This window comes from Watersipora subatra, chromosome 3, assembly GCF_963576615.1.
Source record: "Watersipora subatra chromosome 3, tzWatSuba1.1, whole genome shotgun sequence".
Lineage (NCBI taxonomy): Eukaryota > Metazoa > Bryozoa > Gymnolaemata > Cheilostomatida > Watersiporidae > Watersipora > Watersipora subatra.
Window position 1 is genome coordinate 67003142 of NC_088710.1, and position 107801 is coordinate 67110942.

Here is a 107801-nt window from a genome sequence, read left to right on the forward strand (position 1 = left end):
AACCAGAGACACGCGACAACAATTTTCATACTGACTCATTTTGTTTATGATAAGTTTATGAAAATATTTTTGTAAGGCCTATGTATATTTACTCACCGAAAAAAAACCATTTCAGTCTTCATTGCGCAATGTATAATAGAGTGCGTTAAATTGTCCTTGATTTCTTCTCTTCCAGGCTGAACGCACCCACCATCTTCTTTTATTCTTCTTTCAGGTGTAAAGCTCTGCTGCTTGCTGTTGTTGTCTAAGTCGGTTTCTTCGTTTGAGCAATGCTTGTACAAGTACATTTCTTAGTTTTAATTTTCTATCCATTTTCAACAAAAGCGATCACTCGATGCGCGTGGTACTAGCTTTTGCTACGAAACTGAAACGCGAATGTTTACGTGCGTCTCAATGGTCTATTATTAATTAGGCCACGCCTACCGCTGACGCTCCAGTGACCGCGTTATATATGAGAACGTAATGTCGACGACTGTTCCCTGATACAAACGCGGATGGCTTTGTGCTAGTGTGAACATTGTCATCATCGACAATCACCGAAGTATTGTTGCATCGACGCCGAGATACGGCGACATAGTGTGAACCAGCCTTAAGGAAGTGCAGCAATACATTCAGACAGCATGAAATGAAACAAAACTGATAAGAAGGGGGGACAAAGGAAATAGGAAAGTACCATTAAAAAATTTGCAATGAGACAAAGCTGAAAACACAGTTTTTTTAATATTTACTATCCACAAAGTTGGTACCATGATTCGCTCCAATACTGTTGACTCAGTAACGGTTATGACAGCTATATATTTCCAATGATTACCAGATAGCGCTTTGTGTACAGAATTACCAGATAGCCGGTTTTAATCGGAGCAGAGGATTTCTTTTCATCCATTGCAGCTCTCATGTTCTTTCCTTTTTTCTTAGCCATGTACATGATACGCTGCATGCTTGTGAAACCACAGATGGCTATGTGGATAGACATGGTGTCAAGGAACTTCATACTTGGCTCCTATAAACCAACTCAATTGAATGTAACTCAACTGCAACCTTAGTATTGCAATCCAAAGAAACCCCTGCTCAGTACGCTTATATACGTACATACGACTGTACAGAAGAGAAATCAGTTCATTTGTTTCCACACACTATCGAACAATACATGTTTTGTCTACTCAAAGGTGAAAGTACTAGACTTGCTACTAAAATGGACAGAGTTGGAAAACCTAGAACAATGAAACATGAAATACTACCGCCTGGAGTTTGAACACCACCATCTGATTTTTAGACACAACCATCTAGGGTTTACACAGTGCCAACAAACATTCGAATACCACCAATTAGGGTTTGAATACCACCAACTAGAGTTTGAAGAGCACTAACTGGGGTTTAAACACTACTGCCTGGGGTTTGAACTGGATATAAGAAAAACGCAATCATAAAACATTTTATAGTTTTTTAACAGACAGATTGAGAAAACGTCTTGCTCTGTGGTGGACTGCGCAGTTCAGAATCCTTAGCAACTATAGCAAAAGGTAGCGACCGGTGAGACTTCGTTAACATTAAACAAAGAAAGGACCTTCAACGATCATGACACAAATTTAACCCGTTCCATAAGGATTAGAGAAAGTTAACAATAGATGTTATCATCAACCAACCTTGATGAAGTACTGCTCCTTCATGTAAGACCTATCAAAGCTAACATTATGGCCAAGGACTAAGCGAGGCATCTCATCCAAGTCCCTCGGCTGGCTGTCACTTGTGGACATCATAGGAATGAGCTCAGTGTGGTTTGGCCCTCGCAGGGAGTAGATAAAAGCATCCTTGGATAGTCTTTTTGAACACCAGGCGTACCTGCAATGCAATAATGATACATAGGTTAGGCAACTCATCAGCTAGTTAACCATGTACTAGCTTCTCAAGTAGGCCTTACCAATAGTCATTTGAGACAGCTGCAGCCATAACAGGATAATTGCCATCAACCAAAGTTTCAGCATCAAAAACGTAAGCGGCTTCATCTGGATATGGCACTTGAACAACTTGTCCATCTCGAGAGTATCTACTCCATCCTGGTTCCTTCCTCCAAACCTGAGGTATCGGTGGGATATCCTGGCTAGCAACCTGGTCTGCGAGTTTAATGTATGGCTTAGCCATCTTCATCGTTATATTAAAAAAATGGTCAGCCAGATTTTCGCCTGCAATGCATAAAATACAAACACCTAAACGCTTGTTGCTGCTAAGCAGTTTTTATTGAGATTACAAATATGATAGCATCATCACTCCACTTAAATAGTACCTTGCATGGGAGGCAGTTGAAACTCCACACTAGGTAAGTGCTCTTGGTTCTTCTGCATATCTAGGAGACCATGGGCCTTCAAGTGGGCATGAACTTTCTCTAAGAGCTGTAGGCATACCTGACCATCTTTGGTCTCCCCAAATATTTGCTTATGTAATGCTTCTGATAGCATTTGTATTCCAACAGCATTTGTTCTGGTGACATTCTCGCTATGTTGGCGAGAAACAAGTTTTTGAAAAACCTTGGGCCGACAAAGATTCATCCTATTAGCTGCAATCAGAAGCCACTTTAAATCCTTTTGAGTATGCTTTGAGAACAAAGAAGCTGTGGCCTGGTGGTCTAAAACATGTTGAGAGAACAATTCCCAAAAAGGCCACTTGTGGTGACAGGAATGATATCTAACCATAAACTGCTCTCTGCAACTGGAAATGTCTCTAGTTATCGAGGTTCCCTCACCAATGAACTCAGACATGTCCAGCAAAGATCACAGAGCTATTTTTTGTACAACAAAAACATGCACAGCCTCCACTTGCAATAAGTTAAGCAGGCATCATACTATCTTTGAGAGATCGCTCACATATTCCAGTATAAATTTTAGCTTGCCTTGTTTAACTTAGGAACTAAATATCTTTCCCTCATGACAAAAAATCCATTTTATTTTCCACTGTTTTGCGTATCTTGGCAGTGGTAACTAATTTTCTTATTAGTTTAAGCAGACTGTGATTATTCGCCAAACAACTCAGCACTAGGTCGATCTTTTTTCAATAACAATCTTGCCATTATTGCTAACGGTTGATAGCATGCTTTAGTGCAGATTTCTGTTTACTAGTAATCAATTATACTGAGAGTCATTTACCTGACACCCTGATCAAATTGGAGCTAATACAAGAACTGCATTATTACAGATATGAAATGGGAAAGAGTTAATTGATTTTTGCTATCCAAAAAATTATTCATCGGTATCAGCCTAAGAAGCTGTAGCCAGTTGTGAGAACATTGCAGACTTTTACAAATTTTTTGTTATCAGTGATAAGTATAAAGAGATTAAGTACAAGCAGACGTGTGTGAGAAATGCAGCTTGAGTTTCTAATTGTTATTCTTTTATTCTAGTAACTTTCAAACAAATAAAGAAAACAGAGAGATAAATAAGATAAACAAATCAAACTAAATTTGAATTAATTTATGATTATTTTCTACCAGAAATAAACAAAGTCAAAAATTATAAACTAAAAACGCTCTAAGAGCCTAGTACCACTTTCTATAAGCAAATTCCATTAATTAGGAAATTGATACTAAATAGAAGTACATATTTTACATGGAATTGTTTACATTAGCTGGCCATTTTCTTTTATTAAATAAGAATATTCTTAACTTAATGGAAAATTTGCGTTATTTAGTCATATTTTAATATACTTATAACAAGAAGTGTGTGACTGGTGTATGACTCAACATTGCATGAAAATATGTGTGACCAATTGCTGTCAAATTGATTTCTTTTTCAGTGAATTAATGTATTATCATATTTTCCGTTAATTTTCAGCAGCTTGCACTATTATGAAATCATATTTAGTGTCATTTTTATTCACAAAATTGTCATTTTTGGGCTCTAATACCCCTTTGGAAGTAGTGACCCCGAATACCGTTAAACCTTTAATTGAACGTCACCTTTATTTGAACGATACCTAGGCTACCTGGTCAGACATAAAACAGTGAAGGACTGTTGGATAAAGCTGCCACTGAAACCTATCGAGATTGTCGTAGGTCCATGGCAGGTGTTTGTCAGCATCATTTTTGTTTAATAAAAAAAGGGAAAAACTATTTACTTGTAAGTCCCTAACAATTGAAAAGGTATCGCAGCACTTTAATCTACAAGGAATGTTATAGTATCCAAATTTTTTTCAAATCTGGAATTCTAGAGCTTTTTATACCTGACAATATTTGACATTCATCAGCAGGTTTCAAGGTTTTACTTAGAAACAACGATTTAATGCTGTAGCATCCTCCTCTATTTACCCTCGGGCCAATGAAGCAGTTGAGTGGATTGCTCACACCATCAAAACATCTGAGAGATACCCTCCAAACCCTGCCTTTGTTTTTTTGCTGACATCGTCATTCAGGTAACCATAGAATTCTCACCAGCCGATCATGAACTCACGTGCACTATAAATAACATATGTAAACTACCTCAACTCAAGTGCAAAGTGCATCATCATGAGAACGAGATTCACAAAATAGAATGAACGTCTTATACGTGCTCCAAAAGTAGAGATATCAGGTTTAGTGAATTGGTGTGAATTTGTGGCAACAAACATTTTCTCAGGTTAGGTGTACTTAGATAATCAGTAAGTGACTTTATTGTTTGATAGAAAAAAGCTAATCATTTTGAAAGCTAGTGTCAAAAAGGTAAAATGTGTTTGTAATAGCAAAACCTCTGCATAGCAATTTTATAAATAAAAGAATCTTAGATGTCAAGAGTGCATTATACTCTATTCCCAAATGGCAAGTGTTCTATTCTGTATATTCTGTGGCTATGTAATCCTTACATAAACAATTATAGCTTTAGTCAAGGTAATTTTGTCAATATTGTAAATAAGCATGGTATGACATTCGTTTATTTAACTCTCGATTTTACAAGAATATCTGATCTCTTTTATCGTTATAGTCGCATCTTATCTCTAAAGGCTTATCGGGCCACAAGAGATATTTTATCGAGATAGATAGATAGTGATAGATTTTCTGAGAATGAATTGGTGTTTATTATCAATTGTCTGATCAACAAATAAGCGAAAATTCCAAGCACTATTTTTATAGATATCATTTAGCGCACCTGCACAAGTCCTGTATACATTGCAGTAATAGCATGGGTGTGCGCCTAACAATTGTGGGCGTAATGAACCTCTAGGCTAGGGAAATTATGTCAATCTTTATTATTCATTCCGTTGCAAGTTTATCTTGATTTAATCTTATGTTTCTTTTTGAGCACATTTAACATCAAAACATAAACCATATTTTTACAAGTTTAACTATTAGTGCACGTACAATGATTTAATGAGTAAGTACAATTAGGTATACAATCAGATAGTGGCTGTCTATCGCAATGGTGAAGGCATGACATTTTCTCAAAAATGGAGCAAATAGGATCGTGTAACTCAGTCTAGGGTTACGAGAAAACTTATAGCCGTTCGTTCTATGGTTTTTAACAAACGACGGTTGTTTATCGTTCACGTATACGTAAAACCGTAATACGTACATTGAGCCTCGATTATTCAATTCAGCAAGCCAAATTTGACGGTCAAGTGAATGCTCATACAAATAAATGAGCACAGTATACATATTTGGTTGCGTATTGCTTTATACGAAACATTTGCTTTAAAAATTGTTGTAAAATTAAAAACTTTTTGCTGTAATAAAATATACCGTAGGCAAGGCAGAATAGAATTTAAATAAGTACATACATAATGGAGTTCAAAAAATTGCGTTTCGAAAACGGTTTCTATATACTTATCGCTTTACACCGTCTTCGCCGACTATTTGTCCTCAGATTATTACGCTGACCGGCTACAACGAGATGAAGATGTCTATGATATTTGTTAAGCAACTTGTTTGGGTACATTGGTAGTTTTCTCACACAGCCAGCGTCATACAAGCATTCGGAAGCAGATTCGACACTTGATGGAGGTATACATAGGTACATTGTTGAAGTAATCAAACACTAACTTGCCCAGGTGGTGTACCACATCTTTTACCTATCTTACTTTGGCGAGCTATGCGAAGAATATTGACATGAACTTGGTGCTACAAGATGTGGAGATCAAGTAACACCATAATACACAACACTCTCTCTTAATGTTTTCTCGAAAGCAAAGATAACAGTTATGCAGCGTGTGAGCTTCGTTCTAATGACTTTAGGTTTTTGCAGATTACAGTCATGTTCGTTTAGCTTTGTGTAAAGGCGTTTATTGTGAAGTACTTTTAACGCATTATCTTATTTCTTAAAATATTTTACAAAAATAACATTGTACAATTCAGCTCATGCGATAACTATTTTAAGTTCAACCAGTTGTAGTGGGTTCTGCAAGAGCACCAACATAAATATGTGTAAAGAATAGTTGGTGACAAGATAATTTTTCTGTATGACCTATCTACGAACTTATTCACAGGTTACTAACTTACTCATTACATTAACATATATCGTACTGATTCTTCAAACATGCACTAATACCCTTTAGTTGTAATGCGAGATAGGCCTACATGGGAAAAGCTGGCTAATGATTCGACTTTAAGAGGCACATAATTATTCCTGCTTTAGTTTGCCCCTAAAACAAATTCTGTGTTTATCTAAACGCGAGGTTTTACAATAAAATCTATAGGCCTATCTATTAGATTGGCCAGTCGGTTGTAAATCACTTGTGATGCTTTAAGTGCTGTCATCTTTACATGGAACCATTTACACTTAAGAACTTTCCATTTAAGATTCTAAATTGTAGTATGTTGTCAAGTGCAATCTTTCCATAAAAATAAATTACTATTACAAAACATTTACTAGTTATCTTTGCAACTTCGCTAATTTAAACACAACTGAATTAGTAATTCAGTAAGGGCGTATGTAAAAACTGCTAATATATCAAATTTCAATGTGGATTCCATGTGTAAGGTCTACCACTTTTTTAATAAGATACTACTGAAGAAATCACGATGTTGTGATTTAGAAGAGAGACAACCCTCATATTAAAGCGAGTTTCACATTTAGGTACAACTTTCTGTTATTCTGCACCTAATTAACAACATCTGCTTGTTCTTAAGATTACTCAAAGCAGACTGGGAGCAAAATAAATTGTACATAACAATGAAAACTGGTCCATTTCATGACCAGTTTCACTGGTCATGAAATTGAGGGAGATATAGTGTGGAATGACTAAAGCTTAACAAACCATGAAAATTCCAACATACAGTATGATGTTTAGAAGAAAATCCATACCACGCATAGCTTAGTAACAATAACGCAGACTAACAGACACACACACACACAATGAAAAGTGGGATATATTAATAGGCCTATAGATAATGATAAGTACCAAACTGGAATTGTCTTTCCTTCTGAAGTTGCCAAAAAACTTTTGTGGATAAAGAAAAGGTGTATACGCTTATCATTTTTTATTCCAACCATGTCGTCATCAGCCTCAAACTATTTTGGTATTTTACACAACATTCATTATGTAAAGTAAGAGATTATTAATCATGAATGGTGAAAGTTGAGAGTTAACTATTCGTGTAATCTATTCACAGCCTGTGGGTTGTGCATGATAACTAACATGACAGTTTTATTGTGAAGTGTAGGAGCCATCACAAGCATTAAAATAACATAGTGACACATTTCTGAAGCTGACTAAATATTTTGTGTGTGATTTATTTACAAATGAAAAGTAAATCATTATCCTCTAATTAAAAATATAAAACACATTGTTTTTCATTTGGGTTTACTGCATGAATGCATAAAATTCTCTGATTATAGTGGGTCTTGTGAAGACCTAAAAATGACATAGCTTTAGTTTATTTAGACGTGTTATTGAAGGGTGACTTGCAACAAAATTCACATTACAGTTCTTTGATATCAAAAGATTCACCATGTCTTACTCTGTTGTGTGGTAGGTACTAAATATGTGGAAATGTGATTACAAGCTCTTAAAAGCTCAAAAACAAACAGTTAATCGCAGCCATTACGAAAATGCCGTAGATTGGAATTCCTTTTCAAAACGGCTCAAATGGGACGTAGCTGAGCACGATGGCTTCTGTTTACACTTTCATGCAAGCTCATTTGTCGAAATATTTTCACAAATATACTTCACACATTCAATAAAACCATGTCTATGGTCCTTATGCGTCTATTTCGTCATCGTTGTAAGGTTGTCACTTTGAGCACTGATATCTCAAAACCTAGCTTAATATTTGTTTAATCTTTCAACCTTAGCTTGAAGGAGTGCATATCATCCTCTGATAAACATGTGGAGCCTGTTGGTCACCTGTGAGTCAAAAAATGCTGCAGAAATTGTTAGCGCTATTTGGCAGGAAGTATGGGTCACATGATCAGATTATGACTAGATGATTAGACCGAGCTGAAATGAAACTGTAAAGTAGCGAGCATCTATATTTGATACAGGCTTTCCGGTAGATCCCGAAGTGTTTGTTATAAACTAGCGCTACAAGACGTTTTATATTGAGCCTTTTATTGACCTTTAATTTCACATGATAACATCATGTGTCAAAACAATAGCGGCAATAGCTACAGTGTTTGAGAATGTCATCGAAATAAAGAGATTCTAAACTATGACGTTTTCGTGATGGCTGCGATTAACTGTTCGTTGTTGAGCTTTTAAGAGCTTGTAATCACATTTCCACATATTTTGCACCTACAACACAGCCGAGTAAAACATGGTGAATCTTTTGATACCAAATAATTGTATTGTGAATTTTGTTGCAAGTAAACTTATAACCCATTCAATCGTAAATATTTTACATCATTGTCAGAAACTATGTTTATTTGTATTAGAGTCGCTTTATATTGTTTCATGTTTATCACCTTTTGCATCGTAAGCACCTTGAATCATAAACTACCGTAGTATCTTGAATTTCATGTTGAGGCGCCTTATCTTGTCGCTATTTCTATGTGGTTTTTGAGATTGTTGACCGAGATAGGAATTCAATTATTAAATAACTGAGCTGTAGCTTTATCATATTATCATATTTTTTACTCGTTGGAAGCAATTAATGCCAAGTCATTTTTTTATCAATTTGTTCTGAAGTGACTAAAACAAATAAAGTGAACAACAAGTTGAAAGTAACTTAAACCCCATAATGTCTATTCCCACCGAGCACAGGTATGCATCGTAGCTAGTAGTAATGCTGCAGGTAGAAGATTACAGTGAAAAGAAAAACTGTCAACCAAAGTATTGCTGTAAATAATAATACAATGTAATCGTTATCATAGCTCAATGTCATCTAGATCTTTTTTAATAAAACAATAACTGCTATACATATTTATATAATGATAAGTAGAATTTTTATTACTGTTTTTTTCTGATATCTATATATGTATATATTTCTCAAAGTATGTGGATATGTGTGTCATTTCGGCTATAACGCACGTTGATTATTTTACCAATGCGGCCACACGTTACGATGCCCCTGTTAAGAAAGATTTTTCGTAAGGTTCAATTACTAGATCGAAGTCAAGGCCAATTCTTCTCACATGGACAATTATATTGTCTCCGTGGGAAGAGACACGACATTATCTTTCTGTTTGGTCAGACAAAGACAGCACAATATCTCATTTTTACATTTGTACTGGTATCGAGAGGTGCCAGTATCGTCGTATTCAAAGTTTTGATGGATAGCTTCTGGTGGAACAGTAACCTTTTTTATGCACACGTGCACACTTCTATGCAAAAATTGTTATTATTAAATCTACATATTCAGGATTTTATTTTGTTATCTCGGTTTGTATTATTTGTATCATTACCGAATCATATTTTATTGTAATCGTAGCAAAACCGACTTAATTTAGTTATTACTTGCTAATTATTTTACATTTACATCTAAACCTTTTTATAGTTGTTTCATTTTTTTATTTATTTGACCTGCTCGAAACATTTTTCTCATGATACAGAGATTAACTGTTGTTTGACAAAATTTGAAAACATTTACAGTTGTTTTTATTTTTCTCAATTTATTTCAATTACACAAAACACTTTTTTCATGATATGTAGTTTGAAAGTTAGAATGGCAAATGTTGTTATATGTTAAATGAAAAGCAATTTTCAGTCCAGACATTTTATTATCCCGGCAACACCGGGTTGTACAGCTAGTAGCATTATAATTTATAATTATGACCACAGCTCACTCAGTTTCATCAAGAATTTGCATCTTCTTAGGCAAAATTTGAAGTTTTGTTGAGTATCTCATGAACTTCACTTGTTGCCAGGCCACTTCAGTACCTAATTCATCATTTGAAATGACTTTTTTTAGTTTGAATTTCAAAAACAATAAAACTTGCAAGTATTTATTATTAAATGATTAGCTTTTTTCAATCATAGATTTGGTGACAGGATAAGATAAAGTTTAGTCATTTTTGTATGAGCTAGATAAGTCATTACAATTATTTGTGAAATTTTATAGTAATAGACGATAAATATATATTTTATCATATATTTGATACATGCTTAACCATTTTGTTTTGATGTCAGATTTGTCTTTGAATACAAACCTGATTGAATTTTTGCATTGAATAGAAACAGCTGTCTTAGTATTTTGCTATGGTAATTGTATTTCAATTGTTTATCATAGAAAGCCTGTATAACTTATTGTATTTATTAGGAGAGACATGCAAGATCCAGAAAAGAGACCGCACAATGATGTCAAATTTCTTCCGCTGCCATTGGCTTTCACAAAGGCCCATTGCATTCACTGATTGGGCGAGATGGTTTTACGCAGCTAGGAGACATTTTCAAGCTCGAAGTCACACCTACTACTATGACATTTTGAAAATAAGCTCTAGTGCAACGCAGGCTGAAATTAAATCTGCTTTCTATGAGTTATCAAAGAAACACCACCCGGACACAAATCCACATTCTGAAAGTGAAAAGTTTCACGAATTGGTTGAGGCTTACGAGGTGTTGGGGAGCGAGCCGACACGCAAGAAGTACGACAAAGGGCTGCTTAAACCCGCTGATATAGAAGATATAACGACCAAGGATGTATTTGGATTAAGGAATTATAAAAAGAAATCGAATGTGATGACAGGAAAGACAGAATACTATGACTTCGATGAGTATTACAGACAGCATTATGGAGATCAAGTATTGAAACGTTTTAAGCGTAAGCAAAGGATGAGTCAAGGAGGAATGAGTAGCTCTATTGCGTCCGCTCAGCCTTTGAAACAGATATCTGGCACCTCTCAGAGGCTAGATTTGTCTGACCGCAGAGCAATTCGGCTTGACAACCTGCCAAGCTATCTTTTATTGTTTTTAGTCTTTTGTGCACTTGTAATGATAGTAGATTTGGTTGAACGGATTGACAAAAAGAACAGCGAGAGGTAGCAGTTGATATTTTTAAGGAAACCCTTTTCTTCAATATAAGAGCGGGTGTGTTGTCAGTTACTGTATTTTTATTGATACATTATATAACTTGAGTTAAAAGAATACTGTTATAGCCATATATTTTCAGAACTGTATGTAATTAAAATGTGTAAATGTGACAACAATTAATAAAGACAAAAGGTTTGTATAGCGCGCTCCACCTTTAAGCTTGCTTTATCAAAATACTCTGTATATATTAATTCATTTTTGCCAGTCTTGTATACACAAGAGGAATCATCTAGACAACATTTAAATAGCCTGAAACCTGTTGATTAAAGCTACAGCGAGTTTTCATGATTATTAACTTATCAATATTACTGATCCCAATGAGTTTTGTTGGACAATCTATCTTGGAAGCAGTGGCAGCAACAACAGATTCAGCGTATATCATCTAGCTTGACACAGGGGGCATGTGCGGCATCATACTGTTATATATTGGGTAAGGAGCTGTATTAGGCTGTCTCTGTGGATATCCCGTATGAGTATTGCTGACAGGTGTCTCTGGGCCACCCCAAGTAGCCTGGTTCACATTTTGTTTTATCATCTCTCCCAATTTTTCCGATTTTATTTTCAACAAATGTGTTTTGGCACGCTCTTCCATATATTTCTCCAGAAATGCATCGCATTCCATCTGCTTGGTTAGAAAAAGCTCACTCAAGTTCTACAATAGTAATAAACAATTGGATTTTTTCTTAGAAGCAATGTACTATCTCCTCTCCATATCATTAATATGTTAGTTTAACATATTAATATTAAGTTAATATTAAGTTTATTCAAGTTGTTCAAGTTTATTTATGTTCATATTAAGTTTATGTTAGTTATGCAGACAGAACGAACTTGGCATGCTCAGTCGTAAGTAAACAGTTGCTGTATACCATTAAACTTGCTCTGCTCCTGTCTTGGCAACAAAGCCCCTTCAGTGGCCTACAGTCACTCATCACAATGATAAAAACAAGTCAGTGATCGTCTTGTGAGTTAGCAGAGTTTCTATGCTTCACTCAACTTGAAAACCTTGTAAGAAAATGCTATACTTCCCAACTTTAAAAAAGAAGCCATAATGTCTGTCCGAGCTTTGTGCTGTACAATATTGTCAAACTGAATACAATTTTCTACTGTGTTCAATTTTTTTAAATCTATTGTATAAGCTTTGACACAATTGCATATCTATTAATTTTCTTTTTGGAATGCGTCAGCATGGAACAGTTATCTTACTTTTTTCTATTAGTATTGACGTGCTTTCATTCTAAAATCATAATAAATTGCTTTGTTTTTGCTTTTGTACTGTTGTAGCTTCGCTTACATTTTGCTAACCAATTACTAGGCATTTCCTGATAAATATAATCTGGTACAATACTATAGTAAGGGCAGTGTCCATCCGTCTGTCCAAGGCCACACAAAAAGCGTCAGAAAAAACATTGCCCCCCACAGGAATCAAACGCTGATATTCAGCACTACCAGCCAAGTGTGCCATCTGCGCCACTCAACTACCTTTGCACATCTTCAAACAATTTTGGACATATTTAATATACATGACGTTACTTATAATATCTACATAGAGTAGATATTACTGCCTCAGTAACCAGATATCAGTTATTGATGAATTCATATACATGAAAAAAGAATTTGACTACGTATGTTAAGGTAATGTCAGACATGATGAATTTGGCAACATTTATTACAAGCTCCAAACATAAAAACCAAAAACAACTATAGAACGCTCGATGCAGGGCTACATGTTACTCCACGTCGTACGTGTTATTAGTTATACAGAGTACTGATAAGCAGACATGTGTTTCTAAAAACTTGAAGGCAAGTAAAAGGACTGAATTTTTACTAAAGATACTGTAAGCCTTATTGTTAGTACATATATATATACATGTGTCACTGTGTGTACTAACAATATATATATTGTTAGAATATATATATATATATAGTATAGTGATATATATATCTCTGTGTATATATATAAGTCCCAAAGTTTGTCGCTGTCTGTTCAGATGCCTGTCTGTTCAGTTATAGCTATTAAAATCTTGGAATGAAAAGCTCGCTGCGTGTTAGATTTGAATCCACGGAGATTGCAACTGCAAGTTTCAAAACCACGTGTTTAATCACTGAGCTATTAATATAGTTCATATCATTCTATTACTCTTATTATATACTGTATGCAGTTAGTTAGTAATAGTTTATTTTGTTGATAAAAAATACCAAAAACGCCTTTATCTGCAGGCATACTATCAAATAAAATGGGAATTGTAAAAGTATCCTGAATACCTACAAAATAGCAGTGAACAATTCACTTTTGCACCGTACACAGACGCAAAATGTGCACTTCAGACTATTAACTAATATTATCTTTTGCATTTATTATTTTTGAAATTGTTCAAAAACTAATTGTTTGGCTACTATTACCTATATTTTTAATTTGTAGTTTTTAAATGTGCGTTACACTTATATTTCCTGTTTTTCGTAAGGTTTAATTACTATATCAGGGGTCAAAGTCAATTCTTCTCATGCGGACAATTATATTATCTCCGTAGAAAAAGCCTCTACATTCTCTCTCCATTCGGTGAGACAAAGTACCAGACAAAGACAGTATGATATCTCATTTTCACATTTGTACCAGTACCGAAAGGTACCACTATTGTCGCATTCAATGTTTTGATGAATAGCTTTTGCTGGAACAGTAACTTTTTTATACACACACTTCTATGCACGAATTTTTATTATTAATTCTACATACTATATTCAGAAATTTTATTGTGTTTTCTCAGTTCGAATTAATTGTATCATTACCACATAAACTTTTATTGTAATCATAGCAAAACAGACTTAGATATAGCTATTACTTGCTAATTATTTCGCATTTACATTTAAACACTTATAGTTGCTTTATTTTGTTTCTTAATTCATTTGACCTGCACAAAACTAAAAGTTACAGTTGTTTGACAAAGTGTGAAAACCTTAACAGTTATTTTAGTTTTTCTCTTAATTTAAACTGCACAAAACAGTTTTCTGATGATATGAAGTTTGAAAGTTCGAATGGTAACTGTTGTTATATGTTGAGTAAAAATACATTTTCTGTTCAAAAACTTATATTACGCGGGCAACACCGGCCATTCACCTAGTAACCATCTATAGGGAGTCCTGATGTTGTCACGCACGGCATTTCTCAAGTAATGATGAAATACAAACATTATTAGAAGCCTAGCCGAATGCCCAACGTTGCTCGGGTATGAAAAACAGCTTATAAACAGTGTCAGATAGTGTAGTTGCCTGCCACTTGCCATTAGCTTGGCACATTACCAATGACTAATTTCAGTAAGCTACTATCCATATTGCTAAACTTACTAATATGAACCGTGGGAGCAAGCTTTAGTGACGTTGTTCTATGCGCGGAGTTCTATGCGTATTTTAACCGACATAACGACACATATCGCCTAATGAATTACATCTCGCGTAGCATAATTGGTTAGGTTATCGCCAGGTGAATGGGATGTTCTGAGATCAAATCCAGCATGAAGCGAATCTTTCATCCCTAGATTTTAATAGCTATAGCTGGACACACTGAATGATGGACTTGAGATTTATATAGATTTAAAAATAAGAATGCATAGTGAGCAGAGCTCAATGGGTGATAGAACTCTTAGCAATAACAAAAATGTACATACGTCGGATGTTTCCTCACTCTGGGCTGCTCTTGTTTGCAATAATGCATGCGTCGTGTCTAGGGACTGCCCACTTGATTTGGATTCTAAAAAACATTGGAATACATGTAAAGAGGACATAACCACTGAAGGGATCGCACATTAAACAGTGTCTACCATTAATATTTAGTCAGTTTTGTAGCATAAAATGGAAAACTGGACCATACTGTGTCATCAAAGAAGTCCACTTTTTCAGCACGGCTTTGTCGAAGGTAATGGCTGGCTCCATTTCTGGTCACAGGTAGCCTGTCTTGACAAACTGTTGTTTTTGCGGAGTTGTCCCCCGGTAAGCGCGCGAGCAAAGCAACAGCTTGTCACTAAAAGCACTGCACCTGATGCATCAGCTGCACTGAAAGGGAGGTGTTCTCTTCTGTCTATGCGGCTTGGTTGCGATGTTATGTCGGTCGCTCCATTGGTAATCATAACGGATTTAGCGCAAAAATTTATGTCGAAAAAAATAACATAATAACGTTTAACCAGAGACCAGTGTCTGCGGTAAACTTTAGTAGAGCTTAAGAACTTAGGCAACAACAGCAACTAAACACGTTGTTATTTGTGCGCTCATTCAGTTTTATTTCTATTTTTGTATCAGTCAGTTTAATTTGTTCTTTTTGATTCTATTTTTAATTTATTTTATTCTTAAGTTCTACTTAACTTTACCGCAGAGACTGGTCTCTGGTTAAACGTTTTTATCTTCTTCTTTTCCTACATAAATTTTTGCGCGAAATCCGTTATGATTACCAATGGAGTGACCGACATAACATCGCAGCCAAGCGGCATAAACGGAAAAGAACAACTCCCTTTCAGTGGAGCTAATGCATCAGGTGCAGTGCGTCTTGTGACAAGCTGTTGTTTTGCTCGCCCCGCTCAACGGGGGAACAACTTCGCAAAAACAACAGTTTGTCAAGACAGGCTAGGTTTCAGTTTATATCATACATGTACCAGGTTGTCAAAACGTTCTGGCACATAATAAGCCAATTTAGCTTACCTATTTGCTAGTTGAATCTTACCGAGGAGAGAATACGATGTGTCATATTCTTCTTTAAGCTGCCCAGCTTTCTCATACTGGAGAGCAAGCATCTCTTTGCCTTGCCTCAGCACTGGCTCCATCTTCAGATTGTATTCAGCAAGACTTTTATTGCTGGCAACTAACATCTCTTTATCCTTACTAAGGTTTCTCACCTTTTAAACCATTGTATAGTATCACAAACGGACATTAGTCACAGCAAATGTGATAAATGTGTCTATACTGTCATTTCGAAAGATTACATTAGGGACACCACAGCCAGACCAAACAATTAAATTTCACATTCAATGGTCCGACAAACTAGAGGATTAAAACTTATACTATTAATACAATCTATTTAGGTGGATATTGACAATGAAGTATTAAAACAGAATAGCACTATGCATTTGAAATAGCAATATGCAACTGAAATAGCTATATGCGATTGAATAAGGAATATGTAGCTGACATAGCAATAGGCAATTGAAATAGCAATATGCAATTGAAATAGCGATATGCAATTAAAATAGCGATATGCAATTGAAATAGCGATATGCAATTGAAACAGCGATATGCGATTGAAATAGCAATATGTAGCTGACATAGCAATATGCAATTGAAATACCAATATGCAATTGAAATAGCGATATGCAATTAAAATAGCGACACGCTGAAATAGAAACTTCACTTCACATTTTGTTTGAAAATAGAAACGACACAACACATTTCATTTTAATAGTGAGTACCTGATCTTGGTCATTAATTAATTCTTCTAGTTTCTCTTCATTATCTTGCAACTCCTGTAGATCATCTTTATCCATGTAGTTGAGCACACCAAGCACAGCCTCTTCATTGAATGTAACTGCATTGCCTCTATCTCTGCCACTCAGTCTGTGTAAAGTGTTTTCTCGTTGCATGGCTAACTGAAGCTGGGTTTGGCAGAGCAAGCGCCTAGAAAACCTGCAAAAATCAAATATTGCATTTATAGCCCTATTTTTTAAAGATTTATAAAAATGTTTTCAGCAGAATTGTCTATTAAAGAAAGTTAGAAAGACAGCATTACTCTTCTACCACAACTACGTCATAGCTAAAAGCTGACACACATAGCCAATTTGCTAAGCTAATAACTGTTTTCTATTATCTTTGCCCAGTGCATTTTATTTTGGAATCAGATTGAAAAACTATCATTTTATATTCAAAGGCTACGTTGAAAATAATCACTAGTAAGAAATGCGAGTAAGCGTACTCAGCAAGGTTTTGAACCATTTTCACTGTAGTTGATGTCACTAAGGTCATCAATTTGCCCAAAAGATTTTATTTCATTCCTATCCTGTTGATTTAATTTGAAACAATTTCTCATCTAAAACTAATAAATCTTCAGATATTATCACTCAGGCTTGCTTTTGTCTTTTGAAATATGTGAAAATCTTACCAACGATTGTGGAAACTAAGCCTACTTAATAGCTGGTGACTTTAAAAACCCATTGGAGTGATACTAGAAATAAAAGCTACATAAAGTTTGTAACCGTTACATTCATAAACTAACTAGCATAAGTACTCGTTTAACTTGACAGAAAGAAATTTTATGACACAAGAAAATAAAGAAGTTTTGCTTAAAAAACAGTATCAACGATGTCTTGACTAGTAAGCACCTGGCTGAAAAAACTTTTCGAAACCCTGACAGAGAAACACCATAAAACTGTTATAGCATTAACATTGCCCAGTAGTAACCAACTATGAAGTGAGGTTTTTCAGAATTCACTAAGATCATCAGTTGCAACATCAAAGTTTTCACCAATAATAAAACGTTTTAAGAGTAACTTTAAGCAATGATATACAGCCCCATTTGGGCTGTATATCATTGCTTTAAGCAGATAGCCAATAAATGGTATTGCCGAAATGACAATGGTAACTAGCTGTATTAAAAGCTTAGGTAGAGCAAAAGCTACGAACAAAAAAAACTGTAGCTGGGTCACACTAACCCGCTAAGTGAGGCGTTTACATATACGCACAATGAAACTGCAAGAGAAAATAATATAGACAAAATATACATTAAATCTAACTCTGCACTCCCTTCCCTTACTTTGAAGCACTTGAAGTCACGAAAAATTTTTTAGTAAAAAGGAGAGCGGTCAGAAAGAGAAAAGGAAAGCTATATTTTGTATTTGATTCTTTTATTTTAGCAAATATCCGTGTAATGCCAACTGGCATAATGGATCACCCTGTATATTTATATATATACGGGTTGTCCTTGTTTTTGTATAAAAAACTGTATTAGTAGCTCTACATACATAATCAAATTACCAATCTCAGCAACAGAACACTGACGCAAAATTAATAAGGAGCTAATAATCAAATGACTACTATCACGAGTGCTCATGCGACATAACAAAAATATTTGCCAAATCGTTTAATGTGATCTATAATGTCTACAAAAGCAAGTAAGGTGTTCGTAATTCAAACAGCTACATTTAGCAAGCTTTTGCTCCACCAAATCTCCTACTAAAATACCCAAATATTATACACGTATGGTGAAGATTTCTCAAGGAAACTTCGTTATTTAGTAGAAGTTGAATCGTTACATTTTCTAGAAAAGATAACTCCGTATAAAAACTGTTTGGATACTGCCGCGAATAATTTGCAGCTTCGTAATCAAAATTATGATCAAAAAATTGTTGCAATAATATAAATTATTACAAATTTGTTTAATATTTTAATTTATATTTTTAAATTTATTAATATCAAACTAATCACTTTCATAAGTTTAAGCAAAATACATACGCGCAGGGATATTATAATTTTCCGCCATATTGTCATAGATAAATGGCTAACCGATATTCTATTATCGTAATTGCGCCAGTTACAGGTTCATGTGCTGAATCATATATATATAATTGATGATAACCAATTGCTTTCACATGAATCATACAAGTCGAAATATGATATTCCTTTATTAAATAGTTTAGTTGGTTGAATATTTACACAATGGGCAAGGAACATGATACTGGATTATAATTATTACCTTAGTGGAGGAGAGGTAACAGTATAAGAACCTTGTCTTACTTAATACCTTTGCCATCTATGGAGCTTGTCGTACGAGATTGTAACTGTCCAATTTGAATTTGTTTGATGTTAGGTTTACTGAAAAATTCTGGATATGTAGAATCTAAACGTGCAACTATTTAACCGGGTAGTTTACTTACAGATATGCGTTCAGTTGTAATAATATGCACTTCATACCTAGCGACCATTTAACTATGTGATAGCCACAAACCATACAATAGATTTTGCATTTGAACTGAGATCAGCCGCTCTATTTTTTACACCGTTGCTCCCAATAGGCATTCTCTTGTGCGCGCTAGATGTGCGTTTGTTGGCTTGTGAGACACCTGCTTAGCAGCTTTGTTTACTCGACTTTGAGATATTTTGTTCGATTTAAATTTAGCAAGTATCTCAATATTTTTACCAGCATATCACAATATGTTAGTTGATGCAGTTTTTAGTAATAGGCTAGTTTTTACACTGCTCGACATATGCAACTGTGTGTATTGCTGATTGTTTTCTTATAGGTGAATGGCATTAGGGCCTACTGCCTTTTCCAAATGGCCAACCGTATCACCAGATTTAACATTGTAGTTTACCATAGTAGTATCATCTATACTTATTTTATACGTGTATTCAATCGTTGAATTCATTGTATATATGCTTCAGGGTCAATATTCTCTGTAACATGTGTGCTCAACGCCAACATCTCATTCACAAATAACAGCAATTCTACTGTACTGCTATGATATATTGAATCAATCAAATGTCATTTGTAGGATCATAGTGAGAATGTGCTAAAACGACACCATGGGAGATAAAAAACGGCAACAGACTTTAACCAGCATGTGGTCAAAAAAAGGCACCAAAACCCCTACCAACAGTGAGCTAATGTTTATGTCATAACATGTGTCATAATTGTTCAACTTTTTATAGTTTATACATTATGTATTTTTTTGGTTTTGTTTGAAAAACATTTTATGAATTCAAGGCTGATAACTGGTTTGACTCTGGAAAAATTATAAAGATTTGTTCTCCATTTCATTGCATCATGGGCACCCGCATGTTTTGGCTACCTTTTCTATTTGTCGTAATCTTTCTCAGTTTTTGAATCCGTTAGGTTTTTGTTTATTTACATTATTGTACTTTGTTGTTGTTTAAATTTATCAAAGAATGTTACGTACACAACTGTCATCATATTGTTCAGGCATGACATGTTAACAATTTGTCAATTATTTGTTAAAGTTACGGCACATTTGTGTTCCTTTTCTTAGAAATTTTGGTGAATTTATGCTTCTTACCTATTACAGGGATTAGTTTATTATATATGTTGTTGTATTAAACTATTTATTTTTAAAAATTTTGACAGCTTTGTACTTTAGAGCTTGTTTTTAACTGTTTTGTATCTCATCCTGCAGGCTCCACCAAATCCAACCCAAAGCTATCAGTGACCAAGATTCAAACTGGCTGGTTATTAGATGCTGTTCGGCACATAAAAGCACAAAAGCAGCGACCTGACAAAGACAGGATTGGAAACTATATTCGGCAACACCATGACCTAACTGCACAGACTGTCTCACTTCTCCTTGACACTGCCGTCAAAGAACAGATATTAACTACTACCATAACCAGGGGCAACACAGACAAACTAACTTATGTTATCACTGGTGCAGGAGGAACCACTCCTAAATCTGTACCAGCTAGTCACTCGGCCAGTAAAAAGACAGCAGTAAGCACGAGTAAGGCAGCACCTCGTGTCAACTCAAGTGCTGATGATAAGAAGACTATTCTGCACAATAAAAGTGACATTAGTTTATTCATGGTGCAAGCTGTAAAAGGTACGTGTATTTCTGTTATACTTTCAGACGGTCTTGTTGTACAGGAAAATGTTTCACTCTGGTTCATTGTAAGACGATCCTCTCATTGCGCAACTCCTGTCGAGTACCGGTGGCATTGATATATCTTTATAAGTGGCATTTGTTGTTCCACAAATGGTTAGCATTTGTAAAAAAGCCAAAATCTAATTGGTCATGAGTGCGGTGTCATTCTACCCACTTAGTTGGGTATGCGTTGATGAGAAATTTGAGTTCACTCAGTGTGGCTGTGTATCGATAGAAGCCATACTATAGTTTTATTACCAATTTTTGTCTGAATCTACATAAATGGTGTATTGAGTAATCAAAAATGGACACGCAGAGTCGTTAGTGGACCAAGGGGTGCACATCTATAATTGGTGAGGGCATGCATAAATTGTTACTGTGCCAAGTCGTTATAAGTTATTGTGTCACACCTTCAAGATTCTCCTTCACAAGTACTTCATGGGAAGGTGTAGATTATTAGCTCACTTTCTGATACATCTATGTTAATGCACAAAAACAAATGGAAGGCAGCGTAATTCTAGTCCAAGCTTATTTTTACCAAGTATGTTCTAATCATATTCAGTCACTTGATATCGCTTCTACTGAACGAGGTGAGGCAATGTTCTCACTACTCCGAACTTGTTCTTCTGCTAACTGTTTGTCTAAGATGCTAGCAGGACTATTATAGGTAGTTTCCTAGAGAAAACTTATGACGTAACTATTAATTGCACTGCAGCGTCCAATGACATCAGTGGGAATCGATAGCACAACTGTAAGTAGTCCATAAATGTGAGAGTAATAAACTGTGTAGTAGGGAAGGCTTACTAGTGGAGAAGGTATTATAGTCGGGATATGTGCAGCCATTTGAAACTCCCTACTATTGGTAGTTCCATTGCTTATTATTATTATTATACCGTGCACGCTGGTGATTCTCTTGATATCAGATTGAAAATATTTTGTTAACCGGGTTTTAAATGATAATTCATTTTTAACTTCAGTTGAATCAGCATGTATGTAAGCATGTCAACTAGTGTGTACAAAGTATTCGTGTTCGCTTTGACACACAGTAGATGAGTTTGTTAGTAGACAGCAATCAACAGTTTTATATACTCCCATGCAGTTGTTAGTTATAGGCCTATAATGTAACCAAGATTTGGCATACTCGAGACGCAATCATATTTTCTGCACCTTCTAAAACTAGCTTCGCAAAATTTGCAATAATTTTCATGAAACTAGTATTCGGGAAAAAGTCACAAATTTCTTTCTCTCAATTTATTGCCCTTTTTATGGCACTAAGTTAAGTTGATGCTTCCAAGTTCTCCAAGTACTCGGATTGATATGGTATTGATTTGAAAATTTGATGTATCACCTAGCCGTGCTTGCCGATGTGGCTGCTAAAGATGGCTGGCACTGTGATTGATTAGGTAGATCTTGGTGGCTGGTGCTGTCGCTCAAGAGATGTAAACCTGATGCAGTCAAACATTCACTCACTATTGCCTTGATAAACACATTTTTCAACATGTAAATAAAGTTCTTCCAAATATTTGACTCTACGACCAAGCCGATTTCCATTCTACGACTTGCTGAGGGCTGTTGAAGCATTGTAGGTGAATGGGAAGAGGCTGTTGAAAATTTAAAAGAAATTGTAAAGAAATTATAATAAATATCAGCTCAGTTAGTTTTAATTTAATCTAGGTTCAAATAAGTTTGTCTGCATACGCCCGTCACCACCTCTGCTCCTGAGCTTTCTTATTGGCGAGCTTACACTTGAGTATGCGTCGCTCTAAGTCTCTGGTACAATAACATTAACAATATCTATATATTGCTACTCTATGTCTTTACTTTTTTTATATGTAATTCAGTTTTCTGCATTTAATTTTGTATATAATTTTAATGCTATGTACCGAGTATTTATTAAAAAGCTATTATATTTTTGGGCCATAACATTCTTATAGGAATTTAACATACAAAGCAGATGTTGAAATAAATTTACTTCCAATGCAGAACTGTGACTGAATATATATTTGACACTTGCTCCTTACGAAAGTGGTTTTTAGCAAATACTTGTTAATTAATTCAAGGGATATAATCAGTTTGCATTCTAGGTTAGTGCTGCTTCAGGTAACTCGATGTTGAATCGTGTTGCTCACTTTTGGTTTGAATTCTAAATTGTAACCCTTTGCATTCTTGCAGCGCTTCGTGACTCCGCGGGCTCCAGTCTGAACGATATTGCTGAATACATACTCACTTCTTGTAAAGTTGAACTCATGAATGGTGTCGATCTAATAAGGCTGGTCAAGTTGAGTGCTCGGCAGGCAGTAAGAAATTCGATGCTCATCAAGAGTAAAGATAATCTGTATAAAATCCCCCGAAGCGCTAAGAAATCTGCAATGAAACCGGGAGATCAGAATTCAAAAAGCGGACAGGTGAGCAATGTACAAATACGGCATAAATGCCATCGTCATCACAATAGATAATAACAGATTCGTCATAAAAAAGTTTGTCTCATCTTAGTCTAGGGTTGACTCGAATAAACCAATGGTTTAAACCAGCCAAAAAACCGGTTTTTTTCATTATTTTTTTGTGAAAAACAATATTTTAAGCTCAAGTGGTTCATGTGCGGTAGAAATGCAATTCTATGTAATTATCAGCTGTGAAAGTTTATTTAGGACACAGTAGTAAATTGATGGCAGAGCTCAAGTTGAGACTACATGAAATCCTAGCACAACAATGACTTGGTGAATTTCATTTTCAATTGGCTTTATCAAGTGATATGATGATCCCTTTACTGAAGAAATATATAAACCATGTGAAATATACTAATCCAATCATCGTCTCTAATAATGAATGAATACTTTCTCAAGTCTGGCCAGTGAGAAAGGATTACTTACAATTAGAAATTAAAACAATAAAATCCTTTTGGGCAAAAGCTTTAAGTTTGCAAACTAATATTTCATTTATTGGGCACAAGCCAAAGTAGTTGGATTGTTAGAATTCAGTTTATCAAGTTTTTTGTTTTTTGAAAAGTTAAAGTTGTGCCTCAAACTTCCAACATTCCTCGCAAACAGGATCTCGTTTGGCAGTTTTTCACTTGAACTGCAAAAGGCAAAGGTTTTAAGGCAAAATGTAATAGATGTGCTGTCGTAACGCGAGGTCACGCAGATAGGCTTAAAGCTCACGTAGCAAAATGTCAAGCTGAAAACACCAATTTAGACAGTGATGCTAATATTCAGGTGATAGAAGTTGAGTCATCTGCCACTGCTCCAAACACTAGCAATGCATCTGCATTATGCTCTGCTCTACACTACCACAAGACTAATCACTTGGATTAAAATTCCTACTTATACATAGAGCTGTATGTAAAATATTCACTTTATGTGATAAGATTTCTGCTCTGTATTTCATCGATCATGTTTGATTAAAGACTCATTCTGAAATTTCCATGTTTTCCCTCTTTTTTCCCATAACAACTCCCACAGTACCATCTTTAACAGATGATTGATTCCACATATGTATGTTCAATACTCAATCATGCAGCTATAGTAAGTGATGTTAATTAAACTTAAAATTGCAAAAACCTTGGTAAAATTTTATAAACCATAAAAACCGGTTTAAACAAAAAAACCGTGGTTTTTTCCAACCCTGCCGCTTACCCATTGGACGCCACACATTTCGGGTGCCAAATGCTTTGAACTATTACTAAGAAACCTTCAGGATGTCAAACCATATGGCAAGAACAACTATTTTTTGGTTTCATTCACTTCTTTATAAATTTTTGTGTGATTCATTTTCACAATCCAATATTGTAAAATATCATTACGATAATTCTAACACTAACTGCTAATTTAGTTTAACGTGTGTGTGTCGATTTGTACTCAAGTCTTTGGCTCTGGCGCGATAGCTCTTGTTTCGACTATCCTTAAAATCTATTAGCCTTTTAATCTAGACAATATGTATAGCCCCTGTTACAAACAAGTTATAATTGTACAAAACAAAGTAATAAATCTATTATATACACTCCTTTTTCTTTTTATTGCTCACGCGCATAGACTTTGTGCAGTTGTATTGGGGTTTATTCGCTTCAATGCATTTGTAATTTTACAACAAGAAATTGGCAGTTAACTGTGATATGCAATGATCTGGTGTAAATATGGCAAGTTTTATATTTTGCTTACGTATTGCTGGTTAGTAGAACGGATCGACAAAGTGCAAAGCTGGCTTTGTGTTGACATCTGCTGTGACTATTCATACCATTCGGCTTCTGGCATTGACAAATAGATTCACGAATAAAAATTGTACTAGGTCAAGTAAAAGTCATGACATTCTTGAAAGATTTTCATTGTCGTTACTGAAGCATCATCCACATTTTTATTTTTTATTACGGATAATCGACAATTTGTGAGATCAATAGCATTTATGAGCAATTTCTTCCACAAAAAGAGGACTACAAGTTCGTGAAATAGTTTGAACAGAAAAATCAGTTCTGAATAGATTTTGTCAGCTAAAAAATTATACTGAAATGTTTCGGGGCAGTTCCATTTAACATCGGCCGCCTTTGCATGTCAAAACATATCAGCGCCTCAAATACCAGATATTGGCGATTCACAAAATTAGTAAAATCTTGCATGGGTGCTCCGTATGACTGACAGGAGTTGTCCATACAATCAGTAATCAAACCATCCACATCGTAAACATCGTACAGTGTATGTTGGGGTCGGTGAGCTTCAGACTGATTTCTATGCACAACTAAAATGTCATGGTTTTTGTCACAATTCTCATTGTTCCTGGCACACTGTTCAACCATAAACATTCTCAAGTTGATTAAAATACTGTTGTTTTGCACTGAGTCTACCCGAGAATTTTATGTCCGACGGTTGCTCAAGTATTCAACAATAAAAAAATATTTTTAGGTGCATGAGCAGGTTTGCACCAGGTTATTAATTTTTTTATTCCAACTTTAGGATTTCAACCTGCATAAAATTTCTAAAGTTTAGTGCCTAATTTAACAATGAAACTTGTGTTGTTTGTCGATCAAGTAGGCCTATACTAAAGAGCTACAGTGAACCCTTGCCATACGATATTAATTTGTTCCAATGTTGGCATCAAAAGGCGGAAATTTCGTATAAAAGGATATAGAAACGCATAGTAGATATAATATAATGCAAACACATCTTGGTATAAATCATCAAAATTTTATAAAGGTTCTTTACCTATTAAAAATTAGTAACAAATTAATATGTTAACCTTAGTAACAATAATAATAGTTACCTGCCGCAACTTTGGTGTGTTTAGTGGTTATGATCTGTAAGAAAATGTACCATTACAAGGTACTTTGTGCAGTAAGTACTGTAGGGAGCTCTTACATACGAGACAGACGTATAAAATAAACACTAAATTCATTTAATCTAGATCAATTTAGTTTACTAAACACATACTTATAGCTAAGTTTTAATATGTATTCTTGACTATTTTACTGAACTTCACCTTTTTCATCGGCTAAAATTTTATTGCGTATCTAGTTTCGTTTTCACAATAGCAAATAACACCAAACTGAGAGAGAGAGAATTTGAATTTCGAGAGAAATTTTTTTGATATCGTTTGACGAAAAATGTTTCATATGGCGAAGGCAAAGAATCATCATGTTCTACATTGTGGGTGAAAAATTGTATAACATGGTCATCGTAACCCAAGGGCACGCTTTGTTATTAGACTACTGTTACACTAGAGCAGCACTATCTGACAAAGATTAGTATGTTGATACTTGCACAAGTTTAGATTTTTAACCCAAGTGCGCACTGTAGTATGAAGTTTGTAATTTGGTGAGTGAGTTATTTAAATTTGTTTATTGCTACTTCTAAATTTCTTTATTTGGCCACAAACTGATTGTAATGATTGTGTAAGTTTATCAGTAAAATTTATGCTGAGCGCTGCTCGAGTGACCATTATAAGAAATGCGATTTAAAAAAAATTATAATAATAGGTTTGTGCAGAGTTACTTGATCTTTCATCACAAAGTTTTGTCAATAAAATCAATAGCCATTGATAAATACGGCGTCACCAAAGTCAGATGTATGACATTGCCAATAACTTGCATTTGTTGCTGGATAAAACGAGCCATCGAAAAAAAGAAAATAGTCAGCTGTGTTGATAGCAAAAACTGTCTTGTAAACAAAAGACCACCCCAGCGCTCTACCTTTCTTCTGTCACTGGGAACCTCCACCCCTCTCGGCGCTCCATTTAACATAAGTCTATGCTGCTTAGTGAAGTAATCTTTCTTTAATTAGGTCATGCTTGTATTATGCAATTTGGTGAATGATTTCATAATCTCAAATAGCCTGTTTGTATCTAAACAGCAAGTAGCGGTGCTGTTTTTGATAACCTCGAGTAGTGCTGGATTCAAAGTGTTTGTCGCAGTCAATGGAACATTTCAGCAAATATTGGTCACTGTTCGGCTACTACACATTTTCCCATCACTTAAATGGCATTCTTCTCGCTTTAATGCTATTAATATGGTTAAAATTTGTTACTCGAGGTATAAGAGGTTTTACAAACTTTATACAGCAACTTTTTCTTTTTTGTCAAAACCGGTGTTAGACTCGCTCCTTCGGTTTGCCCTTTACCCAATGACGTGATGAGTGCTGCTGCCTAAATGTTTTCACTGCTGACTACACGATACACCAAGCATTTTTAACTATTGAAAAAACTAAAAAACCATGGTTTTCATAGAATTAGAGTGGCTAAATTAGGAGATAATCACAAAGTAATTCATTATGCTGAGTAGATATTGGGGCATGTTATTTTAGCAGCTGTCACATCATATTCGTGATTGATCCGCTCTACTGATTATGCACAAGTATGACAAGTGGTTATAAATAGTTTCATTCCTGGTTAAAAAAGTGGTCTGCTCTGTATTCAAATTCCCAGAATGTATAAAACATTAATTGCTTTCACACCTTTTTTAAGAATAAGCTTGCCTAGCCTTTTGTTCTTCCTACAGGTGCACTCACACGATTAACTGTCATTAGATAGAGCCCTCACATTTTCTCTGTAACAAAAATAAGTCCCATATAAAACTCACTCTAAGTAGCCTTGTAACTAGTTACTGAAAGGTTACCTTTTCTATGCAGCCCATGACCAACACTGCAAAATTACTATTCGAGGCAAACCAATTTTGGGCTAGCAACTGAGCATGCCTTGTGCGAATTTTATCTAGACTTCTGGAGTAAGCTGCCATTTCGGCTCTCCCCAAACAGACGCATACTAGTTGGTCAGTTGGTGCGAAAAAGTTGGTGCTGTCCATTGTTTCTCAGTTTATGAGCCAGTCTGGCTGATGGCCATGTGTCATATTCATTTGTAGTCACACAATTGAAAGCAATGATAAAAATATTTACGCTATTTTATAATGATGAAAAACGGGCTAAGATGTATCGACCTTCAGCGCTTAATATTTACAATCAGAATATCTTTGTCCTCCATATGATTCATTGGAAATTTTATTCGTGGCTCACACCTTGTAAGGTTTTCCTCATTCCTAGTCTGGCAGGAATATAGCAGTTAGCACAGCCTCAAGTAAGCTTTGTAAAATGGTGAATGACTTGTGAGGTATGGAGTGTGTCCAAGAACCTTCATAGTAAGTCTCAAGCGAAAAAAGTTCTCTTTAGTAAAATGTTGTGAGTTTAATTGTTCCTTGCCATGTTGATCTACTCATACAGCTACTGATTGTTGTTAGCTACAAGCCAATCATCTTCGTTGGCTTATAACTCTTCTTTTACTCATCCAAGCTAGCTTATACTACAAATCGGCCACATAACCCTGTCAGCCATTAGTCGTGAAAGTAGGTGAAGAAGAGTCTAGCTAGCTACATGTAGCTCATGTTGATTGTAAGGAAAGGTGTGTCGCAATCCACAGGTGCTAAGCTATTCACCACTGACACTATTTAGAAATAGTCTTGTCTTACAGTTTGTTGACAGGATGTTAATACCTGTGTTGCACCAACAAGGAACTGAATAGCTACACAAAACAAAATGATTCACTAGTGAAACACTACTGCAGTACTGCTGCCAGCTAGGCTATTATATACGGTGTTGTATGTTCATAGTAAGATTTGAAGTGAACATTTAATTTGCTGCAATGCTGGTGGTAAAGTTGTATCTTGTAACGTGTATCTTTATAGCTTAGAATAAATGCTGCAGAAAAAGAAACTAAGATCAAAAGATCATCTTTAATAGGTATTTCGTAAGGTACAGCCACTCGTAACGATTTTAACGTTGGTTTTGACCGAAATCACGAAATAAACGAAAAACACAGAATTATTCGACCGAGATTCATAGAATTGTGAGAAATGAGCATGCACACCGAAATCGTCAGCGAAACGCTTTTAATTGGCTAAACAAATTATTAGCGAACGCGATTCTAGCAGCTTTTGCAATTTATATAGTCCAAGACACATAAGACGACACGCAAGAAAAATACTAACGCAATATGTCATAGTAAACACGATGCAACTGACTTGATTGCGCTAAAGATGGCAACTCTTTTTACAACGGAACTTTTGCTGTTTAAAAGAAATAAATATCATTAAAAATATTGAGCGTACCTTGAGGCTTGTTGCTCCTAGTAAATAATCTTGTATAAATCAAGTTTGGCTTATAGACACCCACTCTGGTATTAACAGCATGCTTGTAATAGTTATGATGGCTTGTGTGGCAGAATAGGTAAACCAGCAGATTTTACTAACTTAATCTACTGTTAACACAGCACTATCATGCTGCACCAAAAGCCTGATTGTGTGCCATATCTTTACAACGTAAATGATTTTATTTAAGTTTCAGCGAACTATTGTGGAATATGCATACTCTTTACTCACCATATAAAAATAGTGAACTGTTTCATATTTGTCTTGAGTCATTGGCTTGTTGCTGCAGATCAGTTATTGTCACAAAACTGGATATTTAATTTTTTTTGCCGTTTCGATTGAAAGAAAAACTTGTGTCGCCGCTCAGAATTTTGTTTATAGCAATCTTGTTTACCAAGCTTGTTTTCCTCGCCCTCTTCAGTAATGCTCAACATCTGCTAGTAATCCTCCTTGACAGATAAGTTATGAAAACGTATATTCAAATTGCACCTAGCCATTATGATAATTCAAGGTGGTAATTAGTTTATTGTATGCGATAAGAGCTAGCTGTTCCCAACCAGCGGCGGCGCTCATGTTATGGGCAAGTGTGAATGATTCGCCTTAAATTAGAAAACAATTATGATACAAGACGACATGACACATATGTGGTACTGAGATAACATCAGCTCCCCGGAAGATTAATTTGCAGCAAATGCTTTCTTTTCACCAGTCTGTTCTGAGAGCTAGTAGTGTTTGGTAGTTTAAGGTGATGACACGGGTAAGCAATTGTACTGTTACATCCTGATTTACCTCATCATCGCTTGGTAGTTCTTTGCCAGTAATTGATACATTTAGCTGCCGTTGTTTTATTTTGCAAGGAGATAATGGGTCTAGCTATTCGGTCTTACAACTGCGCGTATGTTTGCTTGACAGGTTTGTTTTTGCTAACATTCAGCATCCGAAGTGGCAACTCATTCATTTGGAAGCAACTCGGGGTGGCTTGTATGCATGCATTTTTTGTAGTTATATTTTTATTAAAAGATCACATAGTGTAGAGGTACGGCCACACGTAACGATTTTTTCATTGGTTCTAGCTGAAATCACGAAATGAATGAAAAACACAGAATTATTCAGTTGAAATTTACAGAATTGTCAGAGCTATGCATGCACACCGAAATTGTCGATGAAATGCTTTTAATTGGCTAAACAAATTATTACCGAGCACGATTCTAACAACATTTGCAATTTATATAGTCCGAGGCACATAACGCGACGCGCAAGAAAACTACTAACGCAATTTGTCATAGTAAATATGATGCAATTGATTTGATTGTGCTAAATACTCTTTCTACAACGGAAATTTTGCTGCTAAATAAAAATTGTTATTATTAAAAAAAACGATTCGCAGCCGTAGTGTTCGAACGATAAAAACCCAACAATAGCGCAATCTACGCAGTGGCATCGTATGTACTACACTGTATGTTGAATTGAATTGGAACTTTTATTGTGTGTCGTAATACGTTTCTCAGACTATACCAATTGCGAAAGCTGTTAGAATTGTGCTCACTAATAATATTTTTAGCCAAGTAAAAGCATTTCATCGACGATTTCGGTGTGTATGCACAGCTCTGACAAATCTGTTAATTTCGGCTAAATAATTCTGTGTTTTTCGTTCACTGCTTGATTTCGGTTGGAACCAATGAAAAAATCGTTACCTATCGTCACTTAACCTTAAGTTAAGTGATAAACACATGAAAATGTTACATATCACCAAGAATGTAGCGCTAATTTCTTGAAGTGGTCCAGTCACTTGTGACAACCGATCAACACCAATCAACACCCAAGCAGTAGCCTATCTATTTGTTCTTATGCAACGGGATTGCTAAAAAAGTACAGTTCTATTAATCAACATTTCATGAAATTTCCAAAATGCTGTAGTTGTTGTTTCAGTACCTATGATCACTTCAACACTTAATCATTTAGTATATGATGAAATATTGGAGCAGGTATTCGCCCACATACCAAAGTATGTAACATGCGGCATTCAAACTTATAGCATTATAGTTTTAGCACAAGTTGAAAATAAAATGTACAAAAATTAGAACTAGCTTAACAATATGGAATCTCATTATGTTTCAACTTCACCGAATTGCGATGTATAGTTCTAGCGTAAGACTTGTCATTGGAATGCTTCAACTAGTGGTAAGTTACACCTTTTTAACTCGCTATGTTAACATTTTACCCAAAGGCCATCCTGAGATTCTGAAGCTTTATTTTCACTGAAGTTTCAGGGACACTGTCTAACTGGCATGTGTGTGCAATTAGAGACAGTCATGTGATTGATGAAGAGGCATCATATTGACAGGCTCAAATTTACACTGTTACACAATCAACAACTGCTGTTTTCTAGGCGAGACCAAAGATAATACCAATATGCAGCTTCTGCCTCGGTGATGAAAAGAAGAACACAGATAAGTTGCCTGAGGAGATGGTTTCTTGTTGCCGGTGTGGCCAAAGTGGTACGCAAGTTTACTAATTATCGTTCCCTTGTCTTTTATAAGTGTGACTTCTGGCGTTGTATCACCCAGAGTAACTGCCTACTAAGTATTTATTACAAAAACTCACTCGCTACCATCAAACAAATAGATTCTCATGTGACGGAATGGTCTGTTTACAGTTCGTAATCTTTTCAATTGATTCAATGCGTGGTAGTTGGGTTTTGTATAGCAATTTGTATATTAATCGTTCTGTCATTGTTATTAATTTTATTGGTTGATAGTTAAACTTATCACACCTGGGTCAGTCAAATAATAATATATATAGTTATATATACATATATATGTATATACATGTCAAAAGCTGTCGTCGCTAAAACTGTTGCTGCAATATATTTTGATATAATTTGTGAAAAGCTTGGTTTTGAATATAAATGCGTATGTGTGAGTTGATTACTAGTTCTGTGTGTGTTGCAGCTATTTTAGAATACTGATGAGAGCAATAAGCCATCCATTTATCTTCATAGAAGGTCCCTTCTTACGACTTGTTATTACTCCTAAGAAATGTTTCCCTGCGCACTTCGGTACAGTCAGAAAAAATTGCATATATATTCGAACTGCACCTGTAAATGCTCAACGCATCAGTATAATGAATACAGCCATTTTAATCAATACACACAAGAAGTTCAGTATGGTTGTTACTACTATCGTATACAATTTAATTTACTCAATGCATCTCACAAAATAGAATTGCAAAGATTGTCTGACTAGAATGCACCTTGTAAGTTTAGCTTCCTACGATAAAAAATTGTATACCCGCATACAAGTGCATTTGTATGCATTGCTGTATCAAATCTAGAACAACATGAAGATCAGCAAGTCCATTGATTTTGTTTTAGGTCATCCCTCCTGTTTGAAGTTTTCGAAAAATCAGACAGAAGTGGTGAAGAGTCTGCAAGACTGGGAATGTTATGACTGCAAAAAGTGCTTTATGTGCAAAATTTCTAAAGGCGATGACAACGATATGCTTATTTGTGACCGGTGTGATCGATCATTTCATCCCCACTGTTGCAGACCACCGGTCAAGAAACCACCTGATGGTACGTGGTCTAATGTACTTTTAATATTTGGCCATCGCCACTTATTGTGAATGTGTTTGTTTATTCAACGGGGATGGAGGCTTATTTCAAGGCAGTGGTTCATGTTTAGTCAGGTCAGGTTGAATCGCACTGGGTCCTTCTTTTTTGTTTGTAGGCACATGGATATGTCATCTTTGTCTGATCAGTACAGGTAAGTTGAGTCCTGGTCAGGCGGGAAAAAACAAAGTTTCACAGCCACAAATGCTTAATGGCAGAGCCAAGTGGGGACTGCTGAGAAAGAAATATGAATACAAGCGTTCTTGTAAGACACCTGGCTGTGATGGCTCAGGCAATACCAACAGTACCATGAGTAACCACAGGAGGTGAGTGTAAAGAGTTGCAAATGTCACCTCTGTTGAGTAACCATGCGATTGTGCTGAGTGACCACCGTAAAACTTCTATTTGACCACCATGGCGCTATATTTTTCAATTTTTTCCCTATCTGGGTGTTTTATTAGAGGTAACGTTCAAATAAAGGGTGGCGCTGTATTTTTAGACTAGCTCGTAAAAATTTTGGGAAGATCCCTTTAACCCATTCACAGGCGGAGTGATGCTGATGTCGCCTATATTTTGCACTCTCCTTCGGGCGGAATGACATTACTACCACCGACCCAAGTATTTTTGCTATACTGTTTTCATAGACGTCGAAGTATCAGACCGAGTTATACAAGGTTCTACCGTGAGTGAAAAATATCAGGGATACAGTTATTAATTATTTCGATGGTGTCGCTTTCCAAATTTTAAAGAAATACTCTTATAGCTTTTGAGTTAGAAAACATGCTCCGATTTAATGTCTTCATGTCAGTTTGTAAACCAGATTATGGATGAATCTGAAGACAATGAATAGGATTTAGACCTTATTGACTTTCAATCAGAGTGGTTATGATGATTGTAATGATCGATCTTCTCAGGAACATCGTCACTAAAACCATGGCAACCACTATAGCAACAACAAACGAATTAATTGTTATTGATACATATCATTAGTATTATTTTGACTAGTACGCTCGATGATAGATTGTCATGGGTAATCAGTATGTACATAATTAATCCTTTCGTTACCAAATTTCTTTACACAGACATAATTATGTAATCGATAAACCTAATATTTGTCAGGGGCAGGTATAAATTGTCATAACTTTTGAACCACACGGTTAATAAAAAGTATTTTGATATCAAATTAATCATCGTAAAATTTTACATTAGCTGATGTCATGAAAAAATATCACAAATGCTATAAACAATAAATTGCTATAAAAAGATTTTGCAAAGCAAAACTACCCTCAGGTTGGGTTATTAGCATATTTTTGTTGGCTCAAAACATGCAGATAATTGTTTCCTTTGCCCGATGATAATATTCTATCCCTTGTAGCTTAATGGTTAAGTTCTCCGCCTTTAAATCTGTAGGTTCCGAGATCAAATCTAGTGCTGTACAAATTTTTCACTGCTAGGTTTTAATTGCTATAATTGAACACAGGGTTTAACAAAAATACCAACACTGAGATTTATAAATATATACAGGTTATTATTGAAAGTATTATTATGACATTATTAGTCATAATAATACTTTCAATAGAGACTTCAGATCAGAATGTAGTTCTGATGATTGTGACGATCGACCTTCTTATGTACACCGTCACTAAAATCATGACAACCACTACAGCAACAACGAGAGAGTTAATTGTTATTGTTGTAACCCCGTGCCATTATTAGTACCATTTTTTAGACACTTTTTTACTGATCACTTTCTATTATGGGCTCATAAAGATCTAAGAATGTCAAAGTGGCAATCAAATAGAAGTGACGTTCAATTAAAGAGTGGCACTGCATTTTCCAATCCCTCTTTTATAGTGGCATTCAAATAAAGGTGTCGTTCAAATAAAGGTGTCGTTCAAATAAAGGTGACATTCAAATAAAGGTGACATTCAAATAAAGGTGGCATTCAAATAATGGTGGCATTCAAATTAAGGTTTTATTTTACTGTTCACTATTTCAGGCAGGCATCTTGTCCACTTCTTTCCAAGGAAGAAAGGAAGCGTCTGAGGCAACAAAAGGATGTCGAGTCTGATTCAGATACAGAAAGTAGGCAAAGCAATCTCAGCGCAAATGATAGTGGTCTTCCTCCGGAGGAGTCGTCTGCTCTCAAGGGTAATATGGATGAGATGTTGCAGAAACTTCAACATAGGATGTTCTAGTTGGTCTACTGTATCATTTTTTTCATAAAATCTAATTGAGGAAGTTTTGCTTGTTTGATATAGGGTTGACTGATGGTTTGTCTCAGTTCTTCACTCCAACCGACAAGCGAACGTCTCGAGTATCCATGAGTTCAATGCTGACCGCTGCTTCTCAGCAGCCAGTTAAACAGCCAAAGAGCGCGACAACAACTTCACAGGCTGCTGCCAACAAACTTTTGAAGAAATCTAAACTTGTGCAGGTACCAACATACTAATCTTTGTCAGATAGCGCTGCTCTACAGTAGTCGGGGTATAAAGCTATTTGTCAAATATGGAGCTGTTTGATTATGTATAAGCTTGGTGAATGCTATATCCTTCCAGTTATGCAGTTAGAAGTCATATTTTGCTGGCTACTTTATGCTTTTAGTGCAATACAGCAAAGTAATTGCCAATCATCCTTGCTACCGACAACTTTTTTTGCAAATTAGCCCTGTTTATTGCAATTCCAAAGCTTCTACTATAAAAGCAGATTAACCGTTGATCACGTATTGGCTATCAAGCTACATCTGAAGATTCCCTTCCAGTAAGAAATTCTATAAAGCAAGATTTGCTTCATGTTTGAACTTCTGATAATGGCATACAGTCAACTTTGTTCAAATCTCCTCTTGAACTGTTATTGCAGTTGAAATATTTAACTGATGTAAAATTGGAATACAACACTGAGTAACTCGATACAAACCTACTTGTTTCATAGAAAGTGTTGCAAATCGTTCTTGGTATATCTCGACAACACTCGGCGTAATTTTAATTGTCAACCTTAATGCGAAGTGCTAAAAATTCTGATCAGTTTAAGAAGCATATATAGAAATTCCTGTAAACCAATAATATTAAATATTTTACCCGAGTCTCACTTATTCAACTATAAATCTAAAGTTACCTCTTAAGAGTACCTATTTAACTCATTCGCAGTCGTACGCGAGTTAACTCGCGTGTTTATAACGTTGCTATTCGCGAGTTCTCTCGCCTCTAATTTTTACCTACTCACTGTATCGCAAATTTTAAATTATAAAAGAAAATCTTTCATCAATTAGAAAGAAAAATTTCTGGCCAATCAGACAAACGTACAAATATGTCTCAATGTCTCTGGCAAAAAAGTTATGACCAAAATAGTACACTCATAACGACATCTACCTAAACCGGAAATAGTAATGTTCAGTGACTTTAAATTTTAATAATAATTTTTTAAATAATTTGTTTTCAACTCCAGACGTAAATATGCAGATTCGGAAGTGGTAAGACAATGAAAGACTTCATAAATCATAGCAAAACATTATTTTTAATGTTTCAAAGTAGTAATTAACTTTTAACTTGAAGCATTATGCTCGAATAAAATTGCATATTTTAGGCTGTCAGCCGTAGTCAGCCTAAAGTTATCATTCGCTTTCGATAGCATCATATTGATTCTTAGAGCCGTATATGAAGGCTGAAAAGTCAAGAACAGTGTTATTGAACATATTTTTATTACTTGAAACATGTTTATGATAGTTTATTTGAATCATATTGGCATGTAGGTTAGCTATTTTTTGGTTTGAAGGATGATACTCGCGAGGAAAAGTTCGAAATTAGAGTTTCATAATTTTCATATTCAAGACTAACTGTATATGTACAGTCAAACACGGATAACTCGAACTTCACGGGACCGAGTGAAAGTGTTCGAATTATCAGAACGTTCAAGTTATCAGATCACTGTCACAAGTCCATGTATTTACTTATTTATTAGTAGATACATGTACATATACAAACTATAATATAAATCAAAAGTACAAATGGCTTGTTTCAAATTAAATGCTTCTAATGTAAAGTTTAAAACGTTTTTATCAAAAAGTATAGAGATTTTTCTATCACTTGAGATTGGTTTGTTGTTTGAAGTGATGTTATTGCCAGGACGTTTTTTAGATTGACATTGGCAAAACTTGATCGTTGTTGAAATGCTCAAAAGAAAAGACATCTTTTTCTTTTGAGCGTTTTACACACGATCAATTTTGCTGATTTTTCTTGAAGTTTATGCAAAGATTACCTCACTTAACCTCGCTTCCGAAGGGCGATCGCTAAGCGGATGTTTGGTATAAATCAAATTTCATCAAACCTTTAAAAAAGTCGTTGACAAAAATATTTTGCCGATGATGGTAATAACGACGCTTATGAATTACGAAAAGTTGAGGTTTACCTCTATGGCTTGGAATTAAGTGATTTTCTAAAGCGATAACAACCGTTTCGGTAGCCGTTGGGCAAAAAACAGTTCGAGTTAACAGTGTTGAGTTCGAGTTATCTATAGCAATTTATCATTACGTGGGAACGGACGAAAGAAACCGTTCGAGTTAACCATGTGTTCGAGCTATCCGTGGGCAAGTTATCCATGTTTGACTGTATAAATAATATTCATAACTGCCTATTGTGTGTAATATATAAGTATTTTAGTCAAACTTTGTATATTTGGCAATTTTTATGATGCAATTCTAACTTTGTTTCAGCATATAACAATTTTTTCAAAATCAGAAATTTTCTGAAACTACTTTCTTTGAGACATATATACATGAAAGGGATATGGGTTGGCTATATGAATGTAATATCATTTGAAAGAGGAGACTTGGCTGGTTCTTGTGCAACTTGAATGAGTAAATTATCTCAAGTCTGCCTCTTGTAGTAGTAATTTGAATTATTGCAACTTTCTGAAAAATGTCCGGTTTTTGAGGTTAATCGCCCGCAAATTAGTTGGGTGCGAATGAGTTAACACGCAATATAGTTGTCACTATCAAATTGAACACACAAGTCTAAATTGGCTAAAAGTCCTCATCAATTGGGGAGTTAATTATATAATTTCTATGCAGTTCAGGTTAGAATAAAAATCGAATGACTCATAGAAGTCTTATTCGTATAATTATTATTAATTTATATACTTATAGTCATCGTATTAATAATTCAGCAAAAGTTGGCATAAATTTTACTGTCAGAATTACATGAAAAAATTTAATAGATTTAAGAGGTGTGTATGGAAATTTGTGCATTGTAGTAGAAATCTTGATTAATTGCAGAGCTGACTTGAGAAATTCGCGTAAAGCATAGAGTTGTTCCTGGAAGAAAACTTATAAAATAGGCCAAAACTTCTCATCTCTTCTTGATAACCAGTCCATTTGGAAGAAAAGACATTTGACAATCTGTAACAATAAATAAATAGACAATAACAATAAATAGACATTAACAGTAAATCTAGAATTACAGTCCGACCTTAACCTACAATCGCCCCTGCATACAAGTTGTGTCGACATGTCATTGAAAATTTGAGCGAGTATTTGTCTCGACATTCGAGGCGTTTTCCAACATACCATATCGTAAATTTTCAGAAACATTACAGCAGCGAGTAAAAGGAAAAACCCCAGTGAACATTGAAAACAAAACATAATAAAAATACAAAATAAAAATTACATCTTGCTTGAGTTTTTAGATTTAGGTTTTGCATGTGGTGTTTTACATAGCTTTATATGATGCACTATTTTGTTTATATGGCTCTTTGTAAAAACATGAATATTTGCTTCAACCTATGATAGATTTGACTTGCAAAGCATACACCGAAAGAAATATACCTTTATAAAGCTATGGTAAATGAATATTTGTACTATGGCTATATTTGTACTATATCTATATCCAGTACTATGTGAAAGTTAGGTAGCAGCATGGTTATAAGCCAGAGAATGCCAATTGTCAATAACAGTCAGTTTTTCAATAAAGTTTGCGAGACAAAACTGGTGTTACACAATGTAATTGAGTGAATCTTCACTACATTAAGCCATGCTATCTGTTTCTATTTGACATTACGGTTTACGTTTCGCAATTCATTATGCTTGCCTTACAGTCTAACATTTGTTTAAAATATTTTGTAGCGAAGCAAGGCGCAAGCGACGCAGAAAGGTTATAATAACAACAATAACATAAACAAATTCTCTGAAGCTAATCGTAGTTTATCAACATCGTCTTCCTCCTTTTCACTCACTGAACACATCAACAGTCTTCCTGGAGGAAACCAGTTAAAGGGTTTAGTCGATGGTATGACAAGGTTCTTCACTCCTGCCGGTCAACGAAAGCGTTCAATGCCGCTGTATGTACCAATGGCTCGCAAACGTAAAGACACTGACAAAAGTGGTGCTTCTCGGAGTGCTGCAGAAGATAGTGATGGTGTTGGCTTGCTGTCTGATGAAGGCAAAAGCGATGCAGATGGTAAGTTGTCAAATCGATTGTTTGGAAATATAGTCAAGTGAGTGATTCATGATTGAAACCGTTGAATTCCTATTAAACAATAATTTTGTTGTTGGATAGACCTTTTGCGGAAGATGGAGGCATAACATCTTAAAATTTATACTTCATGCCTAAAGTTAGTTAATTGTTAAATATTTACTTACTCTGGTGCTCTGATAGTTGATATTCATTCATTTGCACTGCATGCTATTATCATGAGTCAGGTACATTCAAACAATGCATATAATAATGGTTCTCAAATGTGTCATTATCTGATATACATGTACATATAAGTAAAAAGTTTTTTATGCAAAACTTAGATTCATGCAAAAATTCATGCTATGTAAATCCAACTCCAGCAAATATAGTTTGTATATAGTATAGCCAATATAGTCTGAGTTTTTGTTTTGTAAATGATTGTAATTGTAACCTGGATGTTATAAATAGTTTGTTTTAAATAATATTTGGTTCGATATAAGGGTTAGAGGCATTGTATAGTTATACTTTTTTTGACAGTCCAAGTACTTACCAAAAGTTATCCAGTTTTTGTAATCTTAACCTATAAGATGACCTTAACCTATAACCTCTCAACCTCAGGAAAACCTTGTCTTGCTTATTTTTAGAGACAGTTTCAGCATAAAGTTAGCATTATAAGATCAAGTTTGTTTATAAAAATCCTTTTTGCTGTAATTGTAAATTTGTTAAACGTTATATCTAACTTCATGCTGTAGAATTGCTTAATACCGTGTGGAAGTGAATTTAATTTCTTTCATATGGTTGTAGTTTTCAATTCTTGCTGGTTTCCAGGTTGATGTCAATGATCTACATACTATAATGTCTGCAATACTCATAGAAATTATAAAATGATATTTGTAATGTTTACAGAAATGATAGGATCATTGTTAAGTTAGTTAAATACTAAATAGCCGCCCAATTTGTAAGTAGTTGTATTTCGTGTATTTACGATTTGTAGATTATTTTACTCACAGCTCAAATTATCCTATTTCGTTGTAGTTGCGGACAGCATAGACAAGGCTAATCTTCCTCCTGGAGTCACTTCGCGTGACTATTGTCTTTTCCGCAAGTCTCAGAAAGATGCTAAGGTCTGCCTCACCTGTTCCATAATCCTTTGCCATTGGCCATTAATCCATGTAAAATTTCCCTACTTTCTCTACATCTACAAATTAAACCATTAATTATAGGTTTTTGTACTACGGTGAGGTAAATTAAATATTTTTATGCTAACAAACTGGATCAGGATTTTGTTTAAGATTTTGAACATGCTGATAAGGCAATGGACTACACAAGCAGTTGTATCTTTACTAATATTGGATATGTCGTTCTATAGCGTTCTTGGCTCTCTTGTGTAGTAACTGCCATTCTATTTGTCATAAGTGTAGATGGGCATATTATGCTGGCCTTGTGATTTTTTTGTAGGAGCCAGGTAGTATGGCATTACTTGCCAAGCCTGTTGTAGAGCATGGTAAACGCTATCCTCCCATGATAGAGTTTGGCAAGTATGAGATTTCTACATGGTACTCATCACCTTACCCGCAGGAGTATGCCCAGTAAGTCATTTCTACGTGTTCTGTTTATTTGCCATTGGCTTCGCATCCGTCGTCGGTAATCTCGCAGTTTTGGCGAATAAAATAAATGAAACCTCATGCTCTCCACTTTTACCAAACCAGAAGTCATGTTATTCAAATTCAAAATCTGATTTACGCAACATGTCATGGATTCAACATGTCATGGATTCAATATGTCATGGATTCAACATGTCATGGATTCAAAATTCAATATACCATTTCACTTTGACAAGTTCAATATCATTGGCAAGGCTAGTGCTTGAGCACCCCTCACCTGAACTCACCTGAACTCACCAACTATTGCTTTCATGCAACCTCGTTTGGAGACTTGGTGATGAATGAAGCTATTAAGCACTATTTTGATTTGACAGGCTGTCGACCTTGTACATCTGCGAGTTTTGTCTCAAGTACATGAAAAGCAAGAGCATTCTGATCCGTCACATGGAGAAATGTGGTCTCACGCATCCACCTGCTAATGAGATCTACCGACATGATGGCCTATCTGTGTTTGAGGTTGATGGCAATGCTAACAAGATATACTGCCAGAATCTTTGTCTTTTAGCAAAGCTTTTCCTTGACCACAAGGTATGTCCTCATAGCGCTTTGACTAATATACTTTTTGGCACAAGAGCTTAAAAAGTTGATGCGATATGCTGTCCATCGATCAAATGATCGATATGATGTCCATCGAATTGTAGACTCTGTACTATGATGTGGAGCCCTTTCTCTTCTATGTGCTCACTTTCAACGATGAGGAAGGTTGCCATTTCGTTGGCTACTTCAGCAAGGAAAAGCAGTGTCAGCAGAAATACAATGTTTCCTGTATCACCACCTTACCACAGCATCAGCGCAAGGGTTATGGAAAATTTCTCATTGACTTTAGTGAGTTTTCCATTCTTTGATTCGATTCTTCTACTCAATGACCTCCCTACACCGGTCTTGCTGCTCCGATTATCCTCATTACCATCTTACATACGTTCAGCAGATCTTTTGCTATCACAACTATCTCAAGTGGGCTGCTCCCATTTTCTTCAATTGTTAGGCGTCTAGCTGAGGTCTGTCTACACGTTGCGTTTTTGCTTACGTGTTTCAGTTTTTCATGTTTATGTGAGACTGTTAGGTTGTTAGAAAAACTAGGCAGAGCTCATTGTGACTATTAAAGATAAATTAATTTATAATAGTTTATATAATTTATATTTAATTAAATTAAAGATAGAATGTAAAAAATTATTTGAAACATAATAACAAATATGAATAATAGATTATTCCTATTACCACCTATATCTGCACACTGTGCATTTCCTGTATCACTAAAGCTACACCTTTATTTGCCTGTACTTAATGTAAAGATAAAGGGGCAATTTTTATTGATTAATACTTCATTAATATTTCTGCAGACCTGTGTTTAGTTATGATATTTATCATCACATATTTTCTTTGTTTATTCATTTGTAACGCTTCTATGGGTTCTGTTTATATTTATTAGTATTTTTTAGAAAAGTGATAACATGATAAATTGCTATAAACAACAAATGACGTATACAGTGAGTGCACCCTCGGGTTACAATGTTCCTGTAATACAATTTTTTCGCCTTAGGAAGTGTAACACGATGGTTTTGTCATCAATATACGATTTAAACAAAAATTTCATTCGAATTTGAAAGTCGGTAGTGTGTTTATTAGGTTGAAATAACAAAGATGCCGATATGCTGTTTGTCAAAAACCTCACAATGCCTGAAAGAGATATGATGACCGATTTCTCTCAGGTCAGCATTCCTCGTGTAAAAAGGAGTAATATTTTCCCTCTAAAACCTGGAGAAAAACTTGAGTCGTGAGTCCTTCAAACAGAGTCATGTCACTCCAAATGTACAGTAATAAAATTTCATTTTTTCCTTTTTATGGCTATTAAATGGTCAAGTATGCGAGAGGCTCCTTTCAAGAACAGCAACCCCCTTGGCTTTCTTGTCAAATTAGGTTGAAAAAGGTTTTAATAAGGTCGGCTAAAAGTTATAGTGAAAACAAAGCCAGATAGTGTTAGGTAATAAAACTTTTAATGATGAAAAAATTGAAGTTCAGTAAAATAGTGAAAGATTTGTGTCATGATCACAGAAACCATGGTCAAGTCGTTATTATAAGATTTAGAGTTATCTGCATTAACAGAAGGAGAAAATTCTCACAGTTATTTTGCAAAAAAGTTTGTATTCTAGCTTAAATACAGCAAATTTTATGGTCAATACCCTGAATGCATGTTTACCATCAGTGCGAAAACATAGTTCCGAGAAAACTGGTGTTAAAGTCTGAGAAACGAAAACCGATGCACAATTTTGTTTACATTTCAGAACGTCATAGCAACCAATATTAAGAGGTTGTGATATTTATCTAGATTTCTGTCTTTATATCAAAAACATTATGCTGAATTTAAAAATCTAAACAGATTTTGGCTAGTTGTCATAGAAATGGCTGTATATCTATAAGAAAATGTGTTACCTAATTTTGCAGATATTAAAAGCGGCTTGGCAGTGCCGCGATATTGAGCACAACCGCAGTATGATCAACAAAATGTTTAAAAAAATAATAACAGTAACATATTGCACATCATCGGTCACTCTATACTTTGATCTTGCAAATTCGAATAATTTTTCTTATAATCAAATCTTATAAAATCGAATAATTATTCTTATAATTAAAAGTGTCCAAATTGTCAGAATTATCCTTCAAATCGGCAAAAAAGAAACGATTACGTTTTTCGGACGCCATTTTTTAGTACTTCCTGTTTGGCATAGCAACGGTTTTAAAGGTTCTTTCTGAGGTTTTAAGACATTTATTATCTAAACTGACTTCAGATTCAGAAAGATCACTTTTTGATTGGTCCAGAAGCACGTGTTACAAAAATCCTTACCAAAATTATAAATTCAGTTAGTGCAACTTTAAAGTCGAATAACTCAACTTCGTGATTTGCGACTTAACCATGGTTTCTGTAACCGCGACCCATATATAGTAAACCTAGCTTTACATGTGTATTTAATAAGCTAAACTGATTTATGTTAAATTTCAAAGTTAATGTTATACGTCTGTCTCGAAGGTAAGAACTCTCTACTGTTTGTACTGCTGCTACTGCACATACACTTTGTACATTGTAGTGTTACATTTTATGAGAGATCGTAATCACTAAATACACTAAAGTTATAAATAATTAATTACTAAGGTTAACATACTGTTTTGTTATTAATTTTTAATATGTACAGCATTTAAAGGTTGCCTTGCAACAAAATTCACATTACAGTTATTTGGTATCAAAAGATTCACCATATCTTACTCTGCTGGGTTGTATGTGCAAAATATGTGGAAATGTGATTACAAGCTCTTAAAAGCTCAAAAACGGAAAGCCGCCGTAGATTGGAATCAGTTTATTTCTCTGACGTCGTCATTACATTTGATTATTGTTTTGTCACGTGATGTTTTCACGTGAATTGAAAGGCCAATAAAAAGCTCAACATAAAACTTCTCGTAGCACTAGTTTATGACAAACACGTCGGGTTTTACTGAAGATCCCGTATATCAAATATAGATGCTCGCTACTTTACAGTTTTCTTTCGACTTGATCTAATCGTCTAGTCGTAATCTGATCGTGTGACCCAATACTTAGAAATAATTTCTGCAGCACTTTTTGATTATCACAGGTGACCAACCGGCTCTTCATGATTATCAGACAATGATATGTACTCATTCGAGCTAAGGTTAGAAAATTAAGCGAATTTTTACGGTAAGTTATAAGATATCAGTGCTAAAAGTGACAGCATTACAATGACGATAAAATAGAGGCGTAAAAATAATAGACATGGTTTTATTGAATGCGTGAATTATATTTGTGAAATTATTTCGACGAATGAGGTTGCTTAAAAGTGTAAACAGAAGCCATCTCCTACAACTACGTCACATTTGAGCCGTTTTGGAAGGAGAATCCAAACTACGGCGGTCTCGTGTGGCTGCGATTTACTGTTCGTTTTGAGCTTTTAAGAGCTTGTAATCACATTTCCACATATTTTGCACCTACAACACAACAGAGTAAAACATGGTGAATCTTTTGATGCCAATTAACTGTGGTGCGAATTTTGTTGCAAGTCAACCTTTAAATAAAATTTTGATGATTTTTACCAGGGGATGTTTATGTTTGCATTATATAGTTGCTATGGATTTCTATACCTTTCTATACGAAATTTTTGATTTTTTTTATCCTTCCATACGACATTTTCGCTATATGATGCCAACCCTGGAATAAAAAGTCAAATGGCGAGGATGCACTGTTTATGAACTTTGATTGAACAGGAAATGAAATGAAAAAACATTTAATTTGTCATTCTAAACAGGAAGTGAAAGATAAATATTAAATAAAAACTACGATACTTTTTAGCTATCGAGCTGACAATCATTGCACTTAGGATGCATGTCAACAATGCAAGGAAAGACAACCTGAAAAATGAAAACTACAAATTATAAAACTGTAAACAGGCTTTACTTCATATCACTAATCGCTCCGGTCTCTCTCACTACCCTTGCATACTACTGCTCAATTCTTCTGCTATCTCTCTTTATTTAGCTACTTATTCTTTCTACCTTTGTATTGTGCTGTTCAGTTCATATTTTATCTGATTTTCATTGTTTAGGTTACCTTCTCTCTCGTAAGGAAGGTAATCCTGGTTCTCCAGAAAAACCTTTGTCAGAACTGGGCAAGATCAGTTATAAATCCTACTGGAAGTGGTCTCTCATGCGGCATCTAGACAGTCACAAGTCAGACTCTGATCTGACCATTAAGAGTAAGTTGCTGAACTTTTGTATAGCTTTATAGGGAGTTTCTTGTGACTATGGCAAACCGTACGTAGTGCGATGATGTCATTGCATTGGCGAACCGCTCTTTCTGTTCGCTAGGCATATCGGTGGACACAGGGATGTGTGCTCATGATATCGCATCCACTCTGCAAGAGTTGCATATGATAGATGTGAACACAGCCGGCGAAGTTATCATATGCTTAAATCTAAAGGTCATAGCTGAGCACATGGCCAAGTTGAAAGCATCAACCAGTCGCCAGTATGTTATAGATGAGGAATACTTAAGATGGACACCTCTAGTCAGCAAGCACCCTTCATCTTCTCCTGAGAAATCTAGTCCTGAGAAACCCTCTACCCTCGTAAGATCTTTCTACTTTGCATGCCATTATTGTTATTATTTATTTTGCAACGTTGATTGTTTTATTTGTTCTTTTTAATGTGGAAATGTTGCGAACGAATATCCGTTGATTGTCGTTTTTGTTAGACATTAATCAGAGAAAGGAGAATGACTGCCGAGCAGGAGGTTGATCCAGAACCTGTCAAGTCTCCTCCGCCGAGAAGGGCCTCTACCAGAAGCCGGCAAGCCTCCCTTCGCAGTGGTCCCGGCTCACCACCTTCAACTAGAACAGAAGGTGTTGATTCAAGAGAACCTTCACCAGCAGCTCCTATTAGTTCTCCTAGACCTATCACTCGTCAGTCGCCAGTGCGCAGCTCCCTCAGCAGAGCCACGAAGAAACCGGCCAGGTAACATCAATTGCCATAGTTCATGTTATTCTTTATAATTACTTATGTCCTACAGGATTGAAATATATATCACAGTTTTTTTATTTATTAGTGTACTGCTATACGGTGTTGCTGTACGGTTAGCCCGCACTGCTGATGGATTTAACTTAATTCATACATATGTCCGTGCATTTTATTTTAGTAGAACAACAGCACAAGTTGCTGCCACTGCCATTGGTGTATGTAGCTTACCACTTTAACCGCCCGTCTCTTCTCTGTTGCTTCAATGTTCATCTTGTTCACATATTTCAGTTTGTTGGATCATTTTGGGAGGCTGAAACATAGAATATAAGGGTAATAGCTTAGTGTACAGGAGCTGTTTTTACGCACTATTGGATCGCTCATTGGAATTGTCATTAATACTAAGGGTGTGCCTAACATGTCCTAATCAGCAGTTTAACCAGTGATCAAACTATAGTCACTCATATGACCATATATAGACCAGTTATATTGCTTTCAAATTGATTACTAGTCTGTCTTTAGCCATGTGGTATTTTAGGATATTGGAGTCGGTTGGAAATAATAAAAAATAACAGTTGACAAAGCTTTCATTTTTCCGGGAGGATTTTTTTGTCAGCACTAATATGTTTTTATCTGTACCAAAGGCAAACTGACTGTCAAAGCAAAAGTAGTGACTACTAAAGTAAAGAGCCTGTCATTATCGTGAAAAGGCGAACATGGCAACTAGTGAGTAGCAAGACAAGAAAGCCTGAAGTGAATAATTTCTGATTTGCTCCATGGTCATTTTATTGAGTGAGCAGCCTGTCATTGGCTGATTCATTCATTCATTCTGCCAGGGACTGCAAGCCATAATAATACCAGTACAATGATCATTGACTAGATACAAATCTATAATTGCATGATTATGGCAAAAAATAGCTTGATCAGAGGCTCATGGTACTTTTTGTTGTTTATCAATCAGCTGACCTCTCAACTACTAATCTTCATCCAGTGATAGTGTGACTGCTGATTTGAAAATCTCTCTTCTTTCATGCCTTAATATTTACTGATAAGTAATGATGGTATGGCCAGTCTGTGAAGGCATATGCCATGATGACAGCAGCGAACAAAATTTGATAAAACTTGTTCGGTCACCAATTGCTGCAGATATGGAGATCACTATCACTAGTGATGGTGTTACTACTAGTAGTAACACCATCACTAGTTACTACTAGTGATATTACGAGGGAGATTCAATAAGTAAAGATAATTTTACAATAAGTCAAGTTGTAGTTGAGTTAGATACTTTTTTTTCAACATAATTGCCAGACAAGTCAACACATTTCTGCCATCTTGGTACCAGTTTCTTGATCCTATCTGCATAAAATTCTGCAGATTGTCTTCGTAACCATTTGCTCACAGTAGCTTTGACCTCATCGTGAGTCTCCATATGATTCCCTCTGGTATAGGACTTTAGAGCACCAAAGAGATGATAGTCAGAAGGTGCAAGATCAGGGCTGTAAGGTGGGTGGTCCAACAGTTCCCAACCTAGTTGGTTTATGGTCTCATTGGTTCGAGTGGCGGTGTGGGGCCGTGCATTGTCTTGGTGGAGAATGACGCCACGAGATTGCATGCCTCTTCTCTTGTTCTTAATGTCCTTCTTGACTTGCTGTAGCAGTTGGCAGTAATTTTCACTGTTTACTGTGGTTCCCTGCTCAAGAAAGCTTACTGTAATGGGGCCTCTCACATCCCAAAACACTGTCAACATCACTTTCTTGACACTTCTCTGTGCTCTGAACTTCTTTGTGACAGGAGATGATGGGTATTTCCACCTCAATGACTGCTGCTTTGACTCTAGCTCATAGTGTGCCACCCAGGTCTCATCACAAGTCTGTTTAAAAAGGAATCACCTTCTTTTTGAACCCTGTCCAGATTCTTCCTAGACATTTCCAATCGCTTAGCTTTGTTGGCATCACTGAGCATTTTGGGTACCCACCTGCAGCACACCTTCGAGTACCCAAGATCTTCATGAAGAATGGAATGCATTGTTCCAATGGAGATGCTCAATGATTCAGCAATTTCCTCTACCTTTATCCTCCTGTCTGCTCTGACAAGCTTGTCCACAGCCTCCAAACTGGATGCTGTGGCTGCCTCTTTTGGCCTGCCTGACCTTGGTTCATCCTCAATAAAGGTCCTTCCTTAAAACTGCTAGCCCATTGGAAAACTCTGTTTTGGTTTAAACAACTGCCACCATATTGAGCTTTCATTCTCCTATAAATGTCACTTGGTCTGACTCCTTCACTTGACAAAAATCTTATTACATCTCTCTGTTCAACATGTGAGCAAATTTCAAGAGGGGCAACCATTTTGAAAGTCTCCAAAAAAACTTATAGTCTCAAAGTTATTGAAAAAAATTACAGTGTGAAGGCAACACCTAAAAGAATATAACTCCAAAAAATTATGCATGTATCACAATAATATTCTAACTTATAAGGAAATTATTTTTACTTATCGAACCGCCCTCATATTACTACTAGTCACTACAGGTACTATGCTGATGATGTTGGTTCAATTAGTCATCCAACAATTTCAATGCAATTGTCCCAAGTTAGTTACAAAAAAAGCCAGAACGGCAGCTATATCTCTCTCTCTCTCCGAGAATGCACGTAATATAATCATCATAAAAAAGGGAGTTAACGCTCATTAGGTGTTCTGCTTCCCCTGGTAAACTGCAGAAGCAAAAAGCGGACAAGAAAAAGAATGCTTTCAGCTTCTATAAAGGTAAAAACCTATAATATTATTGATTCTGCATGTTGTTTAAGTGTGTTAGCAAAATGCAATATAAACCATTCTACTGTGTTGGAACACTGAATGTTTCAATGTAAAAGCTGATAGCAATGACCAGCTTTATTATATCCACATTCAATTCAAGTTACTGTAAACGTATTGATATTGTTGTAGCTATCAAAGCATGCTGTGCGGCAGTTGTGTGTGTGTATGGTGTTGGCAGCCATAGACACAGTTTATGAAGTATTAGAAGTGTCCAGGGAAGCTTGACCACCAGCAGAATTCTCAGGATGTCAATTGGCAATTCAGCATGTCTGCTTATTCTGTGTTGGATTCTGCAAAATGCTTTACTGTTCATCGCCTTGCTTGATTTATTATTGGATTGTTATGTTACATCAAAAGGTCGTTGCTTTCACAATAGGTAGTAGAAAAAATTCATATTTGAAACAAAGTTTAGCTGGTAGATGCTCACTGTAACAATTAGCATCAAATAACGCAGTTTAACTGGTTTCCTAGTCACATTCATGGAAGCTACAGCAGTTACCATTCAGTGCCAGTTAACATTCTCTAGGTAGTGAATTTTTCATCACATTCTTGTTTTCAGGAAGTGCTATTACGAAAAGAATCGGTAGGAGTGTCATCAACATTTTCTTGTCTAATTGTGTTTAATGTCGGCGTTTGCTGTAAAGAGAACAGCTGCATCGTGATGTCGCGTGGACTTGCAGAAGAGCTAATGTTTGTTGACCTCAATTTGGCCCACTACTGATAGCTCTAAAAAAATTTATGACATCAGAGCCTGTTTGTTTTCATATGTGCAGCAATGTTGTAATGTAAATATTTTAATATTTTCTGATATTCATGTTGTTAGCCAATTATTATGCAAGAATTAATCAGTAAGTCATGGCTGTCCTTTTTTGTATGAGATATGCTCATGAAACCTTTTTAAGATTTTTCGTTTCCTTTTGGTATAAATTAATAAAAATTGTTTTACATCATGCCATTTTGTACCAAGGTTTCATTATAGCCATTATCCCAACCAATATAGTGCAGTATGTCAATCAAATAGCAAACATCTGATGCAAATAAGAAAGCAACCCGTCATTGTAATCACAACAGTTTATTAGTCTCATGGGTTAGCTATACTGAACGACTTGGGTAGCAATTGCAACTGATTTTCATCCAGAAACAAATGTATTACATTGCGAATATATTACCTAACTGTATTACCGTACATAGATTTGCATAGTTTTTCTATTGTGGGTGTTTTTCTTATGTTTGAGCTAAAATGAAAGTAAACATGTCATTTAAATTGACAAAGTGTTGGCATCTAACTGATATGATTTTCTAAGGTCAGTTTTATTTGGACACTGTTTATTACAACCACCTCAAGACTTGCAGCATAGGCAGCAAGACATACATCATTGTTTGTTAATAATGCTAGTTATAAAAATTTTGTTGTCCTTTCAGCAGCTTCTGAGTAGTTTTGCTTTGCTGAAAGGCACTTTATTCGACTAGGATACTGATCGGGAATCAATGCATGTGTGTCCAACGTGACAACCAGTTGCACAGTATACTTTTTCATATGGTTATCAAGTAAATACTAGCAGCCTGAGTATACAAATATGAAAGTATCTGCAGCATCTGGTTGAACTTTTTAAATCAATATTTGCGACCTGCAGTCATATGGTGTATTTATTCTTGTCAATTCTGTCAGATGAAGAGATCAGCATGTCATCCTCATTTGTAGACCTATTTTTTTAACTGATTCTTATTGCAATGTTTTAGAAAGCTCACAAACGGGCCTGTGCTCGCCAATGGAACTCTTCCACCGTCGCTACGCAGAAGACAAAGTCTTGTGTCATCATCAGACGAAGGTATTTGCTCTTAGTCATGCCAACAATTATGTGTATTGAAGTGAGTGAGCACCCAATACTAGCCTATCATGTATTGCCTCTGATATCATCTCTGCAAAGCACATTTTAGATGAAGATTTAAAGTCAAAACCCAAACCACCTCCTCCTAAAAAGCGTCGTGCATCTTGTCGAGAAGAAAAGATATCGCGCAGGAAAAGTGGATCTCCTTCCACACCGGAGAAGAAAGGCAAATATTCTTCAAGTAGATCTAGTTCTCTGCGGAGTCAGTCCCGAAATGGTCGGCAACAGAACTCATCCAGCTCAAGGGTTAGTGTAAGCGGTGCGTGGTCATGTTAGAGTTACTGTTGAGCTCTGTGCAGCTAGTTTGGTTGTTCAAGTTAACCTGCTCGTTTTCATACTTTCAGCAGGATAAATCAGCTTCAGCCGACAGCAGTAAAAATGGCAAAAGATGCTGCGAAGATGCATACATGACGGACGCGAGCTCAGTCTATAGCGATCGCTTGCCCTGCTATGATGCCTCAGCTTCAGATATCGACTCTGGCAACAGCGAAATGGAGTTGTCTAGCAATGAATCTGCTGTCTGGAGCCCAAGTATGCAGAACCGTGGTAGTGATAGTGGCAGTGTGAATGATGAGATGATGGCAAGCGGAGTGGAGGGCGGAAGCGCCACCGCCGAAGCTGTGCCTACAGAGTGCTTTCGGCTGGAAGGCAATGCAAAAGAGTTAGAAGGCTGCGTGGAGTTGGCGGCTGAATCCAAACATGTAGGTTGAACTCAGCTTGTGTTCATTATCCCACCAGTTTGTTGACTTTATAAATAATTATCGCAAGAGCTTGGTGAAAGAAACTTGTCAGGGATTATTTTAGTGAGACACAATTTCTTTTTCAAAATTTGTCGACTGTCTTTGTTATCTTTCTTGCAAACAACTCCAGAAATATATCAAGGCAGTTTCATGAATTTGAGATGAAGGTAAATTAGAGTTTTTTATGATTTATGCATATGTCAAGAGGTTACAATGTAAACTTTGGTCGTATGAGGCAGTAATTTGTTTGCTATTTAATAAAACTAAATGGAGCTCTCAAGCTGTAAGAAGCGAATTTAATGTGACTCAGTTGCAGAAGGCACGAGCAACTGGCCAGCTGCAAAAGTATTAAACAAGCACATTGTGGTCATAGTTATGATCAGTTGTAATATCCAGAAATTATTTTATAATAACATTTCATAGTTTTTCATTACATGGCAACTTTTCTTGTCCCATGAATAATTGATAAAAATTCCAGAAAATTGTACCAGAAAACATCTGCAAACCTTCACACTATAGAAAGATGTAACATTTAAACAGTTTCTGGGCTTCATGGGAAGAGTTCTAGCCAAAACCAAATACAGAAGACGCTCCTCTAATGTATACCTCCTATAGTGTAAATTCCATATAACGTAAAGAATTTATGTAAAGTTTTGTTTTGTAATATGTAAAAAAATTCCATATAACAAAGTGTAAAGTCGGTAAAATTCTCATATTCGATTTGAATAGCGTATCTTATGGTTAGCCTTGGAAATATCGCTTTCTTTCTTGCTGAGAAAGAACGATGCATAGGATTATCTTTATTAGGTACACTAGTACCCTGGCAGTCTAGCTCGCCATGAGAAATCGTCAGATATGTCGATAAAGCACAAATAATAAGTAGCTGCGCAATTATTCGGTGTATGTATTAAAGTGTCGGTCTACTGATGTAGACTGATCAGAATGTCAAGAGTTGCAGTATCGTCGAAAGCTATCTTTTATTATAGCACCTTTTTATTTTTGTTTTACATTGTTTTAGATATATAAAACATTGTTACTGTTTTCTTTTCATAAAATAGAGCTTGCTTTCTAGAATAAAAGAAACACTCGAGGTAAATTGACATTAAAGGTGTGCGTTCTCCATACCTCCTGTAAGGTTTTGCACCATAATCATGGACCACGAACCTAGTGAAAGTGCTAAAAAAATAGATAAAAGTGATTGTTTCAAACCAATAATACTACAGCTACAGTGCAGTCATTAAATTAAAAAGTTGTCAAGTCTTTTTCCTTTGTCTAAGAACCATAGGGATGAGTTTAGGAAGATCTTAGAATGGATTAAGCTATTTACATGTATTTTACTATTTGTATAATGTAAAATCCCTATAACGTAAACGTTCCTGGAATGGATTGTTTACATAGTAGTAACCTCTACTGTAGTCAACATTGTAATCAAAGCCTCATTTTACTAATGGTTTGTTAAAAAGATTATCTAGTCCCAAATTTCTATATAATATTTACAAAACGTTCATCTGAAACTCCATGAAATTTGCTCAATAGTTTTCTACTGCTGTTTAAAAAATGCTAGTTTCATACGTATGCTGTTATCACACTGCATAAAAACAGTTTTGAAAGAGTTGTTAGTTTATATTTCACTACTGTAAGATTAGTTCATTGTTAGTTTATATTTCACTACTGTAAGTTTAGTTCATTGTTAGTTTATATTTCACTACTGTAAGATTAGTTCATTGTTAGTTTATATTTCACTACTGTAAGTTTAGTTCATTGTTAGTTTATATTTCACTACTGTAAGTTTAGTTCATTTAAATCCTCATTGCTTAGAGTTTCTGCATTTTTTACTTGCTTAATTGTACCGCATCCAACTCTGCATCGAGTCGTGTTGTCATACCATACCTACCACAGTCAAGCCCTAACTTAGGTTCACATCTACCACTTAATATCATAGACTTTTTCTAATTTTAAAATTGTGGCTTCTTAGAAGACTTGTCAAAGTGGTGGAAAAGTGAATATCATACTTTTCTCATTATTAAAATGTCAAATAAAAACATGAGCTAACTGACATCTTTGAAAAAAACTTTTAAAATTATGAAGCCATCAAAGAAAATGAATGTGCTACACAAAAATGTCGAAACGAGTGAAAGCGAATAAGCAAGCTGTGATAATCAAAAAGAAAATTACCAAAAAATACCATATTTAAACACAAAAATACATGTAAGTTATTTGTAAAGTTTATATAGTCTGAGTTAGACTAGCTCTGTATCGCTACACACCGTCCATCTCCCTTAGCAATACAGTGGTACCTCAATACTCCTGTTTTCAACTTATGGTAATAGTATTAAGTATTAGTTCATTAATTCTGGTTTCTACATATAGGCTAGTTTTTACATTTGATTTTTTACATGCTATATGTAAGTGCACGAAATTTTTATTGTTATTGTTTTGGAACATTGAACAAATCAAGTGAAATACAACGTATTCTTATAAGAATATTTGCTCCACCATATGATGGTTTTGGGGCGTAAAGTTAATATTGTATTGGAATGTCTTAACTTGTCTCATACAACTATTTGGCTTTACATTAGCATTGTTATCATACTATTGTCATTGTGTATATATTTTTTCCAGTCCGAATATAGTACAAAGAAAGTTGCGCCAAAGGAGCAACTTCCACTTCCTCAGAGCTATCCTCCCAATTCAGCACCAGAGATCGATCCAGCGTCACTCTGTTTTGAGTCTCCTATCAGTCTCAGCAGCAATGATACCAGTTTGAATGGCAGCCAAATGACAGAGCACAATGTATCACAACTTGTCTCATCAGGCCAACCCTTCTATGAATACACTGACAATGGCAAGCACATGCTCCGCAAGCCTTTAGTTCCTCACAGTAACCTACAGCAGCACCCTCATGACACTGACTCTGCGCAACCTAGTTGTTTGGAACCATATGCTGACAATATTCCTTCTATTGCCGCTAAGGAGCAGTCTTCCATAGACTACCCTGTACAGCAAAGCTTTGTTGACGGGCATCATAAATCTCCTTCAACTATTCAGATACAACATCAGCAGAGTCCCATGTTTCCACCTCAACAGTCACCGCAGGTTCTATTACCGAACTCGCCTCATGTCGCACCCCAGTCTCCACAGGTCCCTCACAAATCACCGCTCATGCTTCCCAACTCGCCCCATATCACTCCTCAGTCTCCCCATTTCACTCACACAGGCCCCATGTTGTCACCAGGTCCACAGCAGACTCCTTACAATAACCAGAGGTGTCGGGCCGGTTCTATATCCAAAGTGAATCCGCCTGATCTTACGCCTCCTCCAGGAACACCATCCCCATCGAAGCATACATCACCAGACAGATATCATCAGTATCTTCAGCAAACAAGAGTACCTCAGAAGAGCCCTAATGTGACTGTAAATAGCAGAGAAATGCAATATAGTGTGGGCAATCTACCTCCCAATCTCAACCAGAATATGCAGAATCTCCAGTACCCTGTGGGCTACCCCCAGTCATATCATCAATCAGTAGCTAATAGTGGACAACATTTTTTTCCAGCAAACCAGTATTTAGAGCCTGGCTACTTGAACTCTTATCAAATGCAGCTAGCGCAAGCAGCTACTCCTTCACCTATATATAATGCACATGTTCCTGCTGGCAACTCTGGGGCAGCATCTACAGCAATGTACGGATACCACTAGCAACATTCACCCAGTGATATAATGTCTTTTGTCATACAGCATTTCCTGCTTATTAGTTACATGTTTGCATGTAATTCCAGGTTTTGAATGTTCGAGTAGTGGGATGTTGTCAGACATTTAAACTTTCTTCTGAAAGCTATAAGGTTTTATATGCAGTTTCTATCTTTTTATTTACCATTAATAATTTATTTCCACCACATGTCTTCTGTTAATACTACTAGTATCGTTTTTTGTATAAATTAACTGCTATGCCATTAAAAGCTTAGTTTGCCTCTCAATCAATGAACAGTCATTACTTGTATTGTAATTAGCATCAAATATATATTACTGGTAAGGTATTAAGCATTATGAGAATGTTTCGATTCAGTCTGTTAATACACTAATGTCAATGAATATGTAAATAATTCAAAATTGTTGGCGGCAGTCTCTGATTGAACCAGTTTTCCTAACAGGTTTAGCTGAAGCCAGTGTTTTTAGATGCAAAAAGACAAATAAACTATGTACATGTACGTGAACTGCTTTCTGCATTGCAAGTAATTTAGGATTGTCATCTCCTGTTAAAACAACGATCCGCTCATTTGATAATATTTGTAGATTATAGGTTCCGGTTTCTTGCCGATGGCTGTTATAGCGTTAAGGTGTATTTCAGTTGTTTTTCTTCCTTTGGACAACGCTAATTCATGTTATATTGTAATCAGTAAAAGTGCGTATTAAAAAGCAACATATTATATGTTTATTCGTCAACAAAACTATCATATTGCAAAAATAAAAGGGTTTTCTTCGAAGAGAGCCTTCTCTTTATAAATGACAAGGTAGAGTTTTGTGCTTTCTTAGAGTTTTTGTTTATACGATGAATAAGTATGCATTCCTTGTACGTTATATTTATTTGTTTGAACGTCTAGGAAGTAAAACCATTTATTGCATCAATTTGCAATAATTTGACGTTAATAATTATTTGAATAGAACCTTTAAATTATGTACAAAATTTTGAAGATGTCAAAATACCTAATTGTGAGATTTCATGCCAAACACAATAAATGTTCTACTTAGGCACTCCCTCATTAAACGACAAACAAATATTTCTGGCGCGCTGTTTTAAATCTTTGAAGTACAGATGTTAAATCGCTAGTGAATTTGCCTTATGACGGTGTTACTAAACTTGGGGAAAATTACTAAGGCTTTGTAAGAGGTTATGTGTGATATTTCAAAGTTTAAAAAAATTTCGGGCTAAAGCATCGTTTAAACTATTTATTTGTTTAACAGAAGTCCATTTGCGAAAGATTGGCATTAGGAAAAAATTATGTTACAGGCCTACTGTGTATGGAAATATCACCAAAAAAAATATACACGCAATAGGTACAAACAACATGACGCCCAAGACATCAAAAGATCTAATGATTAGAAAAGCACCAACAAGCAAATTAGAAATGCCAAAGCGGAAGAAATCCATCACAGAAGATGAGTCAATCACCCTGCCAGTAAACCATCAAACGAAATTAGACTTTTACCAGACACAACTAAAACAACTGGAGTTAGTCATCATTTTTAATCAGCACTACCACTCCTATAATGTACTCAAGACAAGTCCTATCAAATACCAACCTTCTACGACACAAATAACAGAACCAGAGTGCCTAAACACCTCACCGGCAAACAGAGACATCTAGAAAAGAAGACAGTTCCAATGACGACTCCTTTTTTCAAAAAAGTTGTTCCTCTTTTGCTGAAGCTCTCTTTTTTCATCTTCTGTGGAGCCCTCACTCCATCACCTGCCGAAACTCTTTCTCCTGCCTGGGGAGCCTCTGCCTCCATCATCAGCTGATCCTCTATATTTAAGGACTGTCATGACTCTCGCTTGGTTGTCGAGACTTGCAGCTGAATGGGACCAAGCAGAAAAACATGAATGACTGTTTGAGTAAGGGTGTAACTTTTATTGGCCATTTTAATCTTTGTTCATTAATATTATTGTTTGAGAATTTTGTTAGTTGTGTATTTTAATTATTTGACTTTGACTACCATTAATAATCAAATTAGTTCACACAAGCTAAGCAGAAATGCATAAACTAAACATAGTCAAAATAGAATAAGATGGCAAAGCAAATTCAACACTGATGTTGTTTGTGGGTTCGGATTAGTTATGCATAACACAATTTTTAATTAAACACACATAACCATACACAATTAATTCGAATCTACACATACATTAGTATTGAATTTGCTTTGTCATCTCATTCTGTTTTTACTATGTTTACTTTGTGTGCTTTTAATTAGGTTGTGGAAACTAATTTGATTGTTCAGACACGATAGTGAAGGTATTAGGCTATTATCAGCATTACCAATATTTCCCAGTAAAGATACCTACTCTTTAAGTCCAACAGCTAAAATGCACAACTACCAAAATTCTAAAACAGAAATATTACTGTCAAAGGATTAAAAATAGCCAACAAAAGTTACACCCTTACTTGAACGGTCACTATGTTCTTTCACTCAGCCTCATACATCTACTAGTCGCGAGAGCCTTGACAGTCCATAAATCGAGAGGCTCAACAGCTGAAATAGAAAGAACCTGTGCAGTTGGAAGGTAAAGAGGCTCGGCAGCCAATAGAGAAAGAGGCTCCGTACATGGAGGGAAACAGCACTGGATCATTAGAGCAGTTCTTTTTTACAGATGTCTTTATCAATCTGTGAGCAGGTGTTTAAGTACACAGGTTCTGTTCTTTATGTTGTAGAGTTAGCATTGAGTGGACTTGTCTTGAGTATGTTGTGGAAATGTGCCGGTTGGAATGATGAGTAACTTTTGTTATTTTGGTTGGTCTGGTAGAAGTTGGCCAAGCTGTGTGGTTGTAATTGCCTCCAATTTCTTTTGGCAGTTTGCTGGCAAGCTAATTGACGTCTCTTTTCTCATGTATTACTTCTATGGAAGGTTTCCAATCCACTTGGGGATGGTTTAACATGGTTGCTTTTCTTGATGGTTCTTTTTTGTATCAGGTGTTTTTGTCTGTTGTAATATTGCGTGTATCTCCTGTGGTTTAGGGGTTGCTCCTTTCTGGTATTTGGGTTTGCTAATATCTCAATACAACATGATCTCAGCAATTTTTACAACTGGCCAAAGCTTAAAAGTTGACTTGCAACAAAATTCACATTACAGTTATTTAGTATCATAAGATTCACCATGTCTTACTCTGTTGTAGGTGCAAAATATATGGAAATGTAATTACAAGCTCTTAAAAGCAAAAAAGACAAAACATTTAATCGCAGCCACACGAGACCGCCGTAGTTTGGATTCGCTTTCCAAAACGGCTCAAATGGGACGTAGTTGTTACAGGATGGTTTCTGTTTACACTTTCATGCAACCCCATTCGTCGAAATATTTTCACAAATATACTTCACGCATTCAATAAAACTATGTCTATTGTTCTTACGCGTCTGTTTTATCGTCATTGTAATGCTGCCATGTTTAGCACTGATATCTTATAACTTACCGTAAAAAATCGTTAAACTTTTTAACCTTAGCTCGAAGGAGTACATATCATTGTCTGATAATCATGACGAGTCTGTTGGTCACCTGTGATAATCGAAAAGTGCTGCAAAAAATATTTACGAAGTATTGGGTCACCTGATCAGATTACGACTTGACGATTAGATAATGCCGAAACAAAACTGTAAAGTAGCGAGCATCTATACTTGATACGGGGTCTTCGGTAAAACCCGAAGTGTTTGTCATAAATTAGTGTTACGATGAGTTTTATATTGAGCTTTTCATTGGCCTTTCAATTCACGTGAGAACATCACGTGACAAGACGATAACCAAACTGTAATGAATACGTCAGAGAAATAAAGAGATTCCAATCTACGGCGGCTTTTCGTTTTTGAGCTTTTAAGAGCTTGTAATCACCTTTCCACATATTTGGCACCTAAAACACCACAGAGTAAGACATGGTGAATCTTTTGATACTAAATAACTGTAATGTGAATTTTGTTGCAAGTCAACCTTTAAATTATAAGCTATCTGTTTATATCGTAGGAAGACATGTACCTGACAGTTGCTATTGCAATTTCCTTGTAAACGTCGCAAATGAGATGCTGTATGTTAAAATTGTATACTGGCCTGCCTAAGCAGAATTTTTAAAAAAGATGATGTTAAATATTTAATTACAAAAAATTTGGGGTCAGATTTGACTTTAAATCTTGCTCATATAATTTCCAGTCATGGTTTATTTCTGTTATTTACCTATAAACTGTGTGGAGTGCATAAATGGCTCACTTTTAGAGTTCTCACTTTCATTATGTTTATACATTTTCTCAACTGCTATAACTTCTTTCAACTATTCCAAGCAGCTATTTGATAAACTTTAGGTGACTGAATTACTTGATTATCAATTGCTGTATCCATTGTTCTACAGTCACTCTCATGCAAGTGTCATACAGTCAAGATGAGCCAAGCATCTGCGATGGAGGTTGATGAAGAAAGAAATAAGCCAGCAACTAAGAAAGATACAATTGTTATACCAAGGTCGGCTGTTAAAGTGATAACTTCATCAAATGTTGGAACAATATCAACTAATCCGCAATCACGGGTAAGCAATGATATGTTTTACATATTCTATAGTGGTTAATTATGTGTACCATTTTAATTCATGCATCACTTATGGCCAGATAACGAATCATGAACACTTTCATTATTCGTTATCTGGTTATTTGCTAATCATGTTTGTATATTCATGTCTAAAGTATGAATAACAATGAATGGTATTTCTGTAAGCTCAGTGGGTTTTTATATTATCATAGTCTCTATGGTGCAGGGCACAGCTAGTCATCTAGTCATGATAGTTGACTAAAGGTCAGAGATAGATGAAGAATAATAACAGAGCTTATTGTCTGTTCTGTCGTGATTTAGGAGTAAACCTCAGCCATGCTGCCAAACCACTACGACCTCCATGAATACTTTGGACACACTTATTATCCTATCATGTTTAATGCACTGCAGGTCATACAAACCGTGCCCAGCACGCTCTCCTCTACCGTGGCTAAACCACCCAAGTTGCAGATCGTCAAGCTAGTAACAGCTCCTGGCCAACAACAAATGCTCAAAATACAAGGTTGCACAACTTTACACACTATCAGAATGTTTTGTTGTGTAACTTATGTTAACCTTTATTAATGCCACAGTGTCATCAGTGATCTATAAATGTCTGATTAAACGCAGGTGCTCCAGTCAGGGTAGTAGGGGTGAGCAATGCAACAACAAGAATACAGATTGCGCCATCCCATTCAACCACTGCGGTTTCATCTGCTCTCATCACTCCATCTGTCCAGCCAGCCAAAGTCATTACTTCTCAGAGGCTGATATTACCCGCGAGCTCCAAACCATTGGCTCCACAGGTAGCTTTTAAAAGGCATCCTCTCATTATATACCATTACCTTACTCTTTAGTGTAGGATGAAATAATTGGACGACATATAATTTGTAGTTGCTGACAATTCCCGTCTGTCGCAGTACAGGTGGACTCCCATCCGTACTTCCTACTGGCTCTACCGTGTTCTCTTCAAGCAACTCCACCAACCAGGTGGTCGCCTTCCTCTCTCCGCATAAGTCTGCTTCAACAGCTGGCCGGGTGAGTGGTTGAACATTGAATTGCTGACAATGTTTAATTTTTTCTCATAGTGTCATAACTACTAGTAAACTACAAGGGTGCATCTCACTCTTTATCACTTGATAACATAGTCTAACACGTTTTCAGACAGCTCAGGCTGCGCAGGAATCTACTACACCTGCAACTGAAGGATTTGTTAAGCTATCAACCGTATCAGAGCTAGCTAAATCAGAGCTGACTCCGGTCAAGAAGGAGGCTACTTCTGATGGCTCTCAAAGGAAACCCTGTAACTGCACCAAGTCCCACTGTCTTAAGTTGTATGTTGGTATATTCTACTAGCGGGTGTAATTATCTTGTTGGTCTTTTGTAGCTGAGGCTATTCTGGTTTGGTCCTTCAAATAATATACTTACATTGACACTTTGGTTGATATACTTATGTGTAAGTACTATGGCTGATATGCTTCTATGTAGATACTCTCGATGATATACCTATGTGTAAATACTGGAGCTAATATAGTTATATGTAGATAGTATGGCTGATATACCGTAAAACCTCTAATTGAACGGCACCTCTATTTGATTTCCACTTTGACTATCTTCGATCTTTATCAACCCATAATATCAAATGATCAGTAGAATAGTGTCTACAAAATCGCATTAATAATTATTCGTTTACATTAATAACAATCATTCTCTCGTTGTCCAACTCCAAAGCTTTTCGCTTTTTCATTAAAACTTTGAAAGCAACACCATAGAAATAATTAATAACTGTCTCAGGCTAGTAGTAGTTCCTTGTTTAACCCGGTCTTAATACTTCTATGTACATATATAGAAAAACCTTTGCAAGATTTGGGTCAAAGGTTACGTTTAGCGAGCAAACCTTTACTCGTTGCGTTTGTGCGAAATGCAACGCGTAAAAGTTTTGCTCTGCCAAAAGTTGTCTGGACGCTAATATCGACTATCTCAGCAGCGCAGAAGAGGAATAGAGATCAGATGACATTGCGAAAGGTATTGGACAACCAGAAAATGTTCCTTCTATCGAAAGCAACAATTAGAACGCTGCTATCCCAGCAAACGATGCAAATATTTTTCTTTTAAAAACGTTCATTTTTGTTTCTGCATGTAGTATAAATATGGTTCATTTATGTTACTTGTTCATAAATATTTATTTGTAGCATTTGATAGATTCTTTTTATATAACTTATAAATTTGCAGATTTATTGCATATTATTTGATAGCAACATTGCGATAATATGATCTTACAATTGATCGACGCTTGTAACTCTATTGCACATAAAAAGCCAGTTTTGGCTGCAAATTTATCTTCTCAAAACTAACGAACCATTTGAAAAATACAACGCCAGCCTCTATTTGAATGTCGCCTCCAATTGACCCTCACTATACAGGAATGGTTGAAAAATAGACCGCGTGGCGTTCAATTTGAGGTTTTAGTGTTTATGTGTACGTACTGTCGCTGATATACTTATATGTTGATACTGTGGCTGATATACTTATGTGTAGATACTATGGCTGATATACTTATATGTAGATACTGTGGTTGATATACTTATATGTAGATACTATGGCTGATATACTTATTTGTAAATACTGTGGCTGATATACTTATTTGTAGATACTGTGGTTGATATACTTATATGTAGATACTATGGTTGATATACTTATATGTAGATACTATGGCTGATATACTTATATGTAGATACTGTGGTTGATATACTTATATGTAGATACTATGGCTGATATACTTATTTGTAAATACTGTGGCTGATATACTTATTTGTGGATACTGTGGTTGATATACTTATATGTAGATACTATGGTTGATGTACTTATGTGTAGATACTATGGCTGATATACTTATATGTAGATACTATGGTTGATATACTTATATGTAGATACTATGGCTGACATACTTATGTGTAAATACTGTGGCTGATGTACTTATTTGTAGATACTGTGGTTGATATACTTATATGTAGATACTATGGCTGACATACTTATGTGTAAATACTATGGCTGATATACTTATGTGTACGTACTGTGGCTAATATACTTGCCTGTAATGCGTAGGCACCATAATTATGTGTATATGTAGTGCTAAGTATATCCTTGTTTAGATACTGTGACTGCTTTGCCAAGGGAGAGTTTTGTTCCAACTGTAATTGCGTCAATTGCGCCAACATTTTGAGCAAAGAGGATCAGCGGCAAAAAGCCATAAAGCAGTGTCTTCTGAGAAATCCAAACGCGTTTCATCCTAAAATAGGTGAGGCAAAGTTTTCTAAATTTTGGCATCAGTATTCTTTGTTCTAGACTGATTGTAAATAGTCATGTGGTTTACTGTGTGTTTGCTCATATTCTTCAGGGAAGGGAGAGTCAGCAGAGGTAAGGCGTCATCAGAAGGGTTGCAATTGCAAAAGATCTGGATGCCTTAAAAATTACTGCGAGTGTTTTGAGGTAAGACTGGGCTTTTAAGTTATGGGAGTGTGTTTTTTGTGAGGCCGTATACATGCGCACCCCCTCCCCCGCTCCTCCCCAGTAATATACTCTCTGGTCAATTACACTCTAGGCTTACTTCTTGAGTTTATTGTCAACAATACGCTTATATTGCGGTGTCTGGGAACTCAGTATAAATTGCTTTGGAGTAGCATTTTAATATTCTATCATTATGGATATGGGAGATGATTTGTAGATAGTTCCTAGAACATGCAGAAAATTTAAGCACTTGAGATATAAGCAAACTATTCTTTCAGCTGCTGGCGAAACAAAATTGAACAACTCTTTTTTCGTAAATGTTTCACTCACAGTGTAACATTCTCCTAGGTAGTAGAGTTGTCGCTTATGGACTCTTTTCAGATGTATCACTCGTTACGTCACGAATGAAGCACCCGCTCGAATCTGAGCTTTTTAAAAGAGGGCCTTATTCAAACATATATATCTCTGGACAGGGTTAGTCTACAAAGACAAAAATGACATCAAATTGTAGTTGATGTTTTAACCTTTTATTGGTCTTAATTTCATTAAATCCACCTTTTCGACGCAACCACATCTTTAATCTGGGAGTGTGGATCTTGGGGGGTAATTGGCCTGGGATGTGTAGCTTAGGAGCTGATTTATCTGGGATCATCAATTTTAGGGGGTAAGTCACCTTCGGTGTGTAACCTAGGTGTTATCGACCTGGAGTATACCGGATGTAGCAGGAGAAAAGTGGTTAGTGGGTATGTGAACAGATACGGCTACAGTCATACTTCGACTTACGAGCTTAATGCGTTCCGAGACTGAGCTCGTATGTCAATTTACTCGCATGTTGGTGCAATTTATTTATATATAGAACAATTAAATATATATTTATTGGTTTCCATACTCTAAAAAATGCAAATAAAACACTCAAAACAAGATATTGTAACAGAAAGAACATGTTAGTTATTGTCTTAACTTACTACATGCTTTCAAAAAGCAACAAATAAAAAATAATGCAAGGAAATGTGATAAATTAAAATGTAAAATTAAATACATACAATAGCAGCTAGCATTTGCCAGGGAGGGAGATATAAGTTATCTTTCATTACAACAGTTGACTTTGATAAATATGGATTTTATCAAAGTCTTGAAAGACAAACTTAGAAGCAAACCTGAAAGCAAACTTTCATTTTTAACTTAACGTAATTAAAATTTCTTCAGCGTTCATAGTTTGAAGTTTCTCGCTGGTTAGCTAATTTTTCCTTTGTTTTGCTCTCACGACTAGCCGGCCGTTTTAAGATAATCCTATGTAAAGACGTTTGCCTTTGTCGCCCTTTCAACATGTTGCGATTAGGACGAACACAGGTGTCGTCACAAAGGTTTAATGCACGACCACTAGCCAATTTGTCCCAATGTCTATTTTAATAGTTTTGATAGATAGCACCGGCCTTTTCACATAGCATCGTTTCAGTTACGCTGTCATCGGCCAATTTGTTATCTTTTATCCAATGCCTGAGCGGTCTCTCCATCAGCGGCCGTGAAGATCGCTGCGCCGTTTAGAAACTATGGTTAGTCCTTTTGCGAGCTAAATGCCCTGAATATAATCCTTCTGTTTGATAATTGTGGATGTATTTCTGTCATATTGCTGAGCTAGCTCAATCATGCATACACATTTCGCATATTTTTCAATAATTTTCCGTTTAATATCAATTGTTATCATTTGCTTTTTCTTTGCATTGTTTTTCATTTTACTGGCAAACTTTCGGTCTACGCACAGTACTTTTAGTTCACATAATTCTGCACTGAAAAGCGCGCACAAAAACACGGTACAAAAGTATAACCTGAGCAGTTAAAAAATACAGATTGATGCTGTTGTCATAAAACACCTCCAGCATACTTGGCAACTGACTTACGTGCTCGTATCTCAAACATGGCTCGTATGTTAGTGCTAAAACTTGCTTAAAAGCTGGCTCGTATCTCAAGTTTCTCGTACGTTGGAGCACTCGTAAGTTGAAGTATTACTGTATAGGTGTATGTTTCAGCTAGTTAATATGTCATGTAGCGAAGCATTAATAAATAGATGGTCATCGAGTTTTAGTGGACCATGCTCTATGTTGATCTCATAAATTGTTTATGTTTAGGCAAGAATTATGTGTGGCACCATGTGCAAGTGTGTCGGCTGCAAGAACTGCGAGAAAAACTCATCTAACGCACCTTTCTTCAAAATGGCTGATGCGGCTGTAGAGAGATCTTTGCATTCTGCTGCAATGGACAGAAGCGCTCTTGCACGAAATGATGTTGGCTCTCCTAGCTTTGCTAATAAAACCAGGTTTGTAGATTAGGTGTAAGGAGTGGAGTGATAGGGAGAGAATGGAGATTAGGTGTAAGGAGGTGATAGGGAGGTAATATGGATTAGGTGTAAGGAGTGGAGTGATAGGGAGATAATATGGATTAGGTGTAAGGAGTGGAGTGATAGGGAGATAATATGGATTAGGTGTAAGGAGTGGAGTGATAGGGAGGTAATGTGGATTAGGTGTAAGGAGTAGAGTGATAGGGAGATAATGTGGATTAGGTGTAAGGAGTGGAGTGATAGGGAGATAATTTGGATTAGATATAAGGAGTGGAGTGATAGGGAGATAATATGGATTAGGTGTAAGGAGTGGAGTGATAGGGAGATAATGGGGATTAGGTGTAAGGAGTGGAGTGATAGGGAGGTAATGGGGATTAGGTGTAAGGAGTGGAGTGATAGGGAGATAATTTGGATTAGATATAAGGAGTGGAGTGATAGGGAGATAATATGGATTAGGTGTAAGGAGTGGAGTGATAGGGAGATAATGGGGATTAGGTGTAAGGAGTGGAGTGATAGGGAGGTAATGGGGATTAGGTGTAAGGAGTGGAGTGATAGGGAGATAATATGGATTAGGTGTAAGGAGTGGAGTGATAGGGAGATAATATGGATTAGGTTTAAGGAGTGGAGTGATTGGGAGATAATGTGGATTAGATATAAGGAGTGGAGTGATAGGGAGGTAATATGGATTAGGTGTAAGGAGTGGAGTGATAGGGAGGTAATATGGATTAGGTGTAAGGAGTGGAGTGATAGGGAGATAATGTGGATTAGGTGTAAGGAGTGGAGTGATAGGGAGATAATGTGGATTAGGTGTAAGGAGTGGAGTGATAGGGAGATAATATGGATTAGATATAAGGAGTGGAGTGATAGGGAGATAATATGGATTAGGTGTAAGGAGTGGAGTGATAGGGAGATAATGGGGATTAGGTGTAAGGAGTGGAGTGATAGGGAGGTAATGGGGATTAGGTGTAAGGAGTGGAGTGATAGGGAGATAATTTGGATTAGATATAAGGAGTGGAGTGATAGGGAGATAATATGGATTAGGTGTAAGGAGTGGAGTGATAGGGAGATAATGGGGATTAGGTGTAAGGAGTGGAGTGATAGGGAGGTAATGGGGATTAGGTGTAAGGAGTGGAGTGATAGGGAGATAATATGGATTAGGTGTAAGGAGTGGAGTGATAGGGAGATAATATGGATTAGGTTTAAGGAGTGGAGTGATTGGGAGATAATGTGGATTAGATATAAGGAGTGGAGTGATAGGGAGGTAATATGGATTAGGTGTAAGGAGTGGAGTGATAGGGAGGTAATATGGATTAGGTGTAAGGAGTGGAGTGATAGGGAGATAATGTGGATTAGGTGTAAGGAGTGGAGTGATAGGGAGATAATGTGGATTAGGTGTAAGGAGTGGAGTGATAGGGAGATAATATGGATTAGATATAAGGAGTGGAGTGATAGGGAGATAATATGGATTAGGTGTAAGGAGTGGAGTGATAGGATATAAGTTGGATGTGATTGTTCTTCCTTATTCCTTCACTCCTCTGCCTGCTCCTCTCTCAGATTTTATGCTACCACCAGCTTTTCGCATCAAGGGAAGGAGCCCAACACTGCCATCATAATGTGAACATGACAAAAAAGTTGATAAAGTTGACAAATTTTAAATCAAAATACAACTGGTATTACGTACATATGGACGACTGGCGCGAATTTTTGGTTGACGATTGCTCAGATATTTACCTTGTAAAATGGTTGGATTAAAGTTGCGCATTGGAGAGTTTTTCTTCTATTGATGGGAAAACAGTGGGTAGTAAAACATACATGGTATTTTTTCAGAGATAGCATGCAGGAACACTTGAGCACAGAGGTTATAGAAGGAGTCCTTGACTGCCTGCTCATGCAGTGCCGTGAGGCGGAGAGTGCTAGGTGCAAGTACGACACAAGCGAGAAACTCGTTTTAGAGGAGTTTGGCAGGTGTCTTAGCAGGATCATTCAATCAGCCACTGAGGGTGGCAGTTAATACTCACCCTATGCTCTTTTCAAGTACAATGCTATATTTTTAGGAGACCTTAAATTTCTATTTATGTAACTTTGTTTGCATGATTCTATCACAGAATTTCTATATTTTCTCTTTAAAACTTTATTGTTCTTAATACGTGCAAGAGCATCTATTTTCAAAAGTGGTAGCGCACATTCGTATAGCGTTTTAGGCACAACTATTTTCTCTAGAATTATTTGAATAAGTTATGCAAAGGATAGAAGCTAAGTTACTTTTTAACGGATAATAGGAATACTCATGTGATGAAAGACTAAATGACAAATTTTGTTTATATCTGTAGAATAAATCTGATATCAGTTGGTCTATCAGATGAGTGAAGAAAAAATTTGGAACATTGATCTGCCTGTTATGTCATTAGTAGAAATGTTGGTTAACCGGACCCTTAGTATGCTATAGATAGCAGTATTGTCGCTGAGTATTTATTATTTTGATACCACTATTGTTGCAAAGCTATGTTCTTATATGATTCACAGTTTTTAGTAATATATTTTGTATCCTAATATATGTTATATATAATTTGCTATATTCTTACCGATTTGCGTTGTTATTTGTATAAAATGTTGCTATCATTACAATATCCAGGCTTTTAAAGGCTGCATAATTATAGCAATAAACTATTACCCTGCAATTTTTATGGAAGTTGTCTTTAATACCGTCATAATATGGTAGTATTGAGGTTAACCTTTATAGGTCATCAAGTATTCCACCGCCATAATATGGTAGTATTGAGGTTAACCTTTATAGGTCATCAAGTATTCCACCGCCATAATATGGTAGTATTGAGGTTAACCTTTATAGGTCATCAAGTATTCCACCGCCATAATATGGTAGTATTGAGGTTAACCTTTATAGGTCATCAAGTATTCCATTTTGATATGCCTACACACAAGCATGACAACTCCCTAATTTTATTTCCAGTTGGCTTTAGATGAGCTGCATACATACCCTATATAGATTGTACTGCTCGAGTTTAACAGAGCTAATCAGGGAGAACTCCAAAATATATGTAGCTCAAGTTTAAATCAAAAGCTAAAGGCATTAGTACTTGGACAAAACTGGCTCACGGTATTTAGTTTACAATAAGAGTCATTTATTGGCTAGCTGGGGTAATAATCGTACTAATAAGAGTCATTCATTGGCTAGCTGGGGTAATAATCGTGCTAATAAGAGTTCATGAACAAGCATTTTAGTTCGGTGTTATCATCTCATCTATTTATTTCATTTTTGTACCAGATTGCACAGAGTTAACAAGCACGCATTTTTAGTGGCGGGCTGCATGCTTCACTAACATCAAAAACAGCAGAGTTAAATTTATTTGTTATAATTGGCTATGCTATTAACCAGGGATAATGAATGTACTTTAAATTTAAGCTATTCTCTAAAACAAAGTTTCATAGCACCGAAGCATTTTATAGCACAAAAAAGACACATTTTGTCTGAATAAATGATGAGCATTTAGGTATTTGCTAAAAATGGCCCAAACTCTTAACAAATGGAAACTTATTTTTTAAACTGACTGTACCACCCGCAGTTCGCATACTTGCCAGGTGAAAAGAAACACTAAACCGGTATTGTTGCTAACAAGATTACAATAACAGTAAGTCTGTAGGTATCTCTTGGGTTTGAAGCTGAAAAGGTAGATGTAGGGAACCAACCTTTGCATGAACATAAATTGTATTTACATCAAGTTATCTTTACAACAAAAATCAGAACTGGCTCTCACTCATTGGTCATCAAAAAGCAAGCAACAATTTTTCAAAAAGCGAGCATTTTTATTATGTGAAGTAAATGATAGCAGAGCCGGTGATAACAAGAGGGAAGTAATTACAGAAAACATGCCCGAAACATGCAGCTGTACTACAGATACCTCTAGTGTAAAGAACTAGAACAAGTATTAAAATTGTTGACTCACTTGTTTATAATAAAACCTACCGTAGTTGATCCGTTTATGTACTCTTCTTTAGCTTCCAAATTGTATAAAATTTATTTATAATAATTTAAAATAAAAGTGATTTATATAACCTTCTTTATCTTTTGAATTATATCAACTGATATAGCCAGGTGGCTCGACCTATTTTGTTTTCAACAAGTCATATGTTTTGTTAGTGTTATTTCTGTATATAAGGCCTGTGCATTAAGCATTCTGAACAGTCTGCTTTTTCTGTGTGTTTGGTTTGATTCTAATAAACTTTAGAATTAATTCACAAGCAAAACGTTATTAATTTCTCATTGGCAGACTGATTAGTGTAGACCACTAGTTAGTTTTCTACATGTAAGTTAGGTCAATTAAATGACATTAGCTAAATCTGCTCTGTTTTTACCTTATAAACCTTGACCAGCATCTTAAAGCTGCGGTCACTCGAGGTTTCATGATATGACTAGTGGGTTTGGTGTGTCTGTGACATGCGGCATAAAACTGTGAACCAGAGCTGCATCCACTCAAGTGTACAAGCTCAACTAAATGAGTGTTCCATGAAAATAGAGGTCATATTATCACCTCATTGCATTTTTTAAAATAATTTCAGCACTCGGGAAATTAGAGTTCAAGTTATTCTCATGAAATTGGCCTGTGTATCACCTTAGTGAGCTACCTGCATGCTTTGAGCAGTTACAACCAGATTGTCCAAGTCAGCTGTACCCGCTTTCAGTCCCAAACAGCCGGGCCTGTCTTCAGTCTAATTTACTTTTGGCTCAAAATCAATTCAATCAGTATTTAACTCTACAGGATGTTGCAGTTACCCTATCTAAAGTTTTCCATCCTTCACTTCATTTTGATGCTTGCTAGCCAAGCGACAAGAACAACTAAAATTGGTAGCGAATTTGTGATCAGAGATTGGCTTCTATCAATTCTTTGGAGTGTCTGGGCTTATATGACTAGAATGTGATAGACGCTAGCAAGATTCAGCTTAAGCAACCTTAGAGTTATCCGTTATTGCCTTTTTATTTATTTTATCGTTTGTTTCTTTTGAGTTTCTGGTTTACTATACCAACAACAAAAATGTACAGATATCCATTAATAAGTTTTCTTCTATGAGAACTTTTAATTATATGTCTATTTACAGCAACTGAACAGAAAAAGATTTTTAGCAACCATATCCTATTTATGTTTTTTGCATATATTTGTAGCTACTGATAACTGTGATTTATCGCATTGCATATAAGGTAACTATATAGTTGCATTATTTATTGATTTCTAAAATATTAATTGTTTCCTCTTTCATACATCTTACATCATGTAGATGCTTTAATCCATTTAAAAATTATTTAATTGAGTAGTGTGAAAAAAACAAGTTACATGTAGACCACCAAAATAATTACACCTTGTAATTTCTTCCCAAATTGCGAAATTGTGTTCTCTCTTTCTCTCGAAGTACGTATGCTAGTGTGTTATAAACAGACGTTTTAGGCTATTTTTTCGCCAGATTTGTCATGTTTGTGACATTTTTTTATGGAAAGAAAATGTGATAGCTATTAATATGAAGCCATTGAATAGATACACCGTACACATACATGTATTTGAAAAAAATGTTTTAATCTTTAGGAGTTGTCTACTCTTAGGATAAGACAACGTTTGTTTCTTAAATCTTTAATACATACTGTATAATAGTATCTGAGTTGTAAACTTCATTGACACGCCTGTTTTCAACCTGTTACGCTTACCGACCCGTCAGTATACACGAGGCATAGTTCGTTATAGCTCTTCTTCTATTATGTCAAGGTTGTTCGGCAACCCATTGGGAAGTAGCATCAGTTAGTTAGAGTTTGTATTCGCTAACTAAGCCTTGTTTATCTTGAGAGAAAATCATAAAATGCTTTAATCGTTACGATACACTGAATAATGCAGATAATTTTGGAATGCTAATAATTAATGTAACGGTTTAATTTTGCATAAATACCGACCGTTCACAACAATCGAAACGTCTCTAATGTTTTACAAGGTATTATAAAGCCTATTACAAATTTAACCAATATAAAGCTTTGCGTTATACGCTTATTGTCGATTTACGTGAATTATCGTCACAAAATGTTCGTATAATATGTATCACAATACTTGTAGGCACGCTGGAAACCATCATCTGAGACGAATCTGATCTAATTTTTCACACCCAAGGCATTTCTCCAGACAAAAATTTTCCCCACCTACTACCTTACTGTTAAAAACTACCTGTAGTTGTTGTGGGATTTGCATTAGACTTTAAGATGGATGTGGTTTATGCAGTAAAGAAGTATGTTACGGAAATGATTGATCAAACTGGAGCTGGCATGAAAGTACTACTTATGGATGATGAAACTGTGAGTTTTCAATTTTTATGCATTTATTGTCTAAAAATATTACATTCTTGCAAATTTATTACATTATTCAATAATGGGTATCATGATCATTTTATTTCACCGCAAACTCATTAAAATATTTTTCAATTTTTCACTGATTAGGCTAATATGTGGTGAGAATACTGAGAGCTGACAAAGTAAGCTTCAATCATTTGTTATTATAACCTTATCTTCATTTTGCTTAATGTTATACTTCTACTAATTGATGAAATAAAACACGCACGCACGCGCACACACTGTATGGTATACATTATAATTGTAAAAATATAGCACTAATCTGTATTGATAAATAAATCTGGAGGATGCTTGAAAGCTTGTAATTGCCTTGGAATCATTTAGATAACTTTTAGGTGTTTAACCACCTTGAATGATTACTGTAATTGTTTGCAGATCAGTATTGTCAGTACGGTGTACGCTCAGTCAGAAATATTGCAAAAAGAAGTCTACTTGTTTGAAAAAATTTCTGCTCTGTCAAGGGAACCAATGAAGCATCTCAAGTGTATAGCATTTCTTCGACCTTCGACAGATAATATAGCCTTGCTACGCGAGGAGCTTCGCAAACCCAAATATGGGCAATATTATATTTGTGAGTTTGTAGACTATTTTTCATCAGTTGTAATGAAGGACATTGTCAAGAAATTTGAAATATAAGTGGAGGTGATCAATTATTAATGCTACCAAGTTCTTGACTGCATGTTGTTCTAAATTTTGATAGAGTTACACAGATGCAGCCACTTCTAATGTTGAAAACTAAATTACTGCATGAATTAATTGCATTTCTTTTTCTAAACAAAGATTTTATTATTCTCTGTTGACTAGACTTCAGCAATGTCGTCAGTAAGCAGGATGTGAAATATTTGGCGGAAGCAGATGAACAGGAAACAGTAAGAGAAGTACAGGAATACTATGGGGACTACATTGCAGTCAGCCCTCATCTCTTCTCACTCAACATCGTTGGCTGTAAGGCTGTGAGTATGTGACCGATGCTTCCCATGCTGTCGTTTTGGTGCTGCAGCAATAAATTAATCCATTAAAAGGATTTACATCCTGTTACTGCAGTTTTTTCATAGAGTACGTCGCTAGACAGCGCTATTCCTTGTAGGCGAATCAGTGGAACCGAAAGAGCTTACAAAGAGCTGTTGAAGGCCTCACTTCTGTGCTTCTATCACTCAAGAAGTGCCCGACCATTAGATATCAGGCCAACTCTGATCTCACACATAAGCTAGCTGAAGCTGTGCGAGTGAGTTATGCTTCTTTATAACTCTCCACTAGTTTTCAGTATAATAGTTTTTTATCATAGTATGCTTCAGCTTGCTAAGGTTTATCATTTACTAGCTACCATTGGTTTAATAACCTAAATAAACCTTTAATGCGCTTGGATTCTGGCTACAATTGTTTTATGTCACTTAAATTTATTATTTAACAGTATTTTTATTAAATAGCTCTATTTGCTGTATTTTTAGATTTTTATATTATAGACGGTTCCCTACTTACGAACATTCGAGTTACGAACAACGGTACATACGAACAGGTCTGCGCGTAGGCACTACTCAGAAGCACCACCCAGCATCCACCTTTCTCTGCCCAGTTCGTTGCAGTGCATAGGTGCATGAACGTATCTCTAGTGCGCAAAGAACGTTTTTATTTTTACTGTACGTATTGTAAAGGAATTTGCCGGCCTTTACTTGGCACGATCTAGACTAATAAATAAAGAGAAGAGAGTGTATGTAGTTTCATTCAGCTTTTAATTAGCGAAGGAAATTTCACTAGCCGAGGAGCGTACGGCTATCTGCTTAACTAAATGAGCGCACTCCTTTATATACAATAATATCAACCGTTCTGGCTAACGGCAAACGGTAAGAACACCGGCTAACAAGGTGAATAAATAGGACCGCTAGCGCGTTGTTATGACAACAATATAAGTGACGACAAGTGATAGTGTTATGACGGTATATCAGAGATAACAATAGCATAACAAGTGAAACAACGATATAATAAACGAACAACACATACAAAAAATAAGACAACAACGATAAGTGATAGCATAACGATTAAAACAACAATATAATAAAAAGGACAAAACATACAATAAATAAGAAATGCAGTGTCATGGCCCGGCGTCCACCAAAGTATTATTTCCATTTTATTAAATTTTTATTTAGTGCAAACCAATACAGGTTACTTATACAAGCCTTAAACATACTTATATAAACCTTCAATCTACTTATATAGGCCTTAAACATAAATTATAATACAAAATATAGCACTGAAGCAACTTACGAACAAATTCACCTTACGAACAATCGTTCGGAACGTAACTCGTTCGTAGGTTGGGAACCGTCTGTATTTTGCTATACAGTGCACCCTCAGGATATGATGTTGATCCGTTCCAAGGTTGGCATCGTATGGTGAAAAATTCGTATATAGGGGTATAGAGACCATTGTAATTATACAATGCAAACATCCCTTGGTAAAAATTGTCAAAACTTTATAAAAATGTGTACATATTGAAAATTAGTAACAAAATAGTATATTAACTTTAGTGATTATAATTACCTACAGTAACTATATTGTATTTAGTGTATTTTAATTATTATGATTTGCAGTAAAATGCAACATTATAATGTGTGTACCAAATGCAGTACGTACGGTAAGGAGTTCTTACCTTCAAGACATATGTATAACATAAACTTTGAATTCACTTCAAATAAGTTTAGCATACTAAACTCATACTTAAAACTAAGTTTTAGTATGGTATGTATTTTTAACTGTTTTACTGAATCTCAAATTTTTATCACAAAAATTTTATCCTTTATCAGTTTCTGTTTTCACTTTCACTGTAACATTTAGCGTGTCTGGTTAAAACTTTTTCAACCTAGTTCAGCAAAGAAGGCCAAGCAATGCAGTTATCGAAAGCGGCCTCTCGCACACTTGACCATTTGTGTCATTTTTCGAAAAGAAAAATGACACTTTATTTACTATACAGGATGTACATACCTTTGGAGTAACGTGACTTTAGCTGGTACATGTAGCGAGTAGAGCAGAGAGGAGGGAAAGACGTAGCAATGCTAATTATGTTACTGTACACTTGAAAATAAATTTAATACGTAATGAAATGGAATTTTTTTAGCAGGCTAAAAGAAGTTGTCTAGTCCTGTCCAATTTTTCTACTGGTTTTAAAACAACAAGTTTACCATTTTTGGGTCATGAAAGGCAGAAATTGCCAAGAAGACACAGCTTTCCCACCGGTGCAAAGAGTGCTCTAAGAAAGCAAACTAGCTTGTTGCAACATAGAAGCTAGCCTACTTGGTCACTTATTGAAGATGATGCTTGCTGGTGCACTATAAATGCTGGTGCAATGCAGAAAATTGTTAGCTAGCTAACGCTTGTAAATGGATCTAGAGAAGGTTGTACAGTAGCTTGTCTTGTATGAAATGTGCACAAGAATCAATGTAACCATACATACAGAAGTTGGTACGTATTTATACCCTAGAGGGCAGGGCTTTAGCAAATTCTAGAAAGTAGGGTAATGTGGATGCGTCAACTATCTTTAGTAGCTAGTTATATATGAGTTACATACATATGCAAAGACATGATTAAACAAGAAAGTAAAACATAAAATCAAAATGAAATAAATAAAACAAAATAAAACATAAAATGAAATGAATAAAACATGAAAAAACATGCCACACAAAGAAGATGAATAATGATATACATTATACATGCATTGTACAGTATTGTTTTTATATACCAGTAAGTACCACATTAGTAAATTAAACACTTGAAAATTTTCTGCCGAGGTAAGTTTTTTGTATCTTCTACTTCCTCGCTACCACTGAATGGTTGCTCCTCTTGAATGCTGATCCTGTGCATGGCCCCCAACTCCTTCAAGTCGTCAGTCATAGGCTCCTTCTTGTGCTTGCTTTAAAGGAGTTCTTAATAATTGCAATTGTTGATTGGTTGCCATCATATTCCTTAGTAATATTAACAATACGGGCGCCTTCTTCCTATTTATTTATGACCTCCAACATTGTTGAAGAGGAAATCATTTTTCCTTCGTCTTGTAACGTTTGTATCAGTCTCAGATTCCATAGCTAACGAATTAAATATAAATACCTGTAGTTATATACGTATGCTGAATAAAAGTTTATAGTAAAAGGGAGTATAACACTAAAAATGAATATTTGCTCTCGCTTATGTACTTTTCACAAAATTTCCCACGTGGAATGCTGACTTGAAAAAAATTGGTCATCGTGTCTCTTCTAAACGTTGTGAAAATGTTTTCGGTTAATCGCATTTCGGCATCTTTGTTATTTCGACGTACGTAATAAGCACGCCGACTGCCAAATTTGAACTAGGGCAAAAAAATTTTTGAATTTGTATGTTAACATAAAAGTTGTATGATGAGGTGAAAATCTCACCATGTTCAACTTCGTTAGGTGAAAAAATGGTATATCAGGGTAATCGTATCCTGAGGGTGCACTGTATTAGAATTTTTATATTCTGCTATCAAACGGTGCCTGTCAGCTAATTGCCTGTGAGAATGAATATACAGTAAACAGGAAATTTTGTTATAATAGCAAATTCAGCTTACCATCTAATTGTCTATCAGAATGTAAGATTTTACATGTAATACCCAAGTTCTGTAACTCCTCTGTCCTGAGTCAAATGCAAGGATTGAGTTCCTTACTCTAGTTGTTAGACAAAAACACTGGATCTCATTTTTCATAGATAGTAAGGGTGTTCAAGGAACTAGTCAGGCAAATTAGTTACTTCACAGAAGGTTTTGAACAAAAATGTTTATAATAATATGATTTGTTATCATGGTATCTCAGCAAATTTATGTATTTTATAATTAAAACTATTTAATTTAACTAACTAATTTATTTCAATTAATTATAAGGTAAGATTATTTGTACTGATCAACTTATCTTATCTAGTCGCACTTTTTTGTACCAATAATAAGTAGTTACTAGCATGAAGTTGGCAAAATATTCATATTTAAATGCTAAACATCCAATTTCAGTTATGCCTAAGTATGCTTACATTTACCCTAGCTGATTCGTGAGCTCTCATGAGTATTGTTGACTGAGACGCTACATTTACCCTAGCTGATTCGTGAGCTCTCATGAGTACTGTTGACTGAGACGCTACATTTACCCTAGCTGATCTATGAGCTCTCATGAGTACTGTTAACTGAGACACTATACAACCCGTAATATAAAATAACCTTTTAGCAAACGATATCGAAGGAAGCATCTCTGTTTGACTTCAGGAGGACAGATGTACCTCCACAACTCATTATCATTGACAGAAAAGAAGACCCCATAACTCCCTTACTTAATCAGGTAAAACGTACCGATAGATATCTGGTCTGTTTGTCTGTTGAATTGTTAAGGTCGACTATGACGGGTGGACAGGACTGTAAAACAGTCTCAACAATGCGGTGCTGGTTGCTAAGCTCACTTTGAACCAGGAAAACTCTTTGAAGATGAGTTTTTTTTATGGCTGATGTACACCCTTCGATAGACCTGCTTCATTTTGGTGGAGTTTTGCGAGTTGCTTTAATGATTCAACTAAAATTGTCATTTCAAAAAACTTGTTTCTCAAAGTCACCTGTGTTTTCAGTGGACATATCAAGCAATGGTCCATGAACTACTCACGATACAAAATAACAGAGTATCTCTAGCTCATCTTACCAATGTTTCTAAAGAGCTCCAGGATGTTGTTCTGTCCTCTGAGCATGACGAATTCTATGCAAAGGTTAGTTGACTAAGTTCTACTTTTTACCAAGCTGTAAGTTCTATACTTCCTACAATACTCACTTTATACTTCCTACAATATTCACTCTATACTTCCTACAATATTCACTCTATACTTCCTGCAATACTCACTTTATACTTTCTACAATATTCACTCTTTACTTCCTACAATATTCACTCTATACTTCCTACAATATTCACTCTATACTTCCTACAATATTCACTTTATACTTCCTACAATATTCACTCTATACTTCCTACAATATTCACTCTATACTTCCTACAATACTCACTCTATACTTCCTACAATACTCACTCTATACTTCCTACAGTATTCACTTTATACTTCCTACAATATTCACTTTATACTTCCTACAATATTCACTCTATACTTCCTACAATATTCACTCTATACTTCCTACAATATTCACTCTATACTTCCTACAATACTCACTCTATACTTCCTACAATATTCACTTTATACTTCCTACAATATTCACTCTATACTTCCTACAATATTCACTCTATACTTCCTACAATATTCACTCTATACTTCCTACAATATTCACTCTATACTTCCTGCAATACTCACTTTATACTTCCTACAATATTCACTCTATACTTCCTACAATATTCACTCTATACTTCCTGCAATACTCACTTTATACTTTCTACAATATTCACTCTATACTTCCTACAATATTCACTCTATACTTCCTACAATATTCACTCTTTACTTCCTACAATATTCACTCTATACTTCCTACAATATTCACTCTATACCTCCTACAATATTCACTCTATACTTCCTACAATATTCACTCTTTACTTCCTACAATATTCACTTTATACTTCCTACAATATTCACTCTATACTTCCTACAATATTCACTCTTTACTTCTAATCACTCTATACTTCCTACAATATTCACTCTATACTTCCTACAATATTCACTCTACACTTCCTACAATACTCACTTTATACTTTCTACAATATTCACTCTTTACTTCCTACAATATTCACTCTATACTTTCTACAATATTCACTCTATACTTCCTACAATATTCACTCTATACTTCCTACAATACTCATTCTATACTTCCTACAATATTCACTCTATACTTCCTACAATACTCATTCTATACTTCTTGCAATATTCACTCTATACTTCCTACAATATTCACTCTTTACTTCCTACAATATTCACTCTATACTTCCTACAATATTCACTCTATACTTCCTACAATATTCACTCTACACTTCCTACAATACTCACTTTATACTTTCTACAATACTCACCCTATACTTCCTACAATACTCACTTTATACTTCCTACAATATTCACTCTATACTTCCTACAATATTCACTCTTTACTTCCTACAATATTCACTCTATACTTCCTACAATATTCACTTTATACTTCCTACAATATTCACTCTACACTTCCTACAATACTCACTTTATACTTTCTACAATATTCACTCTTTACTTCCTACAATATTCACTCTATACTTCCTACAATATTCACTCTATACTTCCTACAATATTCACTCTATACTTCCTACAATACTCATTCTATACTTCCTACAATATTCACTCTATACTTCCTACAATATTCACTCTATACTTCCTACAATACTCACTCTATACTTGGTTGTCTACAGAATTTTGCTTCTAATTTTGGAGAGATCGGCACTAAAATTAAACAGCTTATGGAGGACTTCCAACGGAGGTCTGATCAGCAGTCCAAGGTTGAGTCTATTGCTGACATGAAAAAATTTATTGGTAAGTCTTGAGCTTCACCATTTCCTTTTTTGTCAACACTCTCTGACAACGCTGCCTCATTAGCATCTCTTTAACTATCTAGGAAAGTTCAGATTTATGGCCCTAGCAAAGTGCTTGATCATGTCTTCATCAATTTACTGACCACTTTCTCTTGACCCTTTTATTTCCTTTTTTGCTATCAAGCTGCCAGTTCACCAGAGTCAATTGGTTTAGATATTTCTGTGTGGTTCTCGCATGAAAATACAATTTATTAAACTATTTTATTAACTTTTATCAAGTGATTGGCTCAAGTCAAACTCTTAGAAAACACTCTGGATGGCTTAACTAACAAGACTGATGACAGCACCCCAAGGTCTCTTTCAGTTCTCATGCCGTGTAACTATAGCCTGCCCTCACTTTGGTAACTGTAATCGTCTACCTTCTGCTATGCAGAGACCTACCCTCAATTCAAGAAGATGTCTGGTACCGTGTCTAAGCATGTCACGTTAGTCTCTGAGCTGTCACGACTTGTCCAAGCGCACAGCCTCATGGCTGTGTCTGAGTTGGAGCAAGAAATTTCTTGCCAGGGTGAGCATGGCAAGTCACTGCAGGTAATTTTTACATATATTACGTGTAGCTGTCTAACGCATGGTTAGAAGTACTGGGTTTTGAGCTGTTGTCAGAAGCCGGTAGTGTTGGTTGTAATACATTATAATTTTTCTGCGATATACTCTCTCGATACACTCTGCGATATTTATATTCACATATAAATGTCAATGTTATTTTACTTCAGGAGCTGCGAGCCCTTTTGAACAATGACAAAGTGCGATTGGTAGACAAACTACGTCTTGTGATGCTCTATGCTCTCAAATATGAAAGCCATGCCAACAATGATGTGCACGCACTTGTTGATATGCTTACTAAGAGAGGTCTGCCTGAGAAAGACCGCAGGGTGAGTCACTCGTAATTTGTCTCTAACAAGTCGGTGGCAATTTATCAATCTGTGCGTTGGAAGTTGTTTTTATCTAAATGTTATTTTGAAGTGTGGTAACGCAGCTAATTACTGTTGCTTCATGACCCGCTCAGGGGTGACCCAGGTTGGAGTGTACCGTGAGATGGATATTTTTCAAGAGCTCTCATCAAGTGAGCCACTTGATATATAGCCTAAAATGGGCTTCTCTTTGTGGGTCACTCCGTGTCAGAAAAGAAAAGGAAGCATAGCTCTGCTTACACATCTTCACGCGGTTTATAAGACATCCTTCAGTTGAATAGCTCCTCTTTCTAGTCAACTGCTGTACTTTATTCAGCTGCAAATCCATCATATTTTATGTTACTGACAATGTTCACACATCTAACTTTGATGAAAATTCACTATATTATTACATTTATAATATTTTCAGATATTATATTGTATTAAAAATCAAATAGTTCAGGTCAAACCTGCTCCCATAACTAATAAAAGTTTTAGTTCTTTTGTTATGAATGCTTATGCGTCACTCCTACATAAATTTCTCTGTCTCATTTGGCACAAAACATTAACAATTTTAATGAGTTAGTGTGAGTTCATGGTTGCGCATGTGTGAGAAACTGAAAATAGAAATACCTCCCGACTTTTTATTTGCATATAAAAATCAGCCTAACACGCATTTACCCACAACTTACCACGCTGGCGGTGTGAATACTTTTATTACCAATTGTATAGACAATTCCTGTCATTCAAGTAAGATTTTGCTAATTTTGTGGATTGTTTGATTTCAAGTGTTTATGGCATCCTTGGGATGTTGGTTTATATAACAATGGAAAATGTTGCAGCAATTAATTTGTGCTATAGGGATTGAAAGGCATCGATTAATGGTTGCTAGGCTAATGGTACCGCCCACTTTACTAAGCTGAAGGTACCGCCCACTTTGCTAGGCTTTGCAAATAGCAATGACCACGCTTATATTTTTGCAGACTTAAAACTATTGAATTACTATGCAGACATAAATATATTCGCTCGCCCAATCTTATCTTATTTGTATATTCCAGAGGTTAGATACTGACAATTGGTAGCCTGCAAAAAACTTTACAATTGCGCAATTTTAATTCTCCGAGTTACCATTAGATAAAATAGCTTAAATGTCATTCAGATGGTTGGCTACATCCTGGACTACAGTGGCCAGCGGCGTCGGAGTGCTGATCTATTTGGAACCCAGTCAGCCATTTCCATAACAAAAAGATTTTTTAAAGGCCTGAATGGGGTGGAGAACATCTTCACACAGCATACACCCCTACTCTCTGGCTTGTTGGACCAGATATCAAAGGCTAAGCTCAAAGAATCACAGTATCCATTTTTGACCTCCAGCGACCTCAAAGACAGGTATGGATGTACTTGAAGACCTGCACTGTATGTAGTATCATTTGTCAGCATTTTAATCTATTTATTAAAACAGTGATTTTATGTATATATTTTATTAAAATTTCAACTATTCTCTTTTGTATTTTTGTCCGATATATCAACTTTCTAAGCGATACCTTGCAAGATTGACTCTCACTCGCCAAAACTTAACAAATTGACAGCGAAAGTCATCATTCTGTAGGCCTCAGTCTGTAATCATATTTACGGTCGGTGGCACAACCTATGAGGAAGCCAACGCTGTTTATAACTTTAATAAGACAACTCCAGGTATGAAGGTTATTCTCGGAGGGACTACTATACACAACTCTAAAAGGTGAGCTTATGTTATGTTAGCCCATCGCACTCTCTGCTATAACTAATCTCATTAAATATTCGAGTTGCCAATTCCTCATATGTAAAGTAGTGTGATTACCTTTGATATACCCATAAATAACCATATTTTTGTAATAAAAAAGGTAAAAATAAACATTTTATTGATTACATAAGTCCAACACATTTATAAAACATGACATGTTTGAGCTCAAAAATACTAAATGCCATTCGATAAATTTTTTTGTGTATTTTAAAAATGCGTTGGTAATTCCTGACCTATACGCATGTCCTACCGTATATTCATCATAGCTTAACATATTCTACCATTATTCAGTTGATATATCAAATTCTGGTACTAAACTGGCCATACAGATGTGTTCCGTTTCCGCTACACGATGTTTTTCCTTGCGAGTTTAAACACCCTTATTGATACACTTTGGCATCCGTTCCAATAGGGCTGCACTTGATGTTCAAAACTGACATGTTTTTTTAATTTTTGCACTATTAATGGTGAATTGTATATAAAATATAGCAGCTTGTTTCTGCTTTAAGCTCGTGAATGCCTTTAGAAGTTTTATAGCTTAGCTCTTACATTAACGTCTATTAAGAGAGCCTTATTGGATCCTTATCTAAAGATCTCAAACTATAGAATGCAATTCCTTAATAAATGATCTCTTGCCCATTAGCCTGTCATTGTCTGAGACTCCACTAAAGGAGCTCTCAACCTCAACCCTTCTCAAATAAAACAGACTGATTTTAACAGCTGCTGACTAATTTGTTTCTTTTGCGCAATTTCATGTTTTACGTTATTAGCATATATTTTATTTGATGCTAAGATATTCGATGTATTTCATGCTATAATAATATGCATATCTGTAGCCTCATTGTAGTGGCTCTCTAAAGGCTGTTGCTCGCCGGTTATATTTATAGGACATCAAACTGCGGATGCAGATAGTTAATTATTTTTTTAGATTTGTGATGATTAAATAATAGTAATAGTGTGATACGAGGAAATCATGAATAACGAGACGAGTGTGAGAATATTTCTGAGGCAGGAATGCGTTGGCTCTACCTACGCTCACGTAACCGTAATCTATTTTCACACGTAAGAGATTATCCAGGCTGATCTTATACGATGCTACGGCATTAGGCGTGGTTAAGTGAGGTAGGTTAGAGTTATGGTTGTCATGGACAGTGAGACGAACTTCAAACAAAGAGATTTGTACAGATTATAGACTCTCGCTAGGGATATATATCATATCTATTTGTCTGTTCTCTAATTAACAAGTGTCTTTAAATTGCCTATAATTGAGCCTTCAGACTTGTAAGTTCTATCATAATTTAGACTTTTCTTTGTGTTCGGCGACAGGTTGACAAGTTACGCACCCGTTTTCTATATTATTAAGAAGAAAAACTCGCATAGTTCTGAGAAATCTTAGATTCGAAAATAACAAAAATTTAACTCATGAAATCGAATGTGTATTGGCTATGGTATGTTATTTTGTGCTGTGAAAGTGGATTTATCTTCTCATACTACATTTTTAGCTGATTTGAGACAAAGAAATAGATGTTATTTTCCATTTCCTCAACTATAAATGGTTGCATAGCATCACTACAGAGAGAAAGCTGTTTGCACTCTGATAACATCCTGTGTAGGATTGATGCTTCAAAGGTGTTTATTGTTATGGCTATGTATTATTTGAGTTGTTGGCCTATTACTCCAGTTAGATATCAGTATTGTATGGTCACTCCAGCTAGCCACCAGTATTGTATGGTCACTCCAGCTAGCCACCAGTATTGTATGGTCACTCCAGCTAGCCACCAGTATTGTATAGTCACCCCAGTTAGCCACCAGTATTGTATGGTCACTCCAGCTAGCCACCAGTATTGTATAGTCACCCCAGCTAGCCACCAGTATTGTATGGTCACTCCAGCTAGCCACCAGTATTGTATGGCCACTCCAGCTAGCCACCAGTATTGTATGGTCACTCCAGCTAGCCAACAGTATTGTATGGTCACTCGTACTATACAACAGTGTGTATGGCCACTCAAGCAAGCCTCCAGTATTGCATGGTCACTTTAGCTAGCCACCAGTATTGTATAGCCACACATAAATCAACATCCACTTACACAGTTGTGAGTCTGGCAACATGATTTTTGTAGCATGTTTGGAATAATTTTCATGGCTCATGCCCTTGAAGTGCATCACAATGATTAGTATTAATGTATAATCCTGGCACCCATTTATAGCATCCTCTAGTCTGATAATAGTCTTTACTGTCATTCTTCTCTTGAAAACTTCATGTAGAGATAACATAGTTTGCGGTCACTTCCACTACCTCTTTTTGATGACTCTTGTTGACAGTTCTCTGTTCTGTTATGCAGCCCAGGAACTCAGTATCCTTCAGCTAAAAATCTGTAAAAATAACTTAAACATACATGTAGCTAAAGGCTTGACTATTAATAGATATCATCTCTTGATGTTGATGTCTGTTGTAAGCCAGGTACGGTGTACGCTGTCCTTAGACCAAGAGTAAACTGTACCAAAATGAAATGTTACTCTCTGTATCTCTGCAAGGGTCAGCGTTCACTCTATTCGTTAGTTGCTGCTTAGCTTTGTTCTCTTTCAGCTTCTGCGAAGAAGTACAAGAAGCATGCACAGGTGCTGTGATCCATCAGAAAGATGGTGGAAAATATAGAATGACGTGATGCTCCGCTGCCGCTGTTCATCTACAGTCATCTCTTTCATTCTTTGTGCAGTTAACTGTTGATTAACTCTGCAGCCTCCTGTTAGACTTCCTTAAATATTTTATATATTACTAGTGGTATTTATTTATAGAGATTGTTGAAAGCTCTCATTGATCTCTCCAGTAGATTTAGCCCCAGTGATTTAATCCAGTGATTATTCTCCAGCACTGATCATTCTTCATTAAGTAGTATGTTTGCCAATTTTCCAGTTTAGCTGGGATGTCGTCATGTACATGTACGTGCTTTGTGATAAAGTTTCCTCAGCAGATAATAGTCTGATTTGATCATCATCCAAATCGTAGAGCCAGGAATATATCATGTAATGACTGAACCTTGCATATCATTTTAGCCTATAATTATACCTTATCTCTGTTGTTACTTAGATAAGACATCATTGTTACACATATGTACTTGTTTCACTTTAAAAAATTTGTACCTGCAAGGCAGAGGATATGTGGACACGCTTCTTTGGCTCCCAAGTTCAGTTCATACAAAGTAGTAGAATATATTTATTTTGTAAGATATTCGCATATCAAGTTATATGTGCGCATGAAAATGAGATGTGGTAAAGAGATGAGATAATATCTCATTATATTCATACATTATATTCAGATATTATCTGAAAATGAGAGTGAAAACCTGGGTACTACAGTATATGATATTATCAAAAACACTTCATAGAGATTAGGTAGTTCACCAGTAAGCTGAACTTTGAAGGTTCCTTCATGGTACGGCTGCAAACAGTCTGGTAGGATGTGCCAGAGCTTAATGAACCAGAAGGCTGTAAACCACCTGCCCTCATCTGGCAGTTTGTTTATTAACTGGTTGCTGTAAAGGAGGTCATTATTCCTCAGGAGAACTCATCCAGATAGTTTAAATAAATGATGCAGGTCTGACAATACTAGTGTTACAAGGTATAAAAGAGGAGGCTGTAGTTTCACCATTCTCACAAAATGCAGCAATTGCTAACCATGCTTCCTCCCAAGTCAAATACATCACATCTAAAGCGCTGGTAGATGTTGATGGCGTTGTTAGAGTTTGTATGGGTTGCTTCTGACACCAGGAGGCAACAATCGGTCAAGAAATTTTTGTTGTTCTGTTTAAATCGGGGCTTACGATATAAGGATGAGGAATGGTGATACAGCGTAGGTCCCTCATCGCTACTATTATGTCTCAGGCTATCCACCCATTACTTACTTCATGTACCACAAACAAAATATGTTAGGTAATCGCAAAAGCTTTGGTCCGTTGTCTACCAATTTGCGGGCTTAAACCACCAATTACTTTACTGCATCTGCCACTGTGTCATTCGCTTCTATCAGTCACTAAATCTGTTGATATCTCATGAGAGTACGGCATTGTCAGGAGATTGTTATGCGTACCCTCTAGCACCCTTAGTTACCTTACGGTTATTGAGACAAGTTGCCAGGCCACTTGAATCATCATGCTTTCAAAATATATTATTTCACCATGACAAAGTCACTTTTACGGTAGTTTTAGCTTGGGGAATCATGGCATGGCTCCAAACTAATGTCTTTCTAGCCAATTCTAATTCTCCCGCATGGTAATCGTTCTAGGTAAAAAGTAAGGTCACATTTTGTATCAGTCCAGCCATCTGGTTGTCTGCGCCGTGATTTGTCACGTTTTGAGTGGCTGCGATCAAAAGTTAGTTGCATTTGTTTAAATGTCTCTGTTACACAATGCGATAGACAGCCTTATGAGTTGATTTATCTATTTATATCTTGTCATGAAAAGCGTTTAGGTAAGTCTGAATTACATTCACTTTAACAATAAAGAACACTCGAGTTGGTTTATGCACATCTCTTTGAAGTTAACCTTCATCCGCTTGTTTTTGTGTAAGACTGAATCGCAATCAGAGATGGCTATTGTATTTGTTTGTAAGATTATACTTTATTATGCATTTTAGATGATTTCATTTATTTTAACTTGTTCATTTCATATACTGTCATCTCGCAATCCGACAGAGAAGCGAACAGCTGGTGAGGGTTTTTTTATAAAAGGTTAGTTTACTGAAATCACATTCACTATTTGTATCTCTAGGATACGCTAAGATGCTGGGTTTGTGATAAATGGTTTGCTAGACAAAAAAGAGCTTTCTACAATATCTTAGGTGACCCCAACTTTTTCACTAGGTCATATATGATGCTCTGTAGTCACAAGTTTGACCAGTACGGAGAGAGAATGGAAATTAATGTAGATGTAGGATAGTCATCGACGTAAACGTTTATAAGGTTATGACAAAGGAATAGCAAGGTTCACACCACATGAACTGATAAAGAAAGCATAGTCCTTGCCAGATGTTGAGTCGTGGTTACATCGTTTGGCTGTAATAAATGAGGATGCTAATCTGAAACACTTTACGCTTCATTAGAAGCAGATTATTATCAAGCCAGAGTTAGTTGGAATGGCTCTCATCATTATAAATACCTTCTCTCAGATTATCATACGCTTTCCGCACACGCATCAGTGGACCTCCTCAAGCTTTTTCATTGGACGAATTGTTTCAAAATCAGCTGTTATATTAATCCATTTTGACTAGGCATAATTAGAAACGTATGAATGATGATGTGGTATAGCTAGGGCAAGAGTAGAAGACGGACTATCAATGACACTTACTGTGCTGCGTACATACAAACTCTATCAGTCTATCTCTTATCGTTAATGTAAATACACATAGGGTATTGTGGTAAGAGCTTCTGAGATAGTCAACATACCAGAAGATAGAAGATGGCGACAGGGTTGACGTCACGTATGGGTGCGGACTACCTCTCTGCTGCCTCACCTCTTTCTAGAAGGAGAGCAGAGCGCATGGAGCGCGAGAAAGATAGGACAGCTGCATTATCTGGTCAGAGCGTAGTTGGGACACCAAGGAAGCCTCCAAGGGCGGCGGTCGAGCCGCCATCTCAAGTATGTTACTTTTTATTTGTTTTTATCTACTATTCAGGTCACAAGAATCTCTCCATTATTTGTGCCGTTGGTGAAACTTACTTGATGTTAGAGATGTTAGTAAGATTATCATTAGATTGTAGATCTTTGCTAAGATTATTTCAGCTTCCGTTAAAAGAGAAAGTGTTCCGTGGCCTGTATCTAGTTAGTTAGTGCGAGAACACAAACTAACAGTACCATCGCCTCATCAGCTCAGATCCCAAGAGACTAACAAACCATTTAGCGCTTTTGTTTACATCAAAACACAAACAAAAGATGTCTGCATTGTGCCGTCTCATGAACACTTCCTCTCCGAGTAATGAGCTAAAATAAAAGATATCTAGCCAGAGTTTTTTCTTCGAACTGGACTTACATGTCATCTCCATACTTTTATATCAATATGCTTATATCAGAACAGTACAATATCTGTTATTCTCATATACGGTGTTTTCATTGGTCCATTAACTATAGGTCGAAAAAGCACAGGTGACGCAGAAGGTGTTGCTTTGACTCCTGTAGGAATATCATCTTGTGCTACTTGTAAAACCAAGACTTCTTCAGTCATTAGCAATCATTCTTCATAAAGCTAGTAGTAGACGCATGCAAGCTTAACACGATGGGTGACACTACCATAGGAGTACAATTCTGGGCAATTGATCACTTCCACTAACACCTGCCATCCAAAACCAATAATGAAGCATATGTTAATTACCCCTCGATTATCGACGAATAATGCAGGCTTTGTGATTGGTTAATAATGTGATGTTACTGAATGGAAATGAATGTCATTGTGAAAGAAATGCTCTAGCCTATAACACTGAGGCGAGTAGGCTAACAAAAGGACTATTTGTGACAGCGCAGCTGAATGGGCCGTCGTGTCTAAAACATACTACTAGAATATATTCAACAATTCAACTGCAGCATTGATCAATCAACATAGTTAATCTCTAGGCAAACTTTCGTCTACTCCACATACAGCATACGAAATACGATCGTCAGCCTACTCATCTGCATGACTTGGAGTCTTTGACAGTAGCAGGTGGTTGCTAAGGCTGCAATTCAGAGGGAACCGCACTGTTCTCCGGCACCTACTTGTTAGATAGCTGCAAGCTAGTCGCTGCACAGTGCCTGCTGCACCTCTTTTGGGACACTCAAGTGCTGCTTGTGAGGAGTGCTTTGGCATCACAAAGCGTTAATTGCTGGATGTCTGTTTGCTAGTAAACGATTATCACTCTTATTTGCTGCCTGTCACCATGAAGGATCAAGATGCAGTTCACGGAAAGCCTCGAAGGAAGCTAACTCAGCAGATCATTTATGGGGTAATCGTGATTTCTTCTTTGACATGCCTTCTCACCGCGTCAGCCTTCTCTCCCATCTCTGCTGCCATTCCTACTTCTCCTCTAGAAACTGCTACTCTTCTCACTCTCAAATCTCACATTTTTTCATTCTTCTTACTGCTGCCTTGTTTTATTTCCCACGCTCAACGCCTTTTCTGCAAGTCTCACTCCTTTGTCATCATCTATATTCCTCTCACATCTTCCCTGTCATCTTTTGAACAACTTGCTTTGGACATTCGCGATACTGTTCTCACACATTTGAAACTTTCAGACATCTTTGCTTTTACAGCTTACCTGCTGACAGACTGTTTCTAAACAGCGAGCACAATTAGCTCGTCCTCCACCCAAACTTTATTTCTGTGTTTCATCACAGACATTTACTTATTGGGTTGTCACACAGGAATCTCCGTCTAACATTTACGCAGACTTCTTACTAGGTGGTAGCTGAGATGTATAAGTGTACATCCATTTGAATGCTGCCAAGCTTTGGGTGAACTCGACTGTTCATAGGTTCAGTGTAATGATTTTTGAAGTAAAAACCTTTAACTCTGTTCACCCGGTTTCCAATATGCACCTAACTAGCATTAAAGGTAACTGGAGTAGAAATGAATAACACAAATAAAACGCACTTAAGCACCGGGCATCTGATCTAGTTGCACTTTGTGCTCCTAAATGCAGGCTTTACCTAATTCAACTGATATTGTTTGGCAGAAAGAAGAGGACTGCATAGGTTTCGCAACTCTTCCAGACCAAATTCACAGAAAAGTTATCAAAAAGGGATTCCACTTTACAATAATGGTAGTTGGTAAGTGAGGCGATTACATCAATGTTTTCTAACCATGGAAACCTTATCATCGGCACATAACGTCTTTTTATGGGTCTAAAGTAAGTCTGTTGTTAGTACACAACTGTTTAGTATATAAACATGTTAACTCTGATTAGAAATAATATAATGGGGCGTTGCCTTTCAGGCCAATGGGATGACTCAGTATGCAAAGTTATACGAAATCTCAGCTAACACATTGGGGCGTCACAACTTTTATTAAGTGTCATGAATGTCCCCTTGCTGTGCTTCCCACCGTGACTTCCACAGAGTTATTGTGAGAACAACATTATATTTTTGTCTCAAATGACTTCACACGAGACAAATGGCAAGGCATTAGTCTCAGTTGAATAAATTTGAATAGGTAAACTTTCACATGTTTGCTTGTAATTGCTCTTGTACTATCCTTCCTCCTCACTCCAAAGGTGTACGCCTACACTAATATAAGATATGATAGTAATTTTGTCTTTAGTCCCTGACACCCCTTTCCTCAAGCTTGTCACACTTTGAGAATGTTGTGACAAGTAATAAAGCTCCCATGTAACTGACATTCGCTTACAAGTGCTCAAACTATCGCTAAGCTTTCAACAAAAAATTCTTTGAAAATTTAGAAAAGTGATAAGCATTTTTACATTAGTCTCTTGGAATTATTATGCAGAACACTTCATGAAAATATTGAAGCTGGGCATTACTCCGCTGTTTGTATAAAATGGACTTTCTATATGATGCACTGAAGGTCAATAAAATATACTTGGAATGAGTTCTGTATGCATGCTCCAACAGAAATCAATTTCTATCTAATATATCGACTATATTACGTAATGTAATGCTGCCGTTGCTGCTGCAATGGCAGCATATCGACCCGTGACTAAATCACTACGGTGAAGTTATGCCAACTACGGTCAGAGTATTATGAAATATAAAAAACTTTTTCTGCTTATGGTCGTATAATTTTATAGCAATGTTTAAACACTGTTGCAAGGTTGTGACACGCTTGTAATGAGGGTGTGACTCGCTTGTAACGAGGGTGTGACACACTTGTAATAAAGCTGTGAAACATGTGTAACGAGGTTGTTTAATCTTGTAGGAGAATCTGGACTTGGCAAATCAACATTGATAAACAGCTTGTTTATGACAGACTTATATAAGGACAAAAAAGCTCTTGGTGTCGAAGGTAACACAATTAACTCTTCTGTACGTTCTCTTTCGTCGTACCAAACAAATTAAAAAAAGAAGCATGACTTCTTTTTCCCTGAACTCCAGTTAAAGGATTGCCTGTCAGTGCTCTGAATAGACTGCCAGAGTTGATTTGGCAAGAATCAGTTTAATGTTGGATGCCTGTCACCACCAGTGGCCTGTTCTGAGAATTGAAGCCCAATCTACTGTTCGCAGGTCTGAACATTAAACATAAACGTAGCGCTTTGATTCATATTTCCAAATAAACTGTGTGCTCGTCGCTTCTGTCATCTGAGACCCAGTCATTTCCTACTAGAAATTAATCATAAATAGGCTAATGTCAAACACACATCTAAAATACATGCATGTGTAACTGTACAAAGTTACACCCTGATCTGGCAGGCATGCATTATTCATGTGCTAGCGGTGATGTGCCTATCCCTATATCACTGCATCCAGCCTCATCACGATGAAAATTAGCATGAACACAATAGGCATGCCTCAGCCTGTGGTCATGCAGACTGGTTGACGGAGCTGATCAGGCTGAGCAAGCAGCTGTTCTAACCATGCTTTGTTTGAGAACTTGGTGCAGGTCTCGCATCTGACTACATCTATACCTGACTAGATATACCTCTCTACTTAGCCTCTGCTTATAGAAAGCTGGTGTTCCTATAGGCTATAGCTACAGAACAGAACTTGTGTTCCTATAGCTACAGAACAGAGCTTGTGTTCCTATAGCTACAGAACAGAGCCTGTGTTCCTATAGTTACAAAACAGTCTGTGTTCCAGTTGCTGCAGATGAGAGCCTGCTTTCCTATTGTTTCAAAACTGTCTGTGTTGCTATAGCTACACAACAAAGCCTGTGTTCCTATACTTATAAGCTATAGACCAGAGCCTATGTTCTTATTGCTATAGACTAGAGCCTGTGTTCTTATAGCTACTAAATGGTCTGTGTTCCTATAATTACAGATCAGAGCCTGTGTTTCTACAGATTCATACTAGACTTCTATGTTCCTATAGTATTATTCTTCCAATGGAACTTATACTCTCGAGATTCCTTTTCATCGTTCTCAGGCTACTTGTGCGTTATGTGATGCATCATGTGATGCGGAAGCTGCTGTCAAAGCAGCACCAAATCAATATTAATATGGAACTAACTTCTTATGCAGAACTTTGATTGTTCTTAAGCGAAGATTGTTGTGATACGAATGTGTCAAATTATCATTGCTCTTGGTCTTTAATTGCTCCTGAGTATCACAGCATGTGAGCAGAGTATCAATGTCAATTAGTTAGATATGATTCTAACATTTCCAATATGATCCTAACATGTCTAACATGATCCCAACATGTCTGACATGATCCCATCCCTTTTGACATTGCCCAAACCTTTCTAATATGGCTGCAATCTTTCAGATATGGCTGCAATCATGCTGATATGGTTTCAGCCTCCTTAGAGATTATAACACCTGCTTAAGCAAACTGAGAAAGGAAGTTAATTGTGTGTAGAGACATTGACTTGCATTGCATGAGTCCAACTCCGGATTGCGCAGCTTTTGTAACCTGATTCAATGGCAGCCATGGCACTCGGCTGTTTCCCCGGGTCTTTCAAGCAAACTTTAGTATGGATAGTGCTTGAAGCATTAGGCAAGCTATACTATGCATTCTGGCAGTGTAGCGGCCATGTGATAACACTCCCCCAACCCTCCCCCTCCTTTATATCGTTAGTAAAGCTTCGAGCAGTTTGCCTGCCATCCGCACAATAATGCATTTGGTTTTGCCACCAGTTCAGCGGATTTGCCATTTTAGCTTTTGGTAAGTCATCTTTTTTAATTTTTTGCAAATATAGTAATACGTCTACAGTGCGCAGAAAAACTTTAGAACGCTTAAAATATTTTGGGGTTCATTTTTGTGAACAGCAGTCGAAATTTATGGCTGCCACTGTAGTTGTTAATATACTGCAATCTAAAAAGGCTATTATAAAATTAAAAGTTTTTATCGCTTTGTTTATTAACCAACTTCTCTCTTTGACTCCAAATTAACAGTTTTGAGTTTTATCTGCTAGGTGAAGGTTTCAGGAGGCAGTAAATAAAGTATAACAAAGCAAGCTTTTTGTTTCAACAGCTGGGGACTATACCGTGGCATACCAGTTTAAGGGTGGGGTTTGAGTAAAATGTCTCCCTCCCTACCTCTCTTTCTTTCGCTCAAGTTCGAAACTAATAGTAGTAGTAGGTAGGTAGTAGTAGCAGTAATAGTAGTAGTAATAGTAATAGTAGCAGCTGTAGCAGTAGCAGCCGTAGTAGTGGTAATAGTAGTAGTAGCAGTAATAGTACTAATAATAGCACTAGTAGGAGTAGTAATAGTGGTAGTAGTAGCAGTAGTAACAGTAGGAAACCCCCAGTAATAGTAGTTGTAGCAGTAGTAATAATAACAGTAGGAGTAACAGTAGTAGTAGCAGTATGAGTAGTAATAGTAATAGCAGTACTAACAGTAGGAGTAGTAGTAATAGTAGTAGTAGCAATAGACATAGTAAGTATAGTAGCTATTAATAAATCTAATCACATGATTTTTTTCTGTAGATCGTCTGGAGTCAACAGTGAAAGTTGAGTCACAGAATATAGACATAGAGGAAGCCGGAGTAAAACTTCGTCTCACCATAATAGACACTCCCGGTTTTTCTGACAGCCTGCATGGAGAAGATAGGTAAGTACTCTTTACTCTTCAGCGGTTGCTAGCAAGGAAGAGGACTGATAACAAGGAAGTTTTACTTGCTTAAAAAACAATCATAGGGAATTATGGCGTCATTAGATGCCTTGCAGCTGAGATCGTAAATCATAAATACGCAGGGCAAAAGTGATATAAGTTATGCTAGCGTATCTGTTGTCGTTTGCAGATTTATGGCCAGCAAAACTGATAGCTTCTCCTTTGATCTACATACTTGAGTATCAGGCTGCTCTAAAATGAAAATGTGACTCAGTGATGGGAAACAATGCATATGCATGTTGTTATGAATATCCATAGTTTCTATAAACAGACTGAAGTCATAAATGCTTAACATTACTAGTTAGTCTGCAGTAACCAAGTGCTTCACCCTATCATCTTTTGTGGAAATGTCAAATAATGCTGTCTGTCGCTTGCTTATAGCTCCATAATGCAGTTATGTTAAAATAGAAGCACAACCGAGAAGCATGATTCATTTCTGACGACGCGCATCTTGATTGCTTGAGCCACATTATTTGGGGCCATGATTATTGAATTTTTAAGTATTGAACTCTACAATACCTCTGTCTGGTGCCGGTAGCCCTACCCTAATCATATTTGAAATCATGTATTTGTCATGTGTACTCCATGTACACAGACAAACATACACCCAGCATACCCTAATGCTCCTTGTTTGCATAATAAAAACAAGAGATTTAGTTTAAGTATTTATATTACAGAGTTCACATTTTACAGGAGAAAAAGTGGATATGGCCTGATGTTACCTTTATAATATGCTTAGAGTCGTTGCTGGTGTATTTAATATGTAATGTAGTGTTTGTCAGCACCAATTCAGCTCTCAGTATATAACTAGCTACTAGTATCAGGTGTGCATCCGCTAGCTTGCGGCATTGTGATACTAGGCAAGTTATAATATGACTTATGTATTGCACGTGCAACATGTGCTCATAGTTTGCTCGCTTGTGGCTCTTTATCAAATGCAATCAACAATATTGGCATGGAGAAGCTAAGAGATGCTTTTTTAAGAGGCTGTATGGCCATCAGTTTGCCGAGATCTAATTTTTAATTTGCTGTAAGGGAAGGATGATGCATAAACAGATAAAATAACAGAGCTCTTTAATTCTAAACAAATTAAAGTTTATGCAACTTAGGGTCTTTGTTGACTGTTGTATGCTTATCTGTGATACGAGAAAAATGACAAAACTATGGGAATTACTAAGTTTACTATAAAAAAGTAAATCCTTTTAAAAACCATAACTGTATATTTTTAACTTTTTTTGCAATTAGAAACCTTTTATTTATTTAATGAGAAATTTTTTATTTGGTTATTTGCCAACATTAAATTTTCTATAAACAATACACATCGCTTTCAGCCAAACTTCTAAATCTTCCCTATAAACAGCAGACAAAAAAGAATCCATGCGATAGAATGCTAAGCCATAACTGAGACGCCAGAGATTTTCTACAAACAAATAATAGCGTTCAACAATGCTGTCATTGTGCAATGATAGTGGCTCGCTACTAACAGGTAATTTTTGCTCGCAGCATTCAGCCAGTGGAGGAGTACATTGACTCGCAGTTCCACCAGTACTATGAGGCAGAGAGTGGACTTAACAGAAAAAACATCCAAGATAGTAGAGTGCACTGTTTACTCTACTTTATCTCTCCTTATGGTCATGGGTTAGTATGGTAATCTTACTAGTCTTAGCTTCCCCTTTTGGAAGCCTGAAACAGTAACCAGACTAGTCTGAAACCATTTAGCAAGCGCCAAACAAAAATTGGACTATTGATCTATTCTGAACAGAAAAAGAGAAACTTTAAAAGCACTGCATAGCCTTAAAAAATTGATGGAAAAATGACCAAAAGTGTGATGTAATGTTTTAGAGACGTGTGTGATAAGATAACTCCTGTTGTTTCTCCTTGGAGTTCTTTCTTTGCAGTGATGAACCAATCATCTGACAAGTTGACTAACTTTTCAGTAACTACTAAGGAATTTTGATAAATTACCAATTTTGTAGTATAATTGGCTTCACTAAAAATGTAAATTTTAGTTGCTTTTTCCTTAGTTTAGCTAGTCGATACTACTGTTTACCCGAGCATCAGTTATTTTGGTAAAGTCTATTTATTCAGCATATTTATGAGTTGTCCCATTATGCAGACTGAAACCTCTTGATGTCGAGTGCTTAAAGAGACTACATAACAAAGTCAACATCATTCCTTTGATAGCTAAAGCTGACACTCTAACGCAAGCTGAAGTCGCACGAAACAAAGCTAAGGTAACATCAGCTGATGCCACAGTTTTTAGTAGCTTCACACGGGTTTGGTCACTTCTGGTAATCTCCTTTTAATGTACCTCAACTACCTCCTTCAACTTATGTTAGTAGTAATACCTTTGCTTTTTTGTTGCAACTTCAGAATTACAAAACAAAAAAAATGACTTAATTATATTTATTTGCTGAATTTGGATGCTGTAGTTTAGATTATAAACATGATAATAGCGTTTCACTGATACATTGAAGTTGCCTCCTCACTATTGAAAACTGAAAAACAACTCCTAGTATGTCACCAGCATTTTTATTAAGGCATGAGTGTTCATGTACACAATGTCTTGACAGGTGCTAGAAGATATTAAGGTGCATGGAATAAAAGTATATGACTTTCCAGACTGTGACCCAGATGAAGACGAAGAGTTCAAAAGGCAAGATGCCGCTCTGAAGGTACCTATAATATAGGTCCTATATACATGTACCGTATATAGGCCCTATATATATAACGCCAATGGCCTGTAAGTGCTGGCCAGTTTTGATTGTGCATTAGTTTTCTCCCACCTTATCCTTTTACTTATTTTTGTGTTATTGTAGGCAGCCATTCCCTTTGCAGTCATAGGAAGCAACGCTGTCACAGAAGTGCGTGGTAAACGAATTCGAGCTCGCGTCTATCCCTGGGGAATAATTGAAGGTTAGAAACAGTATAAACATAATAATATGAGCAGAAAAGAATAACAAAAATAGAACTTGCTTTAATCTTAAATAACTCACAGACATAACTGTAACACAGTTGCGGTGAGAGATTGATTCACTGAATAATTATATAGAAGCAGTCTTACCAAGCATTTGATCTGGTCATAAGCAATATTTACTAAACTGATTGTCTAATAATATTTTAGTGGAGAATGAGGAACACTCAGATTTCACAAAACTGAAGAGAATGCTAATAGGGTAAGTGTTAAAAAGAGTGTACCATATTACACTGCAGCCATGAAGTTCGTACTACAAACGTTTTTCTATGTAACCAACTTACCTAAGTAGTAAATTCTTTTGCTACACACATGAGCCTGGACTTTGTTTGTTCTGCTTTTTTTATATTAAAGCTAGACATATTTCAAAACCTTGTTTGTCGACAGTTGCTTTGGAGTTTCCTCATGTAAACTATCGATAGGTCGTACGCCGACATTCCCAATGCCCTCACAAATTCTGTGACAGAGCTCAAGGGTTCCACAACACCGGACTTTGTACACTGATTGTAGAACACATTTGCAAGATCTCAAGGATGTCACAGAGGAATACCACTATGAGAATTACCGAGCTAATTATATACAAAGTACTGAGAATAACAACATCAGTGAGAAACGTCAACCTCTTTCATTCCAGAAACCCGGTACATCAGGTCATAATGTGGATCAGCTTCTCAGTGAGAAGGATGAAGAGGTTAGTGAAAATTAGTCACCCAACTAGGAAAACCCTAGCATACAGCTTACCGTCTCTAACTTTTAGTCAATTTTAAAACAAAAGGTCTGTAGTTAATACTTTGCGCATCATTTCTATGGCATACCCGTATGAGGTGTATACAAATATATCAGAGCTCATCTTGTTTGTGTCTAGATTAAAAAGATGCAAGCGATGTTGGAGGCAATGCAAAGACAAATGGCACAGAATACAGTATAAGCTTCTGATGTGACAGATGTATCTATTATTATATGACCTTGTCGAAGTAGTCAGTTGTTCATTATAGACGAATTTGCTGTTAACTACACATCTATTTATAGCATATCTTGTTATATTGGAGTTGTGCTCACCATACTAGTAATGTTCCCTTGTTTAGACAAACCATGCACAGCTTCAAGAATTAAATGTTTTGCATTAACTTTGCTATTCACCATATTTATAAATAGTACATTATATCCAGAGTTTAATTTATTTACTATAAAGCTAAATATTTTATTATATCAATGATTTTTGATTACACAAACATTTTCTTCTGATGTGCCGCTTAGCGTAGTTTCTATAAGCTCTTGTATATTTGCAAAACATTGTTCGTATTATATAAATATAGACTCATTGATAGAGTAGAAGTTTATATGAAAAAAATACAGCAAGTAGAAAGTGGAACAGTGAATATGAGGTGAATGTGGCTTGATTTGGTTATCATTCGTCTACTCCTGCTTGAGTCATCAAATCGGCAATGTTCTTCTCTAGGTCATCAATTCTGGTACCCATGTCATCCAGTGAACATAACAGTTAAGGAAAGATCACAATCGGCTAACATCTAAATGATTTTAAAGCTTTTAAAAATTATTTTCTCAAAGACTAATGATGGAGTGAATCATCATCTCACTAATAAATACTGCTGCACAAGCTTCAGCAATCGATTTTGTTGGTGCAACTATTCTACAATCATTCGCACCTACATACTAAATGCACTTCATGAAAGGATATATCTTGTGATAATCTGGTCTGACATTGTCTTGAACTTGTCCTGCATCTGCTGTAAGATTGTTTGCACCTACAATGTAAATATTTTACATGTTCAAGCGAATAAAATTAACTCTATATATGTATAATGCTTTTCAATAAATTTGGTGCTGAGAGTACTTGGTAAACTTCACTCATTTTGTGTAGCTGGCCATTTGTAGTTAGGATAAAAATAAAAGAAACAATGTACTGCAATAATATACATATTATATATATAACACTGATTTGTTACTAAAGTTGTTAAAAAAAACAATAACTGAATGTTTTGAAAATGGCTCAGCAGTTATGTCCTCGGTATATCTGATACAAATTCACAGCACCATTAAGGTGAGCCAAGACAGGTGGAATAGACCAATGGATGATCGAATGAATAAAACTATCACTAATAATAATTCTTAAAGCAAAAATATTGAGATGTTTTTAAAAATTTATCATTTGCTGAAACTTTACGACACGCGAAACATGAGTGTTACATATCTGCACTAACCCAACAAAAAATGGTAGAATATTTTTTTCCATCTACCATGTAACCGTAACTTTCCAATCAACAATGTTGGTAAGATTATGTGCTGCAAGCTGATATCAAAACAACAAGACCATTGTTACAGCAGATTACTGCAGTTGCTATCACTGATAATGGTAGACGATATTAAGCACTACTTCTGTTTGATAGATCCAATTTGCTGCTCTACCTGTTACATTCCATGTTTTCACAAACGTTAACCCTTTAGCAGGTGATACGACATTAATGTCGTTTTGCGATAGTGATTCTAGTGGGTAGTGCGACATTAATGTCGATATCGTACGCACTATGTATTAAGATTTACTATTGGTCGGTGTTTATTTTTCTATTCAATTAAATACTTTCTAAAGTAAAAGAACACACGTGAGGACTTGAATAACTACATTTTAGACATGTATCTTTTTATTTCAACTTGTTTTGGACGATCGTTATCAAACGCCTTTTTTATGTTTTTTTTACTCAGTAAGATACTAAGCCTTTCCCCCCGAATTGATTTTTATGCTTTTATGTGAACAAAAGAACTTGCTATTGATCTGTGTTCATTTTTCTTTTCGATTAAATATTTTTTAAAGTAAAAGAACACGTGTGAGGACTTGAATAACTACATTTTAGACATGTATCTTCTTATTTCAACTTGTTTTGGGCGATCGTTATCAAACGCCCTTTCCATGTTTTTTTTACTCAGTAAGATACTAAGCCTTTTCCCCCCGAATTGATATTTATGCTTTACGATCGTTGTCGATGCTTTTTCTATGTGCCTTTTTTATTTAGTAAGATCCAAGCATCGACTTTTTGTGAACACAAAAAAACATTTTATAATCATGGCTTCATCTTCCCAAAGACCTGCTAGATCAACTCGAAGGGCCCAGTTTGTTTTGGCAGATTCTATAGCTGATGACTCAGACAGTTACTCAAATTTTTCTGATGTCAATCTGATGATAGACAATATGGACTTTAGACCCCAAATAGACTGTATGGACTATGGATATGTGCTATGGACTAAGTCTAAACAGTGGCTAATATGCATTACAAAGGGTGGTTCTACTTGTAAAATGCTTTATTTGTAATATAAATACAGAATATGTTTTATTCAACAATATAACATTATTGCAACAACAATCAAATTTTTCAATTTTTTTTTAAAAATTTACATGTGTAAGGGTAGTTTAAATAGCTCAAACAGGCACAACAGGTGTAAAACTGTTTGTAAAATGCCTTGTTATATGATACAAACCTATCGTACAACCATAGTGCAGCAAAAAATATCATTTCAATAAAATCTCAAAATTTTCATTTTTTTTCATAATTAATTCACCCAGGGCGATCAGAAATAGGCTCAAAAACTCACCTGCGAAAGGGTTAACAGATACAGATTATGCAAATAACAAACTCTAAGACCTTACCCAGTGTATATAATACATACTGTTCAGATTACGCGTCTGACATGTGGTTCAATGACAGAAATGCTAAGAAAGTTCTAACATTTTGTAACACAATTATAGATTAGATATACTATGGACTGCAGCAGTAACTAACAACATTTGTATGTTTGGAAGTCTGTACACAATCTGTATATATAATCATCACTCAATGAGCTAAATGTTAAACAGATAATATCAGCTCAAAACAGCGTCACAAATGCCACATCTTACAACAATCAGGTACAGATAAACCACACTTTTTTTGAAAACTAATCCCGTTTCAGATACATTTTTCAACAGATGAAAGATGTTTAAGAGAATTAAAGATGTGGTGATCTGAACTTACAAACGATCTCTTTCAGCTTAATTATAAATAAAAAGTTGCTGTAGCTAAATATTCCTCAAACGCTAAGTACATTTAGATGACCGTATAAATACGTACTGTCAAACCTTGACTATTCAAAAGTTTTTGCAGAAGAGAATGTTGAGAGTCAAAACGTGCTGAACAGATTTTTGCAAAATAGTGATTCAGAAAGAAAAAAGGCCCTGATTAGTAACAACAATGTATAAATTTTTTTCTATCTCCATTATGGTAAGTAAACCAAACTTCGGTATTTTTATAATAAAATTTTTTATAAATTATTTATAAATAGTAAAATTGGCTTTTGAAAAGACAGAGTTTAAAATACATTTAAAAAGTAAAATGATGCGATGCAGTCAAAATATGCACTTAGTATGCGTATTTGAATCGTTATCATTTAGTTTAAGAATAAGCGTTGTAGAAAATTTTGGTTGCCAAAGGCCTATATGCAATAGTTCAAGTTTTTTAAAAATAAAATTTACGTTGCTAAAGCCATCAAAGAGTGGTTCACCTTAAAACTCAAAATACTAGCATTCGCTTTGTATTGCATAACGCCTAAAACTCAAAATGAACTACCCTAGGACACTTATATTTCGCTAGTATTTAGTTTCGTGAGTAGCTCGCAGACTGAAATTTCGGAGCAACTTAATTTCGCAGCTCTGATGAGTGCGAAAATATAGTGATGTGAAAATAAATGCAGTGGAACAAACATAATTAGATTCCTCAGGTTCAGTTCAGCGATAAAAAATTTTTTTCAATTTGCGACTAGTTTGTAATTGTGAACCGCAGGTAGAATAGTGTGGGCAAGGTCGATAATGCAATTTGATCGCTTGTTGCCATTTGTTTCTTGGACTATCAACAGGCCCGTTTTCACTGGGGCAGCTAGCTGGCCGGCTGAGCCGCCCCAACTTTTTGGGAATTTTTTACGGTAAGTGCAGTCCAACTGGGATAACTCGCCCTCAGATAAAATGTAGCATTTCATCTCAAACACAAGGTCAACTCAAACGGATTTGTTTGGTCAGTTCCAGCGCAATGATAAATTCCTTCAGATAACTCGACCTCAACATCATTTATTCAAAAAGTTATTTGCCCAACGGCCATGGACGCGGTTTTTATCGCTGTGGAATATCACTTTATTCCAAGCCATAGAGACAAACATCAACTTCTAGTAGTTCTTAGGCATCATTATTATCATCATCAGAGGCAAAATATTTTTGTTAACGACTTTTATAAAGGTTTGCAGAAGATTAAGTTTTATCTAACACCCGCTTGGCCATGTCCCATCGAAAACGTAAAAGCCTCCGAATGAACTTAAAATAAAATCCGCAAAATTGATCTTTGTTAAAACGCTCAAAAGAAAAATATGTCTTTTTCTGAGCATTTTAACTGCGGTCATGTTTTGCCTATTTTAATTTAAAAACGTCTCGTCAGTCACATCACTTAAAACAAAATAAATCTCAAAAAATTACAAGATATTGAAGAGGTGTCAGTGGTGAATCCAAACCTTTCCAGAGCCATGCTGCTTGTGTAGTACTGCGAGTGTCAGTGCACGTGTCTTATTTTCTTTCAACACACGGTGCTCACTGCATTGATTGATGTCCTCAGCAAACGATAATCTACTAATTCGTGTGCACTGACATCAAATTCCTATCATTATAAATCATTCTTAATGGGAAAATAATCATAATTAATTGCAAAATAATAACGTAATAAATTTTGATAGTCAAATTATTTTGTTGGTTTACATTTTAACGATGCTATAGTGGTCGTTAAAAACGTTAAAATAAATGTCGTTATAAAATTCCATTCTACAGTATCAATGAACAAAGCTATTTAGTTTCGCTTTTTCGCTCGTTTGTTATGGTAGTTTAGTTTCGCACATGAAACTTTCGCGAGAGGATGACACCGCGAAAATGCGAAAGTTAGATGCCGCGAATACATAAGTGTCCTAGGGTAAACTAAGGTGAAAAGCTGCGTTGTGCGCATAAGAGTTGGCATGATCTCAAACTTCGATTTTATATAGCCAAACATCCACGTTGGTTTAAGTACTTGACCATTTAATAACCCTAACCAACGACAAAAAGGCTACTTAACATGGCCATAGAGTGCTACATAACTCAGATCAACATTTCAATAAGAAAAATGTGTTCTTGCATGTTGCTAAATGGGGACGATAAGAACAATGCTTTATGAAACCACGCTGACTTGTACGATGTAATAGGAAGTTTTTTACCACACAAAACCAAAAATCAAACAATATTTAAAATTTTAAAATTTAAATTTATATAACGAAAGATAATAGCATAGAACAAAGCTGTGAGTCATAAAGCGTTCAACAAAATATCAACATTAATCATGCTTACCACACATAATACATAAATTAGCGGTGTAAAGTACAACAAAAAACTTACAAAGACTGTCAAATCTTGAACATTTTGTGGGTTTGCCTCTGCCGGTGACATTACATCCATATCAGACATTGTAAAGTAGCAATATATTTTAATTTTGTTTGCAAACAATCCTGAACGTCGCGAGAAAGCTATGTAAATGACTAACGCGCAGTATCGAGGAAACTGAGCGCACGTTCAATTGTTTTACTAACCAAATTCCATTCACAGAATGATTACGTTCGTGAAGAGGTCGTGTAAAAGGGACAGCATTTGGAACTCAGGTTACCAAACAAAACATTTTAGGCTATAGAAATTTTACCGTATATGTTCTGTAGATACCACCTTATCCCCGCGGGAAATTCCTAATCAAGTAAATCAAAGTATGTACCCTACGTACAATAGCTGTAACAGAAGAAACCGCTCAAAGGCCTAGTTTATACTATTTCGAATCAACGACAATGGTAGCGGAACTTAATCAATTAGCAGAGTGTTGACAGTATACAAAAATTCAACAAGTTCATCTAAAATCGCTGCATTAAAAGCACAACTTTTGAATCTAAAACATCTGTGTGCCACGGTAACTGGACTTTTGGGCGGCAGTCAATAGGGCGACAGGCAGCATTACTTTGAAGATCTATAAACTATGACATAAATAGACTTTTTCCTGAGTATGAATTTAAAAAACTCAGGTGGAGCTTCATCGGTACAAGGTGTCTGGTGGTACTTTTAAAGTATCCAGAAAGGAGTTGGACGGTTTTATCTTATCGTGAGCTCATTTAAGGAAGCTATTAAGCCAGTTAACTTATTTGAGAATAGGAGAGATTGCCAAACTACTAGGTCTTATTGGTTTACTACATAAAGTCTGCGGTTGTCATTGTCAATTAGGTATTCTGCAACTGATCTGGCTAAAAACCTAGCTGTATAATTTTGATTTGCTAACATGTAGGTTAACGCTAAGCTGCCAATGTTTGTGTGAGCAGCCTCTTTCATTCCTTAAATCTTAGTTCGATCTTAGTGTGAGACAAATTCAGAATGACTATCTAGTGTGAAGTCATGACAATGGTATTGGTAATATTGACGCTATGGTAACAATGGTGACATTTTGAATTACTAGGTGAATGCCCAGAGTTGCGCGGGTAATACAAAATGTTTTTACACAGAAAATTTGTTTTTGATCAACATATACAACATTTACCATTCTATCTTTTAAATGAAGGCGTTTGTTTATTTTTGTGTGTGTCCAACTAACGCATAATTAAAATATTTGACAGCTCGAGGCATAGCTAAAACAGATTGTTGAAAAATATTTCTTACCTTATATACTACACATTCATTCAAGATTGAAAACAGTTTATAAATGGTGACAGGTAATTTGGTTGCCATTGGCTAAGTTTCTTTACCCAATGAATTTGAGTAACTTGAGCTAGTCTAAATATTTGTAATAATAAGAGCCGTATCTGTCCTTCTGTCTGGGTCTTAAGAAAAAAAGATTGTACCTCACAGGAATCAACCTTGTAGATTCAGCGGATGCATGGATATGCAGCCAATCTGGCTGTTACTAAGCCATACAATCGGCTTGCCACAGCTTAGAATAACTATACTTATAATTGTTATGCGTTATGATCTCTCAGCAATCAAAATCTTGCTGAGAGATCTTAAAGCGCGCTAGTATAATCTGAGCTAATTATTCCTAAGGATGGCAAGGTGGGCCGCGTGGTGTAGTAGTTATTGCGCCTGTTGTTTCCAAGTTCAATTCCAGTGCCCAATGGTTTTTTGTTTCTATAACTTTATCACCATAACTGGACATACGGATGACAGATCAACAAACACTTAGATTTAGATATAAATGTACAGAGGTTAAATTATTCTACTTACAGAAAAACATAGCTGATGTGTTGAAAAGCGTACCTAAGAGTCGGTCCCCAAAGTTGCATTCTTGTCTGGTAGTTGTGCTGGTTTTTATCAATAGAAACGCTTTGTGATTCTGATGATACTCACCAACTAAGGTTGGAGTCAACATTTTATCTTTTTAGATTGAAATAGGATGATGCGGTACCAAAAATGGTGTTGCGGAAGTATTGCATCTTTTTAGGGCTCAACTAACCCTAGGTGCAATATTATTGTTTTACAAAGACTAACAGGAATAATAAGTAAGGCTACTACTTCAATTAGCTTCACACTGTTTTTAAACCGATCAGGGTGTACATGCCAAAGTATACCGTATGCGGCCCTATGTCACAGTCTTTGTTTTTCTTATATTGTATGTAGTTGCATCATTTGCCTGGTCTCAATGAGTAGATTCATTAACCTTTTTGCAAAAGGAAAGTGTTACTTAATCTTTGATCATTCAAGAGAAAAAAATTTTTTAGTATTTTGGCTTCCTACCCCTTTTATAGGCGTTAGCATCTGGCACATGAGTGTTATGGAGTAGCTTGTTTTTACATTTTGAGTTTCTATATTGAGCATGTACCAAAATTACTACATCTATACCGACGACCTTTTCCTTTGACCAGATATAGTTGTCTTGTAAGCATGGAGACCTTGATAGAATATTTTTGGTTTTTCAGCGAGTAAAATTTTTAACACCATTATGAACACCATTGCTGCACCCCCTCGAATGCTTATGTTTTCTTATATATATATATATTGCGGTAATTTTTCCAGCCTGTCGAAAAGCTCATAAATTTTGTTTTTACTAATTCTATTTTGTAGGCACCTGTACAACATTTTATACACCATCTAGTTAAAACCACACACCATCTTATACCTCATCTAGTTAAAACCACACACCATCTTATACACCATCTAGTTAAAACCACACACCATCTTATACACCATCTAGTTAAAACCACACAACATTTCATACACCATCTAGTTAAAACCACACACCATCTTATACACCATCTAGTTAAAACCACACACCATCTTATACACCATCTAGTTAAAACCACACACCATCTTATACCCCATCTAGTTAAAACTATGAAAATTAACTCCCTCTGCTTACATATACTGTTAGTAAGTTGGTCAAACACCATATCTTGGGCAAGCCCCACAATTAGTAGTCTTACATAGGTGACCCCAAGTAAATGACAGGAGTTCTCCATACATTAGTAATCAAACTATTCCTACCTTTAGACAGCTTTTTTTGCACTAATAAAAGGTCAAAGCCTATTGCTGTTTTCATCTGTTTTGTGAACATTGCGCTATCATTATTCCTCTTCAATTTATTAAACTTCTAACATTGTAAGCCAAGTTTCACAATAAAATGTATGACAAATTTTATTGTAAAACTTGTCATAAATGTCACGGCTACATTTAACGTACAGAGTAAAACAATATATAAATACTTTTCGTCATATAAGTAAGTTGGTACCGTGCTTTTTAATTTTTTATTCCATTTGCTCTATAGATGAGTATCCTAGTTAAGTTATTTAATTTTATTTATATGTATCAATATCTATATTTTGCTCTCAGTTTAATTAAAGTTATTAATCTTTGTGCTGTATTTAATAGTAACATTTTTGTTGGTTATCGAT

The 107801-nt window shown here is 36.0% G+C and overlaps 7 protein-coding genes across 10 annotated transcripts in view; 5 read left to right on the forward strand and 2 right to left on the reverse strand.

Moving 5' to 3' along the window:
- The window catches only part of LOC137392269 (DNA polymerase subunit gamma-1-like), a 16950-nt gene extending 14883 nt beyond the window's left edge, over window positions 1–2067 (reverse strand). The window contains exons 1-3 of the mRNA XM_068078935.1: window positions 1919–2067; window positions 1644–1839; window positions 839–1000 (exon numbers count right to left, since the gene is read on the reverse strand). Of these exons, the coding sequence (XP_067935036.1) occupies window positions 839–1000; window positions 1644–1839; window positions 1919–1947 (387 nt within the window). The 5' untranslated portion in view covers window positions 1948–2067. The remainder of the gene's footprint in view (window positions 1–838; window positions 1001–1643; window positions 1840–1918) is intronic.
- Window positions 2068–5848: 3781 nt separating this feature from the next.
- LOC137390908 (uncharacterized) lies at window positions 5849–17299 on the forward strand. Its single transcript, XM_068077223.1, has 3 exons — window positions 5849–5969; window positions 10652–11372; window positions 17230–17299. Exons 1-3 carry the CDS (start codon window positions 5954–5956, stop codon window positions 17297–17299), a joined length of 807 nt encoding a protein of 268 aa, XP_067933324.1. The 5' UTR covers window positions 5849–5953.
- On the reverse strand, window positions 11369–17082 carry LOC137389930 (vacuolar protein sorting-associated protein 37B-like). Its single transcript, XM_068076120.1, has 4 exons — window positions 16869–17082; window positions 16127–16298; window positions 15081–15163; window positions 11369–12073 (listed from the first exon to the last, which is right to left on the reverse strand). Exons 1-4 carry the CDS (start codon window positions 17037–17039, stop codon window positions 11804–11806), a joined length of 696 nt encoding a protein of 231 aa, XP_067932221.1. The 5' UTR covers window positions 17040–17082; the 3' UTR covers window positions 11369–11803.
- A 1674-nt stretch (window positions 17300–18973) lies between the features above and the next one.
- On the forward strand, window positions 18974–56490 carry LOC137389902 (histone acetyltransferase KAT6B-like). 3 transcript variants are annotated; one of them, XM_068076070.1, is made up of 21 exons: window positions 18974–19159; window positions 19944–20047; window positions 20583–21002; window positions 23217–23449; window positions 32048–32156; window positions 33032–33232; window positions 33387–33594; window positions 35268–35405; window positions 35507–35705; window positions 39384–39717; window positions 40750–40838; window positions 41173–41303; window positions 41693–41906; window positions 42020–42203; window positions 45986–46135; window positions 46248–46507; window positions 46633–46892; window positions 51444–51532; window positions 51642–51838; window positions 51937–52293; window positions 54955–56490. In XM_068076070.1, the coding sequence occupies exons 2-21, from the start codon at window positions 19975–19977 to the stop codon at window positions 56029–56031; spliced, it is 4923 nt and encodes a 1640-aa protein (XP_067932171.1). In that variant the 5' UTR covers window positions 18974–19159; window positions 19944–19974; the 3' UTR covers window positions 56032–56490. The 3 variants fall into 3 exon arrangements, with proteins under 3 accessions (XP_067932171.1, XP_067932170.1, XP_067932169.1); XM_068076069.1 differs by having other exon boundaries at window positions 35268–35419; window positions 35530–35705; window positions 51940–52293; window positions 54955–56489; XM_068076068.1 differs by having other exon boundaries at window positions 35268–35419; window positions 35530–35705; window positions 54955–56472.
- A 185-nt stretch (window positions 56491–56675) lies between these two features.
- On the forward strand, window positions 56676–69032 carry LOC137389903 (protein lin-54 homolog). The gene is made up of 10 exons (XM_068076071.1): window positions 56676–56843; window positions 60435–60608; window positions 61019–61130; window positions 61238–61413; window positions 61502–61645; window positions 61772–61941; window positions 63760–63905; window positions 64005–64096; window positions 66241–66428; window positions 68277–69032. The coding sequence occupies exons 2-10, from the start codon at window positions 60465–60467 to the stop codon at window positions 68458–68460; spliced, it is 1356 nt and encodes a 451-aa protein (XP_067932172.1). The 5' UTR covers window positions 56676–56843; window positions 60435–60464; the 3' UTR covers window positions 68461–69032.
- Window positions 69033–72251: 3219 nt separating this feature from the next.
- On the forward strand, window positions 72252–85926 carry LOC137389655 (vacuolar protein sorting-associated protein 45-like). The gene is made up of 13 exons (XM_068075721.1): window positions 72252–72437; window positions 72557–72792; window positions 73222–73417; window positions 73651–73799; window positions 73934–74071; window positions 78069–78179; window positions 78460–78594; window positions 80259–80379; window positions 80812–80969; window positions 81152–81310; window positions 82488–82717; window positions 82938–83069; window positions 85699–85926. Exons 2-13 carry the CDS (start codon window positions 72700–72702, stop codon window positions 85775–85777), a joined length of 1701 nt encoding a protein of 566 aa, XP_067931822.1. The 5' UTR covers window positions 72252–72437; window positions 72557–72699; the 3' UTR covers window positions 85778–85926.
- A 1522-nt stretch (window positions 85927–87448) lies between these two features.
- LOC137391622 (septin-4-like) lies at window positions 87449–99235 on the forward strand. 2 transcript variants are annotated; one of them, XM_068078139.1, is made up of 12 exons: window positions 87449–87578; window positions 88515–88744; window positions 90811–90904; window positions 92010–92096; window positions 94675–94798; window positions 96362–96496; window positions 96975–97092; window positions 97432–97533; window positions 97678–97774; window positions 97983–98034; window positions 98343–98523; window positions 98698–99235. In XM_068078139.1, exons 2-12 carry the CDS (start codon window positions 88565–88567, stop codon window positions 98758–98760), a joined length of 1233 nt encoding a protein of 410 aa, XP_067934240.1. In that variant the 5' UTR covers window positions 87449–87578; window positions 88515–88564; the 3' UTR covers window positions 98761–99235. The 2 variants fall into 2 exon arrangements, with proteins under 2 accessions (XP_067934240.1, XP_067934241.1); XM_068078140.1 differs by lacking the exons at window positions 87449–87578; window positions 88515–88744 and adding an exon at window positions 89568–90081.
- Window positions 99236–107801: the final 8566 nt, after the last annotated feature.

Coding starts and splice junctions, on each gene's coding strand:
- LOC137390908 (XM_068077223.1), top strand. Junction 11,373..17,229: donor AAAAAGAACAGCGAGAGGTA/GCAGTTGATATT, acceptor TGACACACATAG/CCAATTTGCTAAGCTAATAA.
- LOC137389930 (XM_068076120.1), bottom strand. CDS start 17,039: ATGCAACGAGAAAACACTTTACACAGACTGAGTGGCAGAGATAGAGGC. Junction 16,299..16,868: donor TAATTAATGACCAAGATCAG/GTACTCACTATT, acceptor ATGGTTTAAAAG/GTGAGAAACCTTAGTAAGGA. Junction 12,074..15,080: donor AGAGTGAGGAAACATCCGAC/GTATGTACATTT, acceptor TTACTATTGTAG/AACTTGAGTGAGCTTTTTCT.
- LOC137389902 (XM_068076070.1), top strand. CDS start 19,975: ATGGGAGATAAAAAACGGCAACAGACTTTAACCAGCATGTGGTCAAAA. Junction 32,157..33,031: donor TTGCCGGTGTGGCCAAAGTG/GTACGCAAGTTT, acceptor ATTTTGTTTTAG/GTCATCCCTCCTGTTTGAAG. Junction 51,839..51,936: donor AGAACTCATCCAGCTCAAGG/GTTAGTGTAAGC, acceptor TCATACTTTCAG/CAGGATAAATCAGCTTCAGC.
- LOC137389903 (XM_068076071.1), top strand. CDS start 60,465: ATGAGCCAAGCATCTGCGATGGAGGTTGATGAAGAAAGAAATAAGCCA. Junction 60,609..61,018: donor CAACTAATCCGCAATCACGG/GTAAGCAATGAT, acceptor AATGCACTGCAG/GTCATACAAACCGTGCCCAG. Junction 61,942..63,759: donor AAGTCCCACTGTCTTAAGTT/GTATGTTGGTAT, acceptor ATCCTTGTTTAG/ATACTGTGACTGCTTTGCCA.
- LOC137389655 (XM_068075721.1), top strand. CDS start 72,700: ATGGATGTGGTTTATGCAGTAAAGAAGTATGTTACGGAAATGATTGAT. Junction 73,800..73,933: donor ACATCGTTGGCTGTAAGGCT/GTGAGTATGTGA, acceptor TATTCCTTGTAG/GCGAATCAGTGGAACCGAAA. Junction 78,595..80,258: donor ATGACGAATTCTATGCAAAG/GTTAGTTGACTA, acceptor GGTTGTCTACAG/AATTTTGCTTCTAATTTTGG.
- LOC137391622 (XM_068078139.1), top strand. CDS start 88,565: ATGGCGACAGGGTTGACGTCACGTATGGGTGCGGACTACCTCTCTGCT. Junction 97,093..97,431: donor TCGCACGAAACAAAGCTAAG/GTAACATCAGCT, acceptor ATGTCTTGACAG/GTGCTAGAAGATATTAAGGT. Junction 98,524..98,697: donor TCAGTGAGAAGGATGAAGAG/GTTAGTGAAAAT, acceptor GTTTGTGTCTAG/ATTAAAAAGATGCAAGCGAT.